The 116,665-nt window shown below is 42.2% G+C and overlaps 1 protein-coding gene across 1 annotated transcript; it reads left to right on the forward strand.

Annotated features, from left to right (window-relative positions):
- Positions 1-9,335: 9,335 nt before the first annotated feature.
- Positions 9,336-90,089, forward strand: LOC139297890 (ryanodine receptor 3-like). Its single transcript, XM_070920700.1, is given in 106 exon segments — positions 9,336-9,557; positions 14,418-14,522; positions 15,231-15,251; positions 18,617-18,631; positions 19,150-19,224; positions 19,714-19,792; positions 20,335-20,447; positions 21,759-21,858; positions 22,499-22,592; positions 23,460-23,534; positions 24,171-24,327; positions 24,983-25,147; positions 25,571-25,692; positions 26,565-26,745; positions 27,738-27,873; positions 29,260-29,355; positions 29,689-29,807; positions 30,757-30,890; positions 31,898-32,139; positions 32,433-32,625; positions 34,436-34,652; positions 34,741-34,845; positions 35,093-35,095; positions 37,061-37,164; positions 38,087-38,170; positions 38,501-38,660; positions 40,260-40,407; positions 40,676-40,878; positions 41,158-41,332; positions 41,699-41,907; positions 42,001-42,200; positions 42,502-42,568; positions 42,657-42,817; positions 43,240-43,405; positions 44,037-44,123; positions 44,620-44,846; positions 45,519-46,326; positions 46,734-46,934; positions 48,657-48,759; positions 49,386-49,517; positions 54,161-54,434; positions 54,609-54,723; positions 55,326-55,458; positions 56,303-56,406; positions 56,596-56,731; positions 57,029-57,215; positions 57,388-57,496; positions 57,584-57,704; positions 58,293-58,462; positions 59,525-59,745; positions 60,001-60,091; positions 60,861-61,001; positions 61,576-61,739; positions 61,897-61,975; positions 62,530-62,619; positions 62,733-62,879; positions 63,877-63,939; positions 64,103-64,178; positions 64,462-64,585; positions 64,831-64,946; positions 65,032-65,099; positions 65,193-65,314; positions 65,503-65,552; positions 66,387-66,447; positions 67,306-67,544; positions 68,451-68,532; positions 68,636-68,766; positions 69,077-69,400; positions 69,787-70,027; positions 70,132-70,219; positions 70,326-70,418; positions 70,889-70,903; positions 71,748-71,918; positions 72,068-72,127; positions 72,221-72,355; positions 72,892-73,004; positions 74,601-74,697; positions 75,972-76,081; positions 76,390-76,441; positions 76,527-76,583; positions 76,670-76,769; positions 76,857-76,936; positions 77,016-77,092; positions 77,648-77,721; positions 78,787-78,804; positions 79,463-79,543; positions 79,630-79,718; positions 79,801-79,929; positions 80,030-80,134; positions 81,141-81,222; positions 81,423-82,735; positions 82,912-82,970; positions 83,333-83,507; positions 83,630-83,716; positions 83,820-84,014; positions 84,397-84,527; positions 84,627-84,669; positions 84,799-84,926; positions 85,011-85,071; positions 85,213-85,359; positions 86,255-86,389; positions 86,466-86,622; positions 86,925-86,989; positions 87,896-87,996; positions 88,709-88,760; positions 89,994-90,089. Coding segments are annotated over 106 exon segments (14,754 nt in total).
- The last annotated feature ends 26,576 nt before the right edge of the window (positions 90,090-116,665 follow it).

The following is a 116,665-nucleotide window of genomic DNA, read 5'->3' on the forward strand; positions in this document are numbered from 1 at the left end:
TGTTAGTGCTGCTCTCCCTTTGGACCTCCAAGAGGACTCTTCCTCTAAAAATACAACACATTGCTTGTCAGAAAATAGAGACAGCCTATTTTCCCTTCTCTGTGTTCTGCCACAGAAAGTCTCAATTCCCCTCGGTAAATGAGGCTACTTTGTGGAGAGGGAGCAGAGGGAGTGAGAAGTAGTTTGTTCCTTTTGTTCCCCCGGTGCAAACCCCAGCTATAGTGCTGTCACATGTTGCCCCTGAGCATCCCCAATGCCATCATGTAGTCAGGGGAAACATGCAATAATACCCCAATCTTCTTCCATAGTCAGTGTATTGCCTCATGTCAAAGCATTTAAAAACATTACAGAGTTGTTCCGTTGCCATGTTTTTCCCCTTTTTTGTTCAATAGTCAGGACAGTGGAAGCCTAAAGCAAGGAAGTGATGAAAACGCTTACTTAGCCTTTCACATTAAAACCACCGCCGGGGAGGCGAAGCAGTGCTGCAAGGTGCAATGAAACACTTTACAGCCTCCCTCTTCTGCTCCCTCGGTACTGAAGCATGCAGACAGGCTTAATACCTCCACACCTGGGGGGGTGGGGGGTGAGGGGTGGTAACACACTTGCTTTTATAAACTTTCTCCTCATATGACCTGTAGCAGTCCTCATGTTTAATGGACTAATACTTTGACTTTATTTCGTAATATCTGCGCTCTAATGTGCTCCTCCATTGCCAAACTAACAGCAGCTACAAACATTCTGTATCATCTAAGATGTAGTCATTTTTCACCCGGAGCTATTTGGTTCACCATGATCGCCATACCTGTCCAATCTTTGAGATGGATTGCCTCGGCCCATATGGTCGCTGCTGTTCACAGCTGTATAGTGTGAGTGAATGGTGATTGGGTAATTAGATTGCCCACAGTGATTAGACAATACAGGTCTGAAGTGCAATATACGCCAGATGACTGTTCCACACATCCAAACAGCCTGAGAGCATCAAATATGGATGGGACTATTGAACCACCGCAGATTAGATTAATTTCCAGTGCCTTGGTGGTATTTTCTCATTTATTTATTCTTAGAAAGTTGACTGAGCATCAATGGACTTTTCAGCCAATTATCTACTTCAAAGCAAGCTAAAATAGAAAGATAAAATAGTAGTTTAGCTACTTTCCCAAGTGCAAAAATCTGTTGATACTAACAGTTACTATAGATATCAGTGTAGAGATATTGGACTGGTTCCCAAACTGTTACTGATGTGGCCCTGTAGCGTCCATTGAGATATTGCAAATGCTAAATACAAATAAACGTCACTTACTTGACCTGATATTGCAGATTATAAGTTTTGATCCAGAGCATAGTGTGTACAAATGGGAAATGTGTTAAATTCTCCAAACTACCTATTGTATCCATGCCAGTCTCAGTCCACAATGAGGCTGCATGCATTTTGTGCCAGGGACTGGCCACTGACACTGTTCAATAATAAGCTGTAAAGCTGTCATCCTCAGCACCCTTAGCGAAGCCTTTAAAGGAGGCTGAAATTTTAGCGGATGTCGGGATTAATTTATGGTGTCACTCCTGCCTGGGGATTTTAATGATGTGTGTGTGTGTGTGTGTGTGTGTGTGTGTGTGTGTGAGAGCTCTGTTTGTCTTTCTTTCTGTCTCTCCATCGTTCTGTCTGTGCTCTGGGGGCAGCTTGTTCAGTAGTGGGCCTCAAGATGAGCACAGCAACACTGAGCCACGAGAACAAAGTTGTTCTCCTCTAGTCCAACTTTTTTTTTCTCTTTCTCTTTGCGTCTCTGCTGGTGTCACACACAGTGGGAGAGAGCATTAAGCTACAAGTCTATGAATCACTCCAGTAGTAAGCCAGCAGATAGCATGTGAAGTCTCATTTCTTGTTTTACAGTGCTTCCTCTGATACTGACCAAAAAGGAAATACACATCATAAAATCGTTTCAGTTCAATCATTGGTGCTAATAAAGTGACCTTGATTTGATCCTCATAAACAAACAGCATGACGTCTCTTATCTTCAGAGGGTTGTCTTGACCTTCTTGACATCTGAAAATATAATTTTAGTGCTCATCTACGCCTTATAGCTGACTGGGTGCACAAAGAACCCACATCTTTATGGTTTGATATAGAAAGCTTCATGTCCAAATTTCTCTTAACAAACTTATTATTTCTTACAAAGCTTAAATCTCTGAAATTAGCTTGTAAAGCATGGCGGGCTCTATAAGAAGAGTAGAGGGTAGATCTCGAATCACCTCCGTCTTTACTCCAATATGTGATAATCTTGAAAAAAACCCAAAACATAACAGTACATGATGCCCATCTTAAAAAGAATAAAATGTACTGAACAAAATGTTACATCATGTCAACACTAAACATGACCAGGAGGCATTAACAGATAGTGAGGCAGATAATTCCCCTATGTTTTAATAGTGCGTCATAATAGACTGCAGTCCTCTCCTCTCCTGTTACTGCTGTGTACAGCCTTCTAATAGGCCTGGGAACCACCTGGTTTTCTGTACCTACACTGTGTGAGTGGGTGTGAGAGGAGAAAGGCAAGGCGGGAAGGAAAGCTTGTAGGGGGTGCAACCACTGCCCAGCTGTATTTTGTTCTGCAGTGCCCGACCAGCTGTATCAATCTGTCCAGAACAAAGTCTCGGTGTGTGAGCCAGCCTCTGTACAGTGTTGACTGGCAACAGGCCCCTGGTGATGATGGAGACTTATTGCCCTGTACAGTGTAGAGCGATGTCACACGGGGACAAAGGCAAGTGGAGGCAAGTGCTGTGGTCTGCTGTGTGTATGTGTAGTGCATTGGTTTTGCTTGCAGGATCTTTTCCATCGCCGCTCTACCTGCCTTCTTTCCTATCCTCTCTCCTCTCCTCTCCTCTCCTCTCCTCTCCTCTCCTCTCCTGTCGCCTGTGGTGCTCTACCCTTCAGCCTCCTCCCAGAGGGCCGCTCGGTGCCACCCTCGGATCAGTTTGCTGTTGATTCACCAGATTCTTTGGCACCAGATCAAGCTGAAGAAGACAGAACAAATCTGACCTCAAAGAGCGAGGTAGAGAGCAAGCTGCTGCAGGAGTGGAGTCTGGGTTTTATCACCACAAGTCTTTGCTTTGATGGAGTACACTTAGCCATGGCCATTTCTTCTTAACGGGAGGTGTAATTGCCTTTTCTTTATGAACTCCTTTAGATATTTACACACCCTCTCGCACCAATGCATTTTCTCTAAAACTCAGGCATATACACTGACGATTGGCAGTTTGGGTTGATGCAATTTTTGCAATTCAGCTGCACTTGCAGTCTTTATTTACCACATTTGAAGGAGGTGACAGAATATGTCATTGTCACGGACACGTGGCTTGTGGCTCTGTCGGGTGTCAAGGCATCTTAGATGCTAAAATCAGTAGACAAATTAATGATGACACTACTTGTCATGTTGTTTCTGTCCTATGGGAATTGTAACAAGTCCTTATTATGTGGTGTTTATTATTTTCTCTGCAGCTTTAAACTTGAGGTAGAGTATCTCACATGAAAGCAGATGAGCGGTGGCAATGTCATGAGTATAGTGCTTGGTATAACATGGTGCAAGCTGTGGTAATACAAGCCTTGTGGGAGGCATTGGAGCAACACATGAAATACTGGAGCAATTCAGGTGCCATCGCACCCAGACTCATAATGCTTGAAAACAGGAAACATTCTGTTTTCCTGCAGGGAGGTACTTCACTCTTTTCCTCTCTTGCTCCAGCTTTTTTTGTGTCTGTAAGATATTTTGTAACTCCAGCTTTACAGTAGTTCTTGTAGCGCCTCCAGGATGTACTTTAGAATACATTGCCAAAGAACCGCAGCCCTGCACAGTGCATGATAAGGTGGTAGGAGTCTCTTTCCACAAGCATGATGGCATGCACTGCACTGCACTACCTGCTGAAATGCTGCAGACATCTCTTCAAACCAAAGGCTTACACACTCCAGACTCCTCCTGAGAGCGTTTTGGTTCAGGTTGGCTTCTACTTATTCCAGTACTTCAGAGGAAGCCCTCACCAGAATAACATCAAGTTACACTCCACAAACCCTGGACTTCTCATCCTTGTTGTCTGGAGGGCTGGGATCAAAAACCACATATGCAGAAGTGTGCATGAAACACTGAGCTGAGGAGGAGAAAAGAGGAGGAGACGAGGAGAGAAAAAAAGATGCTCTTTCAATAATTGCACACTTGTAAGGACCCTAACACCAGGATCATTTTTTCACGAGCCATAACAACCCATTACTTGCCTCTAAACTCTGTAATCACTCCTTTCTATCATCAATAATGATAATTTATTCAGCAGCCGTATTGTCAGTGAATAAGTGCAGTGCATGCCAGCAGCACTACAAGGTCAGGCCTGTAGGGCAGCGCTGGCAGGTTTACACTCTAGAGACATAGGAGGAAGTGTCTTTCATCTCAGCCTGAATTCATGTGCAGTTCAAAACAGTGATTGGCTTGCTGCAGCCTTGTTGAGGAGACCTTTGATATGCCTACCTGTCACTATGCAAAAAATCTCCACCAATGTCATTATTCCCCTGCGCATCAGGAGAGCGTGATTGGCTGAAATCAAGAAAATAAGCTGAGTTGTCACCATGCCCCGCTCATTGATATGCCTCAGCGTTACTCACATAAGTCTCATAGGAGTTTTACGCTATGCTGTTGTGCATACACACACATATATACACACATATATACGCACATATGCACAGTGGAGATGACAAATGCATGGATTTACACAGAACAAAGGAACAAAGACTGAGAGAATGTGAGAGGGAGTATTATGATGGAGTGAAATTCAATCTCAAGGTGCCCTTAGAGACTCGACTCACTTCTCACATTGTTTAAGGACAGTTGAATTAATTATTGTTTTCCTTCATCTATAGAGAGCTGAAGCCCTGACGTCACAGTTGAGCTCGCCGTTGTTCAGCTTCTGTATTTCAATGCAATCTCGTTGATGTTTTTTTTTAGCCTTCGTCTGAAACTACTGCATGTCCATAGGATGAATTCTAATGACTCTTTTGATCCCCTGACTTTTCACTTAACGCCACCAGCAGGTTGATGTTTTTGGTTTTAAGGGAGAATGTGTCACAAGATTGCTATAAAATGTGGTGCATACCTCCATGTTCCCCGTAAGGATGAATTATAATCAATTTGTTTATCCCCTGAATTTTCCTCTAGTGCCATTTCTATGTCAACTTTGTCCAATACTTTGGTTTATGACCAAAATAGCCGCAAAACTAAAGACATTCCCTTCAGCCACAGCTGTACTTTGTGTTTAATGCCAACAAGCTAAACGAAGATGATGTACAACATAGACAACATAGATGTTTTAGCAAGCTTCCTGAAATGTATCTACCACAACATAATTAATTTGAATCCATCGTGATTTTAACAAAGTTAAACAATGACCAGGACTTTATTCTCATATCATCTATCCAACTTTTTATTGTAGTGGTAATCTTTGTTGTTCTAACAAAGTGTACGAGATGTTTAACCTGTGACGACCTTAAGCTTGTGGGAAATGGGTGTTTGTTGGCAAAAAACAGAAATACTAAATGAACGTCTTCTTAAAGTTACAATCCCTGTCTATACAAAAAAATGAACCACATGAGGTAAGGTTATGTTGAATGGCTGTATTTCTAGTAATCTGCATTATTACAAAAGTGTAATTTAATGATTAGGTTCTCTTACTTTAGACAGAATACAAAAGTTACAGTTTCTGTTTGTCTCTCTGTGCAGCACTCTGATTTGTCTTGACCTTTCTAATAGTTGCTATAGAGATCTTTGCATACAGTCAGCCAAAAGTAGAAGAACCCCCTAAAGTCCGATGTTTTCTTCAGATCTTGAAAACTGAGCCATCCCAAATTGAGGAGAGCATCGTCTTTCCTTCCAGTCTGGCTGACATCACTTAGTGCTTCGCTCTATGAATGATTGATAGCAGTGAGTGCCCCCTCCTCCTCTGTAGCGGTCAGGTGCGATAGGGGAAGAGTGAGTAAGAGAGGTTGGTGACGGAGGGAGGAAGAGAAAGAGAGACGACGTCACATACTTATTTGTACCTCCGTGCGGGGGTGAGACGGGAGAAAAGGCCAGTCGTGGGCTAGACAGAGGCTGAGACATGAGAGTTAGCCTCTCTGATTAAAGCGGTGCTTGTGTGTGTGTGTGTGTGTGTGTGTGCCCACCTGTGTGTGTGCATCTTGGCACTCAGACAGACAGGAATGAGATGCGTGGGTCGATCGATAATGTCCTTATATGGCCCAAATAAACCCTATGCCCTCTCCCTCAACAGGGAGACTGATCGCATGTTCCAGCCCAGCCAAGTGTTGATTTACCACAGAGGGCTATTCATTTCAATCTGCATCTGAGTTGAATAACATTTTCATATTGATCCAAGACTGTTAGCATTAGCCTAACTTGTTCCCATAATAGTGACTGGCACAATCAATTCAAACAGTCAGTGTTATGTTAATTATATCTGCTGCCTACTGTACAGACAGTACACATGTATCCCATACAGTATATTATAATGATGGACTGTATTTACCAATCAGAATGGGGTGGGCGATATTGTTTAAAAGTAAGATTATGATATGATTGATTAAACAACTTGCCAATGATTCAGCTATGCAAGAGTGTGCCAATGTAGTCTGACAAAAACGTTTTCCATGTCCACTTATTGGACGTTTTCCAAAGCTTTCAGCCTCATTGTTTGGCCTTCATCAGCTCAGTTTGCTGTTACTTGTTGACATGGAGGTGATGCAGTTGTTATCATAGACTGTATATAAACATTTTGTATAGAATTTGCAGCTTGAGTATAATGTGGGCTTGATAATATTAGAATTCATCAAGTTGTCTCACCACATGATGAAAGTAAGTGGCTTTGCCACTTGTACTGTAAGACAAAAAGCAGCATACTAACAGCAAACTGATGCCTGATTACTCAACAGAGCAACAGGTGTTAGCTAAGGCGAAATCTTAGCCTACATTAGCTCGAGTGTCATGTCTTTAAGTTCATAAAACGCAACTATGTTATGTAATTACTGTGAAAATGGTGGTACTTTGGTATAAAAAAAGCTTAAGGCTGTAGCTAGCTAGTTGCTTGTTTACCTTCCCATCGTGGCTCCTGGTTCACTCGGTAATGGGCTGGCTGTCAGTGAAGTTGAGGGGGTGTGTCCAATAGTTGGCTAGCGGACCGGTGTTGCAGACTCTGTTTGCCATGCCGCCATGAAATGTGGCTGAAAGTGGACCTTGTGCTAAGAATTTTTGGTCAAACTACCATTTCCAAGGCACAGTTTGGAAGATCAACGGTGCCAATGTAGTTTTTCTGTTGTGGTTTTGTGGACAATCACATCAGCTGTTGCACTGTCCTCACATGTGTCTTGCTCTCTGAATGCCCAGTCGGGTTGACTTGACTTTGGCTGATGTGAGGCATTTATTTGGTATTCAGGCACGTCCGTATTATTAAATGCCAAGACGGACATATCAGAGCTTTCCCAGACGTAATTACGATAGCTCGACCTAATCTAAACAGTATAGGAGAGTTGTACAGCCAGGGAACACTGTTGGTACCAATGTCACCTTTTCTTTTAGCTATGCATGTTGCTGCTGTAGGTAGTCATGATGTAAATACAGCAGCTTATTAATCACTAGTTATTAATAACATATGACAAACTATTACAAAAACTGTGGTATTATCATAAAGGACACACCTGCACATGTCTTCTCCATAGACAAAGGCTGACATGTGCTCAGAATGACAATCTCTCCCTGAACCACATCTGAGGCACACGTGAGCATCAACTGGGAAACAAGAAATGTGTCATTCGTGTGTTTTGAGGCCCCGAGGCTTGTCATATTGATTTTCATGCAGTGCTTCTAAACACTGAAATGTTAAATGTTAAATAAAACGAAGCTGTATGCACACATGCACTCAGAGACACACAGATGCTAGACATCTGTATTCTCTCTCCCTCTCTCTCTCGTGCATAATGCTGCACTGTAATGGAGTGCTTTACTGTTACTACTACTACTGCTGCACTCTGCTCTCAGCACAATCCCCCCCTTACATTAAATAATGCAGCTGGCCATTGTGCAGAATCTCCCCCCTCCTCCCTGTCCCGTAGCAGCCCATATCAGCAGATTTCCGCTCGCTCTGCTATCGTGAAGAGTAACTATGTCCAATTCAGCGTTTACGGGGCCAATGCTATAAACACAATCAAGCCATTTACACAACAGCAGCATCAGATGTTTGTTTTCAGCTGTTGTTCTCCCAAAAGAATGTATATTGGCGGAATTGCTCTCTGCTACGCCTGCCTGTGCTGATGTATGTAATCGCTACAATTGATAAACCCTCACAGAGACAGAAAGCAGGCGTAATATCCACATGGCTTTAAAGATTTAAATCGTTTATTTATTTATGGTTCCTATTTATGCCTCTCTTTGACATAAACACAGTGTTGAAAAGCTATGGATAATGCTAATCATTGATAAAATGCTCTTCCCCCTCATTATCCCTATGACGATGGCTGTTCGTGCTGATGTAACTGTCCAATAGCAATTTACTGTAATTCTCTAATGCAAATATCAGCATATGACAGCCAAAATTAATAGAAAATATCGATTTTCCCTCACTGAGGGTTGTATTTAGATTCTTGTGAAGCTGTATTTAGTTTTACTGGGCTCGCATCTTTCCAACAAGACATTTCTTAGATAAATATATCCCGAAATATAACAAATATAGGCGTACATGCTCAAATATATGCACACTTAACTTCATGTAGCATCAAAGCCACGCAGCGGCTCTCTTTTACATACATAAATGCATTCATTTACTCTATTATTTTCTTTTTAAACATGTAACGATCCAATCAATTGCCTCATTTGTACCATATAAACTGAGTAAACAGCCTAAAGGAGATTGGCTGGACTCAAAGGAATCAGCCGTGGATGGTCCGTTTGATCATCACACTTAGAGGGGAAAACCCCTCAATTAGCTGGGCAGAGGCAGAGAAAAAAGGATAACTTGTGAAGGAAAGGAGATATATGTTAGTTATTAGAATTAACTCTTTGTGGTGTACTTGACTGTTTAGTTTTTGTTTTTAGTACAGTATGGTATGCTGCTTGGTGGTTGATCCTCACATAGAAATCTCATAAGAGATCAGACATCACGGTCAACTATAGGAACGTCCAAGTGTCTTACACAAGGGAAATTCAGAAAAGGCCCTCGTCAAACTACTAAATGAAGAAGCTGTTGTAGATATGTCCAAATTACCAAGATTTCTAGATTAAAAAAATGTACATATTATGCAGCAAATTATACAATGTATGGGTGAATTGGGGCTCTCTTGGGACACAACGCACACACTCGCAGCATCTTCACTCGCATGCACAGACGCACAGACTGAAGTCCGTTTTTTGTCTTGACAGGATGATGAAGTGGTGCTCCAGTGCGTGGCCTGCATCCAGAAGGAGAATCGCAAGTTCTGTTTGGCTGCTGAGGGGCTGGGCAATCGGCTGTGTTACCTGGAGCCTACATCTGAGGCGAAGGTAGGCACACTGACTCCTCCGTTTGCACTGTTTGATTCCTTCTGATCTGAAAAACATTCAGCGGAACACCGAGATACATGCTATTGGCGTGCGATGTCTCGGCTCAGCTCCTTGATCAAACATCATCCTCTTCATTTGATGGGAGTTTGTTTTCTCTGCAGTTATATAATCAACTATATGTTCACACACACGCACATGCAGACAGTATTATAATCAACAAATGTCGCATGAAGCAATTTGCAGAAAAGCGAACCAGATGAAAGGATGCGTTCACCGAGTCGAGAGCTCCATGGAATCTGAATCTGAAAGCAGACATCCATTTAGTTCATCCTTGTTTAGGTCCAGCAAAGATTCAGCGAAGCCAAGCGGAGACGCACAGAAAGGCAGCTCAGCACACAATCAAAGCCGGAACAACAGCTCACAACCACCACAGTCTTCTTGATGAGCTTTTCTTCCAAGGGTTCGGAGACGACGTCGCATCTCTGTGGGGCCGCCGTCAGATGATAATTCATTGAAATTACGCCTCTGGACGTGTTTGATGGATTGTTTCATAAACAGTGCTGTTGTTGGCTTTAATTGCATACAGCTTCATTGCAGCTGAGCAGCACAGTTGTAGCTGCTGACGCATTTGCTGGTTTGTGCGACTAAGTGCAAAGTTTTGATAATGACAGTTGAGTTCAGTTTAATTGTTTTCCTTTGTTATTAGCAGGTTGCCATCTTATTGCATTTTTGGGTTGCAAATTCTACATGTTACTCAACAAGGGATCAAGCTGTCAAAAATATCAGAATGGTGATTGGCTGTTGAAGAGAATCATAACGATACTCAAGAGACTCTCACCTTTCACTGGCCCCTGTTGCTCTGCTGCTTATCTGGCATTAATGTTTTCCTATAGCAAAGCCTGTTGACGGCCAGCCTAATGGGCTTTTTCCGCATTGATTGTCTTTTAATCATAATCCATTAGTATTGTCTGAGATTAATTTCGCTCAAGCTGGGACACCAGGCGTATGAAGTGCGGAAATGTGCGAGAGACACAAAGATGCTTTTCAGGGAAACAGGGACAACACAAGGGGGCTGAAAGAGGACGAACAAATGAAAGATCCATGTACTCCTGGCATTTAGTATCTTCTCTCCTTTCAACAACCCCCTCCTGCCCTCCAGCAGCTCTCACAAAGAGTATGTATGTTGGGGGGGTTATTGTGCACAGAGGCAGGCGAGGCTTTCACCCCATATTGGATGGTAATTATACCTGACAGGTGTGATGGATGTTCTCCCTATCTGGCACTTTGTCTTCATTGCCTGCCTTTTTTTATGAAAAGGCATCACCCCACCTTTGGGATCAACGATGGAGATGTGAAGAAACCCAAATGGCAATTTAGGCCCGGACAACCGAATAGGATGCCTCTTTTCCTTGGTGAACTAGTCTAGTAATGGGCCACAGAACCAGGACGACAGGATGAGGTTGATTTAAAGTGTGCACGGTTTAAATGGCAACATCAATCAGCCCGTGAGAAGCTGGTTGAATGTGATATATGACCAGCAGCTCTCGCCTGTCAGCGACTCAATAATATGACCACTGGAGGGTAGATGCCAACATACCATAATGGCAGTGACACTGTGTCTTTGTTGTGCATGCAGTATGTGAATCAAGAAACCAGCAGTGGCCAGTTAATATTTGCAAAAATGTTTCTTTTAGTTCCTTTCTTTATCCCTTCAATTAACAGTTTTAGCAGCTCCTCCAATTAAGAAAAAGAGCAGCAGAGTACGAGGTCACCTCCTCGGGGCAATCAGTTTGAACCCTTTTTGACCCTCTCTCTGGAGACAGAAATAAAAATGTGATATATCCTTGCCCACCATCTAGTTATGCTCTTTCCCTCATTATGCTATTGGTCATAAACCAAACGTCAGGGCACGACCAAGCTGCTGTAAAGCTGTCTCCCAGCTCTGCCTTGTGAGAGGACATTCTGACAGGGCTGGACACTCATCATCCCCTCTGGCTCTTCCAGACCTTCATTTCACTGCCTTGCTCTCTTGAGACAGCCCCCCCCCCAAACCACCAACTGTTACAGTCCTGCGCCTGGAGAGAGAGCAAAGGTCAGCTGTTAGTCACCCAGAGGGATGAGGGCGGGGCCGGATTGCTTCCCACCAGACCGTTTATTGTGATTTCTCTACAGTGACACTGCTAGAGAGAAGGCTAGCTGGTGCAGAGGCATCCCTGACCCAAACAGCATGCTGAACATTTGTTATGTTGCATACAGATTGAGGGAGGAGGCTGTGCAAGTGTTATGTTTAAGTGTGAAAAGTACACTTTTCTTGTTTTCTTGTTGACAGATGATACAGACACTCTCATGTCTGTCCATTAAATATGAATATGAATATGAAGGACACATATTAGCTTAGCATAAAGAGAGGAAACAGTCCAAAAGTAAAAGAATATCTGCCTAAAGCGCCTCTAAAGCTCACGAATTAACATGCTATATTTGTTTGTGTAATCTGTACAAAACAGAATATACAAGTTGTGATTTTACAAGGTGTTGTGTACCAGACTATTTCTTGGCCGGGCGAAGTGACCTTCTGTAGTGTTTCTGTCACTGAGAGGTTTTTTGTTACCTTTGGACAGAGCCAGGCTAGCTGTTTCCCCTGCTTCCAGTCTTTATGCTAAGCTAACTGTCACCAGGCCATAGCTTTATGTTTAAACCTGCCTAAACCTAAACCTGATGTTTTTATCCACCAAGTGGCAGCACAAACCAGATGTGAACAATACACTGACATATTATCACCTCAAGTTAATTTGGTGAACTTTAGCAAACCGTTTTGCTAATATTTAGACACCTAACAGACACTGAGAAACATTAGCTTTCATGTGGAGTCATGTTTGTTGGTTGTTTGTTCATCTTTGTTGGTTATTCACTCTCTTTTATGTCTTTTTAGCTGCTACATGCTCCTCGCTAACTGTGTCTGTCAGTCGATTCTTTTTGCTTTCCATTTCTCAAAATAGAAAGAACCATTCAAGTTTATGTCTGAATGAAGCGATTGCTTAGTGTGTCTGTAGTCTGCAGCCGGCCAGTGAGACTATCTGGAAACACTGTTGTTAGATTCCAACACGCTCACATGTGTTGCAATAAATCAAGTCATCTGTATTTGTTTTCACTGACGTACTTCCACAGTCCCGCCTGGAGCAGGTATACTTCAACATGACTTAGATGTTAATGATCAGATTGCTGTGGCGGTGCACATATAGCAGTGGACATTCTAGTCTCGGTGATGTTGACCTGAAACTGGGCTGTGTGAAGTTTGCAAATGAGGTTAGATTAACCTGTGTGAATGAACCAGTTTGGGAGGAGTTGAGATACTCAGTAAGGAGGCCAGGGAGGGTGTTTAGGTTGGTATCATTTATCTTGTAGCCATCCCCCGCAATATCTCCATCCCTGCTTCCCTCATTGTGTCAGTGAATTGCCCCTATCCTCACCTGCCCCATCCAGTGCTGCCCTGGTTTGGTATGCGATTTGGAATCTTCTCCGTTTGTCTAATAGCGATCTGTCCAAGACCTGGCTTATCTGAGCGCAGACTGACCTGAGAGCACTTAATCTGTTTTTAAAGTACCTTTTAATGAATATCGCCCACTTGATTAAAACGAACTTGGTTCAAGTGCGGTGAAAATGCAGCAGTCAGCACAGATTTAGAGTGGGCATCTAATCAGAATATCCCTGTAGATTCACCGAGCAGCTTTCATTTTTCTGGCTATATGTCGATGTTTTGCTTATGTAGCAAAAAGTTCTTTACAAAAAAAAAATCAGCATTGATGGGAGGCAGGACAGGTGGCTGCAATCATTTCATTAATGGTGCTTTGGTTATGGAAGGAGTCTAGTCAGTCATTCACCATATTTTAAAGAAGAGATGACTAAGAGGAAAGTAACATTACATTAGCATTCATATTGCATTTACTGTGCATCTCATCAGGCTGCTACATGGTAGGTTGTAAATCCACTTTAACAGCTATGGCAGTGGCACCAGTTTGAAGTGGCTATAATCAATATTTTTTAAATTATCAATGGATCCAATGACTTCGTGTAATATGAAAGGGTTCACTTGGAGTGACGAACCCACAGAGAAGTATCACTGACTCTGTGCTCAGCTGTTTTCCGCTCTGATAAACCCTCTGTATGCTACCTGTCTACCTCTAAACAGTAGACAGACAAAGTTAGCGACTAGCTGGTGAACACAGTGGAGCATTTAGCTGATATTTCTCTCAGGAGTTGGTGGAGACCAGAAACAGAGCTAAAAGGAGAATGAATATTGGACACAAACACGACTCCAAAGGAATGCTAATGTTGCTCTGCATCTCCTGGAATAATTTTGCCATATCAACTTTAAAGGTGATAATATGTCAGTGTTTACAGCTTGTTTTTGCTTCCCCGTTAATGCAGGTTTAAAGCTGCAATGTGCAATTTGGCATCTTGGTGGCCTCAAAAGGCAGGATGAGATAACAGTCAGAAGGATTTCATGCCTTTTTATTTCATCTTAATGGTTAGAGAGGGTGGAGTTGGTGTAAAAAAGCCCTTTGTGAGTTCAACTTTTTGGGGGACTGAGCCCCCCTGCTTGCTGTTTAGAGAAAACATTCATGTTTTGTTCAACACCCGACATCCAGAATGAACTCTTTGTCTTCTGAGATTCTCTTGTCTTCTGTGGTGCTCAACTTTTGATTCAGCCTTTAAAAAACTGCTTCATGCAGCTTGAAACTATTGAGAATGAGAACACATGTGGGAACAGGTGTGTGAATAATGTATGTTAAGTAAATAAAAGTGGCCTTTGTGAATTCAACTTTGTATTTAAATGTTTAACCTACGTCTCTGTTGTTGCAGTATGTTCCTCCAGACCTGTGCATCTGCACCTTTGTGCTGGAACAGTCTCTGTCAGTGCGGGCCCTACAGGAAATGCTGGCTAAGAGTGGACAGAACAGTGAAGGGGTGAGTGATGGTAAACACACACATGCTAACACACACACACACACACACACACACGGATAGGAAACACTCTGACAATCCATACTTCAACTCTTCATAAGCCATCCCTGAGTCATGCACTGTGTCCCACTCTGTTCAGACGTTGTTAAACAGTTTACTGTAATGAATACAGTCAGCTAAGTTGAATACTCTTAACTTGTTCAGTCACTATAAAGAGATTAATGGGCAAAATAGGCCCATTACAGTAGCCTGGGGACCCTGACTGCAGAGAGGTCCGGGCCCCCATGAATATTGATGAGGATGTCCTGGCATTACTGTAGCTTTTCCTCAAGTGCCGCGTGCACTTTTGCCCATTTGATTAACACCAAGCCTTAAAAAAAAACCCAGCATAATTTAGCTACATATTTTCCTTTGTAAAATCAGCATCCTGCAAGCAAAGAGAGCAGCTGGCAGTATGTTTGGCTTTTTTCAAGAACCTCCAATATAATGAAAGTAAAAAGTGGTGTCTGGTGGAGGGACTGTGCACATGTAATCAGTACTACGTGGCTGAACTTGTAATCATTCATCACTGTAATCTCTGCTCCTGATGTTGTTTCAGTTGTCTTCTTGCAAGTTGTGTTTGCTTCTCTCTCTCATTGTTGTGACTGATGTGTAATTGTCCCATCTTTATCTTCTGTTTTCTGTGTATAATCTCCATCTTCCGCATGATAGACACGCGGCCCGGATCGATGGGTATGTTCACCACTCATACCATTCCCCTCTCATCCCTAATGCATGACACAGTAGATTAGTCACAGTACACAATTTGTTCTCTTATTGTCCTCCCATTGGTGTCCTACTGTATGGCTAACACGTCACCACTGAACATTAGTCTTTACGTTCAAATCTTTAGAAATGGGTTGTTATGCAAACACCAGAGCCCATGCTTTGAAATAACGGATGATCGTATGGATTTCTTGTGTACACTGGGTGAGAAGATTGTGTCTGAGCTCCCTACCGAGCTGACAGAGACAAATAGAGTTTCGTATAGACTTCCCAATAAAGGTTCGCCGCAACCATCAGCTCTCACACAACTCAGTTTCCACTGCTGGAGAACTAGAGCGGCACCAATGCTGGATTAGCGTCAGATTAACATTGGTCTTGTCCTCGGGGCATTCAGATGGATGTTCATTGCAGTATCATTTGTTTTGTGCAAACCTCACCACATAGTATAAACTCCCACTTGTCACAGTATCTTCTTCTACTCTCTCTCTCTCTCGGCTGTATGCTATGAGATGATGCAAACAGCTGAGAACAAGATTTCTGCAACAAGACAGAAAATGATTATGAGTGATTTAGTCAAAAAAAGCTCTCAGCTGACTTTGAGTCGGCATTAGCCCTTTAATGCCACATGGCTAATGATGGTGCGAATTTCCATAAATCCTCAGTTGTTAAGGCTCATATTCATTCACTTGACTTCTGAGATAAAAGGATGTTTCAGGGCTAGAGCTTTGTGGCCACAGTGGACTGTCTGTGCAGCAGAAGGACGGAAGTCAGAATCATTGGTTCCACTGCCACTGCGGGGAGAGTAAGAGCTAGCTGGCAGGGAATTATGAGTCGCAGCGAAGAAAAAGGGTGCTCAAAATATTAAACGCTAAATTAAAGCTCAAATGGACATATTTAACTGCTGGTCCAGGCTCATCCCTCTTGCATCAGTACCTTTTTAAGGCCTCAACATATTAAAGTCTGACTGAAATGAAGGTGCATTTTTTTGTGTGCTGCAGTATATGTATCCGCTCAATAAATCCTGTGTTCTCCTTTGAGAAAAAAATCTGAAACCAAAAGGGCAACAGAGTGGTGTTCCTGAATAATCATAAACAAATTTATATTTTGTATTATTTCGTTTCATTTGCATACAGCAGTAACGCCACCGTTCCATCACACTGACCTACAGCCAGCCAGCAACCTGCCACACAACACAAGAGCTGCAGACTTTGAACAACAACCCCCATTAGCTTTCCCCCTCCCTTATCTAACTTACAAACATGAACACGTCTTGTCCTGGACCTCAGCTTGTTGAACGTGCTACCAAACACACATTCACCGGGTAAAAGTGCACCGTCAGTTTCCAGGCTAGATAGCTAATCAGCTGGTCCATTCAGATGTTGGTGTGGCCCTTACTCCTCAGTACCACTGCTAACAATACTGCCCATATCTTGTTAGCTACAGTGCAAGTTTGGCTGGGGTTCAGCTGCTGTCAATCAAACACAGACATGCCGCTCCAGGAACTGAGAGGAAAACAAGAATTTCTGATCCCCATTTTTTTCTTCCTTTTCATAACAACAACATTTCAGTCGAACTTTAATATTGTTGGGTTTCACACTTTCTATAAGACTAGTTGGACCATTTACTCATCTTAAAAATCTCATCCTTAACCTTTCACACCTTTTGTGCCTTTGCAGCATAGAGACTTTGAAATGGCTTGGATTGGCCATTTTCTCCGCATTACTTCAGTGTTTTTTCTCTACTCACATTTATCTGTTTTCGATATTGTCTACCTATTCATCATTCTTTGCCTGCACTGAAATGCCACTGGAGGAAGCACCATTAAAGGGGAAATGGAGGTTGAATATGTCTCAGCTGAGGCTCAGAAATCAATATGTCTTTGAACAGATGGGCTTATCAATAGACGGTGCCTGGAGCAAATCGGTAGTGCGGGCTGTTTTAGCTGGAAGGCACCGAGACACAGAGGGGACCGAAGAGGACCTGCAAAGACAACACAGTTGCAGCTAGTGTAAATGCCAGCCCCCATTTAGCTCAGTATCCACCTGCAATCACTCTGTGTGAATCTGTCGTCGCTCGTCCAAAAGGCGCTGACCTGTTTGATTTGGGGGTCGCTGGTCAAAAGGACAAATGATGAGATCAGCCAGTCAAAGAAACAGAGCTGCTTCGACGACATCTGGTGTGCTCTTGTTTTTTTCCCTCTGCTATCACTGCCACCTCTTTTTCTGCTACCTCGGTGTTAGCTTGTAGCTATAGCTGTTCCCACCCCCCCTTTATTGAGAGAAACCACAACGCTGCGGACACACACACACACACATGTAATCTGCTGCAGGGCTCACACACCAGGAGGCTGCATCCTGCTAAATGTCACGCCTTTAAATTCATATGAGGATGTCACTTGTGGTCAACAGCTGGACTGGAGATAAAGTACATAGGTTGTTTCTTCTCTCATTCAGCTTTGATCCAATAGTGTCTTCCTTTATGGTTCAATGAGCCGAGGATAATACAGTTTTACTCATTTCAGTTGCTCAAGGTGTATTGAATTTTTGCTGCAATGTGTCTCCACGTGTAGAAGATTCTTTTTCTTACTGATACGAGCCACAATTTCCCTCACTGCACTCTATCTGTGTAACGCACCGCCCAGCTATGGGATAAGGAAGTGAGCGGAAGACTTGGGTTTATTGGTTGTGGTGATTGCAGCTGGATGTGCCTCGCCGCATTAAGCTCAGTACCTCAGCCAGCATATAGCAGTAGCCAGAAGCACAGGAGAAGCCTGGAAGCCAGTGCTGCAGTCTGCACGACACAACTGCATCAAATCACAGGCCGGCTATTGTCCCTGTAGCCAATCCAGGGGGATAGAGAGGGAAAGAGAAAAAAGAGATGATGAAAGGGATGAAAAGAGAGGCTGTGCATGGTAGGGTGTTTTCACAAAACACTGCTATGATTCACTTCATCTCTCACATTATTATAAGACTTTATTAAAAATCTACTTAGCTTTGGTAGATTTTAAGTCTCAACTACATGTCATTACTGTCCTGCAGTGGTTGTAGTTTCACTTTAATGTGACATTTTTATGGTTAAACTTGGCTGTTTGGCATTGTTTCAGAAATTATTTCTGGGTCTTGTGCCAGTGGCATTGCTTTGCAAAATGCCAAAGAATGGGAGTCAACTTGTATATTTTAATCTGAGTGAAAATTACTTTTTGACTATCACATGTGCCCCCTGGACCTTGACAACTTGACAAAGATTAAAATAAGCCAGAGGCAGGCAGAAAGGCTCAGGAGAACAATAGTGCTTTCTTAATAATGACTCTTTCTTACCTTAATGCTTCCTAGAGGCTCATAAGGAAGGTGAGTAACATGGGAGTTGCTTTACCGAAGAAAACCAACAAAAACTCTTCATCTCTACCAGTAGAGATATCATTTTGTACCCCCCTCCTGCATCTTAACCCAACCCCATAAGCGGTGGACTCATTCCCTGCTAATGTTAACATTGCATCGGAGACTGACAGTAGTTGTGCATCCTTCCCACATTCCTGTAGTTGGAGTGCTGGAAAGATGAGCCCGTATCCTGTTCGCTCATGGATACAGGAGCCAGAAACACCATCTCCTGTGGCACGTCAGATTGCATGTCTTCATTGGCGAGATGGGGTGGCAAACCCTCCCCAGGAGATGTGTGCCGCAAGCTTGAGGTCACCACCGTTGGCGAGAAGGTCCTCGCTGAAGTTGCTGTTCAGTGCCAGAGGTCGGGTGTAGATTGAAGCAGTTGGAGGGAGACCACTGGGGCTGTGCTGTCAGGAGCTTGAGCTGACATGTAACTACGCACTTGTGTGTGTGTGTTTTTTTGTGTGTGTGAATTATATCCGCAGGCAGCGCAGAGTGGCGGACACAAGACTCTTCTCTACGGACACGCCATCCTCCTGCGGCATTCCTTCAGCTCTATGGTAAGAGATCGCACACGATCGCCATCAATGTCACCATCATAAAAGAAAAATAATTCAAACCGGATTATCACAGTAACAGGATTTAAAGATCCCATATTATGCTCATTTCTGCTCTATTTTTTCATTCTGGGGCACCACTAGATTAGCTTTGCATGATTCACAGTCCAAAAAAGTCCTTATTTATCTTCTACTGGCCCTTTATGCAGCCTCTCAGTTCACCCTCTGTCTGAAACAAGCCGTTTTAGACAAACTGAACAACCTCCAAAAACTTGAAGAGTAGTCCTGAGCAGAGCGGTCTGGACTGAGCGTTTTGATATGTTCACAGTATTTATGTAGCACCTAGACGTGCTTTATACTCAAAAAAGACATTGAAATCTCACTTTACACAATATGGGACCTTTAAACGCCCTTATAGGACAGTCACATGAACAGCATGTCTTCTGCAGAGGAGTGCGTGTGACAACTCTGTCCTGTCTCTGTTGACCACAGTACCTTGCCTGTTTGAAGACATCAAGGTCACAGACAGATAAGCTGTCCTTTGATGTCGGCCTGCAAGAGGATTCAACAGGTAAAAGGAAACCTTTGGCCCAGTTTGCTTTCATCCACCTCTTTTTTGTCTTTCATTCTCGTTGGCCCTGTCTCTCTCTGTCCGTCTCGTTTTTTGTTCCTCTGTCTCTCCGTCTCTGGTTCTTTCACTCCGTCTATCTGCCGTCTTCAATCCCCCTCTCTTTATCTGTCTGCACCTTATTTGTTCATGGGCGTGTGTTTTTTTTCAGCCTTTCTCTCAGTTGATATTTCCTGTGGAGCACTGCAGACCTACAGTGTGGTTCTTTTGTCAGTGCTGATTATATCTCTGCTGCATATTTGATAGTCTTGTTGTGGTATCCTGATACCTGGACCCACTTCTCATTTGCATTATTATTTATTTCACACCAGGCAGCAGATGAGCAGAGAGATTATCGCCACAGTCCATCCACATGTGTCCCAAGTTGTCATTACTCTACTCTCACCTTATTGCATTATTAGTAATTACAGATGACATTTGGGCAGTGGCAGTTTGTTTGAATTCAAATATGGAGACAGCATACATATGTGCATGTGTGTGTGTAGGCGAGGCCTGTTGGTGGACGATCCACCCTGCCTCAAAACAGAGATCCGAAGGAGAGAAAGTGCGGATTGGTGATGACCTCATCCTCGTCAGCTTGTCCTCAGAGCGATACCTTGTAAGTATATATCTTGTATAGCTGTAGCTAGTAGTGTGTGTGTGTGTATATATATGTATGTGTGTGTGTGTGTGTGTGTGTGTGTGTGTGTGTGTGTGTGTGTGTATGATGTTGAGGTCTTAGTAGGAGAACATCAACTCTGCTTCCCCTGATGCGACAAAATTTCAGATTATCCCAATCCGGTTACCACATACTGCACTCCCACCATGACCTCTCTCCTGCAGGAGGCGCAATGTTAAAAGCAACAACTTTTTTCTCCTCGAAGACTGCAAGTCTGCTAACAATTACATTAAGCAAAATTTGATCCGCACTGGAAATGTCTGCTTTGGTGGATTATGATTTCTTTAGACTGCTGCCAGTGCCACTTCAAATAAGCCTCTCCTGTTATCATCCTCGTCACATCCCCACATCCCACCGGCATTAATAATGATTATGTTCCTATTGCACTTCTGAGCTGACCTTTTCAGCAATAGACTTCTTTTACTATTAGACCTTCCTGCCCTCTAAGCTTAGCATCATAGCCCTGTGTGCTATGTTAACCCTGGGAAACATGTCCCCTGTGAGCCATGAAATTGGTGACAGCAGCCAGGCGGTGTTTAACCCCCCATGGCGGCAGGGGCATGGCCAGATGACCACTATCGCCTTATAGTCACCAATGTCAATCTGGTAGTCTGTCCCCGCTGTTGCCCACTCAGTGGTATGTCGGGGACAGCACCTGGGGGCTGCTGAGGGACTCTGGGGACGCAGGATGGTCAGGGCACATCTGCCACACAGAAACTGTGGAAAACACAACTAACACAGTCACGCACACACAAACACACACACATGCACAGCATTACAGCCCCCCAGACAGTATTAATCCCCAAACTCTCAAGGCATCTGTCAGTTTTATGGTTCCCTCAACACTCAATGATAAACTGGAGTTTTCCTCTGGATCAGTGACAACAGAGAGTTTCAAACCTTAGCTGAACCTTGCCTGAAAAGTCAACTTCACATTTGATGTTGAATGAATAATTTCATATAGATAAAATCCAGTGTCGATCTTTCTATAGAGCCCACATTTGTTTGCTATTGAGTTATCCTCTAGAGACTGATTTACAAACAAAAATAAAATCTTATTCTGACAGGTTTATTGTATTACATAATTTTATTCTTTAATATAAAAAGTAGAACCATGCAGGTGAAATGTCTCAGCTAGTGAAGCTGCTGATTTCTCATAATTAAAAAATGTGTCCACCTTTTCTTTCTGACAGTCCAGCCCTCGTACCATCCAAGTAAATGCTGCATGTAATCTTTCCTTCTTTCTTGCAGCACTTATCCATCTCCAATGGCAACATCCAGGTGGATGCTTCCTTCATGCAAACCCTATGGAACGTCCATCCCATCTGCTCCGGTAGCAACATAGAAGAAGGTAGAGACTACACACAAACCCCCATCCTCCATATTTTCTTCCACAATTTCCCCCATGATTCTGTAGTATTTTTTCAAGTTTGCAAAAAATAAATAAATTAATTAAACATAAGAAAGGAAGAAAAGATACACACTAAAAAGGGAGTGGGTGTCGGCTGTCAGATGAATCTAAATTACTAAATATATGTCAAGATGGCTGGAAGAATTTCCACTAATTAGTCAAGGCCCATAAGCATTCAAAACACTTTTCTGTGGTTCAGAATGAAATGAATGTAGCTGTTCAATTTGTTTCATAAAAATCATCTCATTTAACAGTTTCAAACATGGAGAATCTGATTATTTCCAATCTATAGAAAAGTATAGAATCTTTTCCAGCATTAAAGGAGAACTCCTTGTCATGTCAGAATAGCCAAGGTTTGCCATAATCTGATCTGCTTGGGTTTCTTTATTGAGAACTTTAGAAAACCCCCTCAATGCAAAAGTGCCCCCTACATTTATAACCCACTTTTGTGATCTAGATAGTCCGTCTTTCAATCTCTGAGATGAGGAGCATTCGCAGTGGAGGCAAAAGCAGCAACAAAACAGGAAATAAAATGTCTAGAGTCACCATATCTAAATCTTCTGTCCTTCTCCTCCAATAGGTTACCTGTTGGGTGGTCATGTGATGCGGCTGTTCCATGGACACGACGAGGTTGTGGCCATCCCAGGATCAGACCAGAGTGAAGAGCAGCAGAGGTGCGAAACAAAGCAAGCCTTGAACAAACTAGATTACACTGCAGCATTAGGGGTCACGCTTTAATGATGGCAGAGCAGTTATGTAGCACAGGAGAAGCTAACTGACCTGTGAGTTACCTACGGTTCCTCAGCTCCCACCTCGCTTCATAAAAATGCCTCTGACCAGCGTGACACTCGGCTCTCTGGGAAGCCAAAATGGCTGCTGTGTTATTTTTGTCTACAGTATAGCTGCCAACTTGGATAAGCTAGGCCGCAGAAAAAATGGCACACTGGCCTTGAAGTGGGTCAAAACAGCAGGCAAGGCCCATTCACACTCATCCAGGTGCCAGGAGATGTGTCTTCCTTCTGGGCACAAACACACACACACACACACACACACAGGTCTATTTTTAGAACAGAGCCCGGCAAATATGAGGGCGGGTTTAGATATTAATTTCCAGCTTTGGCTTTTCTCCTCGTGTTGTCCTTGAAATTCAGCAGACGGAGGAAGCTTTTTAGAGGTCTTCACTTTTCTGGGGCAGATCAAACACACTCCAAGCTGTCACTGGGGGGGTGATGAGCGATTTCTTTTATCTCCGGACCCAGTCACCCATATCACTGATAGACAGTGTAGCTGTGGGTTATCAGGGCGCACATGTCTCTGTTTGAAGGATGTGATGCTGTAGTCAGCAGAGTAAATACAGCCCATGCTTCAGTGTGTGTGTGTGAGTCGAACATCCTCCCAATGAATATCATTGTGACAAATGAGAGTAAAGAGGTGGTGTTCTTCTGAGCCAGGATGAATGACCTTGACAGCATCAGTGGTGGCTAGACATTTAAAGCATCCACAGCCAGACCACCCACTCATGCTTCTCTGGCATCCCCCAGGATAGTCAACTATGAGACGGGTAAAGCCGGTGCCAAGGCCAGGTCCTTGTGGAGGCTGGAGCCACTCCGAATCAGGTGGGTTGTGTTTCGCATTATCTGTTATCTATTCTCTTCCTTCCTGTTTTTCACTACCTATTTTACCTCTTATATTCTTTTTTTCCATTTTCTATCATTCTCCTATTTTTTCCATCCCACCTGTTTCTTTGTATCGGCTGTTTCCTCTTTTTATTTTTTTCTCGCTACGCCCATTTGTCCCTTCCTCCCTCTCCCTATCTATGATTTAATGCTGCACTGTGGCCTCTCTGTCTCTTTATTCCCCTCTCTCCCTCCCTCTTCCTCTTTCCTTCTGTCCCTCTCCCTTTCCCTTTCAAGTCTTTGATCCAGGCTATTTTACAGCCTCACGGGGATGCGGCCGTTCCTTTTTCCATTTCACTTCCCGTCAAATATGATATTTGTCACATCTACTGTGTTTTTGACCCTGGTTTGTTTTGAATTTCCTGAACAGAAACAAAGCACATAATTAGAGAAATGTTTTCAGCTATTTGCTAATTATTCCGCCGCATGGCACGCTAGATAATTAACAGCTGGCAGCAATGTTTAGATCAACTAATTAGCGGATATTAGGCTTCCAGGGCTTATGAAAGGCAACTTTTTCCTTCTTGTATGTTTGCCTGTGTGCTTCACTTTAATGTGTGGGTGTGACCTTGGCAGCTGGAGTGGCAGCCACATCCGCTGGGGCCAGCCCTTCCGACTGCGGCACCTGACCACCGGTCACTACTTGGCCCTAACTGAGGATAGGGGGTTGGTGCTGCAGGACAGGGAGAGGTCCGACACCATCGCCACCGCCTTCTGCTTCAGAGCGTCTAAGGTTAGTACACACATACACACACAGATGATACAAGGACACAAGATTCACTTGACTCCCTGCGACTCCTCAAGGTGACCTGTGTCACATGGGATCAACCACGCACTCCCTCATTAAAAGCAGTTAAAGGATCACCTCTAAACCTTCACAAATGAACCACCCACTCCCCTTGGACTGGAAATATCACCATTTTTCAAGGACAATGAAAATTACAAGAATTATTGGACCAGTGAAAGCTACGGCATTGAGGTTAATTTAGCTGAACTTGCAGACTCTGACTGAACCGACCATTTAGACTTACTCCACGTAATGGAGTTTCTAGATATGGCCAGTGATTGTGAGCCAATTACTGACCCTTCCAATGTGGATTTAATGCATGTATTATAGAATATAAGTGAAGTCATTTATCACTGAAGTCCTCATGTCGATTATGGGCTGCAGTTATATCAGATCCTAGCATAGCAAAAACAAATACAATCATCTCACTGTGATGGATGAAGCCATAAACAGCAGATGCAGTTGACATTTGGTTGGTGGTTGATTAAGAACAAATCTGCATGCAGTATGTCTGAACGTGCACATTTCATTACTGTGCTAGCGTGCTCAAGCGTGTCACACTGACAGCCTTGACGTGTTCATCTTCTCCTCCCCTGTGCAGGAGAAGCTGGAGCAGAGCCCCAAGCGGGACATCGAGGGCATGGGGGTGGCGGAGATTAAATACGGGGACTCGCTCTGCTTCATCATGCACGTGGCCACGGGACTCTGGCTCTCCTACCAGGCACCTGATGTCAAATCTGCCCGTCTGGGTCCCCTCAAGAGACGAGTGAGCGAAGACACACACCGTTCTGTCTTCAGATGCAAAGCACATGCAAAAAACAACAAAATTAATAAATAAATGAGATTCCTTGGAGCGGATAATTATGTAATGAGTTGATTGAGTTGAGATGATTGTCTATTAGTTCGTATCTCTGCCTCGACTAAATATAAACCATGTCCCTTGGCTATTATGGCAGAAGTGATAGAGGTGTGCGCGCGTTAATGTGCGTGACAATGTGTCCTCCATGTAAACACAGCCAGATAGCCTGTAGTGTCAGCACCTGTGTTCCAGACATTGTGGCTCAGTGCTGGCTGAGGATGGCTGGAGACTCTCTCTCCATTAAATGGTCTCTTCCTTTTTTTGGTCCTTTGCCCCCCCCCATTGTCTCATGTCAATGTCTCACACTCTCTCTCTTCCTGCCCTCTAAAGGCTTGCTTACATTCTGAAGGTCACATGGACGACGGCTTGACCCTGCAGCGCTGTCAACATGAAGAGTCCCGCGCCGCACGAATCATCCGCAACACCACATTACTCTTTAACCGATTCATCAGGTATGCCAAACATTGTGGTAACTGTGGCAAACATTGTGCTGTTCCTCACTAATGCACGCAGTGACATGATCGCACAAATTGCCCAATTACACCAAATTACAGTCCACATTTGTCTTGAGCCTCTTTATTCGGGTAATCTGCAAAATGTCCTGTCACTGGCACAAGTTGCGTGAGTGCCGCACTGATGAAGGTAGAGCATAATTAATAAAGATGATTATGAAAACAGAGTCCCCAACTGAGATGAAGCCTCAAAAGCAGACACCTCAAAGCCCCACGGACTCTCACACAGTCCATACAATCGTGATATAACATCCCTCCAGATTGTGAACACACCCAGTGGAGAGTTAAGCTTGTGGGCCTGTGAGTTTTGACTGAGTGGGGTGCCAAAGCCCCAGACAGCTCACTCAGTGGTCCAGTCATGCGTTTCCAAATGGGAAACATTGCAGTGGCGTCACAGCTATGCACGACCAGCTATGAAAGAGTAAGCTGTGGAGCACGTAAGTGGATGCTTCCAGTAGCCTTATTTGTTATCAAACGGCCTGCTGTCCCCTGGGTTGGGCTCTGTGGCGGGAACATGTGAGAGTCTGTCAGCCTCTACCCCCAACCCCCCTGCGGCTGTGACACACGCGTACGACAGGAGCTATTTTTAGCCGGCCAGCGGAAATCAGCATTTCAGCATGGATAAACCTGTGGGCTAAACATTGTGTTAGTCATCACAGCCTCTCCTCAAGTCTGCCTCCCAATTTGAGAGTCTTTACCCGTGGGTTATTGCATTTGTGATGAATGGGAGTAATGGTCACAAACTGCTGTCATGTCTGAATGAGTTTTTTTTTTGTGAGTGTTTCTGTGCTCTCTCTGTCTCCCCCTCCCAGAGACCTGGATTGTCTGGGTGTTAAGAATAGGGCACTGGTTGCGCTGCCTGTCGAGGAGGTGCTCCAAACTCTCAATGACCTCATCGCCTATTTCCAGCTCCCTGACGTTGAGCTGGAGCACGAAGAGAGGCAGATCAAGCTGCGCTCGCTCAAGAACCGGCAGAACCTATTCAAACAGGAAGTGAGTTTCACCATAAAGGAAGCAGCTCCACGAAATATCAATTAATAACGCCATGAGCTTCTCTGCAGTGCAGCTAAATATTAACAACCCCCTGGAGTAAAGAGTTTGACTTGTGATTGAGGCAATTTTAGTAAGTGACTGCACGCGTGAGTGAGCCGGGAGCAGCGGCAAACTTGCAAAAGACAAAGTATGTGAAAGGCTAAAGCAATTGATTCTTTGTGGTGTGTTTCAATGCCATCCTGTATTTGGAGGCATTGCATTTGAAGCGTCAGCAGTTTTGGTGTTATACGTTTTCCCGAGGCTGGCACGAGTGCACTGAAGCTTTCTGCTAAGCCTCTAGGACCGAAATCGCTTTCATCAATTACGAAATGTCAGCTTCCTCACTGAGGGGTACTATGATGTCAACTATCCAAACTGCCCTTAACTCTAACAGGCTGCAACAATGTGTAGCCTCAAGCCAACATACATGAGGGTGAATTAGCTAAATGGGATATACATGCATTTTAGGTGGTTTCAATATTTGCAAATGATGCATATTTCAGTATTTAATCTTTCATCTTATTTACCTTCTCTCTTGTCTTTCTATGGTAATATATTTAAAACAGCACATCTCTGTCTTGCCCCTAATACATTACATTTAGAAGGTCAATTTGTCACTGTAGACCGCTGACTCATGATTTTTCCTGGCATTTATATATCATCAGCAATTTCCATTTAGTCTTTTTACGCCTTCCATTTAGCATATCTGATCACTATAGACATTTCTCAGTAGTATAAATCACCATGACACAAGCACCAAAAGGGACAGGAGAGAGCCATAGGGCTGCGTTCAGGATGGTCAGCTAATTGAAAGTTCACCAAATTAAGTTGCTAATGAGAGCTTGTTATTAAAACAAGATGTATTTTAATGCGAATGTCAATGTGTGAAATGCATGCATTTCATGTTTATTTTATTTTCATGTGTGTGTGTATAATCACTGTGCATTTCTTAGGGCATGCTGACTCTGGTGTCCAACTGCATCGACCGTCTGAACGTCTACAACAGCGCTGCCCACTTCGGGGAGTGTGCTGGGTCAGAGGCCGGAGCAGCCTGGAAAGACATTCTTAACCTGCTGTATGAGCTGCTGGGTAAGAAGCTGGTCTACCCCACACACACACACACACACACACACACACACACACACACGTACGTTCAAACACACACACTTAAACCGATCTGCTACTGTAGCCAATCACAGACCTGGTATTTAACCAGCCATTTACAGACGCCTCACAGTGGAGGACTGAATTCTGAGGTTGCCAGAATTCAGACAGCTCAACATATACATACAGACACACACACACACACACACACACACACACGCACGCACACAATAAATACCCCATCTCCAACACTCACACTCATACTCACATTGTTGGGCAAAAGACTTGGCATCACGTGGTCCACTGCGTACAAAAGAGCTTTCCAGTTTATGTGATGTGCTTCCAGGGCATCAGCCCAACAAGATCAGTCGTCACACACACACACACACACACATACACACACAATTTTGGGTGTCCCCTATTGGCCAGATGGCTTTTTATCCATTGAATGTCAATTCTCATCACTATGCTGTTTTCTGTTTTGTTTACTTGCTCTCGCTGTGTTCTTTGTGTTCCTATAGCACAATGTCATCAGCCCTGCCTTTGCAAGATCACTTTAACCTATTGCACTGCTAGCATATGCTCTGTCGGATATAGACGTATCTCACTAAAATGATGTGGCGGGGGAAAATATATATATTTTTGGCTCTCCCTCTCTATCTGAAAATCCTGCTGTCTCCTGCTGCATCTGACAACGTTTGGCTGGAACATTTCCTTTACCTGTTGTGATGTAAAAGATGCAGAAAATTGCGAGCCATGATTTTCTTCATGTCGTGGTTTGGTCATGTCTCATTCCTAAGAAAATAATGTGGATATGTAAAGTTTATCTTTCACCCTGCCACACTGAAGCCCCTCTGCCCTCTAAGGTTGTCCTTCACGCTCTTATTTACACTTATTTTCACCTCCTGGCTTATATTAGTGTTCCAGCCACGTCTCTCTCTTTTCCCCCGGTCCCTCCTCCACACACCTGCTGTGGCGCAGCGCTAAGTGGATTTGGGATGCCGTCCTCCTTTCTTCCCTGTCTGTCTGCTTTGGGTGACCCTGTCTTTTTATTTTGCTAGGACACATGTGGGTGTGGTTGTCCTCATGTGTTTATGTCTTTTCTCTCCTTGTGTCATTCCCTCCCTCTATCTCAGGCATCTTCCAGATTAATATGTATAAGGGTGTCAAAGCAGAACCTCTCTCCTTACTTGGCTTTGGGCATGCATATGAGGCGTTCACATTTGGGTGACATTGTTTTTGCTGTTGCTGTTGTGTATGAAGTGACATTTGACAGTGCACCAAAGGGGATCCATCACACCACTTTGCACAAAAACACTGTCTTCTTTCCCATGAAATTTGACTAGTGCACACTTTCCTTGTGCCCTGCAGCGGCGTTAATTAGAGGGAACAGAAACAACTGCACCCAGTTTTCCAACAACTTGGACTGGCTGGTTAGCAAGCTGGAGAGACTGGAGTCTTCCTCAGGTATGCTCATTATCATTCTCACACATACTGAGCCTCCAGTGAAACAGCATAGTGAGATCTGGCATTTTTCCTGTCAAAGAGACATTGCTAAACTATCCGGTTCCTTTAATAGCAACCCAGCACTCCTCAACAGGGATATGAGTCTTAAAAGATGTAAAAAGATGAAAATTATGTTGGTACCTCTACTTCATAAGTATATGTAAATAATGTAGCAGCAGCACTGAGTGTTCCCTGTTGATTTATGTGGACTGGATGTCTCTTTGACGAGTGTCCTCTAGTGTGTCTTTCTCTTCCGTGGGTGTTAACTAATTGATGAATTTGCGGCTGTGCTAGGCATCCTGGAAGTTCTGCACTGCATTTTAATTGAGAGCCCCGAGGCCCTCAACATCATCCAGAGAGGACACATCAAGTCCATCATTTCGCTGCTCTACAAGCACGGACGCAACCACAAGGTGAGCAACAAGTAGCGCTCTGTAGCCAATTAGCTTAGCACAAAGGCTGGAAAGAGGGGGAAACGCTTTATGGCTAAGCTAACTGGCTGCTGCCTCCAGGTTCATTTTCACCTCAAGACGTGAGAGTGGTATCATGCAGGAAACCAAACTTTCAAAAACGTCAAACTATTATTTTAAGACTGAAGTATCACCAGTTACTTGGATGTTGTCAGAAACTTTTGGTCAAACAAGGAAGCACACCACAACCACTGAAAGCGCCTGTTTACCTTGCATCCAGTCATCCCCAGTTTCCTCATTAGGCTCAACAAAGTGCTTCACTGGGTGCACATTCATTTCCATAACAATTCCCTTTGGGCCTCTTTGTCACCTCTTCTTCTTTTTAGCTACTAATTTATTGTGCTTACCTTCGACCAGCATACAAACTTCCATCTTTGACAGGAGGCTCCCGGGGGGTTTGGTTGCAGTGTGTCCCCATCATGAATCAGTCAGTTTAACAGTGAAATGAAATCAGGAGCAGGCAGTCAGCTGGCCGCGGTCATAAATCAGCCTGGATGTATCATTTTGCTATGGAAGCAGGAGAAAAGGGCCAATGATAAAGCATGGGTGCTCTGGCCTGTCACCCTTGGCTGAGCGTCCCGGCCCATTTAATTCTACGGCTTTGTTAGTGTAACATCAAAGGGATATTATTGGACATGTTTTTGCCCCCAATAAGCATCTCAGAGTAATTATACAGTGGTTGCATGAAAAGAGTCTGTCCCTAGAGCAGCAACTTGGACAGTGATTAGGGACAAAGACAATTAGTCATTCATTTCTGTAAAGGTATGGATTCATATTTAGGGTTTAATAGGGAAAATGAGGTCAATGTGTAATCAGTTATTGGGGAACTGTTGTGCTCTTCCTCTCAATACTGTTGCTTATCCCCCCCTGCTGCCTCCTCATTCTGTTTCAGATTCTGGATGTGCTCTGCTCGCTGTGTGTGTGTAACGGCGTAGCTGTGCGAACCAATCAGAACCTAATCTGTGATCACCTGCTGCCCAAGAGAGATCTGCTTCTGCAAACCCAGCTGGTCAATGATGTCCAGAGGTCAGAAAGCCATCCACGCACCATTCCCCCTTTTCAACATCATGCTTTATATTTATATATTATAGATTAATCAACATTTTAAATGTACATTTTAAGTGGTTAAAAGTGAAGAACTATCATCACATCATAAACTAAATAACACAGATATATCCTAAAGTTTCAAAGAGAAAGTAAAACATGTACCGCATCCATCAATTATAATGAATTAGAGGAAACAGGCCAAAAGGCTCCACTGTGTTAAGTGTATGAATCCAAAACTACTTCCTTAATTTAAGGAATGTCTTAGTCAGTGAAGGCTTTAAAAATAGTCAACAATATAAACAGGAAATCACTGTAGTATCACAAATTGTTACATAACTTAAAAATAGAACAATTTAAGGGGGTCAAGTGATATATTAACTACATTGTCATATATATATATCAGCTGGTTCAGTTAGCTACGCGACAGTTACTGAGAGTAAATATTTAGTAAGAACTAGTTTGTGTGGTGCAACTCTTTTTAATGTAGTGATGCTCACGTTAGGACTAGGCTAAATTTGAACTTCCATACATGGTACACATCTAAAACTGCATGTTGAGTATAGACCATGTACCATTAACAACATGGTCTTTAAATTCGACTGTGGACCATGACGTGACGGTTTGGAAAATGAAGCACTGTATACTGAGATTGTACTTGGCTTTTAAATCCCCTGTTATCTCATATAATCCTTCATCTTGTAGTCTTTGTAGTATGAAAAGAAGTATTTTCGTGACGGTGAAATAATTTTAACTCAAATTTTATCTCACACATCTCTGGGATCATTTTCTTGACACTAGTGAAGTGGTCGACACTTTTTAGGAACTTCCTGAACCAAATACATTAGAAGCAAAGTGAATTATCTCGTCCTAAAGGCAGACTCTTTCATTAGTTTTAAGAAAAAAAAACATATTACAAATGAATATTAGAGAATATCTCTCTTCCTCTGAGGGATAACTAATGATTTCATGTTTCACTTCATTGCCAGTATGAGACCAAACATCTTCCTGGGGGTGAGCGAAGGCTCCGCTCAGTATAAGAAGTGGTACTACGAGCTGATGATTGACCAGGTGGACCACTTTGTTACCAGCGAGCCCTCCCACCTGAGGGTGGGCTGGGCCAACAGTAAAGGCTATGCCCCCTACCCCGGAGGAGGAGAGGGATGGGGAGGCAATGGAGTTGGAGATGACCTCTACTCGTTTGGTTTTGATGGACTCCACCTCTGGTCAGGTCTGTATTTGTGTGTGTAATTCAGCTCATATCATAATAAGCTAATGTATTAAAGATGAGCGGTAACCCTGGGCTACAGCCAGGTCGTGTCTAGACAGAATCAGTGCCCTGCAGGGACAATCTCCTTGCCCGGAGTGTGTGTAACTGTGCGCATTTGTGTGTGCAAATTTGCGTATTCAATCCTGTGTGTGTGTGTGTGTGTGTGTGTGTGAGAGACGTGATCTGTGCCAGCATCACTCATTGGGTCATATTTCACATAACTGTGTGTGTGTGTGTGTGTGTGTCCTGAACAGGTCGTATCCCGCGGGCGGTTGCGTCCATGAACCAGCACATCCTGACCTCAGAGGATGTGGTGAGCTGTTGTCTGGACCTGGGAGCTCCCAGCATCTCTTTCAGGATCAACGGACAGCCTGTTCAGGGCATGTTTGAAAATTTCAACACAGACGGGCTCTTCTTCCCTGTCGTCAGCTTCTCTGCAGGGGTCAAGTGAGTGTTTATTTGTTTCTTCTGCGTGTTGTCTGAGACAAACAGACTCCCTGAAATGACTCCCTCGAAGCTCAAGCCAAAAGAAATGTATAAATATATAATGTATATATACTGCACACCTACGCTGCCTGCATTCAATCCATCAAATCCACCTACTCTCTCTGGTCCAAAATTCATTAATCCTCAAGGCCTTGAGATTGGACACAGGTAAAATGGGCTGTCTTCATATTCTGCTCTGTTGCCATGGTGACCACAGATCCTGTGATTGACAAGACTTTAAAATGAAATTTCAAGCTCCAGCGGTTTTCCCATGATTCCATGATTGACTCTGACTTTGTGGCGCAAAGCAGTGTTTTGCATTAACAGCTTTTACTCTTTGAAGCCCAGAGGCCAGTCTGATTTTATTTGGTCATGTAAGCTATTTGAAAGTGAATTCAATCCTTATTGCCTGATGAAAACAAATTCTCAAACAAAGTAATAATGGACCTGGCGGCTTATGAGCAGTGGAAACGGAAAGGAATCAGGGTGGACTCAACAGTGTTAAAGCAACATGTCATTGCCTTTCAAAGATGCTAGAATGCCCTGAGTTAATTAATCTTCTGTGGCTGTTTAGAGTTTGTTTCATCAGTGGAGAAGACTAAGAGTCTACAGCCACGCTAGCAACTCTTTGAGGCTGTACTTATGTTGGTGGCGTGAGAGGAAAAGTCACCAAAGTCATTAGGCTTCATCCTACAAGTGTAGCTAGAACATAAAGAAAAAGGACAGTGGTGCATTATTTTCCCATCTTTGGTATCACTTCATGTCTTCTCCACTGCAAACTTTGTCACATTTAATAGCCGTATTGTTTATCTTACAGAACAAATTAATTATTAGAAGAGCTTATCAAAGTTTATATTACTCACCTTGTGTAGCCACAGCTTCTTTCTCTCTATGCTCTCTCCAAGGAGAGGTTGCACAGGTCCAGAGAGTTGGTGCTCAAGTGTCATTCTGCTCCTCTTTTCAGCTCTGTTCTTTTTTTCTTAATTGAGTTTAGTAATTGTACTGCAGTCATTGTCACTGCTACAGTAACTCCGCTGTTGGCTCGGGGAGCCTGTAGTAAGACATCTTCCTCCTACAATACCGATGGTGTCGCCAGATGCTTGTTGTCATTAAAAGTGATCCAAAAATCCACTAAACCAAATCTAACAATCGAGTTACAAGACTGTCAGCGTGCATTTCATCGCTCTCTTACTATTCATGACTTGATGTGAGTTAACGTTCAGCATTTAATATGCAAAGAGCCACCTGACAACCACTTTTGTGTGGGTTATGACACCGTGGAGCTCGTACAGTGCTTGAATCTGACCCACTGAACGGGGGGGAACATCTCCATGGATTTAAACGTGCCAGAAAATGACAGCCTCACATCCTTCTCTACTCAATAATTGAGGGTTGCGTTCAGAATGGGCTTGGTTGCGTCACAACTACTACTTGAGTAGCTATTTTGGGCGGCCTCAGGAGAGCCTCTTCACAGTGATGGCCTGAGACATCTTTTTTTTTTCAGTCTCAGAGCTAAACTTGTCCCTGTTAGAGCAGAGGCCGGAACTGATTGAGGAGCAGAGAAAGCAGTTACTTTTAGCTGCATGGTTGGTTTTCTTTTCACTGGCTGCGTCTTTCATTAATAGCTGTCTGATTATCACTTATCATTAAATATATAAATTATATTTACACATGCTTTGTTCCCCCCATTTATTAACTTTTTTTCTCCTACAATTTTAGTGTGTAGAATAATAGAATAAGCCAAAAGATGACCGACATTTTATCTTGTTAGGGTGCGTTTCCTGTTGGGCGGTCGACATGGCGACTTTAAGTTCCTGCCTCCATCAAGCTACGCTCCGTGTTATGAAGCCCTGCTGCCGAAAGAGAAGATGAAGGTGGAGCCGGTGAAAGAGTACAAGAGGGATGTGGATGGAGTCCGAGATCTGCTGGGCACCGCACATTTCATGTCGCAGGCCTCCTACCTCCCCACACCTGTTGAGACCAGCCAGGTAAACTAACAGGAGAAGAGTAGAGTTACTAAGACAAACATGTCATTAACCCTCTCACTGTTTAACCTTTTCATGTCTGCTTCCTCAGATTGTTATGCTGCCTCATTTAGAGAAGGTTCGAGACAAGTTAGCTGAGAACATCCATGAACTGTGGGGCATGAATAAAATAGAGCTGGGCTGGTCGTACGGCAAGGTGAGGAATACGCAGATAATACTCTGACAACACAATCATTGCTCTGGATCGAAAGATAAAAAAGCATAATCCATACATTTTGCCATGTTTGTAGAGAAATAAACATCACAATTATACATGTTCTTAACAAATGAGTGAAAGGCTCAGCTTGAAATGCATTAGTTGTTAGCAGTATTAGAATTTAACCATCCAAAGCCTGTACGTCATCTTGCTTTCTCTTTTATAATTTGCGGTTCACACCAAAAAGAGGGTAAGTGGAAAGAACACTGTCATTTTCCATGTCCGATGCTTTTCATACCATTCATTTAGATGCTTCATTCCAGTTTGTTCGTAGGTAGCAGAGTCATTGTGTCTGTGTTTTTAGTGTAAGTCATGAATTACAAAGTATTGTTTCACCAAAGGGCAGAACAGGGTGTTTTGGCAATTTCAGTGCAGCAATAAACCAAGAGGGAAAGCCTGTGTTTTAATTGTCTACATTTAGTTTCTCCTCTTTTAAAACACATTTTATTGATTCTCTTAAGACAAAATCCCTCTTCCAAATGTAAACCCAAGGGTCGCTTTTTTGATACTTTTATAGTTTGACATTTTGGGAAAAATGCTTGTTTTGTTATCTTACTGAGAGTTATGTGAGAAGATCAATACCACTCTCTTAGCTTAGCTTAGCATAGCTTATCATAAAGACTAGAAGCAAGGGAAAACAGCTAGAATGCCTGTATTCAAAGTTCAAACATACAGCCAGACTGCAGACTTTGAGTATGGATTATACAAACAAGATGCAATGTGTTAATTAGTGAGCTTTAGAGACTTTTTTTGGGAGAGCCAGGCTAGCTGTTTCCCCCTGCTTCCAGTCTTTATGCTAAGCTAACCATCTTCTGGTTCTAGCTTCATACTTAATGGACAGATCTCTCGATTATAAAGTGAATAAGTGTATTTCCCAAAATACCCAATTGGTACCTTACCTTTGTTACCCAAAGTTTGTTTAAATCCTTAGTATTAGTTAACACAGAAGTACAACGCCTAATGTTACCGTATGAAATATTGTATAAGATCAATTGAAAAACACTAAAAATGATTATTTTGCATTATTTCACCAAATTCTTTAATTATATATGTCATTATACCAGCGAATATATGTGATACAAAACATTTTTTTACTTTTTGTCTGCAAAAGACTGGTTTATTGTATATTAGCTAAAGGATCACGCCAAAGTGACCTGTTTTGCCCTTAAAGGAACAGATGACAACACAAACAACAATATGGAACACAGCTCTTATGTCTATAATACAAAATTACCTCCCTCTATTAATGATACCGCCAGCTTTTATACAAACCTTCATCCTTTCCAACACCTCGACAGAAGCTTTAATTTAGCATTTAGAACTTTAATTTGTATTGTTTAGTTTTTCTTACTGAAGCTCAGGGGGTCAGAGGCTCTAACAATGTGTCAAAGAGTGGTAAAACATGTTGAGAGATAGCCACGGTGCACGTCGTATTAGATGCATTTTGAGTGTGGTTACTCTGCAGCTCATTCTGTGCTCTGTAGTTATCATTCATTGTGATTACAGCAGCATTCATAGTAGATGCCCTACAGCAGAGGGAATAAGCAATGTGGTGTTTGTTATTTAGCTTTTGTTGCATATAAATACCCTTTTCATTTGTTGTTTGTTCCACAAATATAATTCAGTGAGAGGAAGAACTGCCAGAGAAGAGAATTCCTGTCAACTTCTTGTACTATTCACAAAAGAGCTGGCTGGTGTTCATTGGACCCACACACACAGCTGCATATCTGTACACAGCCCTGCATGTTTTCTTGGTAAACATCCACCACTGCCATGCCGCCTCCTCTGAGCAGCATCGCCAAAGGGATTATTTGGTATAAGGTGCAGCCTCGAGAGAGGCCTTACACCTCTCACTTGGTGTTTCAGTCGCACACCTTTCTATCTCCCCCAAGAAAACATGCTCCCTTGTTCCTCCTTCATAACATGTTCACTAGAGTAGACTGTCTTATCACTGCAACCAGTAGCAGCCTGTATTTAAACCACATCCCACTCTCCTTGTTGGTTCACAATGACACTGACTTACAAGGCTGTGTATTTCATATGCATATATTTAGTAAACTTCCCCCACATGATGCACATGCATATAGAGTTACAGAGTTGCAGGCAACAAAGGAAAGTTGAAATATTATTTCTGTGACTGTTCTTCTTCCCCCAGATAAGGGATGATAATAAGCGGCAGCACCCGTGCCTGGTGGATTTCTCCAAGCTGCCAGAAACTGAAAAGAACTACAATCTGCAGATGTCAACAGAGACTCTGAAGTATGTTGAGCATTATTGATCGATTTTCTCCACGGTACTTTTGTTTTTGAAGAGAAGAAGAAAGAAAGTGTGGGACAGAGTCAAAGAGAGAAACAGACTAAGATGAGATCATCTTTTGTTTCAAACAGATGTTTATGAGCATTCATTTGGAGTATCACATACACGACTGGAGGTAGATATGAACCCTGGTAAAGATCAGGGAGAGTCCAGTCAGACAACATCACTAACATGTAGTGGTGGATCTTACAGTGTATTTGTTTGCATTAATGCCATTATACCTGCATTAAGTGGCAATTTACACAGAGATACATTTCATTAAAGCCCCAATTTGAGTTTAATGTATCGCATCATCTCTGCCCATATGCCATCACCTACAGTGTACAAACTCATGAAGGATTAAAATAAATTATCTATAAGATAACAATACATTTCCATTTCCAGAGTTGCTCAACCAAGCAAGTCTTGCTCAACACTTGATTCTGCTCATAAAGGTCGCAGTGAAAGTTGTTGCAAGTGCTTTACATAAATGCTCATTAAACGATACAGCGTTGAGGTTTTCTGTGATTAATCTTGATCTGTGGCAGTGGCAGACACATCTGGGTGACACTGATGGGTTTCTGAGTGACATCAAACTCATTTTTACTGTCACTTTGTCCTCTCACAAGGTGTGAAGAAAATTTGTCAAAAGCACTTCACACCCAGTGCATTCCCCTGGGTATTCTTTGGCCTTTTTCTCCTGACAGATGAGGACATGCACAATTTAACCCATCACTGCTCCATTTGAACACGCCCAACCTCTCTTCTGCTACTCTTGGATCTACATGTAGTGTTGAATCAGGAGTAACGACAAGGTGTGGATTAAACACAATCTGCAGACAAGCTTCAATCATTCACTCACTTTGTGTTGTTTTTTCCCCACCAGGACCCTGCTGGCATTGGGCTGTCGTGTAGTTCAGGTCAATCCAAATGCAGAGGGCTCCCTCAAAAAGATAAAACTCCCTAAGAAGTAAGTGTGCATGCTTATATTTACTGCCTAAATTCCATCAGAACACACGTCTTATTTAAACTGTTTGTTATAAAGCTGCCTGTAGTTTCAATTGAAACACATGATACCTAAGGCCTTTCTGTTGTAAGAGCAAATGAAATGGTGAATCAAAAGGTGTAAGCAGAGTCTATGATCATCAGAAAATGTCCAGCAATATGAGAAGAAATTTAGTGTTAATATACTGTATGCACTGCCATAAAGATTTATATCAGGCTCTAATGTAGGTAAATTGGATATACTTCCATAACTGAGAGAAAATGTGTTTTCTTTTCATTATCTTTTTTCCTGTAGCTACATGATGTCCAATAGTTATAAGCCGTGTCCTCTGGACCTATCTGACATCAAACTGACTCCAGGTCAGGAGCTGCTTGTGGACAAACTGGCAGAGAACGCACACAATGTGTGGGCCAAGGACCGCATCAAACAGGGATGGACCTATGGCATTCAGCAGGTACACTGGATGTATTGGTGTACAGTTTGCTGGGACTAAAACTAATAAATATTCAAGTGAAAAGCATCTCACCTTAGAAAGCACCCAAGACGTTCATTAAGTTTTAAGCTTGACTTTTAAATACAATTAAGGAAACAACCCTATTTTCTTATTATATAAAGAAAAAGAGGTTCTTCTTTCTTCTGCTTCCAGCTTTGCTACTGTATTTTTTATGTGCTCAGTTTCTCCTTCATGGTTCATTAATTCACCTCCCATACAGTCTATACTTTACAAGTGCACATGTCAGACGGTTTGTTTGGTCTGACATCTCCCGGCTATATGTCATTATTCAATGCACAGCAAGATGTTCTGCAGTAAAGGGCAACAAGACCCAGAACATATTGTGCAGAACGCACTCGACACAGTGTGTCTCGTCTCATCTGTAGAACGAACACGTGCTAAAACACACTGACTGCTAGCTTTTGTTAATCAGGCTTTTGGTGTATTTTGGTACCGTTGCCATGAAATTGGATAAAACACACTCTCCTGAATTCATAAATTCCACTGCTATTTTCTCCCATGATGTGTCACCCCGATATATTTCACTGCAATATGAAATAAATCTTGCAAAGACCTGACAGGTTTCTGATGATATTGTTTCTGTGGTTATAGCGTGGTTGGTTCTAGTGGGGAAAAAATTGCTGTTTTCTTTTTAGTCTGTTTGCTTTTCACTTAAAAGCATTGATTTACAACTTATGATGAGAAATTATTTGATTCATTCATATATATTACCGAGTGTAATCATTATTCCTGCATTAAGGGAGTGAAGGATCATTCCTTTTGCCCTATTTTGCAATTTTTTGTGTGAATGCTGGTCCCTGAATGCAAGCAAGGGTCTGGATAGAGAGGAGTGCGGAGGTCTGAAATCACCTATTGATTCAGAATTAGCAGAAAATATACAATTTGGAAGACACTTAATGTGTAAACTGGCCATTTTTCCATTTGTCCCAGCTCTGCCATTTTAACTTGTATAAGCAGCTAAGGTCTAATTACACACTTCGCCATCTATACAAAAAACTTTTTGAAAGCGTTTTACACACCATAGTATGAACTCTCTCTTTGGCCTTTTAACTGTTAGTATAGTCAGCTAATCAAACGTACCTGAATTACATTACGTTGGTGAAACACTGGAAAGCAGATGTTTGTTCATGTTCTCTGTACAGTTTGTAGATATGGGGTTAATAACATGGGACCAGGTAACTGACCAGCACTTTGGAAAAATACCACAAGGTTTTCAATTAGTGATATCAGGGAAAGCTGTTCCAAACAGCCAGTGATCTGCATAACCAGCTCACGATTTCAAATTAAGCTCCCCAAATCTGCTTAAGTAGTATTAATATGATACTTTCATGCGCCTCGACCCCCTATGGGAAATAACACAGGAAAGATAGAGGAAGTGATAGCAGTAGCCAAATGACAATAAATGGCCGGTTAACTTCTCAGTTGTATGATTGAGCTACCTCCCTTGGGCTTGATGCTGCATGATGAGGTAACAGTTGGGAATGTGTTTGCTGCTAATGGGTGCATAACATTTTCTCTGACTGCCTCTTCTCCCTGCAGGATCTGAAGAGTAAGCGCAACCCTCGCCTGGTTCCTTATGTTCTGCTGGATGAGCGCACCAAGAAGTCAAACAGGGACAGCCTGCGGGAGGCTATCCGCACTCTGATTGGCTACGGATACAACATTGAGCCCTCTGACCAGGAAGGCGGTGAGTTTGACTCATGGACGCAAATTATACTGCACATGATAGAATGAATGGGGAAAATGTAATGACAAGTGTGACTTCATTTTCCAGTCCAGATAAAGGATTCTGCCTCCCACCCTCTTTCAGTCTACAGAGAGAAAGAATATGGGTGTGAAATGATTGCCTTTAACCTCACCCAATGAATGATTTCCTTATTTGTTGGAGGGGATTCTGCTGGTTTTGAAGCAGCAGTCTACAACCTGACACTGCGACTGTCCCTTCCACCCTGTAGGACAAGTGGTTGAGCGGCTCAGCATTGACAAGGTCCGCTTCTTCAGAGTAGAGAGGACATACGCGGTGAAGACCGGTAAATGGTACTTTGAATTTGAGGCTGTGACGGGAGGAGACATGAGAGTGGGCTGGGCCAGGCCTGGATGCAAGCCAGATGTGGAGCTTGGCACAGATGAACTTGCTTTCGTCTTTGATGGATACAGGGTAAGCTGTCATCCACATCTAAATCAATCTCTAAATAGTCATTCACGTTGTGTGGTGGAATTCATGTTGAAAAAGATCTCATCAAGTCAGTAGGATTCAATCCTGAAGTCAAATGCTTTTTAATGGGATTGTAATATAACAGATGAGAGTTAAATTAGAAAATGTGACTAATTTCAGGAAAAATAACTGCTCTAAAGACTAACAAATGTTTTTGTCGTATATATGCTATAATCCACTCCTGAGTGTTTTATTTTACGCCTGTACACGTGCTGTATGTAGGGTCACTGTCTGAACATGGGCAGTCGTTTGTTCGGCCGGTGCTGGCACGCTGGGGACGTGGTGGGCTGTATGATCAACATGGAGGACAAGTCCATGATCTTCACCCTTAACGGAGAGATCCTCATCACCACCAAGGGCTCCGAACTCTGCTTCACTGACTTTGAAACCGAGGATGGTGAGAGAGTGTGTAAATGTGGACGTGTGTGGTGATGTGTGTGGTAACAGAGCCAGTGGTAACAGAGACTTGAGGTCAGGGGCGTCAGACTGATAAGGTGATTGTAGAGAGAGTTGCTGGGTCATCTTTTAATAAAGTTTTCACAGGCAGAGCAAAGAGCTTTCACCTAGAATGACCACGCTGGGGATATAAGCGAAAAATAAGTGGCTCCCTATAACGAAATCACCCTTATTTAATGTGACACTTGTAAATTGCCTTTTTGTGAAAATCTGGATTGATTTTCCCTCCCTCCCTCCTGCTGTGTGTGTTCTTAGAGGGTTTTTTATTCTCTGCTTCTCTCCTCCACTTCCTCCGGCTGCCCTTCAGGGTTTATTCCGGTCTGTAGTCTCGGTCTGTCTCAGGTGGGTCGTATGAATCTGGGGAAAGATGCCAGCACCTTCAAGTACTACACCATGTGCGGCCTTCAGGAAGGATTTGAGCCCTATGCTGTCAATATGAACCGAGAGGTCACCATGTGGTTCAGCAAGCGTCTGCCCACTTTTGTCAATGTGCCAAAGGACCACAACCACATCGCAGTAAGAACAAAAGCGGGGAAGTATTTGTGGGTTAACAAAAAATCACAAAATTGGTCATCGGGTGAATGCAAAGACTTTTCTTCCTGTTTGCAGGTAACCAGGATTGACGGCACCGTCGACAGCCCCCCCTGTCTTAAAGTCACCCACAAGACATTTGGCACCCAGAACAGTAACGCAGACATGGTGTTTTGTCGTCTCAGCATGCCTGTAGAGTTTCAATCCATCTTCAAAACCAGTCCTGTTGTAGACATGAACGGAGTCCACGAGGAGGACACCCTTAAAGTCAAACACAGGTACTTCCAAAGCACTATACCTACCTACCTACCTACCTTGCTGATCTGCTTTTAGATTATTGACAATCATGACATCAAGTGGACCATTCAAGTTCACTTTCAGCTCGTATGTATTATTTGAAATCATCATTACTTCAAATACTTACATTTGAAGTAATGATGATGCGGTTAAAGATGTTTGGTTTGTCAGTCATCTCATAACAGCTTTGAACATTACTCAACCAATCAGAAGTAACACTGCTCAAATATCCGTCAACTGGTTTGTACTTGATGATCACCTGTTGAATGTGGTTTCTGATAGATATCCTTTGAGATCTGTAAGGCACAGTGATGAAAGTAGGCGAGTGGACTACGGCAGCATCACTACGGTATTCAATAACCTTTTATTTTTTTTACAGAGTACCATTTGGTTGGAACACATGCAGCGTTGGCTAACTCTTACTTGTGTCATTACAGTACTACCACTCAGTAAGGGTCTTCGCTGGTCAGGACCCTGCCGGCGTGTGGGTTGGATGGGTTACCCCCGACTACCATTACTACAGCAACAACTTCAACCTCAGCAAAAACCGAACAGTCACCGTAACTCTGGGTGATGAGCGAGGACGAGTCCACGAGAGGTGAGACAGTCTTATTGTGTTTGAACAAAAGCTACACATGGAAGTTCCCCCATTTAACATTTGTAAGCAATATATAAACATTTAATACATGGTTTGTAATATGCTATAATGTAGTTGTAGTTTGTGTATTTATCAACAACTATAACTTCTCCTGTGAGTGTAAGTGGAGGCTGGTGTATAAACAGACAATGAATTACACCATTATAAAACACAGTTGTAATGGTATCAAATATGTCTTCATAGGAGAGGTTATAATTGTTGACAAATACTGTAAATTAACAAACACTTACACCTACATTATAGTGTGTTAAAAACCATTTATCAAATGTTCATATAATGCTTATAAATGCTAAAGGAGGACTTTTTTCCAACCAAAATGTGTGCTAAGACAAGATGAATGGCTGATATTTGCACTCCAACAGTGTGAGGAGGAGCAACTGCTACATGGTGTGGGGCGGTGATGTGACCAACGCTGCTCACACCTCGAGTCGCAGCAACGTAGACCTGGAGATTGGCTGTCTGATAGACCTGTCCACCGGCCTGGTCACATTCACTGTCAATGGCAAGGAGATATCCACAACATACCAGGTACTCAACACATACGTTGTACAACCTAAAGGAATAAACCAGGCAAAAGTCCAATTGTGTTTTATATTATGTTGTTTTCAAACTTTGTAAGGACTTACAGAATATGCAAGGTTACTTTTAAGCTTGCTTGTGATTTTCCTGTTTATTTGTACCTGCTATTTATTTGTGAATGCATCCATCCACCTGTAAGTCACAGTCCCTCCCTGTCTAACTCCCCATCCACTCTTCTTCTTCTTCTGTCAGTCTTCAGTTTATCCTGTTGACTTTGAGAGTAACTCGTCGTCTGTCTTTGCATATTTTCCAAACAGATCAGTGATGTCTGTATTGTTGAATTTCACACTCAGACTTTGCCCGTTCAGATGTACTCTCAGAACTAAATCTAAATCTTAAAGAACCTTTCCAAGGGTATAATCTTCTTATGTTCTCCCTCACTGAAACTCTGTGAGTCATCCCGCCAGCCGACGCTCTCGAATGATCACGCACACGCACACATGCACGCACTAAGTAGTGGAGTTTCATGATGCATCATTAAGCTGCTTTCCGCAAGTCATGCTCTCTTGCCGCTGCTCAAGCTTTTGATGTATACTTCCTGTTTGGACCTGTTAACGTGCCGCTCTTTCCTCTGCTCCAGGTGGAACCAAACACCAAGCTTTTCCCTGCCGTGTTTGTGCGACCCACCAGCCCCAACCTCTTCCAGTTCGAGCTGGCTAAAATAAAGGTAGTGTTGCCTGTATGATGTCTACAATATCATAACAAAGTACAAGAAAGAAGCCAAAACACACTGAGGAAATGCAGAGATGCAGCCCCCGCACACACACATACACACACCCTCCAGCTAGTTCCACTAGGCTAATATTTTAGCATGCTAGTATCTGCACCAAAGATACTGAGAGCTTCATCAACAAGATGGGTAATTGTGTGTCAGTTGTTTGGAGGAAGATTGTGAGACTAAGCAGGAAAGGTAGCACTGACACAATAAACATGAAAAAAATATTTTCAGATTGTGACTTCTTCTTTAGGAGCCATTTGTTCAAGCAGTTCAAAATGACTCTCTGTTCCAGAGCAGGAAGTGGTGTGTCTTTTTTTTTTTTAAAGTAAGAGTGTGGAGGTGGAGGCTAATTAGTGTACAAAGCCTTTTTAACTGCTTGTTTGTTTGTTGAAAAATACATAATATTCCTTTAATCACTCCATCCCTGTTTGTTTGCCCTCTCCAGAATGCCATGCCTCTATCGTCAGCCATCTTTAAGAGTGAACATAAGAACCCAGTACCCCAGTGTCCGCCCCGTCTAGATGTCCAGACCATCAATGCCGTGCTGTGGAGCCGCATGCCCAACATCTTCCTGAAGGTGGAGACAGCCAGGGTCAATGAGAGGCACGGCTGGGTGGTCCAGTGTGTGGAGCCCCTGCAGATGTTGGCTGTACACATACCTGAGGAGAACAGGTACACTACATACAAGTGTGCTTATATGAAGTATCTCTTCAATGGGTTTTATTTGATTTCAAAGGAATAGCCTGACATTTAGGGGAAAATACGCATATTCGCTTTATTGCTGAGACTTAAATGAGAAGATTGATACTGGTCTCGCTAAATATCAAGCTACAGCCGGGCGGTGAAACAACTCCCCATAAAACCATAACTCATCTTATGTATGATTTAAACTAACAAGATACTGTACATGTTAATTGTTGCTCTTTAGTGGTTCTGGTGTGCTTTTGAACTTTGAAGAGAGTCAGGCTAGCTGTTTCCCTCTGCTTCCAGTCTTTATGCTAAGCTAATCCCCTCCTGGCTCTAACTTTATATTTAGTGCACATTCACGAGAGTGGTATCGAAAGTCAGTTAATCAGTAGTATCATTTAAAGAAATGCCTAATATTCACTTGTTCAAGCTTCTGAGGATTTGATGTTTTCTCTGATTTATATCACTATAAATTGAAAACCTTTGGGTGGGTTGTTGGTCGTACATAAGAGAAGTTTGAAGTTGCTATGATTTCTGTGGTTGTCAAAACTTAAAGGTGCCCTGCGGAGGTTTCTTGTAAACAATCAAAAGTTATGTTTACATTCAACATAATGTCACCCGTCAGAATGTAATTTTATTTCTCACTTCTTTTCAAAGATGTGTTGACATCATGGAGCTGTCTGAGCAGGAGGACATGAGGACGTTCCACTACCACACCCTGAAGCTCTACTGTGCCCTCTGCGCTCTGGGCAACACCCGCGTGGCCCACGCCCTCTGCAGCCACCTGGACCAATCACAGCTCTTATACACCATCGACAATCAGTACCTGTCGGGAATGTTACGCGAGGGCTTCTACAACGTCCTGATCAGCATCCACCTGGAGACAGCCAAAGAGGCACGACTCATGATGAAAGACGAGTTCATCATCCCCGTCACGGCTGAGACGCGTTCCATTCGCCTCTTCTCTGATGCTTCTAAAAAGCACCTCCCACCAGGGGTGGGGCTTAGCACCTCACTCAAACCCCGCCTCAACTTTGCCCCGCCCTGTTTCATCAGCACCAAACGGGAGCAACATCTCTATAGTCCCCAAATCCCACTGGATACACTGAAGGAGAAAGCAAATTCAATGTTGACGGAGGCTGTTCAGGGTGGTGGGCACCACATCCGAGATCCCGTCGGAGGAGGTGTGGAGTACCAGTTTGTGCCAATCTTGAAACTCATTAGCACCTTGCTGACTATGGGTGTGCTCGGTAGCGAGGATGTTCATCAGATCTTACTGCTCATTGACCCAAATGTTTTCCGAGAGATGCGTGAGGAGGGAGCCACAGGGGCCACCGACAAAGAAGGACTTAAAGGGGCGGAGGAGAAGGCAGTGGAAGCTGGAGAGGAGGAGGCAGCCAAAGAGGCTAAACAGCCAATGAAAGGACTGCTGGAGAAGAGGCTGCCGGAGCCTGTCAAACGGCAGGTAATATTGAGCACATGTGAATAGATCTGGCGTCATCTCATATGTGTTAAACCTTAATGTAAACCACTGAAGGTAAATCACCAAAACTTGTAAAATCAATGAACATCATCTGCAAGTGCCAATTCACTCCTTAAGACTAACACTGCTATGCGCTCAATCACATGCTCCATAACTGCTCCACTGTTATAGACCCATTCAGAAGTCAGTCACACATGAAATGGTTCTGTCTCGTATTGAACAAATGGTCTCTTGGGTAAAAATGTCTCTTTAATAAGTGGGGTAATGTGAAGCCATAAGGCTGTTTGTATGTATTCCTAACAGGCTTCGCTCGTAGCAGCTGCGTCTCAGTGTGTAACAGTGATGCAACAGTATTTGTTATTTGTCTCCTCCCCCTGTCTGTTCCCCAGATGTGTGAGCTGCTTCACTACTTCTGCGACTGCGAGCTGAAGCACCGCATCGAGGCCATCGTGTCCTTCTCGGACAGCTTCGTCTCCAAGCTCCAGTACAACCAGAAGTTCCGCTACAATGAGCTGATGCTGGCCCTCAACATGTCCGCCGCTGTTACTGCAAAGAAGACCAAAGAGTTCAGATCGCCGCCTCAAGAACAGGTGGGATGAGGTCATAGTCTCTGCAGGGCTGCTGGCCAGAAACACTGATGTAACTAATACTGTATGTACAAAGTAGCTCAGGGAGAGTTTCAGGTCACCACCTGATTGTCTGTTGCAGTAGCTACAAAAAGTTGCACTTGTTCACTGATTCCCAGCATCTACGGTAGTGGGTGCCTTGTGTACAGGCCAAGGTTTTTTTACTGTACATTTACTATACATTTTAATAACGTTTCACCACATCGCAAAACCAGGCAACATTTACATTAACTATTTTAACTAGTTATAATGTTACGTCCCACCCTATGGGACAAACAAAACACTGACCCAATCATGCATGATTGTCATGAGTGTCTTTTTTGCCCTGGAATGCTTAAAATGCATTTTATTACCCTACTTCAACGGGCGTTTTCACTTATCCTGGCTGATCAGACCGCTGCTCAGGTTGAATGTGGGCAGAGGGTCGGCTAATCACCCAAAACAAGTGAAATCACCCGTGTGGGTGTTCCAATGGTTGTGCAGGGCCTTTAAGTTTGATTAATGTTGTTTATCATATCTGCAAATCTGCACAAAAACATAAAACAACTGATTATTTTTTTTAATTGTATGATTTCACTTAATATTGACATATGACATGGGTGGTGGTAGGGGTGCACATGGAAGCATGCCATGAAAAAAAACTGCCATGGTTAAAAAATGTTGGTAACCACTAATCCATGCTAACCTGACAACATTGCACAAATGACAAAAGTGAAACAGCATCCACACCCCCGAAAACCACATCATTCACTCTCTTATGTGTAATAAAAAGTTACATTTTCAACTGGAAAACTTTACTTTTTTAAGATTAAATCTTAGGCAAGACTGCTGTAGACTGTAGAATGTATGGTAACATCTCTTTTCTTTTACTTAAAATGCAGTTGTGACATATTCACCCCGGCAGTTTCACAGCAATTCACACCTCTGTTCACGCGATTCCCACAACTCTCACATGTCTGCCATGTGACCTTATTGACGCGTATGTGACGTAAAGGTGCAAATCAGCCTCAGAGGGTAAATGCCAGGAACGGGGCATCAGTTAGAACTGATGAATCTCACAATAAAGTACACATGAATCAATTATTACTGACCACAAAGAAAGCCTACAGGCCCACTGCTTCAAATGATGCATGTAAGTAGATAATTCAGGGGGAGATGTTACATAACTTTCGTAATTTTCCACATACATGGCTTCTTTCTCTCCCCACCCTCAGATTCCCTTTTTAGTTTTTGTATCGTTGAATTTGCTCATTTTGCTTCTGCGGCTCAGAGTGAGTGAGAGCTGGTGCTCGCTCCAAATGTTTCTAAAAGCACTCTCTTTGTGTGTATCGAACAAAGCCTCCAGGCAAATTCATCCTTCTTGTCTGTGGTGTCATTGCTCCAGTGGGAGTGCACACTCGACTGCGAGCACGCACACACACACACACACACACACACACACACACATACAGTATCCCTTTAGGGTCACAGCTGGAGATGGAGTCCAGCGCTTCACAGCTACTTTAATGACTTGTCATGGTGTCCTTCGGTCTGTGAGTGCCGAGGGAGAATTAGCCACTTAAGATGTTTTTTTTTTTCTGTGACTCCTATAATGAGATCACATCATGTTCAGATCGTTTTTTGAAACTAAAGAAGGGAAGAATTACCAGACAGTTTCTTATGCATTATTATGTTTCCATATTTTAGATCAACATGCTGCTGACCTTCAGTGTGGGTGAGGACTGTCCGTGTCCAACGGACATCCAGGAGGAACTGTATGATTTTCACAACCAGCTGCAGCTCCACTGTGGTGAGATGGAGATCTTACAAAAACATTCATAAGCTGCTTTATTGGTTTATCATGAAACACGCATTATTATAGTTAAGTTGATACAATTATCTTATACAGCTTTAATTGAATGTAGAATTTATTACAGATGTTTTACGAAATATAATCTATGGCTTTCAAATTGAAAATGCAGAAAACAGTAATTGTGCCTTTTTTCCGTCTATTGCTTGAGCTGCCATTGTGTCAACATCAGCTGAATTGTGCCAGTATTTGCTCTCAGACATGCTTTCTCTTTCCCTCTCTGCATCTTCCTCTGTCTCTCGGCAGAGGAGTTATAGTTCAGTGCCTCTCAGATTGCTCTGACATCTCGATGTTTTGATAAATAATTGAATTGCCCAACCCTCTGCGGTACAACTGATCTAATGGCAGTTTCAGCCATGCCACGTAGCATCGACATGTCACACAGAGAACAATAAAAAACGACTTGGAATCGCAATTAGGAGAAAATAGGAGATACTGTACATCCCATACTACGCATCATACACACAACATGTCTGCTAACCCCACAGGAAGCCGCGCTCGGCAGAGATATTGCTGTAATATGTTTTGCTCTCAATATATATAGTATGTCTGTTTGTGTCGTGCAGGAATCCCAATGGAGGAAGATGAGGACGAGCAAGATACATCCATCAAAGGTCGCCTCCTAATGCTGGTGAACAAGATCAAAGGCCAGTCTCACAAAGCAGAGGAGCCCACAGAGAAGGAGCAAGCCGCACCATGTGAGGAAGTCCCTGTTTTTTTAGTTTTACTTAATAATATTAGCGATGAGAGAAGCGCTAATCATGTCTGATTGGCTGTAGGACGCATATGCTCACATTTAATTTCAGATCTAGATTCATATTCTAGAAAGCATTGATCCAATCATGTCCTTGTAACCATAGCAACACACGGAAACAGTAGCAAGATCAGTAAACAGTTAAAGCTTTGGGAGTGGCAAACTTTTTCTTTATAAGATTTGTAAAAGTGTCCCTGAGCGAGACATTGAAGTTGTTGTGTTCTGTTTCTATATTGCTTGTACTACATTTGTTACTTTCCCGTGAAAAGCACAAGCTCTCACATATTTTATCCGTTTACCCCCTCCGCCTGTGTTCCCACTTACAGTCGAGGGAGGGGAGAATTAAAAGCAGGAGCTCTTGTATTGCAGCTCTAGCACCCTCAGTCTTGCCTCTCCCCTATTTGTCGGTGTCATGTGGACTGAGTCACCGGGTGGCACTCATTTCCATTTCAATTTCTTTTCAATTTCATTATGGTAATATGGAGCTGGGTGGAGGAGAGGCTCCAGAGTGAAGATTTCTTTTTTCCGTCAGCCGCTCTGGGAGACGAGACAAGAGAGATGAGAGAAAAAACATTGGTGATAAAACCAAATCCTTTACGTGATTAAACACATAGACACTTATGCACATACACGGGTGCAACAGCACACACAGGAACAAAAACCATTTCAATCACAGCACTCAATAACCGGGGTGCCACAACAGTATAAATGCAGAACAAGTTGTATCTAATCTTCTATCTCAAGTACCACTCTGTGTAAGGGACCACCAATCAAGTCGTTGATTACAAATTATTACTTAACTGGTAGAAAATACATTCTATCTCGTTCTGTTGGCCTTCAATATGGAGAGCAGTGTGTTATTTCAAACTGCTGCTCACTGTTGGATATTCTGAGTTTTATTTATAAGCATATGTCTCCATTTATGGCAGCATTGTTTCTCGTATATATGACCTTTCTTGAGAATGACCCAATAACAAGACACATGTGTCTGCGTTTAATTGCCTAGATAGGGACTAACTAATGTGAAAACCCTTCTGAGAATCTGGTCATACCGTCCCCGTCTATTCTTGAAAGCAATGCTGGCAACAAGAAGTGGCCAAATTGCAGATGGATAAATTTGGGCTGAAATATGTGTTGCTGAAAGGCAATCTCTCCACTGGGATTTGGTGTGACCCTGGCGTGGAACATATAAGACCGCCAGAATGATCTCCAAGGAGCAATGCTGGATGAAAATAGAGGAGGGTGTATTTTTCCTTAAAAGAGTGCTTTGGGTGGTGGTCTCTGCAGGGTGTTGTGTAAGGGTTGACTGATTAGAAGGCTGGTTTGTGGTGGCAGCTGCAGTTCAGGAGCATCACATCTACTTCTGTAGCAGCTGGAGGCGTCAGAAAGCGAGGGGAGGGAGTGGAATCATTTTCTGCGGGCAAATTCTCTTATGCTAAAAGTGTTTTCCCTTTGAATCATTTTGTGATTATATATACTGTATGTTGTAGTAGTAAATGTTAAAGCTCGATTTGGAGGCCATATTTGTTTGTCTTTTCTTAATGGGGATATTTAATTTTTTCCCTTTTAGTGGCTTTTGCATAGTAGATTAAGATGCAGTGTCAGGCTGATTCATCTTCAACAAGAGCTTTTAAAAACAAGACGTACAACAAAACCAAGAGTCTACAGCCAAACCAGCTGCTCTGTGAGGCTTTAAAGCTAAATGCCAGCATGCTAACATACTCAGATTTACAATGCTGATTCGTAGCAGGTAATATTTACTGTGTTCACCATCTTAATTTAACTTGTTAGCATGCTAACATATGCTAAGCAGCACTAAATACAAAGTAAAGGCAAAGGCAAATGTATTTATAAACCATGAAAACCATGAATGTTACACTGCTGGTAGTGCTATGGGAAAAGCCAGTGGATCGCCAAAGTCAGTATGGTTCGTCCTCTGGGGATTATGAATGTCTGTACAAAATTTCATGCCAATCCAGTCTGGAAAGTGGCGGCCCAACTACTGCTAGTTTAGCTTGTTTGTGTTTGGTTTTGTTACAGTACTTTATGTGACAGTTGGTATATATTCTGAAAGCCAAAGCAAAACCTTATATAAGAAGAGGGTTTACCAGAGTGAAGATGATATGATTTATTCTGTACTGTTACTCCAGCCATAACTTCTTCCCCAGTCGCATCATCTTGCCTAGTGAGACCCTGAAGATACAAAAGGCGCCGCCGTCTTTGCCATTATTTCATAGGAATGAAGTAAAAGGAGCGCCAAAGTGGTTTTCCTCCTCTGATGAATGGTTCATCCGCTGGAAGCATTTAATGCTCAGACGTGATGACTTGCAGGGAGAAATGTGTGTGCGAGAGCATAGGGACTGTGTGTGTGAGCTCTCATGCCATAAAAACCACTGGCCCTCCATCAATGTAACACTACACTGGTCAGATTTGTTTGTTGGGGGTGTAGTGACGGGGCGTGCTGGAGGGGTGTATTCAAGAGCAAAATAGACAGAGAGGGAAGGAACAAGTGTGTTCCATAGTGACATGCGGGACAGAATGAGAGTCAGGTGCTCGTGAAGCATCTTGGCTGAGAGGAAGAAATGTCGCTTCTCATTTTGGAGCAAGCTGGTGCTCCTGCCCTTTCCCTGACACCCACGCAACTCACGGCGGCAAGATCGGTTACCGCTGACTGTGACATTCTGCTGGCTCCCCACCCGCCACACAAAACACACACGTATACCCTTGATTGACAGCCTGGTGTCAAACAGTCTTTGGGAAAACAGACAGATCCAATCAACTGCACAGACACAGGGGTCTTAAAAACACAATCACCTAATTGCAATACTTTTAAAGAAATCAATTGCGTATAAATGGCTCCATCTTTTATGGTTCTGAGTTGTTTAATTGATGCCTCTCCTCTGCGTATTCATACCCCCAAGAACAGACTCACAAATGTATGTGTGCACCCTCACCCACACACCCTATTGATCCAGCTATAATGAAGCCTTAAGGGTTCCCTACATACGAGCTGTCCAAACAAATGTCTCCGTTTAACCACAGAAGCAGAATATTGTACTGTACTGAACTATTAATACCTTGTCCACTTCCTCTCCCTTATTCGTTACATAACAGGGCTTCCTGTCCACTCCGCTGAAAATGTGCCTTTTCATGAATGAGCTTGCAAACTGTGTTTTCTTTTCCATAAAATAGAATAAAACAACTCTGGCATTGTTGAGACGCAGCTGATTACCTCTCCTTTAGAAGCTGGGGCTTGTAGAGGCGGCTGATACACGTGTGCAGTCCTATTAGCTTGACTCAAGCCACGCGAAAGACTTTGAAGGAGCTATCTGTCTTTTTTTTTTTAGGTTCTGCGCTCAAGGTCTTATTTGCATCACTGAGCCAGTTCGGAAATGCAGCCTTTTCAATAGCGTCTCTGTTTTTTTTAGTGCTCAAGCATGGCGTGTGTAAAAATGGGAGCACCCAGTCAAGTGGAGGCCCTTTTAACATCAGTCTAATAGAGCTTTGTGTTGGGTGTGTGTGTGTGTGTGTGTGTGTGTGTGTGTGTGTGTGTGTTTGTGTTAATGTGTGTCTACGTATGCGTCTGTGTGCTTAAGGGAGAAGGGCCGTAAGGAGGGTTGCTTTGTCTTGGTGTGACCTCAGTTAATGGAAGGAAGGTTACAGTGTATTTCCCTCTTAAGGCCAATGATAAGCAGTGAGGATTACAAGACTTTCTCTGCTATTTTAAATTGTATCTTACTGTTGAAAATTAGAAAAGCCTGTGTTGTTTTAACCAAAACCCTTAATAATTGATAATTCTGTAATCACACACAGCTGCATTTTCTTTATTACAATCTTCTTTATATCTCTGAAAGCAGCATAGTGTCGGGGGATACTTAACTATGCAACATTAAAGCTGCACTAATCAATATTTTTATTACAAACTAATTACTGTGTGTATGTAAAAGGGTTTATTTGTATTGGTGAACCCACAGAGAATTATTATCCAACTCTGCAGTTCACCTCAGCTCTACTGAGTATTTGAGCGTCTTTCAGCTCATTGTTTTGGTTTTATTGCCCAAATCTTTACTGTTTTGATTCACCACTCTCATCAGCGTCGTTTCCAGCAAAAGAAGGCAGCTGTTTTCATTGGAAATGTTCTGTAAGTCCACACTGTACGCCACCTGCCAACAGCAAGACAAAATTAGCGACTAGCAGGTGAACACAGGGGAGCGTTTAGCAGTTGGTGGGGACGCAAAAAGAGCTAAAATGAGAGTGAATATTGGACCAGACACATGACTCCAAATAAATGCTTGTGTTGTTCCATGTCTGCTGAATGTTTGCTAACATCCACCTCAACAACTTTATAAGGCCATGTTACTACACATGTCACTGTGTTTACAGCTTGCTCTTCTGCCACCAAGACAATGGCATGCTGCTTTAACTATGTTAGATGACGTAATTACATGTGTGTAATGATAAATGGGCCATTTTTACATGACATTTTACATGTCATGAGTTGCATTGCAAGATCCAGAGTTTTGGGACTTTGGGACCAATAGTAAGGACATGTCATTTTCAGTCATCTTTACCCCCTTTTCTATCCAGCAAACCTGAAGGAGCTGATCTCTCAGACCATGGTCTGCTGGGCCCAGGAGTGTCACATCCTGGACCCAGAGCTGGTCCGCAAGATGTTCAGCCTACTGAGGAGGCAGTATGACAGCATCGGGGAGCTGCTCCGGGCCATGAGGAAGACTTACACCATCAGCGCTGCCTCGGTCCAGGACACCATCAACCTCCTGGCCTCCCTCGGTCAGATCAGGTCTCTGCTGTCTGTTCGTATGGGGAAAGAGGAGGAGAAGCTCATGATTGATGGACTTGGGTAGGTTGTGGTTGTCTCAGACATTTGAGTTATTGGCTTAACTTTTACCTTTTATACAAATCATCATTTTTCTGGTCTTGCTCTATTTATTTTCATGCTAGTTTGGTACATGATTGAAATGCATTGTGTTTTTAGTGAATTGTAAGTATCCATTATGTCTCTTTTCCTCTCCAGTGACATCATGAACAACAAAGTGTTCTACCAGCACCCCAACCTGATGAGAATACTGGGCATGCATGAGACTGTTATGGAGGTCATGGTCAATGTGCTCGGAGGAGACAAGTCCCAGGTTTAACAACTTCTACCTCTATTTATCTCTGCTTATACAGGCTGTTAAGGAAGCACCCACAGGGTTTACCACACAACCTCACCGTAAAGATGTTGCTCACTGAGAAAGTTTGTGTTTTCGTCCAGTTTTGCGTGTTGTCTTTTGTGTGAAGTATGGACGCAGGACGTGCATTAATGAAGACGTGGTCCCAGTAGGTGGGCTTTCTCCTCAGGCTGACAAGCATCAGAGTCTGGGAGGGAGGGCAGAAAGGACAGAGTGAGGCTGGCTGGCTGGCTGGCAGTGTGCGAAGGGGTCAGGCCTTTTAGACGTTAATTAGGGATGGAGACATGCGGGAGACTTTACAGTAACAGGCCTGGAGATTGCCTTTACAATAAACTCAGAATAAAGCCGCAACCTCTCCAAAACCACTTGGCATCAAATTCGTTTTTTCTTAGTGACAATTTGTTAGCAATGTCTAGACATGAAAATAGTCCACTGTATTTGTGTTGATAAATATATGAGTTTCGTGAGTCTTGGTTGTGATTTCATTACAATTCTCTTCTTTTCAAATCCAGCCAGGGAAGATGCTTGACCCTACTTAGTCTCTATGTGCCATTCCACAGGAAATCGCCTTCCCCAAGATGGTGGCCAGCTGCTGTCGCTTCCTGTGCTACTTCTGCCGTATCAGCCGTCAGAACCAGAAGGCCATGTTCGACCACCTCAGCTACCTGCTGGAGAACAGCAGCGTGGGCCTCGGTGGGTACACCTCTCTATGTCTCTGTTTAGCTGCTACTCCTACTATCATCCATCATGCTAGTTGGAGATTAGCCAAATGACTACTGATGCTGAGCAATGACCTCACGACTTGATCAGGAATCAACCAAAATGTACAGACTGTAGGACTTGCTAGAGGATAGTCTTAAAGAAGATGCAGTAAGACATACCTGTAAGGACCAAACATGCCTGAAAAACCAGCATCTTGGATGGATGAAAGACAGCCAGCATTCTCATTAATATGGGTGACGCATCACCCTTTCGCCATCATTGGACTTGTTCTGCGCCTCTGAGCTCACATATATTAGCCTCGCACCTTAGAAGACGTGTGTGTAATTGTGAGTCACTGAGAATCTATCAGCAAAGAGAGCGACTCATCTCCCATTCTGTTAGAACATGGCAGTGCCACAGTCTCAGAGAGCACCCCGCTGGATGCACACACATATGCACACAGTCATGAGCGTGCACACACACTTCACAGGTTGCTCATTAAACAGGTGACAACAAGTTATATGACAGCGTGAACAAAAAAAAAAGAAATCTAAGAATAATATCTTTAATACTTAAAATTCCACAATAAATATACAAGCTGTAACCACACTGTTATAGATGATGTGTTTGTATGCACAGTGCTGCATAAACTGGGACCCATAAACTCTGTGGAACATATCATGAGTATAAGTGTCCATTGCAACATTGGTAGAGGAAACTTTCCTAACACTAACGTTAACCAGCTGTTGGCAGATCAGCTGCCAGTCACAGAGTAGAAACAGCACCCCCTGCTGTAGTAAATGGTTAAATTCTATGAGTGTGCTTTGTGTTGTAGCTTCACCTGCTATGAGGGGCTCCACTCCTCTAGATGTGGCCGCTTCCTCAGTGATGGACAACAACGGTCTGGCTCTGGCACTGGAAGAACCTGATCTTGATAAGGTAAGATTCAGCCTTTATCCTACCGTAATGTGTGTCTGCTTGATCTAAGACAATATCAATCAAAATTGGGGGATCTTCACATACATATACTAGGATATACCCAATTTTAAATTACCCAGGATCAATATATTAAAGCTGGGTGTATTGTATTGATCTATATGTGATGTTATGTGTGTGCTGTGCCCATAGGTGGTCACCTACCTAGCAGGCTGTGGTCTCCAGAGTTGTCCAATGCTCCTGGCTAAAGGTTATCCAGACATCGGCTGGAACCCCATTGAGGGGGAGCGTTACCTGTCCTTCTTGCGGTTTGCTGTCTTCGTCAATGGTATGACTGCAGTTACCATCCGGCCTCTCTTTGTTTCTGTCTCTCACTCTCTTTTTTTGTTTAATCTTTTACTGTAGCTCTATCTAAACACGTAGGAACCTCTAGCAAAGGTCGGACTAAGTTTGAAAGACCTTCATTCAGTTGCTTAAGGCAAAGTCTACCTGGAGTTGTTTCCTGAGGCTTAGGGATAGTGTGTTGATGTTAGAGCTACAGAGTGTGCATGTGCTGTATTGTCTTGCTGACATTAATTATGTGTTTTCTTGCATGTACTCATATGATTTTATATCTGTGTTCCAGGCGAGAGTGTGGAGGAGAACTCCAGCGTTGTGGTCAAGCTGCTCATCCGTCGTCCGGAGTGTTTTGGACCAGCCCTGAGGGGAGAGGGAGGGAACGGCCTGCTGGCCGCCATGAAGGAAGCCATCAAGATCTCTGAGACGCCGGCTCTGGACCTGCCGGGCTCTGTGCATGGAGTCAGCTCTGACGTGTAAGCCACAAAGATCAAATGAAGGTTATCAAATCAATGCTGATGACTTATGCTTAAGATTAGATGCTTATCCCCCTTGCCTTGCATCTTTGCTCTGATGCCCTTTAAAGAAGTACTTCCTCATTTCGGTTTCTGTTCTTCCTCGACTCTTCTTCACTTTTTCCACTGTCAGGTCTGCTGATGGTGATGATGAGGAGGAGGTGGTACACATGGGCAATGCCATCATGTCCTTCTACTCTGCGCTCATTGACCTGTTGGGACGTTGTGCCCCAGAGATGCATGTATGTTTGACAGAAATTGTCAGTTTTTTTGTTGTTGTTTTTCTCAGACAGGTTTTCCCTACGTTCACCTCCTTTTCTCCTCTTCAGCTCATCAACAAGGGGAAAGGTGAAGCTCTACGTATTCGCGCTATCCTGCGCTCTCTGGTGCCTACTGAAGACCTTGTGGGTATTATCAGCATACCGCTCAAAATGCCCATCACCAACAAAGGTACTGGTCAGGATGTTCACTTTGATAACACACAGCAGCATACTGTACAGCACAGCTTTGCACTTCACCATCAGAGGACACATCCTATTCATTTGCATGCTACTACAGGGTGTCTAGCTCATGTGAAAGTACAATGGTTACGAAAGTCTGCACATTCAGCGCAAGGCAGAAGGTTATTGATTTCATTTCACTGCTCATGCCTTTTTAATCAGCGCAACGCTTTACTGCACACTCCCATAGCTCTGAGTAAGCCAAATCATTTCTATAGCGCGCTGTCTTTCTCTATTGATTGATTGGCATAAGCATGGTAAGACTCGCCTCTTAAATTTGCTGCCCAGCACTGCCACACAGGCTCTGTCAGCAGGCCAAGAGTGAAGACAGCGAGCCGTGGCGTTTCTAGCACCAGAAAACTCTCATCCACATTCTGCCGCATGCTGCCTAATGAATACACATGACTCCCCTAATCAGAAAAGACATGCCATTATGTACTGTAGGCTGTTCTCTGGGCTTTTCACTGCTTCACACCTGCGTGGTTTACTCTTTGTGTTGTGCTTTCCTCTTTACTTTTCCCGTCTCAATCTCTCTCAGATGGGTCGGTGACAGAGCCGGATATGTCGGCCTGCTTCTGTCCAGATCACAAGGCCCCCATGGTGCTGTTTTTGGACAGGGTGTATGGTATTGAGGACCAGAGCTTTCTGCTTCACCTGCTTGAGGTGGGCTTCCTTCCCGACCTGAGGGCTGCTACGTCTCTGGATACGGTAGGTAAAGCTGATGTGGGAGAGAAGTAATGAACGGCTTGCCTCTGTAACATGAACTTCATCAAGGAGGTTCAGGATCAATATTATTGGGCAACCTTTTATACTAATGAGGAGCTCCTCATTAAGCCCTGGTTCAAGTTTCTCTTTGGTTGATTCATGTAATTGTTCTTGACTTGTATTTATCAACCAAAGGTTTATGGAGTTTTAAGTAGATACAAAACCGTTGCATGCTCTGAAATCCGTAAGCTGCAGACTTTTGGCTAAAATGAATCTATCATCACATAATATGTTAAGAAGTTTATTTAAAGCACAGCAGCACACAAGGGAGAAACAGTCATTTTGAGCACCTGGACCTGCAATGAAATCAGCTATTTTGTGAGCTCTGTGTGTACAATGTACAGTGCAGTAGTTTGAGTTAACCTTGTCTTTTGTTATGCCCCGGTCAACAGTGTTAATGTGGCAGAAGCTAAACACAGTGCTGTTGTACTGTGCTGAGAGATACTCATGCTAATTTAATCTATGCAGCATGTGTGGCGGTCTGATATCCGGGAACCTTTTATAGTGTTGTTTGTGGTTGTAATAAGACCATACTCTCTTTAGCTTAGCTTGCTAACATGTTTTGCCAGATCATTTACAAGATCATTTGATATTTGTTTAAACAGTACTCTGACTCTGATGAAAATGGTCATCAAATTCACTCACATTCACTCACACATTCATTTTAAAGCAAGACTATGTAACTTTTGTTGAACAGTGACCACAAGTAACAATTAGGGGATACTTAGAAATGCTGAAACATAGCCTAAGAGTAGCCCAAGAAGAGAGGAGTCATAACGTTAGTGGCCAGACTCAGTAATGTCAGTTACACAGCAATATCTATGTAAAGTTTGCTAATATTAGCCTTCATAAGCTACTGGTCATACCAGACCAAGTAAGGCTGTAGCAGCAAAACTGCCAACAACATAAAACTTTTCTTTAGTCAGAGGGAGGATGTGTTATTTCCTCTTTCTAAAGTTACATAGGTGTATCACATGTATGACCTGTGATCCTTTCTTTCTGCAGGAGGGTCTATGTACCACAGAGACAGCCCTGGCCATGAACCGCTACATCGGCTCAGCCTTGCTACCCCTCCTCACCCGCTGCGCCCCTCTCTTTGCCGGCACCGAGCACTATGCCACCCTCATCGACTCCACTCTGCACACCATCTACCGCCTTTCCAAGGGCCGGTCGCTCACCAAGGCCCAGAGAGATGCCATAGAGGAGTGCCTGCTGGCTGTCTGCAAGTAAGGAGCATACAAAACTCTCTATTGGTTAAAAGTTTCGTCTAGTTTGTGTGCATTTTTAATGACAAGTGATACAAAACACTTGTGGTATCTCCGCTGGCAGGAATAGCAAAGATTGACAGTACTTTTTATCTGCTTTCTTACAAAACTCTACTGTAGCTCAGGGCCTGGTTCCCCTAAATATCCCGAGACAAAAGTGGTCTGAGTCTGAAGATGTTGTGGTTACTCTTATCTCTCTCTCACCTTATTCTGCAGGCACCTTCGTCCCTCCATGCTGCAGCAGCTCCTGCGCCGCCTCGTCTTTGATGTGCCCTTGCTGACTGATTACTGCAAGATGCCTCTTAGGGTGGGCAACAACTTCTTCATTTTTCTCACTCTTTTTTAATCCCTTTGTCCATCCTGTATCTTGCCTTTTTCTCATTTTGCCTGTTTCTGTGCTTGCATGCCTCAGTTTTAGTTGTTTCTTGTCTGCCTCATTATCTACCTGCCTTCTCTTTCTTTACTTTTCTACATAATCTAATGTTTGTTTTGTCTGTCTGACGCTGCTTGGTAAAGCTTTACTATCTCAGTTTATTACATTGCCAGCTCTGTGGAGACTTGCCAACAGCTGTATTGCAGGTGTGCCTTTAATGTACTGGTGTTCACCCCTCTCTCTCAATCACACACACACACACACACATTCAAAAGCGCACATTTCTAACACATCCATGGTGTTAATCATCTGGTGTGGAAGAAGTGAGCAGCTACAGGAGGCAAAACAAGGGGATGAAGTATTGGACTGTGTGATTACAGGCTTGTTGGCTCCACTGCTCCACTCCATCCATCTGGCCACACGAGAGAAATACAGGAGATGTAATAGATTGTGACTGGCCTGTGACATGGTGGACACACTCGTTCTATACTTTCATGTACACATTTGGATTGCATTTGTGTGGAGTGTGGGAGAACTAATTTCCTCTGAGGTGCTATTTGCTATGCATGGCCCCGTGCCAGTGTGTTGGGAGTATGTGTACAGGCTTTATGCTTGTTGCCTGCCAGTTAGCTGTCCTGTTTGCTAAATTCTGTATATTTATTACTCTGCTTGTCTTGACCTTTGCTCTCTGTGTGTCCTCCAGCTGCTAACCAACCACTATGAGCAGAACTGGAAGTACTACTGCCTCCCGTCGGGCTGGGGCAGCTACGGCACAGCATCCGAGGATGAGCTACTGCTCACCAAGAAAATCTTCTGGGGAGTATTTGATTCTCTGTCCCAGAGGGTGAGGGGTCGCTCATGTGTTGCACAAAGTTTCTTATCAGGGTTCTTTGCATATTGACTTCATCATTTCCTGAGCAATAGTCATTAACATGTATTTGGCAAAAGGTTATCATCTACTTCTTGTAAATACAAACATTTTACCACAAAGTGATGAACGGATAAATAAAAGTCACCTAATTCATCACAGTCTTGATTAACATGTATGTATGCGAGGGACTCATTGGCACAAATATCTTGAGGTCATTCGTGGCGCAGATGGCTGGACTCAGCACATCTCTCTAAATGCGTGAAAGGAGGCTGTGCAAAGAGCCAGCCAGAAAACATCAATATCTGGACAGCCATCATTGATCCAAAGCCTCCAGCACGCTGGTTCCTCAGCTTTTAGAATAATTCTTCATTAACATCTCTTCTGCTGACCCCTTGCACTGATACACACTTTGACTGAACCGCCTTAAATGAACAACTATACATATTACTTGTATTTGTTAAATAAGAATACAATTTGCACGACTGTACTTCATTTTAAGAGCTAAGTTTTGCATTTACTTTGTAGCTTTCTTTCTCTCACCATGCAGAAATATGACCCAGAGCTATTCAAGATGGCCATGCCTTGCCTCAGTGCCATAGCTGGAGCTTTGCCACCGGACTATGTGGATGCTTCCATTAGTACCACTGTGGAAAAGCCTGTTTCTGTAGATGCTCAGGGCAACTTTGACCCCAAACCCATCAGTACTGCTAAGTAAGCCATGTTGGAGCCAGATATCAATAAGATATATTGTATCAGCCTGACTTATTATATTATACCTGTGATGTCATGCACAGTACATGACTTTACATGACTTCAGTAACATGCATTTGCATACACAAACTGACTAATTGTAACTCTCTTTTTCCAGCATTTCTCTTCCAGAGAAGCTTGAGCACTTTGCCAACAAATATGCAGAGCATTCGCATGAGAAATGGTCAGCAGAGAAGGTAAGGCCAAAGATAAGAGCTTTCACCTGGGAAAATGGGTATTAAATTGCACAGTATTCGACTTGGAACAAGTCATGAGTGTTGAAAGAGAAGGAGATGATACTTAAAATGTCTCTCCTTGAGGAAAAACTGCACGCAAAATCAGCAGAAAAGCATTTCAGCCATTTCAAAGCGAAGAAAATCAATTCAGATCAATATTTTGATGTTGGTCTTTTTTTTCCCAATATCACAGCGTTGTTTCCTTTGGTGATGCCTCCTTTTTGTTAGTACTGAAAGGTATACTCTGGGCATGCTGACAATAACTGTGCTAGTCTCCATGCAGAAGGCCCCTGCTCTGTTTTGTGCCAACTGCTTAGCCGGCATTGTTGCATCTGTCAAAAAATTTAACAAGAGCTGAGAACAGCACGAACTGAATGTACCATGACTCTTTAATGTGTTATGCGTACTTAATCTCTTACTCAGTCTTCCAAATAATAAATCATGTCCTTAGGGATCTCTGGAGGCAATGGAAGATTGCTTTCACCCTTGTACATCCCTCTGTGCTTGTGCCTCAGGTGCTGCTGGGATGGAAATATGGAGACTGTGTGGATGAGAAGGCCAAGATTCACCCTCAGCTCAGGATCTACAAAGCCCTGACAGAGAAGGTACCGAATGTTGAATGCGAGATTTGTGAAGAAGATTAACGTTGAAGAGATAACCTAAAGACTGAGGCTTCTGGGCTCAGTCCTTGTTCTTTATTTCTGTCTCTGTGTTTCAGGAGAAAGAGATTTACAGATGGCCAATTAGAGAGTCCCTGAAGAGTATGCTGGCAATGGGCTGGAGCATGGACAGGACCAAGGATGGAGAGAGCATGTCTCAACAGAGGGAGAATGAGAAAATGCGAAAGATCTCTCAGGCTTCACAGGTACAGTGCAAAGAATATGACAAACACTAATATCAAATGTGCTTGTCCTCCAAAAGCAAAACGTTTCGTTACCGGAGCTTTTTATCTGGTATGAAGTATGATGATTAACTCCTAATCCAGTGTTTTTAATGCCTGAACATAAAATTTTAATCCTTGATGAGACAAAAAATTTGCCAATCTCTGAAACAAGCAGGTTTACACATTCCATTAAAATGAGCTAATCATCTCTAGTATGCATTATAAACTGGATATCAAAGTGGATATAGCTACAATATGAATATTTTGACATTGAATTGTCAATGGGTAAGCTGCTTTGGTCAGGTTTGCATTCGTACTGCTACCACTTGGAGTGGCATAAAGTGGACCTTTCACCTATTTACCCATTACTATTACCATTAGCAAACTATTTCAACTGTTGATTTACTTGTAGCTAATGTTCATTTTTTTCCCACTGTTTATTCCATAATTTTAGCTAACTGTTTTCTTTTTGGTAACTTTTTAAAGGTTTTTTTTTAACCATTTCTAGCTAACTATTTCAACTTCTCTGCTAGCTAGCTAGTTTTCACACACTCTCAATTGTACCACGTGGTGTTATTTGTTACAACTGACTCAGGTTGATGGACAGTTATTATATATTGTATACAACAACAACAATTTGTAATCCTAACCAGCTGTTTATTTTCCTCCTTAACACAAATACGTGGGTATGTTTATTTTTGGGGAACAGTTGCTATCAGTTCACATTGTCTTACTTTGAGGACAGTACCACTTGTCAGCAGTTACTGTATGCAGTTGGAAACAATAAGATCAGTTATTTACTGTGGACACAAAGCTGATTTTGTTGCTAATCTCCTTGCATAATAGACTGAAAGCCTGGAGACACAGAATAATCATTTAACAAATGCTATTAAAGCAGAAATCTTATGTCATCAAAGTGTTGATTCATAACAAACAACTCTCTGTCTCACTGTAAATCTGCATCTTTTTGAACATTCAGGCTAATGGCTTCAATCCAAGCCCGATAGACACAAGCAACGTGGTTCTATCCAGAGAATTGCAGGTGAGTGACCTCACATTTGTTTTGTCGTACTTTTTTTTCTTTTTTACATCAAACGATCTCTCGGTCTGAGTACGAGATGTAAAGCATTATTTCCTGAATGTGAATGAGTAACGTGGGCGGGACATGCTCCTCACAGGGATGTACTGTTTATCTTTGGTCCAAGGGGATGGTGGAGGTGGTGGCTGAAAATTACCATAACATCTGGGCCAAGAAGAAAAAGAGTGACCTTGGAAGCAGAGGTGATTCGCTAATGAAGTCAATCATAGACGCATATTACATAGAGATACCTGAAAAACTGAGAGGAAGAGACAGTATGTGTGTGTGTGTGGGTGGATGTGAAGTGCCACTTGGTGGTTGCTATATTTATATGTGCCTGTGAGCATATGCATGTGTCTGCCTCGCCGGTCTTTACTAAATAGGTTCAGCTGAGTGGTACATCCACTTCATGTCACCATCTGCCTTCACACCGTCACAAGGTAAAGAGCCGTGGTCTCCTTAACACTGGGTTGTCTGTGGTTTCAGGTGGGGGAACACACCCTCTGTTGGTGCCCTATGACACGCTGACAGCCAAGGAGAAGGCCCGGGATCGAGAGAAGGCTCAGGACCTTTTCCGCTTCCTGCAGATCAACGGCTATAGCATCACAAGGTCAACAATTTCAGGATGTCTGTCATATATTATTATGATGATGTCCTCCAGAAACTTTACACTACTTCGTAGCTTTTCCATTAATAGTTAGCCTATCATTTCTCCATAGACTGAGTGTTTTGATACTTTCACAGCATTTATAGAGCACCTAGATCTGCTTTATAATCAAAAAGACATGGAAATCTCACCAAAAGAAAATCTTGTGGTATTAAAGTGTTTATAGCTAATGTCTTATTGTGTTGCAGAGGTTTGAAGGACTTAGAGCAGGATTCCTCTTCAATGGAGAAGAGGTTTGCTTATAAGTTCCTCAAGAAGCTGCTCAAGTATGTTGACTCAGCTCAGGAGTTCATCGCTCACCTGGGTATGGTAATATTACATAAGACCTGCCAACAAGAGACTGTCTTGTTACTTTCTATTAAATATGTATTTTTATGCTCTCAATCCAGAGGCCATGGCTGCCAGTGGCAAAACGGATAGGTCCCCTCATGAACAAGAAATCAAGTTTTTTGCCAAAGTAAGGAAGTGATACAAATACAGCTGCTGTGCATATAAAGATATAAATCCATCGACCTGATCTGACCTTGTCCTCATCGATGTCCTCTTTCAGGTTCTCCTTCCTCTCATCGACCAGTACTTCAAGAACCACTCTCTCTACTTCCTCTCCTCCCCCAACAAGAACCTGAGCAGCAGCGGTTACGCCTCGAACAAGGAGAAGGAGATGGTCACCAGGTACAAGATGAAAACATTCAGTTTCATTTACCTACAGCAATATAGCATGACAATAACTCTTTACCATTCTTTACTTGAAATCCTAAACTCTTATAATCTTAATGACTAATCTAATCTCTAATCTCTTCAATAATTTACTCATTGTAATTGTCTGATTTCCTTCCTTTGTCTATCCATCACACCTCCAGCCTGTTTTGTAAACTGGCAGCTCTTGTCAGACATAGGATTTCTCTCTTTGGTAAGCTGATTACTACTGATCGGTCAGCATTGTGTGTGTGTGTGTGTGTGTGTGTGTGTGTGTGTGTTGTAAAAGTGGTTGTCGTTTTGCCTTTTTGGTTCTCATGAACTGAAGTGTGTTGTCTTACGGACTTTATTAACAGCGGCCTAATAAAAAGCCAACCTAGAAGCTTTGTGGGTAACATGTAACATTAGATACCAAATACTGGAGCATTCTGCACTTGTATTAATTATATATTAAACAAACAAGATATAATGCATTAATAAGTGAGATTTAGGGGTGCTGGCAGGCTGATTTTGTTTCTTTTGTTCATAGCTAGCTATGAATAAAAGTAACTTGCCCCAGTTTCCAGTCTTTATGTTAAGCTAAGCTAACCGGCTCCTGGCTGTAACTTCATATTTATGGTACCAACATGCGAGAGGTATCAATCTTCTCACCTAACTCTCGTCAAGAACACAAATATGCATATTTGTCAAAATGTTGAACTTTTCCTTTAAAGAACAGCAACTTGAGCCCCTGCAAGCGAAATGATAATTGATTATTTCGTTTTTTCCAGCTTTGATATTTCAATCAATCAACTAAACCACTGGTTTTATTACTTTAACCATCGTGCCCTAAACCACAGTGGATATCTAACTGAGGTGGTGAACTAGATATTGATCCACTAACCACATCTAACTCAATGCTTAGGCTGTTGGGTGTGGTACATACACAGACATGAAGTTATTGCTGCCATGAGAAGCTCAGTTCAGGTCAAGAAAGTCCCCTAGACATGGGTGACAGTGTGTATGTTCACATCATATTGATGGCTTTCGTGTTGGCGTTGTCTTGTAGGGAGTGACTCCACTACCATTGTCAGCTGTCTGCATATCCTGGCACACACCCTGGACACCAGGTGAGTACAAATGTGGCACTCAAGACTCATAAGGAACCTAGCACCGTTGAGTTTTCTCCTTGAAATGAAACATTTTAGCTCCATAATGACTGCATTTAAGCAATAATTGTTTGAGAAACCAATTACATTTATACAGCGTGAAGCAATGACTTAGAATCTAACCTCCGTAGGACCCTCAAGATGAGCATATTTGTCTTGAACATCAACTGTTATTACTCCAGTGTCTTTTGGGAGGCACTGGCATTAACAAAGAGCATCCTTTGGCATTTAAAAAAGCAAAACAAATTTCATACGCCACATGTTGCCCAAGGCTTATAGTGTTCTTTAGAGACAATGTACTGTTTGTTAATGAAGCTCACACATAATGAGGCTAAATCGGCAATGCATTACTGTGTCTTGTTTGTGCTGAAGAGCTACAGCTGATGCCCACAGACTCTGTCTTTCATTTCTCCTTCCTACTGGGACACATCAAGGCTTAACAATGGGTAATTCATTTTGCAATATTATGAACTGCGAAATGCTGAAAATTGTCTGACTAATCAGATTAATGCATTGTGTCATACGATATGTCTCAGCTCCAACATTGGCAAACCCACCTTAGATTTAAATATCCACCTAATTCATTAAATAAATCATTGATGTTTCAGTGTAAGGGCGGTCAGGTTGATACTCGCGTCTCATATTTCATGACTAAAACCTTCACAGACGGCAAGAGTGAAGTAATTGCATATGTGAGCGTGTCCCACTGTGGGTAAATAGTGTTGTCCTTTGCATACCCAGTGGTTTATTACAGCCCTGCCCTTGTGTATCTCCTCTTTGGTTTCAGTCGTTTATCACGTTCTCTTTCACTCCCAACAGGACGGTGATGAAGTCAGGCTCAGAGCTGGTGAGGGTGGGACTGAGGACCTTCTTTGAGAACGCCGCAGAGGACCTGGAGAAGACGTTCGAGAACCTGAAGCTGGGGAAGTTCACTCACTCCCGCTCGCAGATGAAAGGCGTGTCGCAGAATATCAACTACACCACTGTAGCCCTGCTCCCCATTTTAACTGCTCTGTTTGAACACATCACTCAGCACCACTTTGGAGTCGACTTGCTTTGTGAGTCCTGACAAAGGAATGATCAAACATATTGTGCGAGAAGCTGCTACAAAAGTGGAGTCAAGCGTCAATATTAAGTTTATTGTAATACAGTGATTACATGTTTCTTACATCCTGACACGTTGGAATATATCTGTCTCTTACTTACACAAATGTACAGTAAAGGTCCATAAATATGCATTAACAAGGGACTTTTACACAATGCTTTACAATACTGAGTTAATCACAGTAGAGAAAGACATGTATGAAAAAATGTAATCTAATGACCATGGTAGCACTAGTGATTGGGTATCTTTATATATATAGATGCTTATCGTAGGACGTCCACATCTCAGGTTGGTCGGTCCACCACTTCCACCACTTCCACCACGTACACCACGTACACCACGTCCAGATTGAAATAGCTCAACACTTACTGGATGCATTGCCATGGATTTTAGTACAGACATTCATGATCTCCAGAGGATGAAGCCTTTTAACTTTCATCCCCTGATTCTTTCTCTAGCGCCACCAGCAGGTCAGAGTTATCCACTGAAATATCTCAACCTCCTCTATATAGATTGGTACATTATTTAGTACAGACATTCATGGTTTGCAGACAATGTATCCCTGTTACTTTGGTGATCCTTTGACTTTTCATCTAGCGCCATTATCAGGTCAAAATTTCACTTTGACCAGCACTTTGGTTGGTGACCAAATAACTGCAAAACCCGTCAGCCTCAGTGCTAAACGCACTAAACTAAGATGCTGAACATGATAAACTTTATACCTGCTTAACATTTTCCCTGTGAGCATGTTATCATGTTGACATTAGCATTTAGCTCAAAGCACAGCTGTGCCTCACAGAACCACTAACATAGCTCATAGTAGGCTTGGTCTTGTTCTGATTTTCTTTATTTTTTCCAGTGGATGATGTCCAAGTGTCCTGCTATCGAATCCTGACCAGCCTCTATGCACTTGGCACTGGGAAAAACATCTATGTAGAAAGGTATCTCAGCTTCAACAGTTTGTTAATTGTTTAAAACCTCAGCAAAGAAACTTAATGATCCAATGCAGCTTTCACCCAATCTCATCCTCTCTGTGTCCCTCAGGCAGTTACCAGCTCTCGGTCAGTGTCTGGCCACCCTGGCTGGAGCCATGCCTGTAGCCTTCCTGGAGCCACTACTCAACACGTACAACCCCTGCTCCGTCTTTAATACCAAGAGTGCCAGAGAACGAGCCAGTGAGTCATATGTAATTATTCTAAAATAGAAGAGTTCATAACCAGGGGTGGACCAAGATGGCAAATCAAACAGCTATTACTATGGATAATGAGCCGGTCTGTCTTTTACAACCATCTTATCATTTTAAGATGTTGTCTGTGTCCTACAGTATGAGAAAAGGCTGATATATATTTTTTCCTACATGTGTATATCTGTACTGTATGTGTGTGAATGTTTGAGAAATTCCCCTTTCCTTCATAAAGTATATAACAAGAAAAATGTAATTTTATAATGTTGTAATCACACGTGAACCCCCGGTGGTGTTATCAGTCCTTGGCATACCAGACTCAGTCGAGGAGATGTGTCCCGGGATGCCGCGGCTGGACGGTCTGATGAAGGACATCAATGACATGGCTGAGTCCGGAGCACGGTACACAGAGATGCCTCATGTTATCGAGGTGGTGCTGCCCATGCTGTGTAACTATCTGTCCTACTGGTGGGAGAGGGGGCCCGAGAACCAGCCAGCCAGCGGGGGGAGCGTCTGCTGCACCACCGTCACCTCAGAGCACCTCAGCGTCATTCTCGGCAACATCCTCAAGATCCTCAACAACAACCTGGGCATCGATGAGGCCTCCTGGATGAAGAGGATTGCAGGTGGGCACGGGTTGCTATAACAGCTCATGATAACATGCCAGGTGGCCTCACTTTCTTTTTAGTTTTTCAACGCGACTCCCTGCCGCATTTCTTTACTGTATCGAGAAGATATAATTTTTTTATGCTTTTATTTTTTAAAATGACAGTGTATGAACCATAGGACCTGCAGAATTACCTATCCAATATCAGCCTCTGTTGGCCGTGTGAGCAAAACTGTGATGTCTGACACAAAGACTCATGCTGACTACCCTGTTTTCTTTTATTCATTCCAAAAAATGGTGAACAGGAAAAATGCTGGCAACTTTCTGATATACCTACACATTTTAAATCAGATTGTCCAATTGTACTGTAATAAAGTGACATTTTCTCTCTCTGTCACTGTTCAGTGTACGTGCAACCCATCATCAGCAAGGCCCGTGCAGACCTGCTGAAGAGCCACTTCCTGCCTACACTTGAGAAACTGAAGAAGAAGACGGTGAAGGTGGTGACTGAGGAAGAGCTGTTGAAGGCAGACAGCAAGGGAGACACCCAGGAGGCAGAGCTGCTCATCCTGGATGAGTTTGCTGTACTCTGCAGGGACCTGTACGCCTTTTACCCCATGCTTATCCGCTATGTGGACAACAACAGGTTAGCTCACCGAGCAGTGGATTAAGGAGTTGTTTTGAAGGAGCATTTAGGAGGAGATGAGGTAGATGTTAGAGGATGTATTAATCACTCCCTTTTTACTGCAGGTCGAGATGGCTGAAAGAACCAGACGCTGACTCCAATGAGCTCTTCAGAATGGTCGCTGAGATATTTATCCTCTGGTGCAAGTCTCATGTAAGTTCTCTCACCGCCGCACTTGTTCAGCTGCAAAACACAGGCAGCCTTTATGAATTAGAACCCTGATAATGCGTAGCTATCTTTCTTTGACATTTGTCTCCAGAATTTCAAAAGAGAAGAGCAGAACTTTGTGGTCCAGAACGAAATCAACAACCTTTCCTTCTTGACCGGAGATAATAAAACCAAGATGTCTAAGGTAGGAGGACACTGTCAACTGTATTTCCTTCTTTCCTTCTTCTGTGCAATGGCACCTTGACCCATCAAACGTGTGTACATGTTATATGAGAAAGCTGAAAAAGGTGCAGAAATAAGCAGGATCGTGACTGACTTTGACTTAAGACTGTGTGTGTGTGTGTGTGTGTGTGTGTGTGTGTGTGTGTGTGTGTGTGTGCGTGCGCACGCGCGGGTGTATGTATGCATGCCTGTTACAGTAGATGACAGAAACTAACATTCACCCCTCAGTAGACAAATATTCCTCCATACCTTCAGCCCTTGCCAGTTAGAACATTTTATTTCTTGTCTGCCTGGTTCAGCTGTTTAAAGGCAAACAAATGGTTTTCATTGCAGTACACGTCCATGTGAGGACCGCGTGCCTCCATTAACTGCCCTCTCATCATTTTCTTCTATCTGCCTTTCTCCTTCTGTCTCTCTCTCTGTCTCAAACAGTCCTTTAAGGAAAAGGTAGAGTGATGCAGTGCATGAGCTGTTTTACCTGCCAGTTTATTGGCTTAAATGCTCCAGTCACCAAGCAGAAAAGCCAATAGCTTGTGCCGCTGTGCTATATAGTCTATAGTGTAGTTATATATCATGTCACCTGATTATTTGTGGTCTCTATTCATCACCATGTGTGACATTGTAACTTTGGTCATTCCTCATTCCCTTGTGGGCGGAACACGTCTCATCTGGAGTAATGAAATCCATCCCTTCTGTAGCAAATCATGTGATCACGTACCTCTGGTGTGTTTGCAGTTGATAGATTGTGGTACCCCGGTGTGTTTGGCTAATAGTTACCTCAAGCTATTTGTATTATGTTGTAGTCAATGTGTGATAACTGTGTGTCTGTGTGTGTGTGTGTGTGTGTGTCAGTGTATATATATTAATATGGAAATGAGTGTTTTCACGGAGCCAGCTGCAGTTTTCCCTCACTGGTAACATCTCGTTGTTCTAATAGCGGCAGTCTGCCAGTTCTACTTTTCAGCTGAGGTGTGAACCTTCTTAATGATTCAGTGGCACAAATTAAGTCTGGTCACAGATTTTTGCCAGGGCTGAAAAATAAATGCATCAGTTGCCTCTGGCTTTTGTTCAAATACAGTATGAGTGCTCCCACTATGAAGTTAAGCTCCAATAAAATACTGTTAAGGCATCAGTTTAAAGGTTGAAAGTAAGTGCTTTAGTGAAACATTAAATATAGAAAAAGGGGAAAATAGTATGCATTACCTTAAAAGACCAGCTTATTAAGCTGCCGTAGCTTTTTTTTCATTCACCACTTTGTGTTGTCTGAGGTTAATATTATGATTATTTTCAGTCTGGAGGACAGGACCAGGAGAGGAGACACAAGAAAAGGCGCGGTGAGTTCTACTCCATCCAGACCTCGCTGATTGTGGCCGCTCTGAAGAAGATGCTGCCAATCGGCCTCAACATGTGCACCCCGGGAGACCAGGAGCTCATCTCTCTAGCCAAGACTCGCTACCTCCTGGTGAGACGAAGCACTGGCCACACATTTCACATGGGTCTGATGAGATCACAGCATCTATCCTTACACTCAAGAACACTTCTTTGAATTGGCCACATTTCACAATAATAAAGCTTCACATGTGCCTCCCTGTTCCCGCTGTTGTTTAATAGAGAGACACAGATGAAGAGGTCAAAGATCATATTCGGCAGAATCTGCATCTTCGAGAAAAGGTGAGCCAATCGTTATTATGGTTTTAAGTGGCTATTAGCTTCCAAAGACTGTATATATTGTTCTTCACGTCCTTCTTTGCAACACACTCCCAGTCAGAGGACCCTGCAGTGAGGTGGCAGCTAAATCTGTACAAGGACATAGCGATGAGGAGCGAGGGTCCTCCAGACCCTGAGAGGGTAGTGGACCGTATCCAGAGGATCTCTGCAGCTGTCTTCAACCTGGAGCAGGTCTGGCTCAAACATTTATATACACCCAAACATATTATGAGCAAACAATTGTGCAAGACATAGAGAATCCAATGCCCTGTTGAAACATACAGCTAATGGCTCTTCAAATATGCTGCCAAAGACCAATGATGTTACATTTATTCTAGGGTCCTTGGCGAACTGTTTCCCCATGTTGACAAGGACGTGGACATCTGCATAGGGTGTGGTCACCTCCACACTCACCTCTCCATTCATCATAGCGCATAATGAAAGCTCTGGTCATTCACAACCCTGTGTGAAGCATATTATGAGATCAAAAAACATTGAACCTAATCTTTTCCTCCATTTTTGTGCACTTTGGTTGGTAATGCCACAAAAAAAGCATAGAATCAACTGCATTTTACGTGGTTTGATGTGGGTGACGAAACAAATTGTGACCATCGACAGCAAAGTTGCTAGAGAATGCCATTCTAGTGTGCTGATCAGAAGTTTCTGTTCTTCTGATCTGATCTGATTAATCATGTAATCTTAACACTGACTTCTTCTACTCCCATTAGGTGGAGCAGCCACTGAGATCCAAGAAATGTGTTTGGCAGAAGTTGCTGTCCAAGCAAAGGAAGCGAGCGGTCGTTGCCTGCTTTCGCATGGCTCCACTTTATAATCTGCCAAGGTATGACTGTGTACATTACACCTACAGCCTCCTTTAGAAATGAATCCAAGATGGCACTCCACAATCGACGGTAGCAGAGAGCTCGCTGTGGTACTACTAGCAGATGGGAAATTGTGTAGCAAGTCTTGTAACATCACCTCCATGTTTACTGGCCAAATACCACCACACTTCTTCTTCTTCTTCTTCTGTCTGACTCACAACTCTCATTTCTCTTTTCCTGGGTTCTGACCCTGCATTAATGCACAGCCTCCTTCCCTCCGTTTGTAGGACAAATGTCTGGCCCGCAGCTGTTATCAAGGAGCAAGGGAAAAAAAGGGACACTAGCAATTTCATGCCCTGCTGCTCTGTAACTCAATCACAGGAAGTCAGGCAGAGAGCTACAGTAGGGAGGAAAACAATTATGAGGCCCAACCTGGGGGTGGCCATCTTCAATATGTGCTCAGACGATGCCGCCCGCCTGCCTGACGGCATGACTCATTTATTCAGAGTTGTTGACAGTGAAATATGACACAGCATAGCTAATAATTATTACACAGTATTTACAATGCAGGCACCAATGGATGGTTTTTGTTGGGAGTAATAGATTTGTGTTTAAGGGATGGATGTGAAGCTTCTGGATAATGTCGGTTTCACACACTCAGATGTCATCTTTTCTCTTTTGTCTCTCTATTCAGCCTTTGTTATCTCCTCAATGTCACACTCTATTGTACCTCATCCCCTCAGGCACAAAAATAATAATTACTTCCTGAATGCCTACCGACATATTTGGCTGGAGATAATGCATGAGAACACAGACTATGACAGTCTGCTCTCCATGCTGACGGTAACGTAGTGCTGACCCGATGTTGCTACTGTATGACCTTGCATACCTTTCTTAACCACCACTCACTTTCCTTCAGGCACGGTTTATGCTACAAATTTAACTCCCATTCAGATTTTCCCTCTGGTTTTTCCACTGGTCCATTTCTGTACAGTAATGCAGCAAGCTGAATTTAAAACAAGCACCTTAAAGGAATAGTATTGACATTTAGACATTTTGTGAAATATGCTCAATCATTTTCTTGCCAAAAGTTAAAAAAGAAGATTGATAACACTCTCATATCTGTGTGCTAAATATGAACTTAAAGCCCACTGGCAATTAGCTTAGCTTAGCATAAGCACTGGAAGCAAGTGGAAACAGCTAGCCAGGTTCTGCAGTGCCTCTCAGATGAGGTTTAGAGGTGCTTGTGGTTCCACCTGCTTCCAATCTCGTTGCTGTGGTTTTATATTTAGCATGCAGATACGTGGATATTTAATATAACCAAAGTTCAGTATTAGATCAACTCATTAATCTAGTCTGGAATTGCAATTTTTGCCTGCTGATGAGAGTTTAGATTTAAAGAAAAATAAGAATTGTGACTAGAACAGCAGTCTGGCAGAGAGCATGTACACCACAGCTCTGTTTACAATCAAAATGACTGAGTTTCCTCTCAGGTGACCAGTTGGATGTGCCAGTACCCTAAACTAACCAGCATTAACCTCTCCTAAAGGGACTTGAACCCTACTTTGCTCTGCTCCTATCCTAACCCAGGCTGATGTCCTCTCACCCTTCCTTAGGCATCGCTCTATTAACCTCTTCCTCCTGGCCTATCAGAGAATATGGATAGAAACAGAGGAATACTCTTTTGAGGAGAAGCTAGTGCAGGATCTTGCAGTAAGTACTTGTGCCGTCCCCCCAGTGCCCTCTTGTTGGTACCCATGTGCTGTGGGGAGCTGAGCGTCGCCCCTACTGTACCTCTTTCCTTTACTTGTGTCTTTGTTAAAAGTGCTTGGAAGCGCCCCAGTTCCACCACGTACCACTGGGTCGCGCTCAGTCATCCATACGATGTTTTTCAACTGGACGCCCATTTTTGGCAAGCATGACATCACCGCTGATGTCAGAGCCGGCTGATGCATTTCGACCACTGTGTCCCATCCCAACATCGGTAAGAGGGCATCCCGCCGCGATGCTTCGGCTTACCAATGAAATTTCAGAAAGTTGCGGTGTCTTTCTTAAATTTGAACAATCATGAAACATCACAATCATGCATTGAGTTTGTAGAGAAAGCAGCAGAAATACAGCACACAGCTGCTTTCTCTACAACTTCAAAAGTATTTTGCACTGTGTAGCCCATGATAACCTACAGCATTATACGCATAGATTGATTAAAAATGCTTGAAGGATTCATGAAATAGAGTTGAATAAATTCAGTTCTCTGATCCGGAATAAGAGACTTTGATGAAGGCACGCTGGAACTCGACATACCCCACTGCCAACGGGTGTGGGTCTTTTTTTCTCTTTTTTTCAATAATGAAATGAAGATAACATTTGAATTAATACAACTTTTGAAGATCTAATCTTCTTGTAGCCCCCTTTAATAGTCATATCTTTTCCACATTATTTGAAATTAAAGCCACAGGCCGCCATATAAGAAGTTAAGGATGAAGAATTGTATGATTCAGCCAATCGAGCACACGTATTTGCAGCAAACACTTCAGAAAAAATAGTTCCAATGTGTCTTGCTATCATGAGGTGTCTCTGCTCTGGTATGAAATTGTAAAAAGTCTATGATAAAGTGTAAACTGGGTTCATGGAGAGTCATGCTTAACTCCAATCTCCACCTTTTAACTCTGCTAACTTCATTCGCTGTGTGTGTGTGTGTGTGTGTGTGTGTGTGTGTGTGTGTGTGTGTGTGTGTGTGTGTGTGTGTCATTGTGTCCATGCTCGTGCTTGTGGTTTATTGTTTGCATGCTATCAGTGCATCCTATCACTGTCTTTCTTCTGATGCAACCTGATTCTCTTGAATTAAGATATGTATAGTTAAGTGACAGTTACATGTAACTGTAAGTATTGCTCGTACAAGTGTTTTCTCAGTTTAGGGCTCACATAGTTGACATTGAGACTACATGCCTGAGCTCCCGGCTTATTACTTGTATGGGTTTGTCCAGAAAACACAGCCCAAAGTGGAGGAAGAGGAAGAGGAGGAGGTGAGGAAGCAGCCAGACCCTCTTCACCAGCTCATTCTGCATTTCAGCCACAACGCTCTGACTGAGTGCAGGTAAATACACACTGAGTGTCACACACCTGGCCACCTGGCACCAACACGCTTTGCTCCATCTGTGCTGCATCATAGTTTTGTCCTTCCCTCTTGGCTAATAAAGAGCTGCATTAAGCTAAATCATCACCATATATTTTATATTAGGAGGGAAACAGAAGCAGTTTTGTAGTATTTCTCTGTCGCCTTGCTGCTTACCGTACATACATTGCAGTGGCTATAAATATTACCACCACATTATTGAAAGATGAGATGTGATTGTGTGCTATACAAGGTTTAACCACCAGATATTTGTCTTCCTTTTTTGTTAGTTCTTTGGAAGAGGATCCCTTGTATATTGCATATGCAGATATGATGGCAAAGGTACTCCATTCTCTAAATTGCTTTTGCTGCATTGAAGGCTGTTCAGCAAAATCTTGCAGGTCTGACATTCTGCTTTCCCTTTCAGAGTTGTGCTGAAGGCGAAGAAGAGGAGGATGAGGAAGGAAAAGAGAAAACATTTGAGGTGCTATTGATTTCTCGGGAACTCTACATTTCATGATTCTGATTCATATTCAGAAGTGGTGCTTACTGTATTATCGTTTCATACAGGAAAAGGAGATGGAGAAACAAAAGATGCTGTACCAGCAAGCCAGACTACATGATCGAGGAGCTGCAGAGATGGTGCTTCAGATGATCAGTGCCAGCAAAGGTAGGAAAACACATTCACCTGTCTGCCTTCTTGTAATTGCCACCTTTTGGTATAGCAACTGTATCATATATGATTTGTGGTCATCAGGTCGACTTGGTGCTATGGTGACTTTCACCCTCAAACTGGGCATCTCCATCCTCAACGGCGGAAACATACTGGTTCAGCAGGTACACACCAATCGCCATGCAGAATTTGCATATTTAACAGCACCAGCCCACTGTTTATTGTGCTTTTCTCTTGTTGCAGAAAATGCTGGACTACCTGAAGGAAAAAAGAGATGTTGGCTTTTTCAAAAGTTTGTCTGGACTGATGATGTCCTGCAGGTGATGAAGCCATAACCATTTATCACATGCAAAACACATGATTTACTTTTTGTTAAATTTTTCAACTGCGATTTAAAGGGGAACTCCAAATCGTACACAGAAAGGTCAGTTTACTAGTTACAGGAAGTACAACCCAGTGTGTGAAAACAGTTGTATAATGTCTTCTGTGGCTCTGGTGGAGCTTCGCCAAGTCTGAGAAAGTAACCCTGATGATGTTGTTGGGGTCATTATGGGAAGTGTTTTTGGAGCTTGACCTATATTAGGGACTAAAAATCAGGATATTGCAGACCATCTCCCGTCTCTTGTGAGTGAACTTAATGGAAGTGCAGAACTAAATTGCTTGAGTACCCCTTTAAAATGCATATTGCAGAAATACAGAAGGTAGAAATTAAATGTGTCATAGTTTATCTTTTATCTCCTCATTCACATTATTCATCCCTCAAGGGGAAATTCAAGAAACTACACGGACAATTCATTTACACACATAAAAAAAACAAAAAATGCAAATATGACAATGTTAGAAAGAGTTTAAATACACACATTTATCTCCTGCAGTGTCCTGGACTTGAATGCTTTTGAAAGGCAAAATAAAGCTGAAGGTCTGGGGATGGTTACTGAAGAAGGATCAAGTAAGTGAGGATAATAAACATGGTAAACTGTCTTGAGACTGTCCTACATGTTGAATTACCGACAATATGAGTGAGTGATTTGCCCTCTACCAGTTTATGTGTGACTTTAATGTGGTACTGAATAAAAACCTTACAAGTCAATATCTGCGCCATAGTATCTTTGTATGCTTTGTATCATTGTAGAGGAGGCGCAGTATAGACACAACCTCAATACTAAAAGTTCAGCAGTTTATATGCCACACTCTGTGTTGTTGCTAAATGCTGATCTGAGAGTATCTTCTAAAGCTTTATTTGTGCAGCAGACGATCCTTTTTATTCCGAGTTTTCAGCCACCCAGTGTTGGCCCAAACCGCAGCACGAGCTATAAGCAATATCACCAGGGACACATGTAGGACCCTTGTCGTGCCATGATGTGTCTCATTCAGGCTCATGGCGTTGTTGTTCTTTGGCCAGGCTTTTAATTGGCTGCTCAACAAAAGATGCAGCTTTAGCTTGACGAAACACCTGCGCTTTAGTTTGTTGTTGTTGTACAAGCCCATCGCCATTTCACGTATGTCTCTCGTGTGTCATGTTGTGTACGTCACCATCGCGCAGTTAAAACCTGTGCTACTGTATGTCTATGTCCTGTCTGGGCCGTGTCTGCCACTTTAAAGCACTCACAGTCACAACTACATCCACATAAGAAATCCACATTTAATCTCTATTTGATCTGATGGGTAGCATACAGTATATTAATATGTTTTCCTCATGCATATTCCAGCTCATTATCACCTCATAAGCCCAGGCATAAGTGATGGTAACTGTTAGTCTGATACTCTGTCTAACCTGTAGTTGAAACACCTGCTTAGCGAGCAGACTGTACTTTAAGACTTTGTTTAATTGTAACCGCATGTCAACATTGCAAATCAATGTGAGTATGTAAATATATATCTATAGCGCTATCATTCTCTCCTGTTCCTACTTCTTCTGACTGAATCTCAATGTCTTCTCCTTTGCTTATGTCTGCTTTTGTTTTGTTTGTTTGTTGTTTTCCTCTGATCATGTTTTTTATCTCATCGGTCGCAGTCAACGTGAGTGAGCGGGGTAAATACATGGTTTAGATTCTACTCATTCTATGCAATGCCGACATCTTGATTGCTCTCCGTTCAACTCCTTCCTCCCTCTCCTCATTCCCCTCCAATCCCTCTCTCCCCCATTCCTCCTCCTCCCTTGCCCTGAATGCAACACAACCACCTTCTTTGTACCTTGAACTGAAGGAACGCATGCATGCTCTTATGACATCTGGATAGATTGTTCAGTCCAGGGTCAGGTGCCCCAAACTGACTCAAATCTCTCCACTTTTCTTACACTTCTTTTACAAGAAGTCAGTGCTTGTCATTTGTGTGGGACCTTTTATGTTTATTCATTTTGATGATACTAACCAGCGTGTAACAAGAAATAAATCTCCCAAAGCTTTGATTGTAAGAAACAACAAAGCTTTGCTGGCGTTAAATAATAAAACTCAGTTTTATTCCTATTATAAACCCCGTTTCAATTTGTGAAATGATGCACTATACCTTGTCTGTGTGTTCTGAACCTCCAAATTTAGTGCACATAATTTGATGCCGTTTGACAACTTGACAGCAGCTTTATGAGGAAGTGAAAGCTATGCAAGCCCTGATGCCTGTGCTGACATTAAAATGATGGGCCTCTGACCTTCTTATCACCGAAAGGGACAGTTAATCTCATTTCCTGTCCTCAGGTTCCAAGGTTCTGCAGGATGACGAGTTCACTAAGGATCTCTTTAGGTTTCTGCAGCTTCTCTGTGAGGGCCACAACAATGGTAGGTGGACACTTTTCGGTAAACCAAAATTAAAGATGTTACCTCGAGCTTTTGTTATGCAATTATTGTTTTATTATCTATTTTAGATTTTCAGAACTTCCTGAGGACTCAGACTGGGAACACAACTACAGTCAACATCATCATTAGTACTGTGGACTACCTACTAAGACTCCAGGTATGATATTAATACAGACAGATGTCATATATTAACTTACGTTCTTTAATGTGATGAATCATGTTATTCTTTCTTCTATTAGGAGTCCATCAGTGATTTCTACTGGTACTACTCTGGTAAGGATGTTATAGATGAGGCGGGTCAGAGGAACTTCTCCAGAGCACTGGCAGTGGCCAAGCAGGTCTTCAACTCTTTAACTGAGTATATACAGGTACCTGCATCACAACACTCTGCACCACAACAAGTAGTCGTTAAAATCCTGAGATTGAAAGACTGATTTTAATGTACCTACTCTATGCTGTGTGCTCCAGGGACCATGTATTGGGAACCAGCAGAGTCTGGCTCACAGCAGGCTGTGGGACGCGGTGGTCGGCTTCTTGCATGTTTTTGCCAACATGCAGATGAAGTTATCCCAGGTATGTCTGCAATGAAGTGGTGGTGATGCTATGTATTTGTACTTCCCTTAAGTAAAGTTTTGAGGTACTTTATTATTCACATTTTATGCTGCTTTATACTCCACCACATTACAGAGAAAAATATAGTGTGCTTTTTATTCCACTTCATGTTACTTTGCAGATTAAGATTTTACATATAAAACATACAATCATTTTATAAAATATGATGCAGTATTATAAATTAAAGTGCCCAGCAGTGTATAAAGTGGATACAATTATCTCCACTAGATCAACTACAAGATAGATCCTCTGGTACTTACTTTTACTTCAATAAAAGTTTAAATGCTGGAATTAACATAAATTAAAGCTGGAATTAATATTAATTAAAGTACTTTTGAATGGTAGTGTTGCTACTTTTACAAGTAAAAATATGAATACTTCATCCGCCTATGGTATTTGTCTTTGTCAGTCAGAGGCTCCTTTAAAATATCTGTAGCCACTAGAGGTCTCTCCAGGCTAAAGCATAACTGCAGGCTACTGCAGTGCAATTACATATGTCCTTCCACTCGGCTATATAATATATGACTGCATCTATAATATTTACTCCACACCCAATACCGCCTAACCTTATCTCATGGTCATTAGAAAGGACTTGGTCTGACAGTAGAAGCCAGGATGAAGGAGAGCGCAGGTGGAGGGGTTTGAATTTAGCGCAACAAAGTACGCCTCAGATTTATGGCATGCTGCATACAGGCTCCATAGAGACCTTAAATGAGTCAGACTGACCTAGCCATCTGCTCCGTGACAGTAAAATAACATTAACCCTGGTGCTGATGGATGGATGTTACCTAGAAGGCCCTTCTGGGCTCCAGCAGGGCCATTGTGGGTCCCCAAAATCTGATGCAGCCTTGATCTCTCAGGGATATTAGACAGGATGGCTGCACCCTTACAGGGAGGCCTTCAGTAGTCTGTGTGATAGAGTGTCGTCTGAGTCACAAGGTTTCTCTTTTTTGTCTTCTCCTAACAGGACTCCAGTCAGATTGAATTATTGAAGGAGCTGCTGGACCTGCAAAAGGATATGATCGTCATGATGCTCTCTCTTCTTGAAGGTTCACTTTTTGATGGCTCACTGACACCCGGCCGTTGCATTAGTTTGCAAGGATATTGTCTCTGTGATGACTTTCATCAAACAGATTTGTTTGCCTGGAATGTAATCAAATATCTCCCAAAGCAGCTTTGATTAATCTGTTGCTTGCTGTTGTGTGTACTGACAAACTTTGCTTTGGTCCTTTTCTGCATTACTTCACAGGTAATGTCGTCAACGGTACTATTGGCAAACAAATGGTGGACACCCTGGTGGAATCTTCTAGCAACGTGGAGATGATCCTAAAATTCTTCGACATGTTCCTCAAGTTGAAGGACCTGACTACCTCGGACAGCTTCAAGGAGTACGACCCCGAGAGCAAAGGGGTCATCTCCAAGAAAGATTTCCAGAAGTCCATGGAGAACCAGAAACAGTACTCCCAGTCTGAGATTGAGTTTCTTCTCTCCTGTGCCGAGGCGGACGAGAATGACATGTTCAACTACGAGCAGTTTGTGGAGAGATTTCATGAACCTGCCAAGGACATTGGCTTTAATGTAGCCGTGTTGCTGACCAATCTCTCTGAGCACATGCCCCACGATGCTCGCCTCTCAACGTTCCTCGACCTGGCTGAGAGCGTCCTCAGCTATTTCGAGCCCTATTTGGGTCGCATTGAGATCATGGGTGGAGCCAAGCGCATAGAGAGAGTCTACTTTGAGATCAGCGAGTCGAGTCGCACCCAGTGGGAAAAGCCTCAGGTGAAAGAGTCGAAGCGGCAGTTTATCTTCGATGTCGTCAACGAAGGTGGGGAGAGTGAGAAGATGGAACTGTTTGTCAACTTCTGTGAGGACACCATCTTCGAGATGCAGCTAGCCTCTCAGATTTCAGAGCCAGACCCTGTGGAGCGTCCAGAGGAAGATGAGGACGACAACCAGAGTGTGGTGGAAAACCAGGAAGAGGAAGAGGAGGAGAACGTGATGTTGGAGTCCTCCTCAGCCTTTACAGTCGCCTGCATCTCCATGAGAAAAAGCCTCTGCCATTTCCGCCAGCTGCTCACTCTCAAGAGCATGAGGCGGCAGTACAGAAAGTTCAGGAAGATGAGCGTTAGGGAACTGGTGCGAGGCTTCTTCTCGTTCTTCTGGATGATCATCACAGGCCTGTTTCACTTTGTCTACAGCCTGGTTTGGGGTTTCTTTCATATCTTGTGGACCACTATGTTCGGGGGCGGCCTCGTTGAAGGGGCTAAGAACATGAAGGTGACGGACATTTTGGGAAACATGCCGGACCCCACCCAGTTTGGGATCCACGGAGATGTGTTGGAGATGGAGAAGATGGAGGCGAACGAAGCGTCAGCGTTGGCGGAGATGGGTCAGATGGCTCAGGGAGATGCAGGCGAGGCAGACCTGATGGCCGAGTTGCTGAACATACAGCCCAAGAAGGAGGGAAAGCACGGGGCTGAGCCGGGTTTGGGGGATGTGTCTGAGGTGGTGGTGGGGGATGCTCCGTCCATTGCCAGTGCTGTCAAGCAGAAGAAGGCACAGGTGAGAAGTCATGTTAAATCCAATTGAATAAGGGTACGTCTATTCTTCATCATGTCTTAACTAATAGACACTAGAACAACACAATTGACATTTTACTTTTAGTTTTTTTAAACACATTTGTTATCATACTAGAACAAACTGTGTAAGTAACGGGTTGTCACAAAAATGTGTTATAGCTGGCTGCAAAGAAGAGGGCTTCAAATGGAGACTACAAGTCTGACTCAGAGAAAGGAGAGTGAGTATTTTCATTTGTTCATTGTTGATCCTCAGTGGAATTGCAATTGATATCATTCTTTTTCTTCTTCTTTCTATCATATTTTTCATGTGATTATAGCATCTTTGAGCATTATAGCATCTTTCTGATGGCATAGATTGTATCAGCGTGTCTCTTTTCATAGTCAAACATTGTTAAATTCTTCACAAAGGGGCTTTAAGTATGAAGATTGTCAGATTTTAAACAGGATTTAAGTTTATTCCTGATGGGCTGTGAGTTCCAAGAGTAGACTCTGGGTGTATGTATAAGTGTGAGTGCTTCTGTGGTTTTGTTCACAGTGTGTGTATATCTGTCCGTCACTAACAGAGAAATTATTGTTGCAGTTCAGAGGATGGTGAGAAGAAGGACCATGACAAGGCCAAAGATGAAGCCCCTCCAGAGTCTTCAGTGGAGGAGAAGAAAGCCCCGAAGAAGAGGCTCGGCCCAAAGAAAGAACCACCAGAGGCCTTCATGGCCAGTTTCTTCGCTGGCTTGGAAATCTATCAGACCAAGATGCTGGTCAGATATTTCCCTCACAGTCGTCTTAAGAAAATGAAGATCAGAACTACTATTTTAAGCACAATAAGAGACAAAACAGCTTGTTGCATGTACACAACTTACAAAAATGTGTATTTTCACAGAACTACCTGGCCAGAAACTTCTACAACCTCCGCTTCCTGGCACTTTTTGTCGCCTTTGCTATCAACTTCATTCTGCTCTTCTACAAAGTAAGCTTGAAATGAAGGCATCATGATATATACAGTATAAGGATTGAACATTGTTGTTATGGCTTTGGTAAATACCTTTTTTAAATGTCTCATTGTCTTTCAGGTGACCGGTGATTACTCAGACGATGAAGACCCCTGGAATGGTCGAGGTAGAGCTGGGGAGGAGGAAGACGAGGGTGCACTCGAGTATTTCGTCCTGCAGGAGAGCACAGGTTACATGGCGCCAACGCTTCGCTGTCTGGCTATACTGCACACTATCATATCTTTCCTGTGTGTAGTGGGATACTACTACCTGAAGGTACAGTAACACCAAGTGACGGGAAAAACACTTCAGTTTGTCTTAGCTTTAGATTCAATATTTTTGGTAAAGATGGCTTTTATGATTAATTATTAGGTGTTATAATAATGGCTACAAATGATTTTATTTCCATTTATTAAATTAGCAACAGCAAAAGTAGGACTGATAAATGTAAGGTTTTTTTTTACATTTTTTTTAAATATGTCAACAATAATTTTTATCAGGTTTTATTTTTCAGTAAGAAACACACACACGCACTTCTTGTTGCTTTTAGCAGTAAACAGACTGGATATGCAGCATGTTGACATCAATCACTGTATGTAGCTGTACGTCATTTCCTTTATTGCACTAATGACCCAGGCAAATTCCCTTTGTGTCCAAGGTGCCCCTGGTGGTGTTCAAACGTGAGAAGGAGATAGCGAGGAAGTTGGAGTTTGCAGGCCTTTACATCACAGAGCAGCCCTCGGATGATGACATCAAAGGGCAGTGGGACAGACTGGTCATCAATACTCCGTGAGTCAACTACAGCCCAGTTATTAAAGTCTGAGTCGTTACCTTTTATAAACAAAGGTTTCATGCTGATTTATTATATTTTTGCTGTTTTTTTACCAGCTCCTTTCCCAACAACTACTGGGATAAATTTGTCAAACGCAAAGTAAGTGGCTCATGTAGTTTTGTGTAATCTGTTATGCACACAAACCATAAACCCAGATCTGGTGACATTTACTAAATGTAAGCTACAGTGTCATCCTCTCCTCTGTGTCTGTTTTGCTGCTATTTGTAGGTGATCAAGAAGTATGGAGACCTGTACGGAGCAGAGCGCATAGCAGAGCTGCTGGGGTTGGATAAGAGTGCCCTGGATTTCAACCCTACAGAGGAGACTGTCGTCAAGGAGGCTTCGCTGGTGTCATGGTGAGAGATTAGACAGATAAAGAGCAGACAGGCCAAAAAATAGAGGTCAAATAGAAAAGATCATCAACCTTTCTTTTTCGCCAGGTTGAGCTCAATCGATACAAAGTACCATGTCTGGAAAATGGGAGTGGTCTTTACAGACAATGTAAGTGTGGGATGATTCATTAATCTGTTTTGTTTTGTTTTGAGTGAATGATTTGATGGATGGACAGATTAATTTATGAATTATGATATTAAGACAGGACAGATGGATTCTGATCAATGTCTCATTTTCCTTCTTCACCAGTCATTCCTGTATCTGGTGTGGTACACCACCATGTCCATCCTGGGCCACTACAACAACTTTTTCTTTGCTGCTCATCTGCTGGACATCGCCATGGGGTTCAAGACCCTCCGCACCATCCTCTCCTCTGTCACACATAACGGCAAACAGGTGAGGGATGCAGGTCTTCTTCCAAGCAGCAGGGGTCACTGCAGAGTTAGTGATTGGGGTTGGGTTGTAACCACCGCCTGTTTATTCCCTGATGTGCAACCACAAGCCAGTTTTATCACAGTTTCCATGCTCCTGCCCAACTGATGGCATCTGGGGTAATACTAGTGTCCAGCCTGTTGTCATCTCTGCCGAGTACTGTAGAAAGAATGTATTAACAAAAGACAAAAGATAAGTATGACCATCTGTGATCCACTGCTTGATTTTTGAACTGATAAATTTATTTATTTATTTATTTATTCCAATATTTGCATCTCATCCTCATGAGATAATTGGGACAACTGAGGCAAAAGGAAGAGATGCAAGTGAAAGTGAGGATGCATACATGGGGATTTAGATGCACTCAGTATCCTCTGACATTTGAGTTCAAATGGCTGAATTGCCTTCATTTCAGTCCCAGTTCTGACTGTTCTGTCAGTTTGTGCAGGAATTCTCATGTCAACTGACTAGAGGCACAAATCAAAATTTAATGTCACCTCGATCTCCAAGTTTGGAAATACACCCAAATAGCAAGGCCTCAAGGACTCTGTGACAACTCCCCCCACTCAGCTGCCTGTGGGCAGATCAATCGCGCTGTCAGTCCAAATGCAGTTTACTGCTGCTTCCGCTGCTGCTGATGTTTAGGTTCACGAGTAAATCAGTGTAGGAGCTGTGTCTGAATGGAGCTTTATGTCTGTATTAAACTGTGTGTGTGATTGGTTACTACGCTGAACCCTCCCATCCTTTCCACTCATTTTAACTTTTCCCTTCTCAAAGCCTCCGGCAATCCCATTGTGTTCCTCGTGCGGGTTTAGCTGTGGTGACATTTTGACCGACTGCTGCCTGTGTTTCTCTTAAGCTGGTGTTGACAGTGGGCCTGCTGGCAGTTGTGGTCTATCTCTACACTGTGGTGGCCTTCAACTTCTTCAGGAAGTTCTACAACAAAAGCGAGGATGAGGATGAGCCAGATATGAAGTGTGATGACATGATGACTGTAAGTATCAACCACATGTATTTCATTATACACACACCCAGACACCAGTACTCACCCTCCCTCTGCGTTGGCACAGTGTTACCTATTCCACATGTACGTTGGGGTGAGAGCAGGAGGGGGCATTGGGGATGAGATCGAGGACCCAGCTGGTGACCCCTATGAGCTCTACCGTATCCTTTTTGACATCACCTTCTTCTTCTTCGTCATCGTCATCCTCCTGGCCATCATCCAGGGTGAGCTCCAGCGTTTTACTCTCACTTTTTAGCGCTCACCAGACAAAAAAAACCCTAAAACATACAGTATTTACATTGATCTGATCTGAAGTATCTACCTGTTTTCTAGCCTCAGTAAAAACCACAAATGCAAAGACACTGATGTTCCTCACAGACGTTGCAATACTACCCCTCACTGTAGTATATCCACATAACACTCCATGCTGTATTTTTAGGAAGTGCGGGGTGTAAGATTGTGGTTGCATTGATTACACAGATACAGTATATATGATATGCTCACAACAATTCCTTTGTGGCCGCAGGTTTGATCATTGATGCCTTTGGAGAGCTGAGAGACCAGCAGGAACAAGTCAAAGAAGACATGGAGGTGAGCGTGGATTTCATTCTCACCTGTCCTTGTCAGCCTATGGACTGCTGAAGGGGGTCAGAGTTTTGTCCTCTCAAGGAGCATAATACAATTTAGTGACCTTATTTACTGCATGATGGCGAAAGGATATAAAATGCATCTTCATTGTTTAACTTAATGTATAAAGTTATTTTTTTAACATTAACTGAAAATGCAATCATATCATATGACATGAAGTGCTATGTATATATATATATATATATATATATATATATATATATATATATATATATATATATTGATCCACGTTGTAAATGAGCATTTGACTAAAACCACCATAGTACTATAAAAAAGACAGAGAAGAAATTCATCTTCGGCATGCAGACATTTTTCTTAAATCGCCATATTATCATACTCAGTCTGGTATATTTTACAGAAAGTAAACCTCTTTAACATCTGCCAGAAATTCATTTCCTTTCAGGACATCTTGAGTTTAGACATGTGGCCTATTTTTGTTTTTTGAGCTCTCCATCTCACTTCGGAGTCTTTTAAGCAACAGTCAGTAAGGCCAGATGAAGGTCAGAGCCCATTTTCACATTTTCAGCCAATCTTGTGGTCCTTAAGAGATTGCAATGACAGGGGAAAATAAATATTTTGATTAAAATATGAGTGAACCAAGTCTAATTTTGGTGAAACACATGAGAATATTCAACCTGGGAAAGCTCAGAAGACTGTTCACAGGCTGAATAGTACTGACGACGAGTAAACTGATGTTTATGTGTAAAATTAGTGGAGTATCCCTTTATAAATGATGCAAAATGTCCACTTGATTGCTATGTTGCATAAAACGAAGCACAAAGAAAAACAAACGAGGGCATGTGTTATCTTTGTGTTATATCTAATTATCTTTTCATTTTCTGTCCTCAGACCAAATGCTTCATTTGTGGGATCGGTAATGACTACTTTGACACAACACCTCACGGCTTTGAGACTCACACTTTACAAGAGCACAATTTGGCCAACTACCTGTGAGTATTCCACTTTCAAGCATTTTATATAACGCTTTTTATTACGTATGTATTAATAACCGTTATCGTCATCTTTCACCAACATGCGTTGCCTCTTTTCTGTAATTTAACCACATGATTGATGGCTTTAGTGCATTACCACGGCATCAGGGCCAAAGTCACTAATGGCCCCAGTGATCCAGAACACTAGATCCCTTCAGGTATTCTTTCCATCTGTCTCTGTGTTTCCCCTGCGCTCCCTGCTTATCCAGTGTTTCGGTGTAATGCCCGTGACAATAGAAAGTCTCAGTCCATTTGCACTCACAGTCAGCTGGCCAGAGGATATGAGAGCGGCCTCATTATGTTGCCTCATTAATATTTAATGCCGTGAACTTTATTGGAAAATAGGTTTGCGATAGCGTGCTCTCATACAGTATTCATCATGATTTGGCATGCTGTGATGCCCACAGAGATACAGCGGCCCGTTGCCATTTACACTTGATTTGGGAAACGACAGGTGACTCGGTGATGGAGATGGGGTAGCTTTACTTTGTTTGACACTTGCGTCAGAAATGGTCTCCTAGTAACACAAAATGTGATATTTCCTGTTAATACAGCCTTTTTTTCTACTCTCCGTTCTGTCGATGTTCAGGTAGAAGAATGTGAAACCTTGTCATGCTTTTTTTTGGTCTGACATTTTTGTTTTGTCTCATTGGCCTTTTTTTTCCTAAAGATTTTTCCTGATGTACCTGATCAACAAGGATGAGACAGAGCACACTGGCCAGGTACAGTATAACACTAATGACCTTTCTCTGAGGAAGGTCCTTAGGCCCTTGGCTGCATGTCATCTCCTCTCTCTTTCCCACCTCCTGTCTCTCCTCAGCTGTCATTATCTAATAAAGGCAAAAATGCCCCAACAAAATAATAATAAGAAAAAAAAACTCCATGAAACAATTATTTTCTTGTGACTGTCAGAGATACTGTGTGTCTGTGTGGAGGCTCAATGATTTAAGGGAAATATCTTCAGACCAATATTGCTGTTAATTTAAATTGTGATTATTTTCTTTTAATGAATTAAACTACAGACCTGTATTTGTGGTCTACTCAGTAATTAATGAATTAATTAATTGTCAAGCATTAACACAAACAAATCTTGTTTCCACATGAATAGAATCAGATAAAATAATGCAGTCGCTTTTTGTTTCATCCTTCTATCGTTCTATAGACCAATTTAGCTCACCTTTATGACTATATTACATGAGTGGTAAGCTTGATAATATTCAAATATATTCATGACATGCAAAATTGCCATTATATTTATTGATGACAACTGCATAGTTTGCCATTCATGGTAATAATGTCTTCTTACTTCTGGTAAGTCACAAAGTTTTGATATGGAACTGATGACATCTGAAGTTGACAGCTCTACTCTGTAGCTGCATTAGCTAACATTAGCTTCATGCACTGACAGGACGGGCTGCTTCAAAGCGAATCTTGAAAGTCTCAATTCAGAGCTTAAAACATAACTGTGAGATTCCAACAACTCTGTTCACCAGTTGTCTGTCATTTAAACTCGACAACTAGCTCACTACCTGCTAGCTACCTGTCTGAAATTGATGTTCAAATAGACTTGCCACTCTGTCGGCCTTATATGAAGAGCAAAATGACAGTACACACACTTTCTGTTTTGGTGTTTTGTTAAGTCACCGTTAATGTTATTTGACTACAGCTGAGTACATTTGACATAAATGTGACATAAATCTGGCTATAATAATCACTGTTACTATCAATAAAAACTGCAATAATGGCAGTTGTCATTATTGACAGTAGAGTCAATGGCCATCAACTTCATCCTTCACTTCATTAAACAGCATTTATTATGTAAATTATAAGCAAGAAAATGTTTTCCTCCAACGATGAATTGTTCAGCCCGTGTCTCAGCATATCTTTGGATGCCTGTGCACAATGTTTGATGTCAAAATGTGAATTACTTCTCATTTATGTGTGTCTGACTCCAGGAGTCATATGTGTGGAAGATGTACCAGGAGCGCTGCTGGGATTTTTTCCCAGCTGGAGATTGCTTTCGCAAACAGTATGAAGATCAGCTTGGATAGAGCAGATGCATCCTCTTTACCTCTACCCATGTTAAGTGGGCTGCTGGACCACGTAGTCCTACGTACAGCTGCTGGACTACAACACCACACAGTCATCCCACCAATGCTTCAGACTGGCCTGAGGGGGGACAAGACAACTACTTTTTTATCTTAAAAAAGAGAAACGTCTCCCACCCGTGTCAGATGTACCCGTGTCACCGTCGGTACAGTGCCAGTCTTTGAGGAAATGACCTGTAACTTGCTCAGACATTTTGAGTTTTTTTAAGTTTTGGGGTCATTTTTGACAGAGTGTTGCCTTTTACTCCACATAACCCCAAATCATTGCACAATTTTTTTTGGGGGGGTCTTTTTGAGAAACACTGGGTTGTGTGGGGTTATGGGACAATGTGTCAGTCATATTATGCACAAGAACCCAACGTCAATATTTTGAGGATGTTGAACTTGAGACTTAATGCCAAAAGAAAAGCGGAGGAGTACAGTAAATTTACATAGTGTGCAAAAATATGATATGAGAAAAGCTTTTTTTTTCAGATGTTGTAACGTTGCATATTGAGATGAAGTTTTAGAATGAAGTGGAAAGTTTATTATGTAGGATAAAAAAAATGCCTAATTTTTTCATGAAGTGCCTTACAGTACTGTATCTACATTACAATGAAGCTATGCAAAACTTTTGTTTTTTCTTTATTGTATGTAAGTACAGTAATTTTCCTGGAGCAGTAATACGTAGCTGTCCAGATATGTAGTTTGTGGCTGAACTTTTTGAACATGGAGGAACAGCATTGGTTTGATTTGACTGATTTTTTGCTGAATGCAGCATAACTGCAAACGTTCAACGTACAAAGTGTAAAAATAACACATCGGAATTTACTGAACACCGTCAAACAAGAACAAAAATTTAATTGCTATTGTATGGCCATTTGTATGTAGTAGCTTTGCTGATCTGTGCATTTCTTTTGATGGGAAAAAATAAAGAAATCAATGCAAGACATATTAACTGTTATGGTATTACTTGGGATCTGTGAACTTTGTTTATTCTAAATAAACCAAAAAAATACATTTCAACTTCTAAAAGTGTCCCTTAACCTGTTCACATCAACATCATAACAGGTCAAGTTATTTCAAGTCTAAAAGCTTGAGATCGTGAGTCATTTCAGTCCCAAAAAATCAGCAAGATGCAACATCTGTCTCTGCGGCTAATCCATGTCTTTTCAAAATAAAATACCTGCTGTGTGCAAACAGCCCTTGGCTTTAGTTCTATGTTAATTTGACTCACCTAAACCTCAAAGCTATATCATAACTGTGACCATCCAGCAGCCTTTAATTACAGTGTGGTAAGAGTTGATGTGCACTTCTGGTTGGTCAGAGAGGTAGGATGGGGGCCTCAGCAGGCTGCATGATGGGAGTTTTAGCCCTATTACCCATGGTGCCACCTGTCAGCTCCCATCATGTCACCACACCTCAGGCACCACACAGTGCTGCAGCCTGCTGCTGAGAGCAGCTCTGCCTGCTCAACTCCTCAACTTACGCCTGTAACAGTTCCAGCATGTCGACTGGTTTTTATGGTTCCAGCACACTGTGAGGAAATTATATATTTCAAATTAAAAAGGGACTTCCAAACAATGAATAGCAACTGCAAGATTAAAAAGCTACATTCATCACATTTTGTTTTAAAAAGCTGTGACTTTCATAGTTTAGTGAATATAGTGCACTGTGTAAAGCAAAGGCAACATCAGAGGAAACTCAAGTTTCAGATATGATATTCTATGCTCCAACAAGCAAAGGGGCTCCTGCATTATTTAGCATATTATGTGGCCATTATGCAGAAAAAACAATAATGTGTGAAATCACTGATATGATCATTCTCAATAATTTGACATAATGAAAGCTGTGGGAAGCCATTCTCGACATGAAATAGCAACAATTAAGCCATCAAATAACTGGAGATGTATTATACCTATTAAATTCTAGTTTTGCATTGTTAAGTCTGGTGGCAGTAAAATGAGGTTAGGCCTGTAATTTTCCTCTCAAACGGCTTGTTGAGGGAATTTATGAACATGCTTAGTCGTGTTTCACCAAATATTAGAAATATTGGACTTTTCATGCTTTGAAGTAGCTTTGAAGTGAACATTCAATTCTGTTGCCAACAAACCAAACAAGGCTGTAATATGTTAATATAATGTACCAATAGCTAACACATAATGTAGTATTGTGTTATATATCCTGTGCAGACACAATATAGATTTCTAATGAAGTTTTGTCCACAGTTTTGCTCACTCATTGTTAAATTCAGATGTTATGATGACTCAAGCTATAAATGTGTTGTGCTCTATACAATAACAAGCACATTTACAATATCCTCATGTCTCTTTAAAGAAGTAGTTTGACATTTTGGGAAGTATACACTAAATATGAAGCTACAGCCAGGAGGTGGTTAGACTTGGGGCAGGGGGAAACAGCTAGCACTTCTAAAGCTCACTAATAAACACATGATATCAAATTTGTTGTGTGATGGTAGGAGTATTTTTTACCTTTGGACATAGCAAGGCTACCTATTCCCCCCTGTTGCTAAAGTAGAGCTAACGTTTCTGGTGGCTGTGTTTCTTATTCAGCTCCATATTTAATGGATAGATAAGATAGTTGTTTCAATTTCCTCATCTAACTCCTGACAAGAAGTCAAACAAGTGTATTTCCTATGTTGTCAAACTCTTCCTTTCTGGGTTTTTTTTTTTAAATAGACAACTTTAATTTAACAGTGAAACATGTATTCAATCAAAACATGAACAGGGTAAAGACAACAAACTCCCTTGAGAAGAAGTGACATATTCAAGTGCCTTTACACAGTTACTCCATGATGTTACCTGACTGTAAAAAGAAATGGGACAAAGTAAAGCGAGGGGGTCATTTAGCGGGCAGCTAGTTGCTGACAGCTCCTCACACATGGACTCCAAGGGCTTGATCTCCAACGTAGAGCCATGATAAAACAGGACACATGGCCAGAGGTTTAAGGTGGAATGACACGACCCATGGGATATTTTACACTTCACTCCACCACTGTCCTCCTCAGGTGGATGACCTGACAGCTTTTCATAATTTATAAGACTCTAAAACTTTGCTTTAGTTTTTTAAACGTAAACGGCTATGGTTTAAAATGACTATGTAAGACAATAATTTGGTGATATTTGCCCCCCATCTGTGTTGCTTTAAGTATCCAATATTTTTTGTGTAATCTCCCAACAAATGCCAAATGATTTGCTTGCAGTAATGACGACTGTTCCCCTCTCTCTATGAGTCCCACAAAATAACCTATTGCTGATGTAATGCAGCTGAAAGTCGTATCCGGCCTGTCATCCTGGACCCTGCATGGTGCACGCTGCTGTGGAGTGACAGATAGGTCGGGAGGAAAAAAGAGAGCAGCTTGAGTCACAATCCGGGCTGTCACCTGCTGCCGGTGACCTGCAGAGAAACCTCCAACTGGTGACAAGTCACTGCATATTGTCCTGTTGATGCATCCTGTCAGAGACTTTTATGCGACACCACACAACAAACAACGCCTCAACAGCTAGACCAGGTATGCAGAGGGAAGAGGATAAGAGTTGACAAAACAATCCCAACTCGAGATCCACTTATTACTGTAGCTCTTTCCTGAGCTTTCAACCACATACATCAGAGGACATTTTTCTTGGTTGTTTGGCATTTTTGATGAAATATGACTAAAACAATTACTTGATTACCAATATAGTAGCAGATGAATTGACTTATCATTTCAGCTCTACTGACAACTGAACAGATCCATCCCGCTGATGAAGAACATGTTTTTGCTGTGATTGAAAGCTCCGGAGAAAAAAAGTTAGTGGACCTCGAGTTGTGATTGTTTTGTCAAAAGAGAAACAAGCCACCAAGACTGGATGGATGATATGCAATCAGACACAATTTCAAGATTGATGAGTGTTGAGGAGAAGTTGTGTTATTTAATCACCAGACTGATTGTCAGACAAACACCTCTGACAGACAGTTCAGTCAGCATCACCCCTGGTAGGCTGTTGTTTTTATTCAAGTAACTACTTAAAACAATAAGGTGCTGTAGATGAGATTTTTTTCTGAGATTATACAGTAAATGTTTTTGCTCATTTAGGCAGAATCCTTGTATTTGGAGGAACAGTGACCTCAAAATAGTAACAAATGAGTGTTTACTGATTCAGCATTGTGGGAGGTAGTGACCTTCAGCAAATACACTCAACATCAATAGAGTTTATGTGCATAGAGAGAGACAGAGCAAAAAGGATGGAGATTGGGAATACAGGTGAAAAGTGTGTGAATCTAAAATTGATGTGATGTGTTATATGTAATATTATGTGAGGACCAACGTTCCCTTCATAGCCTGTTTGAATGACACAATGTTCTTATCTTCAGCATCTAAGGCTTTCCTCTAGCTGTGAAGTGATTAGATTGATAGATCTGGGTTGTTTAAATAGACAAAGTCTGAGGACGCTAAAACACAGTTGGTGAAGTTTCTTCTGTGGTTTTTCTAGGACATGCATGCTGGACTAAGGCACTTTTCAGAGTGTTTGTGGTTTAGAAAGTGTGAGTGGGAAACCCTTCACTCACTATTATCTGACAGAGAAAAGAGCTGCTTCTGTCAACTCCTATTTAATTCATCTTCCTAAGGCAGATTTGACAGAACCCCTACAAGAACAAACGTGTTTTATGTGTGTGCACATCTCTTTGAAAGTGGCTACTGCCAAAACAATGTTCTACTTGAAAATGAAACCACAAACCCTCTTGTTGTACTAAAATCCTGACAGATTAAACAATCCATTTATATTACAGTAGTACATCAAGTACACATCTCTGGTTTAATTGACTTGTCTTGTCCTTGGATTTCTGCAGAGAACCAGGTCTTAGGTTGTGGTCTAGGAGATCTGTTACATGTTCAAGGTCAGACAGAGGTACTTTAGCCCGCTGCTGTTGAGTAAGAGAGTGCTGAAAGGCCAGCGGTGCAGACGGACAGTGATGCGAGGTGAACGGTGCTGAGTGAGGCCTGAAGTGAGCTGAACAGGCTGCTTCGTACTCCATGGGTGTTCTATTGCGCTGATACGGCAAGAGGACAAGTCAAGTGCACATCCAGCTCTGACGCCAGGCCAAACATACCTGGAGAGGGCGAATGAGAAATAAGAGGAGTATGACTTTTCAGGCTTGTATATTATGTGTACAGATCAACTTTTGATTATAGATGTTCATCAACTGTAAGATCTGTATTTTAGCTCTTAAATGAAGAGATTGTGTGCGTACATAAGCTTGTACCAACCAGGTTCAACCAATAATATCATGACATCCACCCATTAATCAATCTACAACTTTTAGCGGTACAGAGCTAAGATTCATCACTTAGCTAGCTAGCAACAGCATGGTACGTCAGTTATGACACGCCCACTTTTCAACATTCAAATCAAATTCCTCCCAAAGTTATGTCCCGCCTGCCTGTCCTGTTTCTCTTGGAAATGCATCACGATACAGACGTTAGATACTCTCAAAATGCCGTTTCATCTCAACTTGCTTCATAAAAGTACAGAGAAGAGAGGAACATGGTTGTTGCGTCCGTTCCTAGCTTTCACAGGGAGTTAATCCGCCCACTAGCATCGCTAATGTTCCCTAGTTAACGCGTCATATCTCGTTTGTTTAACCTGTACAAAAACTGAACTGTAAATATGACAAGTTGTGATTTTACGATATGTGCTAGAGCCAGGCTAACTGTTTCCCCCTGTTTTTAGTCTTTGTGTTAAGCTAAGCTAACCGCCTGCTGGCTGTAGCTTCATGTTTTAACAGACAAATATGACAGTGGTATCAATCATCTAATCTTATTGTATTTCCCAAAATCAAACTATTCCTTTTATATATTTTTTTTCTAAAAAAAGATTCTCCTGCAGGCCACAAACCCTGAGATATGATCCTAAGATAGGTGGGCTTAAGTCTGCAGAGGAAATGGAGCACAGAGGAAAGGAAGATGAGAGCATCATACAGAGAGATCAGAGTGAACAGTGAGAAAGAAAGAAAGAAAGAAAGAAAAAAAGAACAAGTGTGTGAGGCAGAGAAAGCAACCGACAATTTCTACAACAAACCATGCAAAAAGTTAAACGTTTTGTTCCAATTAGAACACTAAGCCAAAAGAAACGGTTAAACTTGTCTTCTGCAAGCAAATGGATGGCTCTAATCAAGGCAATCCTTCTGGAGGTTGTAGTTGATGAGTGTCAACATGTACAGTAATTAGCCATTTGTTTTCAATCACCAAGTTGTCATTCAAAGTGCCGCAAGCTTCCTGTATATACTTTTTCAAAGCAGGATGCAACCTCTTCATAAAGACGAAGATAACTACTGTTCGATCATGTGATTCACACTTAGTAAGCAGCAATGAAAAACTGGAAAGAACATTTGCAATAGTGCTTGGCATAAGCAGAAACAGATGATGATGATGATGATGAAGACAGTAATTGTTTAATTTAATCTTGCTTGCTCCTCCTATCCATGAATAATACATGTTATTATCAACTCAGAGTATGAATGGGGTTGACACTGATGCTGACTAATGCGAGTCAAGGAAGGACACAGCGGTAAGTCAAAAAGCTTTTCAACATCTTCCTCCATTCTTCTGAGCAGTTTTGGATTTCCACTTCATGGCCCATTTACTCTTCCTTGGATGTTAGCCAGAATCAGTTTGTGCCATTTGGAGCAGTGGGTGTATTGAATAAGGGAAATAGGAGTCCCAGTGGACCTTCTGTCATAGGATGTAGGCTTGTGCATAGAGGTGGGTAAAAATGTCTGCCCTATGGTTACTTGTTCTTTTAATGGCGGTGCAGGTCACGAAGAGATCAGAGAAAGTTTGATAGTTGTAGAATAAGCTCATATATAACAAGAAATAACAAGACAAGAGTCTGCAGCTAGGCCAGCGGTTCTGTGAGGCTGTTAGGCACACTGGTGCTTTGAGCTAAATGCTAACATCAGCATGCTAACATGTTCACAATGACAATGCTAACATGCTGATGTTTCATATTATGTTATATTTCTAATAATTTCTGCTATTTTATGATATAGCCTGCTCTATTTAGCTGCATGATGATATGATGCATGATTATACTATTATTATACATTATGCTAAGTGGATAGTGGATAGCAGCCTGTGATGTACAGACTGGTAATGCAGGTAGCCGGCAACTCGCTCGAAAGCAACTTCATTGTCAACTTTTTTTATAGATTTCAAACACAAACATCTGCAAAAAAAATCGCAGAGGAGTTGCAGTTGCTTGACCACCTGAGGCATGACCGGTGATTGATGTCTGAAGAGAGGCTGTTGTAGCCGAACATGGAGTGGAACAGCTACAGCACATATGCCACAAGTAGCCCTCTAAATCTCTTGGCTGCCCTGAGGTTAATAAAAGAAGTGTGCGATTATATAATTTTGCTCTAGACAGCACTGAAAAGGGAAAACAGATACAATAATGTCATTTGATCCGTGTGGGAGCCTCAAGTGCGTTCCACAGGTAATTTCAACATGACACGAGCTTATAAAGGCAATTTACTGTTGTTTTTCACTCCCGCTTTATTAAATTTTGTGCCCCAGGACTTGGCTGTTAGCTTAGACAGCTTTAGGTTATTGTGCACATAAAAACAATGCAGGCACTTGTCACTAGAGTCCAAAGCCAGTATTAAAGTTTATCGTTATCTGAAATGGGTTTTATGTTGCCACAGTTGTCTTGCACTGAGATAAATGGAACAATAAGTTATTGATTAAAGATACAATCGCAGCTGCATTATCCACCTTGTGAATCTTTTAATTCTGTTATTTTTGACTGCAGATGAAACATTGGGATTGTAATTTGACAGCAACCACGAAGCCGCAATCATTGTTAGAGATGGGACTGGTGATGGCCAGCCACTACATCTCCGCAGTTGATGAATGACCAGCAGTGATTTAGCTCGTAATAACGGCTATTCTGGGTCTGCCGCCGCTGCTTCTGATTGTGACCTCCCCTCTCCTCGACTGGTGCATGCAGGGAGGAAAGAGTTGCCATGAGTGTCCTTTCATCCATAATGGCTGAAAACAAACAGCAAGCCATTTCTGACCTCTATTATTCATGTTAGGTTACCCATTTTTCCTCGCAGCTACATGTCTAACACCTGAAATATAACTTCCGTGTGTAGTGTAACATCACTGGCTGAATGGTCTAACTCTTCAACTGATGGATAACAAAAGCTACATACACGTAGATCTGTGAACTCACCACAAACACACTGTAAGAGCTAAAGAAGTGTGACCGAGCAGGGAAGAAGCCTTGACCAGGTCTTATTACAGGCCAAATTATCAGTAACGCCACCTTGGGGACTTTCACCCAAAGAATACACTCATTGTGTACACTGAGTTCAGACTCAATTTCTCACCTAATTTCTCAGCCACACAACGGGAGGGTTCCCATCAGCACAGGTCCACCAATAGAGAGAGAGTTGAGATCTGTCAGAAAGCAATTTATTTTTTAGTCTGTAAAAATGTAAAAAATGACTAATGTTTAAAATACAGATGCAATGAAGGCAATACAAAACAACCACAACAGAATAGAACTAATATTGTCTAAATGAAAGGACTACTACTAGACTTCAGGGGAGCTACAGCTGAGTGCAAAAGGGGGGGTTGTTTGTTAAATGGCCTACAGATTCCACACCAAAAACACAGAAGCTCTGCAATAAATAACACAGATGGGGTAAACACAGTAGCACACTTAAGGTGAATGAACACATACAGCTGCGATCACAAGGATACAATTACAATTTGTGCAAACAACGCCTTTAAGTAAGTAGAAATGATGTCAGTAACCAGAAATGGAAAAGAAAAGAAACAGAAAATATTCAACCAGGAGAAATACTTGGTAAATAAATACATGTTAAAATACACAGGACTGAAAGCAGTCTAAAAGAACAAACAGTTGAAGCTAAAGTGCAATGAAATGTCAAACGAAATTAATATACTAACCAACCAAATATAAAAACAGCTGAAACAAGGCAGTACTCAGCATAATAAAGATAAAAGCAAAGCAGTAATAATGAAGCGAGCCAGTTAACTTAACTTCCACAGTCAGTAGTTTGACAGGGACTATCTCAGCCCCAAGCTGACAATCTCCAAGCCTGGTGACCCCAAGCCTTTGCTGAGGGCAGATTTAACACAGTGGTGGCCCAGAACACATGAACATTGGTCTCGACCAGGGAATGAGCGGGCTGGGGGCCTGAGGTACTTATTTCCAATGAATTGAATTGGCTGCATTGTGGATGTGAGGCACTGAAGTGGGCATGTATATTCAAACTTTCCATCTTTTAATGTCCTAACAGAATATAGCTCTGTAGCCTTATAATCAGTGGAAAATCACATATGAAATGCATCTTTAACTTGTTTGTTTTGAGCATGCTCAGCCTTATACAGCGTATTGCAGGTACTGCAATACACACTTTATATAGTACAACATTCATTCAGATGAGCAAAGCTAACTTAACCATTTCATGTAATTACTTTTCTAAGGATAATATTGATGAGATATAATATAGCAGGCTTGCTAGCTTACGCACACTTTAGTAAAACTATGAAAAGGCTTTATAATATCTATAATATTAAACACAATATGAAACGAAATACCCATATTAGCCAGTTGCTAAACAAACACAAAATATGTCATTTTCTTTAGTTTGGAAGACACACTTTTATCATGCTGACACGATCAATGTACAATAAATGTAGTTGTGGAAATCTTTCAAGTATTTCTGACAAAGCTTTCCATACTTGTAACCACGCAACACCTTTGGAAACACAACCTGCGTACTGTAAGTTATCCAAAGTAGCTACCTTGGCTTTATTTTCTTATCACTCAACTCGGAGAGCTTAGTGCAACTTCGACCAATTAGCACACGGCACCACAGGAAAGTGAATCTCATCAATAAACCATGGCACATTATTTAGGATGGAAATTAAAGATTCATGCTCGAGACTCCTAAAAAGACAAGTATGGCACTTCAAACCATCAAAGTGCACTTTATGAATTAGCCCTGGTTCATCCTCAAACTTTTGAAGAGATGTCACTTTTAATATTTACTCAATGGCAGAGCTGTATGAGGCCATACTTCTGACAGCCAATGCATCGGGAGTTCTCAGCAGTTGGGGGGGCCATCTGTGTTTATTTTCCATTAAGAGTGTCTCTCTCATCTCCCCTCTCTCATCTCTCTTCATCAAGGGTACACTTTACATTATATGTATCAATTAATTATTCAAGGATTACTGAAATGGGCGGATCTCACTGATGAACAACAAGGAACCTCACATACTGTACTTACTGATTCGCCAGCATGCCAACACACATATTCACAACAAAGTCAAGCAACAGTGCGTCTGTATGCTCAACTCCACATCTGACACAAAGTGGTAAAGCTGAAACAATATGGAAAGACAAAAAACAGCATGGTTCACCCAAATGGGGAATTCAGCAGGGCTGGAGTGATTTAATTCCAAATTCAAGGGATAGGATGTGTATGTGAGAGCAAATCCTTTGCTGGTTTGTGGTGGGATGCTGAATTGTCTGCGTGGAGGATGAGGGACCACATGATGGGCACTGGCTATACGCCCAAAATAAACACTTTATCAGAGAGTTGGGGTGTTGCTAGGTAAATGGCCCGCAGGCAATGGGACTCCTGACAGACATCTCACCCAATTAGCATTCGGCACCTTGCCTACTGCTTTGGGCAAAAAACACTATTTTAATGTAGCGCAATTTTCATCAAGAACAAGCAGGGTGACTTTTGCCTGTGCTAAGTTTGGAATGAAGTTCAGCAAGCCTGGGCATGCCCTCGAACACACACAAAAACACACAATCAGATATTTTGGTTAACTCTCTAAGGACAGTCTGAAAGTGTTTTTAAGGATCTGTTGTAAGGGGTCAAGGAACCTTTAACAGGCCTCTCCCACAGTGTCAAGGACTGGTCTCTTCAGGTGTGCCTGGCACCTGTCCACCTCACAGATTCCGATCTTCTGAAGGTGGTGAAAAGATGCTGTGGTCAGGACTTGGTGCCCACGCAGGACAAAACCATCTGCTTATGACTATATTACTATATACTACACACACACACACACACACACACACACACACACACAAAGACGTTAAGTTAAATTGGCAAAATACATTTCTACAGTGATCATTATTGGTTCATTTAGCTGATTCATTTAGCTGATGAGAATCATGCCTACTGCTGTTTTAGGCCGTTGAACTACAGATTATGCATACTTTTTTACTGTTGTACTGCCTGCTGTCTTCCAAAGCATATTGTAAGTTTTTCAGTTGATTACCCACCTTCCTGGCAGCCCATTGGTTATAATTAATGCAGAATGAGAGGAAAATCAATCGACACTTGATCGAGACTTGAACTTTGTTTTGACAAATTTATGGTATCATGATGGAGTTGTGAAGAGGGACTGTTCTGAAAACGTAGATTCTCCTGTTTAGTAGTGTGTTTAAAGCTGCATTAATCATTATTTTTATATTAACAGATGACTGTGAAATGTGTTGCTAGTGACAACCTGTCAAAGCTTGAATGACTCGACTCTGCAGCTCCCCTCAGCTCTACAGAGCTTTACAGCATCTATTATTGTTTTGGTTTTAGGGCCTGCAACTTTACTGTTGTGGCTCACTCTCACAGCTCTCATTAACGCAGTTTCCAGACGCAGGCAGCTGTTTTCAGCAAAAAAGCTCTGATAAATGGAAAACAGACAAAGCTAGCGACTCTTTGGTGAACATAGTGAAGGTTTTAACAGCTAACAGCTCGATATTTCCCTCAGGAGTTGGTGAAAACCAAAACTGAGCTAAAAAGAAAATGAATATTGGACTCATATCTGTGGTCAAAAACAACTCCAAATGAATCCTAATGTTGCTCCATAACTGCTGGATGTGTAAATTAGCAACTATTTGCTAACATGATAGCCATATCAACTTTATAAGGTGACAATATGCCAATGTTGTGTTTATAGCTTGTTACGCTGCCCCCAAGTAGCCGTAAAATCTGCTAACCTCCAGCATCCAAACTTTGAGAGTCAGCTGCTGGGTAAAAAAATGAAAAGACTAAATGGGAATTTTGAAAATGATAATAACAATTTGGTAGTGTCTTACATTAAACTCAAGCTGCTCTGCAGTTGACTTAAATGATGCGCGACCTGGTGATAGAGCGTCTGTAAAAACACCAGTAAGTAAGTAAGCAAGCGTATTCATTGGTTCCTGGCTGCACTGTATTACCAAGAGATGATAACAGAACTTTCACAGAAATAAAGCAGATGTATGGATCTCTGTGATGAATTACTTGTCTAAATGTTTTAAGCGTCAAGTCAATAACTTAAGTTTTGGAGTTTGGAGTTTTGTTCAGCACTAAAGTACAAAATGCAATTTGTTGATGAATGGATAAAACATGCAAAACCACTGTAGTAGTCTGGGGGACTGCATTGGAAGCTACTGTTTGTTGTTAATGGTCAGATCACATGGGAATGCTTCAGATGTCTGCACTGTGATGAGAGCAGGAGGAAGTAGGAATAGGTGTCAGTAGCATCTCCCATAGTACTAATATTTGCTTGCTCACAAATATCCTCCACCTTTTCCCCGACTTGACTTTCCCAAAACATGGAAGTGATTTCATCCCTTTCTTCCCTCAGGAAGTTCAACGTTTATTCTCATTCTATGAAATAAAGTCAAAGTAAAGGTTAGAGTGTTAATAAGACACAGGGAAAGAGAAAGGATGAAAAAAACACGTAAGAGAGGGCAGCTGGATTGCGAATTTAAAAAAACAACATAATTCTTTCATTATAAGCTTTTGTTTAAAAAATTGAATTCCAGCTGAATTAACTCTTGGTTAACAATATAATGGCAAGGTTAATTAAGGTGTCAGTATAAAGAGCTTGGGGAAAATAATCTGGTTTAAAGAACAAACTGGTATTTACATATTAAAAAAGGTCAATTAAAGCAACTGGCAGGAAAGCTGCAGAGCAGGTAATGAAATATTGTTAATCTGAATTTAACAAACTGTGAAGCATATTACTTTGATTCTGCTGATGATATTTCCATCCCTGCTGGGCTGTGCTGTTTTTAAAGTGTCCCCGGGTGAAATTAAAGTTCGGCCACAGTCTTGGCATGACTGAGGAAACCTTTATTTCCAGCTATTGTGCCGGTAAATTACTGCCAAACACAATGAGAGACAAGTCACAACAGAGGCTGTGCTGAAACTAGAGACTGCCGCCTTTTGTGTCACAACTTGCTGAATATTTCCACTCAATCGATAGGGACAACATCCCAAATTCAGGCCTCACATCTCAAACTTTCACTCTAATAGGACTGACAAAGGAATCTCCTGTGAAGCTTTTGGCCAAACTGATGTGTATGTACAACTCTGTGTCCCTCGGGTGCCATTAGAAAGGGCGACTAGGTTGGCCTCTAGTCCCAGTGAGGGGCTAAACTGCTGTAATTTGTAGCTTCAGAACAGCGAGTAGAGGCGGTCCCACCATGTGGCTGTGTCAGGGCCTCGCAGAGCTCTGATAATGAGGCAGGTTGCCTCATTAAAAGCCATGAAGCTTGCACACAAAAGAACCTGACATCAAAAGCCTCCGCGCTGCCTTCAGTTTGCCTTTGCACACATGCTTTTGACCATAGTACTAATGCCAGAATATTAAAGTCACACAAAAGACCTCTCCGCTGCTGCACCCGCTCTCTGTTGCTGTTGTCTGGCACCTAAAGGCAGCTGTGTGCTCCCTTCTGAAAATAATTAATCATTCTTTCATATTTTTCAAAAAAAAAAAACAGAACTGGGCTTTTAGGTCTGTGTGGTAGAGGTGCCACCCCGTCTGCTAAAACATACAAGGTGGCAGAACAGAGATTAAAAAAAATCCTCTCTCTCGTAGATAGGGATACACACTTTCTTAACAGATTTTGTTAACACAGGTGCATAGACAATAGCTATCACAAAAGAAGACGACCAAAAACATCTGCACTCGCAGTGTATAATGCCACCCGGCTGGATCTAAGGATGGCAGTGTCTGTTGGACCTCCACTTTGGTCCAGTCTGAAATATCTCAACAGCTATTGGAATCCTTGCCATTCATTTTGTTACACACATTTATGGCCCCTCATGATGAATTGTAATTGTTCAAAATTGCAACACTTTTGGACACTTTTATCTTTGCACAAATCAAATGTGTGAAAAGATATCAAACCTGCATATTAAGCTTGTAACAAGCAAATAATGCAACATTTATGCAAATTGTATTGTATTTGTGAAGGGACATGAACCTTTTCACCTCTCAGTTAAATCAACTGAGATCTACTTAGTAAACAGTATTTGATTATATCCCACCATAATAAACTCACTATGAACAACAGTAAGACAACAGCATGAGGTGGTCTACATAAAGACAATTATACAGAAAAGAGAGGCGGCTGCATCAGAGCGCATTTTTAAATCCATTTAAAAAAAAACAACAATTATGATAATTATGAAAATGCTTAATATCGGAGCCGATAATCGTCCAGGCCTACAAAAACAAAAGATCTACGTGGACCGATGAGGAGACTGTGACATTTCTCAAATGAACACATGAAACAAACATAAATGGCATATTTCCATCATGTTTTCCACACCGTTTTCCACCGCTTGACCGAGGTTTGACTTGCTCTTTTAATTACACCACCACGTAGTGGATGGAAACACACAATCATTTTCTGGACATTCAGTTGAAATTTGTGCTACATCTGGATGGAAACCTGGCTGCTAGGATTAGCATGTTCTTCAGAGAACACCTAGCATGGCTGTAGAGTCTTTTTCACTTCTTAATAGCAGCCCGGAAATAACACGCAGAGAAACATTTTGGGTGTCGGCCCTTCTTTGAAGAATTCTCAGTATTTCTACCCTTCCACAGGTATAAACAATGACACAAAAAGAATGAAAGTTGAGCTGTAACTGCTTACCTGCTGCGTCACGCACATGTAATCAGCACAGTCTTTAATTGCCCACCTAAAATAATCTGTTGCAGTAAGGCCACGAATAAAGTACAGACAAGATGTGAGGTCAAAATTCTTATTAAAGCCGGAGTGAGAGTGTTTTTCAGTGTCTCCTCCTTGCTGTGGGATTTCTACTTCTCTAAACCCTCTGCAGTTAACTTTCCCAATATTATGTTTATGCTTAATAAAGTATCTTGAAATGGGCAGTGGAATGTCTGTGAATAGCAGATTTATGATCACTAATCATAGGTTTTTAAAGTTCTAGAGGTTTATGCCATATTCTTGGACATGGATATGTAAGGACAAAGATCGCATTTTTGGTCAACATATTATTAAAGAATGGTATTTCCTACCAGTATGAATACAAATAACCTCATCACATCTATGTCTGGAGCAGGAGACAGCTTCTGCATGGAAAGGAACCTACTATAAAATGATCTGATGATACATACAATCCTGTATGATGAATACAGGATTGCCATGAATGCAACATCACCACCCGCCATTTGAAAGCATGAAATGTATGTGGTGGTCTGAGGGACGTTGCAATGTCCTTCTTTTCATCAAATCAATCACACAGTAAGTCACATTGCCTGAATTCCACACTGTTAATTTAAAACTTGAATCAAAGATTCTCACTGCCATTGACTGAGCCATTAAGGAATTACCTCCCTTGTCCTTCCTCCGCAGGCATTTTGCCATTGAGCTGAATGGAGTCACAGGGGGATTGATGCTGTGCGAGTGCGACAGGAAGCAGATGAGATGTGCTCTGACAGCTCCGCTCCAACCAATGCTGGACAGCAAATGTCAGGAGCCAGACAGCATATGTACAGACAAGAGTGGGAGAGAGGCGTCTGTGTTTCATGGGTTTGAAAGTGTATTTGTGTCTGTCATCTGTCTGTGGTTGTGACAGATGTGTACATGTTTAGCTGTATGAATAGCATGTTGGAATATCCAGCAGGGTATTCAGGGCTTCAGGGAGCTGGACGTTTTGAGTCGTTTCTCTGTACATCTGCACTGTTTTTGTACACTGTAGGTGCTTTAAGTGTGTAGCCCTCGACACATGGGTCCCCAGGTGCATCAGTATGAATTGAGGTAAACCCTAGTGGGTCTGTCAGCGGAAAAATTCAAAGCTTGTGGACCTCAGGCCATAAGGAGGGCAATGGGGTGTGGATGAAGATAAGCAGATGCACTTTGCTCAGGCATGAAATGCTTTCCAAGGAACGTGGACAGAGATATGGAGAGAGGGAGAAAGATGAAGAACGAAAGTGACAGAAACGAAGAAGAGGAGGCGGGAAAAGTGAATGAGTCACCATGCAGAACACAAAACATATTCTTTTGTTCTCGTGGTTATGAGTCACAGTGGATTAATGTACAATCCTGTTTTTGACATTTTTTTTCCTTTTGTCATATTTGTCCTATGACGTTTGCCCTAAAACGGGTCACTCACGGAGAGATGTCACTTCATTTGCGAAGATTAATCTAGACTTTGACCGTATATCCACTTCTTTGCAAAATGTCTGGTCTGGTGAGCCCAACAGGCTCAGAGAAGCAAGCGTGACGAGAGCCCACGGCGCAGCAGAATAGTGATAAACCCTCTTATGGCTTGTGATTTCGGTATTCCACTGGCTGCTGCTGTAGCTCAATATCCACCTCTATGATAAGTTTGGCATCACAGTCTTGTGCTCTCAGGCCATTTCTGGCTTACCAACAACGCTACAGCCGTTCATATTGGTAAAAAGAAAATCCTCCATAGTGCATCATTGAATTGCATCTAAAATGCTCCTTTTTGCTGTTTTTGATATCCTAAACCTAAAAGAAAACAATAATTCAATTTCACAAGATGACAAAAAGCAAACCAGTCTTGCTCCACACAAGGTCTTGTCTTCAACACTACTGTGTGATTGAATCTCTTCTCTACTATTTACACTATTATTTTAGTATAGAACAATAAGAACAAATCTCCAAAGTATACGCTTCAGAAATATATGTTATGATGCCTATGGACGTCGTATTTGTTTTATATTGTGCTTTTTCTCCTTTCTTCTTCCCCTTGCTGTTGCGTCGTCTCCACAGGTTTGCTGATGAATAATGATGTTCAGCTGTGGGGGGAAGCGACACTGCCTGAAGGTGGATCTGAGCCTTTAAGGTAAGCAGTCATTGTTGTCCATGTCTTGCCATTTTCCTCAGCTGCTCCATGCTGAGCTGAGTGGCTGTTCCTTAGTGTTCTTTTTTCTTATTAAGTAAGTTGATATTCACTTGATTAAATCCTTGTTTGAGCACTGTTTTAGCTAAGGCACAAACAAGCGTCATTTGGCTCCTTGTTTTTGGTTTTTACCAGTTTTCAAAAGAAATACCCAGATTAGTGTGCTGAAAATCATTTCCACTTATCACTTGGCTTACTGTTGATTCAGGCTAGTTGAAGCTAGTATGAGTCTACTTATTTTGGGGTGTCATTCATCAGTCTGGCGTGTGTTTCAATTTTGGAGAAATGTGTAGCATAACCACCTCATCATTTCAATGTAAAACATACTGAATTTAACTGTAAATTTAAAAGAATCAGAAAAGGGGGAAAAATAAGATTACTGTATAAAGTTACAAGACCAGAAGCAGTGGCAGCAATTGAAGTAGCTTGACAGGGGAAATTACAAGACAAGGATAATGTAACTGAACTGAATGTAACTCTTTGGATCTAGCACAAAATATCAATTTAAACAATGTTTAAAGTCAGTACGCTGAGTGGCAATGTATGGCAACACACACCGTGATCCAAGGAAATGGACATTCTTCTCCAATGATCGATATGCATTTGCTTAGAGTGAAAAATATTGTTACTGTGAAACAGCCTCTTATTTAAATCATCTGGCAGCCCATTTGAAACAATTGGAACTTCCTGAATGCTGCGCTCTCAGCAAAAAAGCAATCCTGGCTCACATCCACTGCAGTGACTTGAAATGAAACTTCAAAAGGTTTCCTGAGAAAGGTATTCCATTTTAAATGGCTTTAAACATCAAATGCACTTGGCTGTCTTGCATTTTTATGGGATGTTTGCTATTTGGTACAACACTAATGGTTGGGACAGAAAATGTGCCAGTAGGAACAAACTCTGAAGCAACTGCAGAGGAGTAATGACCTGAGATAAAGGTACGAAGATTAGCTTGTCTCCCAAAATTGTTGATCTCTTGCCTCCACAGGGCTGCATACAGACACTATTCATTATCATTGATTACGAATGACAAATGATGAATGAAGAATCACATTAGCTCTTGCAGTGCAGTTCAATATCAGCTGACTCTTTGATTACCAATCCCATTTAAACACTTCCCAATCACATTAAATCAAGATAATGAGATAGTTCCTTGCTATCCGGCGAGCTCTCGCTGCCACTGTGGTCATTATGTTTCTTTACCAGCTGCACTCTCCTGTTACTGGCTGTGTTGTTTGTGACTCCCCCTTCCACCAAAACCTCCGTCTTATCGCCATACCTGAGATACCATTTCTCATTATGCATGACTTGTATGCTATAGCTCAATTATATGTGTCTGTGGGGTTCTGTTCTTTACAGCCCTTTTGGGGGGATTGACATCTCAGTGTGTTATACGCTCAGTGTATAAGAGAAAAAGCAATTCCACTTCCAGTCTTACAACTCTAAAAACTGTAAACTCCATCCCAATATAATATAATGTCTTCTTTATCAATGGATATTTTAAAGTGATATATTGTAACTGGAAATGTAAGTAAGGAAACATTTGACCCTTTTTGGTAAACAGAATCAATTTTGAAGGAATTTGCTTTGTTACTGAGAGTTTGATGAGAAAATGTATACCACTCTTATATCTGTACGCTAAATATGAAGCTTCCACAAGCAGCCTGTTAGCTTAGCTTAGCACAAGGACTGGAAACAGGGGGAAACATCTAGCGCCCACAGTTTATTGTTTTTACTCTTCAGTTTGTTAAAGCTTAAACAAGATGGAATGTGTTGATTGGTGACCTGAGGAGATGCTGGAAGGTGGATTTTGTTACCTTTGGACAGAGCCAGGCTAACTGTTTCCCCCTGTTTCCTGTATGTATTGTCTCTATGCTACGCTGATGATAGCTTCATATTTAATGGACACACGTGAGAGTGGTATTGATCTTCTCATCTAAGTCTTCGCTAGAAAGCAAATAAGTGTAATGTGAAACTATTCCTTTAAACAATCCAGTCCTTTCCCTTGCTTAGCTGATGTCACTTATAACCAGATTTGAAGAAGTACTCAAATTCAGTGGATTGAAGTCATAGTGAAAGAAATTCCGTATGATTGTACCATGGTCAAGTCCATGTTGTTTGCATTATCTGAATAAACTAATGGTCCAGTCACTCACTTGTTGGACTCTTCAGTTGCATTCATTTTTTCTAGTCTACTAAATGTGGCAGTGTGCCAGCACTGTGTCAGCTTTTGTAAAGAGGACAGTCCCGATGTACCCAGTAGGCGGTGGGTGGACTCAAATGAGGCGGATAACAGTGATGATGTGTTATAAAATTTAAGCAAAATATATAGAACGAACAATCCTTTCTTCAAAACAGAGAACAGTGTGAGGCGTTTAGGAGCCTTCAAAACTCTGAGCAAATGTGGGTAGATTCTCTGATAAAAAATGTTTTCTTGAAATGTGGGTAGACGGCTCCTACGTGCTTCTAGCCCCCATTGCATCATTGGTTATGGCATTTCATAACTCTCCATGAAGTAAAAACACTCCTAACTCTAAAGTTTATGCCACATCCTGCAAATCATTTGAATTGTTTGACTTACTCGCACATTCTCGTTCAGGTGTCAGTGAGGCATCTGTTTGTCATGCACTTCCTGCCTGCCCTTGCACCTTTTACCTGACTCATCATTGTGAATGCAGCTGGTGCAGCGGTCCGTCAGCGCTGGGGAACAGGTACGAGATGGTCCTCCGAGCATCGCTCTTCTATTGCAGAGCTGCAGTGTCGAAGCAAGAATGATTGCAGGTTAATGGAGCAACATCACTCATCTGTGAACCCAAATGTTCTCCCTCTCTCTTTGACTCTCACACAAACACAACACCAGGCTACACAAAACCATCACAGACCTACCTCACAGCTCACGTACCAGTGGGTTATATAAGCAGATTTTTCGTGTGAATGTAGAAGCATCAGAGCAATTTTCTCTTCCTACTGAACTAGGCCTATGGGTCAGCAGGCGTTCTCATTGTTGGAGGCAGAAAACTTGGTGTCGCTTGTTCAAACCCACATTATAAACTGGGTCAGGCTGTTTTTGGTAGCAGGATCTAATGGGGCCAAATACACAATTTTGAGGGTGAATGTTCAAATTAAAATGTTGTATTTTTGAGAAAGCAGGGATTGTGGTGTAAAAGGTCTCTCAGATGTCTTTGACTTAGTAGCAAGTTGCAAATGTAGAAGTGCTTTGATGCAACGTGTGTCCTCATACTTCAGAACTGGGATGTGATCCGTCTTTGAAGCTATCATTTATGTAATTTTAACCAAAAACTTTGGTGGACCATTTGTGTCTGTTTTGAGTACATGTTCTTTTTGAAATAGACATGCAAGGTTTTGATTATACTGTAGTATTTGAATCTGGGTTAGACGATATACTGTCGATGTAATTGTGAGCAGAGATGGTGCTGAATCATATACTCAGAGTGAAGTTTGGGTAAGAAATAACAGTTCATGGCTTAACAGGACACATCTACTCTCTGACCGGGTAGAAAACAAACTGAGATAATATCACAGTAATGTCAGATCAAACTGTCCTCTTCTTCCTTGTCAACATCCATTTTTTTCTGAGCATCATGAAGTTAATGGTCACACAGTAAGGATAGAAAAGCAATAGGACCATAGGACCCTGGTTTCTTGCTTAAGTGTCCTCAGTCAAGACGCCTTCAGTTCCAGGATTTCTGTTTTTAACTAGTAAGTAAACTAGTGTAAGTGTGCTTATTTGCTTTCTTGCAGTGTTAGATGAGAAGATTGATACCACTCCCAATAATTGAGAGTGGCATCAATCTTCTCATCAAACACACACACACACACACACACACACACACACACATACAAATGAATAGATAGAGATGGATAGATAGAGTACTTTAGTAGTAAAAAGGAAATTACTGTGTTTCAGCCGCCAAGTCACATAAATCACAAAACAAACAACACCAAAAGAGGTAGATGAGAATGAGAGATATGTTGATGATGAGGTTCTTCATTGGAACTGCATCATTGAGTGTCAAGAATAATTATTCATCTGCTGTATACACACACACACACACACACACACACATACAGTGTACAGGTATGTAACATAGAGGAATGTATTTATAGGGATGTTATGCTCACCTCAAATAGTTCGAGTAGATACACAGATATCTTATACTACAAGAATGTGAGGTATTACAATGCTACAGAGGTCATTACAAAGATATTATGATTATGCAAACAATAAACTGCAAAACATTCCCCTCATAGAGGAAACCGTCACGTCTCATGAGCAGCATTAGCAGCAACTGTGGCTGGTGGCTTATAGATGGATTCATCCACCATAGCGTGTTTCACTGAAACATACTATACCTCGGGATATTGCATGAGAAATGACCTTCTATTAGGGTTAACATTGCATGTGAACGAAGCAGATTAGAACAATATCCTGGGGATGGACCCAAGAGTTCATCTCATCAGGGGTGAAAGAAACAAACTTTGTCATCTTAGACTTACTGGGATGAACTGTGAGTACAAATCTTCTCTAAAGAACAGACTCCTGTTTTTGATTTAATAGTACTGGACAGAGGATGATTATTAAGATTCCGGATGTATTTCACTGCTGTTTGGAAGGCTGGATGTCCTGTACCTTCTCTCTTTGACAGAGAGGCAGATGGAGGCATTCAGCGGGTGGTCCTGAATTAGAGTAATTAAAAAGACACAGACAGCACTGCAAAGCCAGGCCAACATGAGAGCAGGGCAGCGTCCAGACAGACAGGCAGAGTCAGAGGGAGTGAGAGATCAGATATTGAACGCCCATTATCAATTATTCTCAGTCTCTTTTCTCTCCGACTGTTTCTCCCTGGGGTCAGGCGGGGGCAAGCTTTGTTCAAAAGGTGTTTAATTTTTTCGCTCCCCTCACACAGTGGAAATTTGGCTGCTGCTGATAAGATTCTCAGCGGCATTGGCCGAGCTCATTTGAAGCCTTGACACCCATTTTGGACACCAATGATTCAGACGGATGGTGACTGGACGACCTGATAGGGAGGGAGTCTGGACATCTTGTACACAGTGTCCACAACAGGATCTGCGTCAGTATGCACATGAGCACATACACATATCACACACCTGCATAAACAAGACATTGTCCTGATTAAACAAATTGTCCTTGTTTATACAGTAACATTTCACGTGAAATGGGAGAAAAACTAATTATTTTCTTTTTGGTGTGTATTCACCTGTGCTTAAGAAAGTACATTTCCTTTATTCCCTCTGTTCTCTTCTCTATATATCTTGTTTATTCTGGCTTTCACAACCCAATATAATGATACTGGGCTGTCAATTTTTGACAGTTTGCATTCAAGTTAAAAGAATAATTTGACATTTGGGAAAATACATGCTTTTTTCCTGAGATTTATATCAAAATGTACTACTCTCATATCTGTATGATAAATATGCAGCTGGAGCCAGCAGCCGGTTAGCTTATGTTAGCATAAAGACTGGAAACGGAAACAGCTAGCCTGGCTCTGTCCAAAGATAAAAAATAATCTGCCTACCAGCACCTGTAAAGCTCACCAATTAATGAATTGCCTGGCAACCTTATAGGGACGACAAGGCAAGACAAGAGTCACAAACAAGATATAACGTGTGAATTGTTGAGTTTTAGAGGTGCTGGTAGGCAAATTTCAAATAGAGCCAGGTTAGCTGTCTTTATGCTAAGCTAAGCTAACTAGCTCCTTGCGTTAGCTTCATAATGAAACGACAAACATGAGTGTGGTATTGATCTTCTCATTTAATTCATAGGACAGTGAATAAGCATATTTCTCAATGTTGGGCCGCCCCCCTGGAGACACCATATCTTAAAGTTTCAGTTGGATACACTGCCATTGATTATTTCAGCTTTATTTTACTTTTCTCTTACCCTAACCCTATTGTGATCTAAAGCTTTGCCAATATGGCTTACAGGGGTAGTGCGTATTTGTAATTCCTAACGCACACTCACACAGGTACATGAACACTCACACATGCTCGGGTCAGCCCCGGTCTCGTCCACACAAGGTCATAGTTGTTGACGCAGGAATGTCTGAGGAGTCGGTGTTGGATGTCCTTAAAGGAGTGCAAACCACAGGTCCACAATAACAGCTCAATCAGAGCCGCCTACCACCTAATCTCCTCTGTCAAGGCAACATTAAATTTGCATTGTAGACAGGGAGAGCTCATGTGCCACCCAGCCCCAGCTCACTGGTACATAGTAGGTGTGCAAAGCTGGTGGTTCACTCATTTACTGTCGTCAGTGACATGGATACCGCATCTACATTATAATGTTGGTAAGCTTATATATTCATGACCCTAAACATAGTTTATATTCAGTGGCTTTGATCAAATTTTGCTTCTAACTTTTAAAAATCACCATCAATAGGTTTTAAACAAGCTTTTTTGTGCAGCAAATTGCTTGAAACAGGAGAACCCCGTGTATCTTATCATCTCAGGGTTCCAAACAAACCAGGTTTTTCTATACAGGGATAAAAGCCAGCTCCTCAGTGGGGGGACTTGTAAATCCACTGAAACAGTACAAGGTATTGGCAAATCATTATGTCAAACAGGAGTTGTTGCTTGGGGCCAGAGGGAGACAGAAAAAAAAAAAGAATAGGCAGGCACGACGGCAGATACACATTTGTTGCACATCAAAGGCTTGAAGAGAGACGAACATCAGAAGAGTCGATTCTTTCAGCTGGTGTGGAGAGACACACATATGCCAGGGATCAACTAGATTAAAGGGGGCTCCAAAGTGAGCCATTGATCGTGTCAGCCAGGTTATTCTGCTGGATATTTATTGTTCATAGTGACGGAAGCTAATCTCTAATTTGGCTAATAACAAATCAACAGCAAAGTGTTAGAGCAGTGGTCATCTAAGCGGAGCTCATTTACTAGAAACAGTCCTAAACTCCAACACTTTCAGATAGATAGAGAGGAAAAAAGATATTAGAATTGCACCATGGAGAGGCTGATCTTTTTTTTTTTTTTTTGCCAGCATATGGGTGCACAATTGGGTCAGGAGATAAGCAAGCCCCTGTGGACTGTGGACAGATGCAATCCATCTCTGGCTGTGTTGATGTCCTCCCCCATCTTGTCTCTCTCACAGTCATGCAGTGATCAGACAGTGACCTGTAGGAAACAAAAAAACAGTCCTGCCTTTAGGATGCAGATGAGCAGAGATGAGCATGCCGGAAATGATAGTGGGCTTCAGTGCTTTCCTCTCATCTGCCATCATTAGATATGAATATTGTATTCCAGAGAGGATGAGGCAGGGATGATCAAAATCCAAAAGAAAAAAACCTAGAAGCGTTCAGTGAGGTGTTTTGGAAAACCATTATTTATTGGCTTTGGTGTTAAAGGTCATATGCTTCCTTTCAGTTACTGATCTATTATGCACATTCAATTAGAAACTTGACATTATTTCTAATAGACTTTTTGTGATCTGATCAATGAGACACATCTGCAAATATAATCAATATGAGCTTGTAAGGCAATAGCACATTGGTGTGCACACCTGCGCTTTTATGTGCGTGTTAATGTGTGGATGTATCACATAAAAAATACGGGTGTGCTCTGAACTTTGTGTCGGTCAGCGATTCAACGGTAATGATGAGCCAGGTGTCTGTCCTTTGGCCAGCTGCCTGGAAATGGCATTAGATTAGGCTGCCGGGCAGGGTGGAAGGTGGAGGGGCGGGCGGGTGTTGGATATACAGTGCCCTGTGGAACAGACGTGGCGGGATTTTCATGAAACGCATCAATCATGTCATTGGCATATAGCTCTCTAGTTGCAAAATCATTTCAGCGTGAGAGCTGCATTATGACAAATGTCAATATGAAGTATGGGAGGGAGTGTCGTCTATCTGACCAGCGTCCTCTGCTCCACAGGGCAAAGTGCAGCTCTTTATTGTGTGTTCCAACACATTAACAAATTGATTATTCAAGCTTATTATTATCTATTTTCATTTTTACCTCTAATGTATTCATTACTTCTATATTTTCTCTCTATCTTATTTTGTACTTTATTGTGAAGCACTTTGCTTTGATCCAGAAAGGTGCTATAGAAATACATTTTACTTACTTTAATAAATTAGACCAGTGGTTCCCAATCTTTTTGGCTTGTGATCCTTCAAAGTTAAGCAATGTTTACATGATGCAACCGATTGTCACAGCTTGCCTGCTGTATTCGAGATGCAGGCAATTCAACCTTCTCAAATTGTTTCAGTTGGATTGTTTTTAGAGGCCTGAAAATGTGAAACAATTCAGTATTTCATATTAGAGAAAAGTTGGGGGAAAAAAACATATTGTTCTTATTTTCCAGCCTCCCTTCAGATTTATCTTACAATTCCTTGGCAGGGTCCGGACCCTTGGGTTGACGACCACTTTATTTCACTATATAATATAACCTCATCCAGAGCTTAGAAATGGAGGGTAATTTGATAATTCTCTGCAACAGCCAATTTTGACCTTGTGAATATGAGCCAGTGCCATGAATCCAATGAGGGGAAATATGTACAGTATATTCTACAGTTCAAAGTAATATCTTGACAGCAACTGGATTTATTAGTGTATCTCTCTGGTGATTTGATGGGAGCTCATGGGACAGATCAGCACTCATCATCCGGATTAAAACATATAAGGACTTTACACCCATCCAGGCCAGTCGCCTAATGCCAAGCGAATAATTCCCCAATCAGCACAATGACATGCATGCGGTATGTACACATGCACGCACACACAAACACAAAGAGGTCCCAGTGAAAAACATCTGTCATTCCAGTAGTCTGCTTATCTGGCCCAGCCATGTCAGCCCTCTCCCTTGTGAGCACAAAGGCAGCAGTGGTGTTTTATGCTCTGCAGATGAGTTTGCTGATAGTTACACTGCTTTAGCCTCAGTGCTGTTCAAACAGTGAGAGAGCCTGGAGTGGCGATAACCGGAGTCTCTTCTTGCTTTTCTGTAAAACACAGACAAAAGACATGCCATTGGACGTAATTAATGGTTTATGTGACACACACACATGTACAAGCACACAAAAACAGGATTTGGCTTGACTGACCTGACTAAACACCTCCCTCCACCACCACCTCCACATACATTCCCTCCTGCCCCCACACCCTCCAAAACGAAACCACCCGGCCACCTCCTTCTCTCCCCCCACCTTCCCCTCCTCCCTCCCTCTCACACTCTGTGGTCTGAGCTGCATGCTCACTGTCCCGAAACATGATGAACCATTCAGCCCTATGGGAATTTCTCCTCCCAGCAAGCAAGCGTCAGCTACATC

The sequence above is a fragment of the Enoplosus armatus genome, chromosome 15 (assembly GCF_043641665.1).
Source record: "Enoplosus armatus isolate fEnoArm2 chromosome 15, fEnoArm2.hap1, whole genome shotgun sequence".
Lineage (NCBI taxonomy): Eukaryota > Metazoa > Chordata > Actinopteri > Centrarchiformes > Enoplosidae > Enoplosus > Enoplosus armatus.